The following is a 144,179-nucleotide window of genomic DNA, read 5'->3' as shown; positions in this document are numbered from 1 at the left end:
CTAAGGTTTCTTTTTATAATTTAAGCCCATATCTGAATTGAATTTCAATGGGCTAGTTGTGCAGTGTACTCCAATCTCCATATCAGTCAAGTTTGATGAACACCCCAAAGCTCAGTGGCTGAGAAAAGGAGAAGAAAAAGTATGCCTAGGAACATCAAATGGGAGTGCAGGCCTGATATCTTTTGTCAGTAGAAAGATTGTTTTAATACCCTGTCGGTCACAGTAATAACCTTAAACAAATAGATCACTTGTATTTATTTTGTAATATCAGTACTTTTACAAGATTGACTACCTAGTGGGATTGTCTGTACAAATTCCACAGTTGTCCCCAGGCAGCTCTGTGAAGAGGACACTTTAACTCCATATGCCACAGAAAGATGCCTTCAGTGATGCTCCATGAATTAATCATATCCCTGGGGGCTGTGGGAGGATAATGGTAGAAAAACCCTGCTGGAGTGACTTGGAGAGCTCTAACGAGCTGTCGCAGCACCTGGCCACTTTGTGCAGTGGGGAGCGGTTATATCAAATAGGCTGCTACCTGTGCGAACAGATAGCACTGAACCTCACCGAGCTGCCGGGGCCGGGGAGAGAGAAGCCATCCGAGACAGCACAATTTACATTACCGATCAGCATGGGCTCCCTGCTGCCTGGGGCCACAGGGGTTAGGAGAGAGAAAAGGTGGTAAACATCTATCTAGTGGATTAGACTTTTTTTTTCCTAATCTCCACCACTGCTCTTGAGTTACAGAGGCACTGAAAGGATGAGCTGTGCGTATTCTTTTTGTTGATAAAATTGATAAGCAGTGAGCTGAAGGTTTTGATGAACAAGTGGGTTTTTTTCTTTTTTGGTAATTCATTGCTTCTTCCCAACTTTTAGGATCTTACCCTCAAACCCATGTCCATGCTCACCCATTCCCAGAAAACACGGCACATATGCAGCATATTCATCCTGGGAAGGTGGGGGCAACTGATTGTAATGAAAAGGTAAAATTGTCACTGAGACTGCCTTGTGTTTTCTGTTCTTGTTATTTGCATCAGGCTGTGTCAGTTCTGGTTTAATTTTATTTCATCTTTTCTGGGCAACAGAAGTTTTCCTTTTATACGAACATAAATAAACCCCTTTCAGAGTAATGATGTTTGCATGGAGGCTGTGTTAACCTGCAGGAGTGTGAAGTAGGTTTACATTCAGAGAACAACATGTGCATCAGGATTATTCCCTCCCCATTCCACCACATGCCCTCCTCCTCCCCCCACCCCCATGAGACCTTTTCCTCTTTTGTTTCCATTTCAGCGAAGTGCCAGTTCATTACTCTTAGACACTTAAAATACATCAAGTGCAAGTAATGCATCAGGGGTTTTTTTCTAAATGTTTTTCACTTGGTCTGTTTCTACTGTATTTTAAAACTGTTTTTCCCTGCCAAGACAAATCTTGCCTAGACAAATATGAGTACAGCTCTGTTTTGTTATTTCCTTGCACCTTGTTCTGAATTTAGTAAGATCCTGGCTACAGGGTCTGATTAACCTCTCTGACTGTGCCAAGGGACTCACAAGAGACCATTGGAGAAACTCCTGATTTACAGCTGTAGGAGAAAGTAGGAAATTAGACTAGTGCTTAAAGATTTAGACATGCCAGGCACGAATCATCTGACCACACAGACACTTGAATGTCCAGAAATATAAGGCAAATCTGGAAAGAGACAAATGCCACTCTGCCTCTAAACCTGCCTCTTTCTCCTGGTCAATATAAAGGGGGCCTTGGTGTGACTAGCTCAGATGCAGCCTTCTACCGTGCAGGCATCTCCAGCCTGACAAATGAGTTTCTCATCTTTTTTCCCAGATTGTCACTCTTTCCATTTACCTTCATGCAGGAAATTGTATTTTAAAGACCTCAAAGCTGAAAACCAGACTCCATCATGTCCAAGGTGTAGCATCTTAGAGAGAAGTTCATCAAATGCTGCTGGCTGCTCTTCTGATTGAAAGCTCCAGTTAATACATTCTGGCTTGAACAGCCTAGGAAGACCTCCTTATTTCCCCATTTCAGGCTCCCCGGGTCAGGGTTTGGCCTGCTAGGACACTTAGGAAGGAGCTAGACATGCTCAGAGATTTAAGAGAAGGTTTCAGGAACTATTACTGCTGGTTGACTTCATCTCATACTTCTTGTTTTCATACAGCTACTGGGCAGCATGCCCACCTCCCAGGCACAGTTGATAGCAGGGCCAGATCCATTATATTAGGTACTGAAGGGGTCTATTCTGCATTTTCCACCTGCTTTGATAGAAGAACTGGGGAAATATTTTCTCCAAGTTGCACTGTAGGAATCTATCTTCTACAGGATTTCACATCAGTTTTGATGCCTGTCGTGGTTTGAGCCCAGAGTGTAACTGAGCACCATGCAGCCGTTCACTCACCCCTTCCCCTCTAAGGAGTGGGAAGGAGAAAATGAAGGAAAAAGTCTCAAGAATACAGATAAGGACAGGGAGGAGTGCTCACCCATTAGTTAGGGGAAGAAAAAAAAAGATCACTTTAATTCAAACACTAAAAAAGACAACACTTAACACACAAGGTGGGACACTGAGAATCACCACCACATCCAAACCCACCTTCCCCCACCCCTCCCTTCCTCCCGGGTTCAGCTCTGCTCCCGATCTCTCTACCTCCTCCCCCAGCGGCACAGGGGGCAGGGGATGGGGGTTACAGTCAGCTCACCGCTCCTTCCTTCTCAGGAGTTGGGGTGAATGCCGCACATCCCTCCCCTGCTCCCCGGGGCTCCCCTCTCACTGCAGACAGTCCTCCATGAACCTTCTCTGGTGTGAGCCCTCCCCATGGGCCGCAGCCGTTCTCACGCTGCTCCGGCGTGGGTCACCCCCGCGTGTTGCAGTCCTCCCAGTGCCGAACCACAACAGCGGGGGCCGCTTCTCCCCTCAGGGTCCTGGCTTCCTTTAAGCACAGCTGCTTGTCCTGATGTGGGCTCATCCACAGGCTTCAGGTCAGATTCTGCTCCACTATGGACCACCATGGGTGGCAGGGGGACAGTCCTGCTATCTCATCATGAGATACAGGGGGGCTTTGTTCTGACACACCTCCCCGCTTCCTTCTCCTTCCTACCACTGACCTAGGTGTTAGTTCTCATAACCTCTCCTCATGTTCCTCCTTTAATGTTCCTCCCAACCTCCTTTCATTTTCCCCTTTTTGAATACATTCTCACAGAGGTGCAGCCACTGTTGCTAACTGGCTCGGCCTTGACCAGAGATGGGTCTGACTTTGGAGCCAGGGAAGCTTCGAAAAGTTTCTCACAGGGGCCTCTGCAGTAGCCCCCTCCATGACTAGCAAAAATCCCACCACAGAAACCCAGTACAGTGTCCTAAAGTTCTGGTGGGTCTGACGTTTTATGTCTCATGCTCTCTGTGGAATTTCTGTCTTCCTTTCCTTTTTGCACAGGGTAGCAGTTTTGTATTTCTTTTGAACTGGAGTGGGCTTTGGACTAGGCAGGTACACACAATCTATTTTACTTCTACTGTGAGTAAAAATCTTAAACTGTTTAGTCAACACATGTCTTCTCCAGAGAAATGCCTCATTGCCTGGCTGTTTCATTTTGAAGCCTTGTAGCCATGAAATCTGTTGGGAGAGTACAAACAGTTGTGATTACTTGACAGCTCTAGGAAATGGCACAGAGACAGGATCTGTCTTTGAGATAAAATTGCTGATTGCAGGTGGAGGCTGCAGGCAGATCTTTGATACTTCTCTGTAACCTTTGGGCTCTCAGGAGCACCAAAGGAGGGAATACCCTGCCAGTCTGCCTCAATGAGCAACGATGATTTGATACTGCTCTTTTGCCCAACTGAGTGTCATCGGTTTTGTTAAGCTAAAGGATTGGGGGTGATAGGTGTGATACCATTATTGTTCCTTAATGTAACCACATTATTACACAGACACTACTAAAAATACCGAGAGCCCTTGGTTCTGTACATGCTGTACATGCTGCTTCTGAGAAGCAGGTCCTGACCTGCAGTCTAAGTAGTCTACACAGGGAGTATGGAGAGGTTCACGTGAGGAAATTTGCACTAGGTTGAGCAGAAAGTCTGTCCAAAGGAGTCAGATTTTGAAGTGTTGTGGTTTGAGCCCAGAGGGCAACTGAGCACCAAGCAGCCGCTTGCTCACCTCTTTCCCTTCAGGAATGGGAAGGAGAAAATAAAACACTACGCTCCGGAATTGAGATAAAGACAGGGAGGGATGACTCACCCATTATTGTCATGGATAAAAGACAGACTCCTTAGGGGAAGAAAAAGAATATCAATTTAATTCAACAACAACCACCACCACCACTTAAACAGAGTAAGACACTGTGAAGTATAACTGCACCTTAAAAACATCTCCCCCCTCCCTCCCTTCTTCCCAGGCCTAGCTTTGCTTCCAATTTCTCTACCTTCTCCCCCCACAGTGGTGCAGGGGGGAAGGAATGGGGTTATGGTCGGTCCTGTGGCTTCTTCTTCCTCAGGGGAGGACTCCTCACATTCTTCCCCTGCTCCAGGGTGAGGTCCCTCTCATGGGGGACAGTCTTCCACAACCTTTTTCTGATATAATTCCTTCCCATGGGCTGCAGATCTTCCTGAGCTGCTCTATCATGGGTCCATCCCACATCTTGCAGTCCTCCCAACGCCAAACTACAACAGCATGGGTTTCCCACAGAGTCCTGGCCTCCTTTGGGTACAATCACCTGCTGCAATGTGGAGTCCTCCACAGGCTGTAGGTGGGCATCTGCTCCACCGTGGACCTCCATGGGCTACAGGAGAACAGCCTGCCTCACCATGGTCTGCAGGGGAGTCTCTGCACTGGCACACCTCCGCTCCTCCTCCTCTTCCTTTCTTCCACTGACCTCAGTGTTTGCATAGGTATTTCCCCCACAACTACCACCCTTCCTCACAGATTTCTCTTAAATATGTTATTGCAGAGGTGCAACCACTGTCGCTAGTTGGCTCGGCCTTGTCCAGAGGTGGGTCCAACTTGGAGCTGGAAGAGCTTCAAGAACATTCTCCACAGGGGCCACCTCTGTAGTCCCTTGCCCCACTAGAAAACCCATGCCACACACACACAAACCCAAGACAAGTGCTAAGCAAAAATTTCCTCGTAGCTGTAGCTGGGACAAGCTGCATTTGTTCCTGGTTATTTTGCAGTGCTGCTCACTGGGACTACAGGAGGCACTTTCAGATGCTGTTTTAGCCGTGGGACATCCAGGGAAACATTACTTCCAGGGGATAACTGTCTCATCAAGCTTTCCTTAGAGTAGGTTTGGAAGATCAAAACTGTAAAATCCAGTTTTCTTCTTTCTCTCTAATCCTTGTCCCAAGATTGTGAATGTATTAGTCCATCTTGCAAGGACATTCACAGGCATGGAGAACAGGCTGGGTTTCTCAGCCACAAACCACTTATCTTCAGATCTGTTCACTTTCCTTTTCTCCTGCAGCCTGTCCCTTTCCCTCCCTTGTGCTTTCCTACACCCTGGTCTTCCCCCTCCAATTCTTTTTTTCCCAAGACATTTTACCCATCACAATCTCCAAGACATTTGTTACTGGACTACAAAGGGCCTTATGCACTCTCACTTTCCCTTTTCCTTTTTGTTCTTTCTCTCTTCTTTTCTTCTTATTTTCCCCCCAAAATTACTTTCATCATTAAAGCCAATATGCACCATCACTTACAGATCCTGCCTATACACATCTTTGTATGTGTGACTGTGCCCCGGTACCCTCCGTGCCACAGGCAGAGGAGGGGGAGATGATCCAATCCTGCAGGAAAGTCCCATGTTGCAAAACAAGGAAATATAAGCAACCCCCAGTGTCTTACTCCTGCCATGTAGTGGTGATGAATCTAGTGGTAGGATAAAAAAATTTGCTTTTGAAGAATGCCACATTTGAGCTGCACTGAGACCCAGGCAGAAAGCCAAGGCCAGAGGCGTGTGTCCATCAAGCAGACCTTGGTCAAAGTGATCAGAGATTACAGGCTCTGTGCACTCCTGCCTGCTGCAGAGCTGTGCTGGGCCAGCATGCTGCTTTTTTGCCAGTTGTGTACAATCCTGGTGAGGCTGTGGAGCTGTGAAAAATCAGGACTGAATAAAGCAAGCCAGCTGCTGAACTGCCCCTACCCCACTGCATGACACTGGGGAGTCAGCCCTATGCTGTGCCTACCCTCTGTCTAGTTTGATTGCATTTGTGCCTAAATCTCCTGATAGCACAACACTAAGCAGTGATGCTAGAGCAGGGAGTACTGCTCTCTTTCAGTAGCCCAAATCATTATTAAAATGGAGGGGGAAAAAAAATGGAAATTTATGTGGACTCAGATTTGAGACCTAACCTAGGTAGCACTCAGTTTTAAATTCAACTGTCCTGGAAAATATCCTCAAGAGATTTTTGAACAGGAAAGCCAGAGACATTACAAAACAGATTGCTTGCTTGAGATTTCTACCACTTCTGGGAAAAAATCCCATGAGAATAGTTGTTCTTGTGAGTTTTCATCTGCATTTGAACAAGAGAGAAAATATGTTCTTGAAGCATTAAATCTCTCAGTCAGATCCACAGCGGAGTGGTGTATCTGGAAATTCAATTCTGACACTTCACAAAGACTGAAAAACGAAGTGGGTTGAACTGCTTCAGACTTTTTTTACTCCTTGCCACAACTACAAATATCTCCTACGTGAGGGACAAGCAGTGCTCAGCTCTTCTGCCTGGCACAGGGAGACACCTCAGCCTGGAGGCGTCACAGTGGGACATGATTATCGCATGAGATGACTGATTCTTTCCAGCCCCACATCCAGCATGACTCTGCAGGGGAGGGCATCGCCTCTGCATGTGCTGCAGTGCCCCATGAAGAAGTAAGAGACTGGACCAGGATGTCGGTTACTGGCAGTGGAGATGGCTGAGGTGGCCACAATCCAACATATTGTGACAAACTAAGGGGCAAAACAGTATTTTCATTTGGTTTTGTAGAAAGAAGAGGGGAAAAAAGTACAGTCTTGTAGCTGCTGTGTGTGAAACATTCAGGTATATTGGGTTCTGATGATGATGGGCTTTTGGGTACCACCACCAGCTCTGGTCCCTAGGGAGTGAGAAGGCTGTGCTGTGAGGTGCTGAGTCATGAGGGACCTTGGCATGGGCCATGACCTCAGTGCTGGGCACTGTCCCACAGCCCCTGAGCAGGTGAGCAGAGCTGGGGGGTGGCAGAAGCAGGTCCCATCCATGAGCCAGGTACAGGGCTGGAGCCAGACACATCTACAGGGTCCCAGGGATGAGACGAAGTGGGCTTGAGGTGGTACAAGCTTCTTTCTTAGAGATGTAGCAACCTAAATCAATAGAAGGATGTGCAAGACCTCCCCCACGACAACAGGAGAGGAAATTCTGACACCAGAAGATCCTGTCTGGGTTTCTCCGATGCTAAGACCATGCAAAGAGCACTAGAAGAGAATGGAAGATCTTGAGTTGTGGGCAGAGTCCCAGCATTACACTGTGTCATCCAAGCAGTGACCCTAGCTCCCATCCCATGCCCCTGCCACCCTCTGCCTGAGTTTCCTGGCTGTAGATATAGCCTTGCAGATTGCTTCTGAACATTTGTATTCCCTGGGCAGCCCATCAAAGCCACACTTTTCACCAAACTCATTGTTAAGATACAGTCAGACCAAAGCAAGGGTTCTGAGGAACGTTACACTGCCTGTGAGGCTTAAACACAAGGTTATGGTATAGCATAAAGTGCAGGCAGCTTCGATGTGGCCAGGAATGGGGTCCACACCTTTAACTGCCAAATGAGTGGGGATTTATGCACAGCCCCGCTCCTCAACCAAAGCCTGGGACCAGCTGCTCTCCTCCAACCCAGCTCAGTCCTCTCACCAGCAGCATCATGCACAAAGCAGCAACCACCACCCTGGTTTGCGGGTGCTGGGGATGGAGGGCATTGCCGCCGGTCATGGTGCTGTGCCCTGTGAACCTCTGCTTGGAGCTGATCACCTACATCTATGGTGTCACCATGTTGGCAAGTGTCACAGACTTGCATGGCTGTGCTGTTCTGATGTCTGAACACAAGGTGTTCACTGGGCACTTCCCCCAGGGCAAATGCCAAAATTTCTCACTGGCTTTTCCCATCAGGGATACAGGGGATGATGCTTCTGGCAGAGCAGCCATCCACGGCACTTTGACGGGGTCTATGGTTGAAAGGGTTGTTTGCAACCAGCTCAGATAACAGAAATTTCAGACTGCTGATACATTAAGAAATAAACGGGCATAATTTGCATTTGGTTTTCATAAGGAGGTTAGATATGACCTGAGGTATGCAAATACCTTCTGATGCAGAGAAAAAGATTTCAGGACTGAGAAGGTGTAAGAGTTGACAAATTATGCAGCATTATGGAATAATACTCCATTTTTGTGCAAATTGAAGAACAACAGCTGTTAAGCATGCCAGTATTTGGGGAGGCTAATTTTCAGAGCAGAGGAATAGAAAGCATCACTGTCACATACACAAAGAGGAAAGAAAGTGAATGCAGCAAGGAACAGGTGAAAGAGCCTCACGTTGCTATCCATAGGAGGATAAAAGCACTAAATCCTTATTTAATCCTTGCAGAGTTATTTAAAATATTAAAAATAGTGGGTCTCAGAAGGGATTTAGAATGGTTACAAAGGGTGAGTTGAATTATAAAGTGAACATTTGAGGTTTTTGGACTTATTTGCAGGAATAAAGTACTTCTTTTTCATAATCCTTTATTTTTTTTTTTTTAATTGGCAAAAAAATGCACACACCACATATTCTTTTTATCAGTATTGGTGTTCTTTAAATCCAAAGGGGGGTGAACCCTGACCTTACCTGACCTTACCCCTACCCCCAGCACTTACCCTGCAAAAGCCCCCAGCCCACTCACCTGACCCTTGGCTCAGCCACTGTTGAGACTCATGCATCGTGCAGATTCTCCCTCAGCCTTAGTCTCCTGCCCTCCCTGTCTCTTTCCTCCTAGAGTGTAAGCAATGATCTGATTTTCCATCTTCATAAAGCTGACACTTGTCTCCCTTGTTTCTTGACCCCATTTTCTTATATCCCATTCTCTAGACTCAATGAAGGTGTTGAGTCTTCTCCTCTAACTGCACCCTTGTTCCTCCTAGCTCTTCCTTTGCCTCAGGGACTGGTCTCCCTCAGGTTGCTAATGATCCCTGAAAAACTCCACTTGTCCAGTTTCATTTACTCATGTTCATGCTGACAAATCTCAGGCCTATCCATTACAATCTTACAGTTTTCTCATACTAATGTGGACCTTGGGCAAATGCCTCTAGGTGGACTGCTTGAGCAGGAGAATTGGACGCTAAAGTGCTTTAGCTTTAGTGTGATACTTCAGCAGCTGAAATGATTGTCTTTGACACTAGGATAGAGTCAATTTTCCTGGACAAGCCGGTCCAGGGGAACAGGGTCTTCTGCATGCTCCAGAGGATGGATACCCTGGAGCATCTGACTCTAGTACTCTAAACTTAGGGAGCTCTCTGAGACACGTACCCAAAGCTAGGGGTTAGGGAGTCCCACCCCCAGGATAGGCAGTGGAAGGTGGGATTTGTGTGCCTGTGTTAAGAGTGGGAAATTTGAGATGCTCTGCCTGTATCTGAGACAACTTCACCAGGCTGGTAGATACAACACAGAGTGACCGTGCCCTTCTGGTGTGGCCACTGTGTTTCAGGAAGCAGATTCTTGAGCATCTTAACTAGAAACCTCTGTTTAGGCAACTGTATACAGTCAACTGAGCACTCAGAGCAAATTGTCCTCCCAGCTATTGAGGCTGCCCAGACATTACCGCTTGTATTATTCTAGATGTCCCAAGATACTCGAGACACTTGCTTAAACTGGCAGATATGGCAATAAGCCTGTGAGATCACTGCTGGAATGCCAACAAGTGCCTATAGCATCTCAAATGGTACTTGATGTCTATGTTTGGGCAACCAAATCATTCTGGAGGTGACTTTTCTCAAGTGAGCTGAAGCACTCTTTGTGTTCCACTGACTCTATTGTCTAGGTTCCCTCTGAGTGTAATATGAGCTTAAACATGTAACCTAAATGGAGGCACCTTGATTTAGTCTGGAGCTGAATCCTGTCCTTAGAGTTGATAGTCTGAATGTATCTGAGTGTTTTTCTGTGGAGCATTTAGCACACTACAGGAGTTAAAAGTCCTAATAATAATGGTAGTGTAATAAAGTCATTAGTCTTATTCTAATTTGCTAATAACTAAGTCCTAATGGCTCTTCTATTTCTATGGCTCTGTAGTTAACAAAAGATGGGGTTAATTTGCCCTCCAGAGCTTATCTGTAATTACATTATATATATTTAACTGGCATTTACATTATATATATAAATGACATATTGATAACATTAAGAAATAAAAAATACCCACTTGCAGAGATAGGAACTAGAAGATGCTGCCTACAACCCCTCTGGAGCAGAAAAAGTTCAGGGTCTTGTATGGAACAAAACCAATTTATTTTCTCTCTTCCACCTGATGCCTCCAGACACATGGAGGAATCCTGCCTAATGCTACATTACCCAGCCTTGGTTGTTTCAAGCTCCCTGCTCTTGGCTGCTTGGTGCTTTGCTGTCTTTGCTTTTGCTTTGCCTTGGCCAACAGCACTCCTTGTTCTGGACTTATTAGCAGAACTGCCTCTGAAAACTGAGGAGGGTCGAGACCCTGGCTCTATCCGTCCTCATAGTTAGTCCGACAAGAGTTGCTCCTGTAGGAGGACCAACTGAAATATTGTTTCTTCAATTTATTCTCTGCCAGCTCTCATTTTTCATGTTCTATCTGTGCTATAACTTAGTTGATGCAGCAGGTGCTTTTTAAATAAAGGGAGAGAGATATTGCTTTCCTGTTTATTTTGCATTTGATAACTTCTAGGTGTATAGATTCTGCCTATGCCATCCTTAATAGAAACTGGATTTGAGAGGTTTGTTGTAATATCAGAGGACCAGGTGTTAAAGAAGGACTAGTATTCCAGGCAGTCTTAACCCTTTGCTCATCAGTCAGAGCTGGTCTTTGCATACATGGTCACTCAAAGGTTCCCGCTTGAAACCCAAGAAACAGATCAAACAGCAAGAAACTAGTTCTTCCTTCAAAACTAGGGGATGCAATGGGGGGAGGTTTAATTTATTTTTTAAAGGATCACTGACTCCACACAAAAAATTCCAGTAATTTGCATATGGCTGAGTTACAAACAGTGCAACTACCTATTCACGTTCCTCAGTGTTTTACTTGTGGTTGTGGATTGGCAAGTGGGTTACATGGCTATGTAATATCAGCATTTGTTGCTGTACAGCAAACCCTTGCAACCTGGGACGTGAGAGTAGAAAGAGGACAAAGTCATGTTTGGCTGTTTCAAACAATAAAATTTTAACATAAATAAAGATCATCCTCCAGCAGTGGCTAGCAGTTTGGAACTGTACGTACCCAAGTAGCTCTGAGTTTGTTCATTCAGTTCGTCCAGAGACCTCAAGCAACCAATATTCCCCTATAGCTGGCCAAGGCCAGAGTTTGAGCTTTTTGGTAAATTTTGATTTTTTCAGTGAGATTTTCAGGGTCCTGTTGCAGCAGCCTGCTCTGATTGCAGAGCTGATGGAGGTGGCAGGGCGGCGTACTGGGCTCTGGCTCAGATTTGGCAAAATGGCCTTGAGCATGCAGTGGCTGTCAGGAGGCTTCCAGGTATGTTGGAAATGTGTGAGCAGATTTTACTCTCCTCTGCTGTGGTGGGAGACATCTCCTGCTCTTCTTCTTGCTCTGCCCCTATCAAGTAGAGCTGGCTGGGTGGCAAAAGGACTGCAGGAGGTGAGAAGGTGGCACTGGGGTAGTGGAGACAAGTCAGGGCTCCTGGAGAAAAGATGGGGACTGGCTGCTAGGGAAGAGGAGGTGTAGGAGGAGGTGAGGACTTACAGAGCTCAGAAGGGGAAGAAGTATTTCAGGTGGCAGGGGTAGAGAGATAATTGTTAATCTGGTTGCAAAACGAGCAGTTTCATTGGCAGGAGGATTTATGGGACAGAGCTGACTGAAGGATGGAAGATATGGACAGCAGTGAACAAATGGAGCAGGCTGAGAAGGAGCCACAGAGGAAACACAACAGGAGATGGGGAGACAAAATTGGGGGAGGATGAAGTGGTATGTCTGAAGCAGGGAACAATTTGGATATAGGAAGAAGGAAAGCAAAGAATTCATAAGGAAAGATGGAAAGAAGAAAGATTAAACTGTAGCTACATTTCACAATGTTTCTCAGTGGCTCCAGGAGGGTTATGGTGTATCTCATCCTACATCCAGCACTGACCATGCTTCTGAAATAGCAGACACACTGGGGACAAATGACAGCCTGCCAGGGGGATGCATATCTGCTCAGTGCAACATCTTGCAGGGTGTTTGTCCATGCACCAGTAATTTGATATCCACAAACATCCTATATTGCAGTCTCATCAGTCTCCCTGTCAAGTTTATGCTTACACAGTATGCAACATCCCCCAAAACATCAACATCTTCATTTCAAGCAGGCAGTGGCAGAAACATGGATCTAGCCAAGAGACAGGTGGAGTGTTTGATTTACTAAAAAGGCCTAACAACTCTTAGTGTTTCAGAAAGAGGTAGAGAGATTGCTGTCTGGTTTATTTTATTTCACCTGTTATCTTTCTCCAACACTGATATGCTGCAAATAGTTTTCCATCTTTCTTTCCCTCATAGACTGGGGAGTAGGGAGGTGCTGTTTCCTTTTCCTCAAAACCACATTTTCATATTGAGCTTCAAGGGCTGTATTTTAAACTAAAGAGGAACACCAGTACAGTTTTCATTAATAAAATATCAGTGTGCACAGTATATAGGTTGCTACTGGCAAGGAGAGAAATGACTAAGCAGGAGATATGCTTTTATTTTTTTTTTTGTATACCTATTCTAAAATTGACCTGACAGTTTTTAGCTATTCCTTGGTGACGGATTTCAAACTATTCAAACAGATAATTTTCAGTTCTTGCGTTTCTCTTTGGAACTTTATGCAAAAATTCTTCCACAATATTTAGCATGTCAAAGGCTGTCTAACAGCTCTGAGCCTTGCTTGTAAAACATGCGCACACAAAAATGTAACAAGACTGTGTTTTGTCAAGAAGCTTAAATCTCAAAGAAATGTTCCAGCACCCTGATTAATTAAAGACAGCCCAAGTGTTACCTCCAGCCTGCACTGGTACATCGTTAAACAGACTAATTAATACTAGGACATACTAAAATGAGGGAGGTATTCTGGATTTTCAGTTACTAAGGGAAACCTAAGTGCTCTCTGTTAAATGCTTTGGCCTCCTTTTCTTGTAGAAAATGTGCTTTGTAACTTCCCCATATGCTCCTGCAGTTCTCTCCCTGATGGATGTTGCTATGGAAGCAAACTGGGGAAAAAAAATCAAAGAGCTAATAATGTTTCTGCAAATGATTGCACAGGTGGAGCTGAAAAGTACAGATGACACAAGTTAGTTAAGCAGGGAATTTGAGCTGCAGCAACAATTTGAGGCCAAGCAACAAAACACTCACACTTTCCTTTCTTTCTTCTTTACGTCTGTTTAGTGAAATTCCAGATCTCTGGAGGCTGTTGAAGTTTATTTTGCTCTGTATTGAGTAAATTTATTCAGAAAGTTTCAGAGATGTCCTAAACCACTGGATAAAATAAATGGAGGTTGAGAAGAAGGAGGAGAGCAGGGCTAGGTATACTGCTCAGATGGGTGGGGTAGGTCCCCTGAGGCTATGGGATAATGAACCTCTTTCTCTCAAATTAAAAGTGGTCCTCCAGTTCCATGTTGTGTTTGAATATCATTATAGCAACAGGGGAGGATGTGCACACTTAGTGTCGGAGGGACAAACATGTAATGTGACCTTCTTATCCTCCTCCACATGAGTATAAGCTTTTTGATATAAAATACACCCAAGAAGTGTATGTCAGTGAGGAAATGCACCATCATGTTGATATAGAGCATCTAGGTAGGTACTGAAAGTGAGAATACAGAGAGCCAAGGAGTGAGAGTGATACAGATTTCACCTGGCATCTCTGCAGGCTCCTGGCCAAGGCCAGCCAGGCTGGCAGCGTGTCTCCAGGGCACAGAATAGGTAGCTACTCTATTTATTGCTTGCTTGCTTTTCAATCATGTTGGCTGCTGCTCTCCCTGTATCTGTGACACTGAACTTTAGCTTTTCTGAGTCTTAGATAAACTTATACATATGGATCTGCTTCAAGCTGGTTCATGCTGTTTAGCCCTGTGTCCAGGCATCCATCTCTCTCTGCTAAAAGCTTGAAGCCTGTGGCTTCTTCCCCATACCCACTCAAATATGTTTTAAAGTGCAGCTGGACCACCTGAATGGTCTGAGATGGGTCAGATGGCTGCAGACTTCCTCCGGTCTGCAGCCTGGTCTGGTAGGACCAGGGTCCCCACCAGGCCTCGTGAGCCTATCCTGCAACATGAGGAAGGGCAGAGAGTTCACTGTCGGGGCACATTTAACCAGATGCCACTAGTCTCTTTTTACCATCTTTTCAAGGTTTTTTGGGTTCTATTGTGCAGCAAAATATGGGGTGTATTAGTGACAATAGCATGGTGCTGGTGTGTGCTGGGCACTAGAGTCTTCCCTCCTGGAAGAGGTCCGTGCTGAGCACCCTGCTCCACGCATAACTTTTCACTGCAGATGATGCCAAACAGGGGCTTGAGCCTGGGTGTCTCATGTACCAAATCAGAGCCCCACATCTGTCTAATTTTAAGAAGTTCCCCCTTCCTGCCAAATCTCCTTGTGAAATTTTTAAGGTACATCCTGCCAAAATGTGATGGTACAACTTTTTAATCACTTGTAATCAGGAGATGGATTTCAAGTGAGGGAAAGGTCAACTCATCATTGCTCAGTCACCAGCTACATGTGGGCAAAGTGCCTAAGTGCCTGTCTGACTCCTTCACACCCATATGTGATACCACATGGTTCAAGAATGAAGCAAAACAGGGATCAAAAGATTCAGGGATGCATTAAAGTCACCTGTGGCTTGTATGCACCTAGAAGGTACTGGAACACAAGCATATGTGAAGGTGCACAAGTATGGTCCATAACCCCAATCACATAAGTCTTGGCACAGAATTTGGCCAGACATTTGGGGAATGAGTCATGAATGACTTAATCCAGGCAGCTTTACTTGTGTTATCAGTCCAGCAAGTGACAAAGTCACAGGTAGAGGCTGAGTCCAAACTGAGAAGTTCATGCAGCTGGTATCCCATCACATGCTCTTGTTCAGTGAAGGAGCATGCTCAATTCCATGTACAAGTTTTTCTGTTGGTGTATTTCATTTGCATATGTTGTATGTGTACACCGAAGTAAATACAGAGCTATTTACTTCTAATGTTGGATTAAAAACCAATCTTCCCAGCTCCTGGTGGGGTTACAAACCAGACTGTCCTGATCCATGATATGTGACAGCCCTGACCTGACTGCAGATGAGACCTGATCTAGGCTAATCCATCCTCTCACACTGCTCTTGTGGGAGAAGAATTGCTTACCACTCTTTTTCTCCAGAAGGAACAACTTTTCAACTGCTTCCTTTGATTACTTTATCTTTTTCTGCTGTGTGTGTGTTCTTGAGAGAAGGGACAGTGCCTTGCATGTAGCCATAGTCATTTGGTATTCAGGGGAAGTTCGGAGTTAGTGAGGCGCCTCTAGAGCAGCTGCAAAGGGCCTAATATAAATATGAAGAGCTGCCGAGATTCATGATTGCACCTGGCTTTGCTGCTGCTTTACAGCCACTGTAAATTAATTCTTTCTGCATGTGAGCAACGAAGTCACTTAAACTAGTGGCCTCGTGCTGTCCTCTTAGGAAAAGAAATAGATGATCTGCACTGTAGAGACCTAGCCCCATGCCAAGGGAGTCACCAGCTACTCTGCTGTGACCTTCCATGGGTGTTGGAACAAGCCAGAGAGGAAATCTCAGTTTAAAGTTCAGCTCCAGTATAACCCTTCATAAGGTTCAGTTACTGTCCTCTGGACTGGCATTCCCTGGACACACAAAAAGAGCATGTGGACCTGCTCTACTATCCTGGTAGAGCTCCAGGCACAGGACAGAAGTGGAAATAGCTATATATTTTTTCTATTGGCTTCACTGGACCATGCTAGCTGCAGCTGGAATGGCAGGTGGAAAAGGACATAGCCTGTTCAGGGACGGACATTGTTCAAAATGGCAAAAGCTGCTTAAGAAGTTGCTGCTGAGTATCTGGTGACACAGCTACATCCTTGAGGCCCCACTGCAGTAGATGTTGTGCAAGCTCTTGCTCCCACATAGAGCTCTCAGCCATATAGCCACACTGTCATCACGCAATGAACCGTGCCTCCCATGCCAAATAGTATTAATGGAGAGATCACCCTCTTTTGCTTTCTGGAGCATACAATTTATAGACACATACATCCAAAGCACTGCAGAGGCCCTGTGCAGCATGATGGTGTTTGTGGAATAGTATATCTATTTTCTTTTGTGGCATAGTACATCTAATTTCTGTAATGCATGCACAGCTCTTAAAATACTAACATTTTATTTCAGTATGAGAACAAAAACTATATTATCTCTGGACTGGAGACACCATTATCAGAATTAATACTGTCAGAGATAAATGTCTCAGGTGTGTTTCAGCCCTGTGCTATACATCCAGGGAGGAAGATCCCCCATCCTCTCCGAGTTCCAAGCAGGCCCTATTGCTTGTGTGAGCACCACTGAAAAATTAACACCTCTGTAAAGTGTGCCAGGTGCGATGCCTCAGAATCATAGGGAGTCACAGAATCATAGATAAAGGGACCATTGAAAGGGACCTTAAACACCATCTAGTTGCCACCCCCCTGCCATGGGCAGGGACACCTTCCACCAGACCAGGTTGCTCAAAGCCCCGTCCAACCCGGCCTTGAACCCTTCCAGGGAGGGGGCAGCCACAGCTGCTCTGGGCAACCTGTGCCAGTGTCTCATCACCCTCACAGTAAATAATTTCTTTCTCATATCTATTCTAAATCTACTTCCTTCCAGTTTAAAACCTTTACCCCTTGTCCTATCCCTACACTCCCTGATGAAGAGTTCCTCCCCATCTTTCCTGTAGGCCACCTTTAGGTACTGGAAGGCTGCTATAAGGTCTCCCCAGGGTCTTCTCTTTTCTAGGCTGAACACCCTCCAACTCTCTCAGACTGTCCTCACCAAGGAGGTGCTCCAGCCTACTGGTCATCTTCATGGCCTCCTCTGGGCCAGCTCAAGCAGGTCCATGTCCTTCTGTTGGGGTCCCAGAGCTGAATGCAGTACTGTAGGTGGGGTCTTGAGAGGGAGAATCACCTCCCTTGTCCTGCTGGCCACAGCTCTTGATACAGCCCAGAATACAGTTGTCCTTCTGGGTTGCAAGGGCACATTGCTGGCTCATATTCAGTTTTCCATATACTAATACCCCCAAGTCCTTCTCCTCGGGGCTGCTCTCAATCCACTCATCACCCAGCCTGTATTTGTGCTTGAGATTGCCTCAACTCATGTGCAAGACCTTGCACTTGGCCTTGTTGAACTTTAGAAGGTCTTCTAGGTCAGTTTTCAGCAACTCACTATATATTGCTGCTCCTTCAAACCCATCTTTAGAGAAAACCAGTGTCAGACAACCAGGAGTTAGGAAAGTGAAATACAGGGTTAGACAGCTCCACTGAGGAGTCAGGACTCAGTTTATCACCTGACATGATCTGTGAACTGAATCCCACACTTAGAAATAGGGGCAGAGCCCAAGCTGACACCTGAGGGATTACCCAGTTCTTCTCCCTTGACAAGGCAGAATCGGGTCCATATGAGACATTCCTGGCTGATATTTTTAAGATTTTTTAATCTGTCCTAATGCCTCGTTAAATGACTCTTATATCTCTGGATGATCTAAGTCTCTATAATAGGTATTTGATATTTAAGACATTACTGAACAACAGTTCAATCCTTGTTAATACGATAGAACCAAGAAGCCAAAACTTCCCACCTCCCAGGGAACAAGGCTAATACACCAAATACGACCATCACCTGTGCTTTGTGTCCTGTCAGGAAGAGAACTGGTGTTGGGTGGATGTCCCTCAGACCCTACATCCTTGGTAGAAGAGGTAGTGCTAGGTGTCCTGCATCTCCCTCTGGAGTAGCTTTGTTCCCTACAGAAGGCAAGGGGTGACAGAGAAGTGTCTAAATCAAATAATCTGTGTCTTAAATGGCCTTAAATGGCCTGCAACCTTTCCCACCCAGTGCTGGGGTCTAACTGCTCAGGGTGGCAGTGACTTCAATAGCTTATGGGATCCAACAGAGTGGATCTCACCTGAATGAAATTAAAGTGAAATTGAATATTAGCAGAAAATGTGATGATATATTCATCTGAGCATTATGAACCTGGTTGAGCACACAATGCTACACATATATGCTCACGCTTGTTTCTTTTTAATGCCTGTGGCAATCATCTTTCCGCTTGACACAAGTTCCCTTTATTTGAAAAAGTAAAAATTCTATTATTGCTGGCCATAAAATTATTCAGCCCTTTTATACATAGCTATAGTAGCTGAAGGGCTCCACTGATTTTCAAGGATGCGATCAAGAATTTGTGTGCAAACAATGTGCAAATATGTACTTTCATTACTCAGACGTAGTTTGCCTGTCAAATCTGTGGCCACCATGAATTTGTTGTTTTTGCAGAAATGGCATCAGCAAAAACCTTCCCAAGATTCCCCAACAGTAACAAATCCTACATTCTGTCTTCTCTCTGAGTGAGCAATTTCTTCATCATGTCTTAATCTTCTTGAAAGGAATTATATAAAAGCAGGCACTAGAGAACTTTGCTGCAACATAAAGAAATCTCAAAGTTTTTAAAGAAATCTTCTATAATTTTCAAAGAGGAATCATCCTTGCTTTTCAACTACTTCATCAAACTAAGACCAGACTGCCATCTGACTTACATGCGTTTCTATGTGTTGATTTAATAAATATGTTATTGTACAATACTGAAGAGAGTTAGGATAAATACTAGGATCTGTTGATATTGATATTAGGATCAATATATTGAAGGAACACCCCAACTCCACATGTTTATAGTCTCCTTTGATTTTCCTGGCACCAGTTTATCTGTGGGGAAAAATTTAAACTGGACTTCATGCTCCTGGTAAAGATGGACCATTGTATATAACATTGTACATGGTATAGCATAAAAATGTATCCCGTTAAGGGTCTGCACTTGTATTCACACTTGCATTAGTGGAATCATGACAATAAAGGTCTGAGAAATCAGACCTTGCTAGAATTTTTCGGTTATGGCATTTCACATAGGACAAGTCTTTTTTCTCTTCTGTGTTATTTACTAATAGGAAAATTCCTAATATTAACATGATGCAGCTATTTCTACATCATGGAGAGAAACACTTGGAGAATTTTGCTTACTTCTGGCTAGGATGACAATGTTACTGCTCCATTTAAATTTGATGTTCAATTTGTATGGCTGTAGAAGAATAAAAAAAAATCCTGTTAAAAAATACTAAATGCTCAAGTCACAGAGATGAAATGCAAACTTCTAAAGCTAATTAATTCATTATCTTATCCTAGCTCCCCAAAGGAATGTATTAATTGCAGCCTAATTCCTAAGGAGTGGGACAAAGAGGTGACATGTATCCTTAGAAGAGCTGAGTGACAAAACTTTTTGTGCTTAGCTAGCTGTCCCTGAATATTCTTGCTCAGAAGGCAGAGCTCATCAGTAAAAAACAACATAGTGGCTTTGAGCTGCAGAAATAAGATTTTTTCTTGAGTTAGGTGATGACCTTACCTGTTTGCTTCAGCTCCTCTCAGCCTTCAAAGCACTAAAATGAATTCAACACACATGACATTTGTATAATACTTCTCACTGAATAAATGTGCTGTCAGGCATGTTGTTTAAGTTTCCATGTCTCTTTGCAAAGCCATTCCCTGCCTGTGAAAAGCAGGCTGCGTTCACCCAGATGTGTAAGTCATGTCTTGCAAACGTCACTCCTTTCTGCCTGCGCCGCTTCTTTGATGCTGCGAACATCCCAGCCCCAAGGAGCTGCAGTGCTCTGGGTGACCTCCCCACCACAGCCCATCCCTCCCTCTCCTCCCCAGTTCAGAGGAACACCTTTTGGGACCTTGGGCTTATTTGATCCCTCTGAAGAGTGAGGAAGAAAATTCTGACATTTTGCTGGAGGAAACCCAGCATGGACAGTCTCCAGTCACGGTAACTGAAATCTGCAGCCAAGCAGGCAGAAGTAGGTCAGGCCTGGTGCTACTTGCAGACTGCTCTTCCAGGGAGGGAGGTGAAGGCTAATCAGCACCAGGGTTAAGGTTAATGGAGACAGCTGCAGTGGGTACCAACTTGCCTGTTCCCAAGCAGAGGTTTGGATTTGACCTCTCCTGGAGATGCCTGCATGCTCTCAGAATTTATTTTAACATAAAGTGCTACTAAGCCATTCTTTCCCTATGTATTTCACCCAGGTAGCTGTTGCAAAGCCTTAGTCCTTGAATTACTCTTTTCTGCCCCCCTCACATCTCAGGGTAGATAGTTTGTATCTACTAGGAAACTGAAGTCATGATTTATACTTTACATGGGTGAGTATTCAGTAGCCATGCAAAAGACATGTTTGGGCTCAAGTCTGATTTGATTTAAGACTCAATTTATCTTCCTAAAAGAAAGTTTGAGCTCATGCTTTTCTATTTGGCATATAATCAAAAGAGAGGTGTTAAAACCTTTTGGGAAGAGCCATGTCCAAAGACACTAAACTTAGAAAATGAGGAACCTTAAGACATAGTGTGGATATTTACCCCCAGCAAGCTTAAGAATCCAACCTTAGAAGCTCATCTATGTAGGTTCATATATAGCATCAAAGTGAATAATACATGTATTAACAAAGAACCACATTCAAACTGCCTTCCCGAGGAGCTCAGTGTGAGGACTGCAATGTGTTTTAATTCGAGAGAGCAGCAAGTGATTCGGACGGCTGCCCCATCACGACTGTCTGCATGCGTGGCAGTGAACGATGAGGCCGGCCCAAGCAGGCACCCCGGCACTCCCAGGGCACCACGTATTTTCTGAGTGTATCTTCTGGGATTGCTATGGCGATGCATCGTTGCTGTGGATTGGGACGTGCTGTGGATATAGCCATAGCTTCCTGCCACATAACTCACCCCGAACCAGAGAGCACTCGTGTTTTCCTCAGGAGAGTCCTGTCGCCCTCAGAAGACAGGCTTTTGATGAACCTGGACTACATTTTGGGCTGAATATATTGAAAATGGGTGAAGTGGAAATACATGGGTATTGATCCAGGTGTTACAAGGAGCTGGGGTTTTGCAAAGAAGTAGGTACAAAATGAGAAAGCTGTAACTCCCAAGTGCGGCTGGCAGATGGACCATTACCCTTCATGAATTGCTGTGGTTCCAGTGTCTATACCAACTTTGTGCTCCACTTTTATTCGTTATGTCTTTTTCAGATGTCACTATGGTATGTGCTTAAATAAGATCCCCATTCCAGAAAGTTCATCTATATGGTATTTGTATGGTGGAGGAATCTGTCTCTTTCTTTCGTGAGCCTGTTCTGGTTTTGATTTAGTGTATTGGGCCCCTTTAGTGCCAAGAAAACACTCTACTCCTCTCTGGCTGATAAATTCTGATGATTGCTCTCGTTCTGTTTTCTTATGTGAGGAGACATTTTAATACTGCCTTCTCATCCATCAAACCTCTTCTTCATCTCAGGCAACTATCTGTTTGGGAAGTGATTTCTTGTAAGTGTCATTTTCTAAAGGTGAACTCCTCCTGTCCACGGCTTTTAATCATATTTTAATGGCAAAGGGCTTGCAGAGACATTATGTAATCAAAAAGATGGCTTTGCACATCTTCCCAAGGGTTTTGCCACAGTTGGACTCAGCCTGCTTTCCCTCTCCCTTACCTAACAATCATGGAGAGGAAGGGAAGGGTGCTCTTCACTTCAAGCTGTACGTTTTTCAAGTTTAGAGTTGGCTACTCACACAAAATGTAAAGCAGGAAACAATTAATGGAATCTGTGAGTCTCATCTCGAGAAGAGACGTGTATTTACATTCATAACCACCAAAAGGATCTGATTTCTTACAATGAGTCTGCAGTTCACAGTAAATAGCTATTTGTTTTCATGTCCAGGGAACAGTAAGATTGGAATTGCTTTCTGCTGGCAGGAATCAAAGATCGTGCTTTTGTCAGTAGGTCTTTGATATGCAGGAGCAGCCATGCAGACAGCGACAGCAGCCTTATACTACTTCTTTGTACCTGGGCCACCTCTTAGGTGAGCAATTAGCAGGCTGGTTCGACAGCCTCCAGAGACCGGTGACATCAAACATTGCTGTTCTTAATAAACAAGTGAAGAATAACGAGGCTAGGGACAACCAAAAATGTGCTTCAGTGCAGTTTGTGTCTGAGTAGCATCTATTTTTCTTTCGTCAGGCTCCATTTTAGGCACTTTGAGCAAAACATCTGTTTTGAGTCTTGTATTGTGTTTGGCCCAGGAGCCAGAGCTGGTGCTGGCTATTGGCCAGGAATTACAGAGAATACAGTTGGTGGATAATCAGTCCTTAAATAATATTGAAAGAAAACTACCTTTGTTTCCAAATCTCCATGCTTCGTGCATTGGCCAGTGCTGGAGGAAGGGTACCTGGCACTTGGGAGGTATTTTGCTCTGGCAGTGGGCATCAGTGGGAGCAGAAGTGCAGCTGAACAGTGTGTCACTCCATCCTCACCACCTCACAAGTTGCTGGTGAGAATTAGTGTGACAGAGGCACTTGAAATATTTTGCTGATGCATCCTTTGATATTTTTTTTGCTGCTCCTTTCCAGTCCCACTGCAAATGAAACTAAACTTTATCCTTCTCTTGACCCTAACCCTAATTTTAACCTTAAACAAAGTTGGGGCTGTAACCATTCATAGTTTTCCTCTAACCATTACCCAGAAAAAATACTTCTTACAGGCACCATCTTTGTAGCTTCTACTTTCCTTTTGAAACCCCTTTCCAGCATCACTGCCATGGGAGTGCTGGCATTTTTTTCTTTCAACCCTGACCCTAAACATGGGTTGAGAAGTCCTCCCAGACTTGCATTAGAAAGAAAGAAAAAAAAAAAAAAAAAAAAAAGGAGGGGGAAAAAAAAAAAAAAAGGGGAAGTCTTTCTTTTCCTCTCGGGGTAGGGCTAGAGAAAGGTTAGGATTAGGGGTAGATGTAGACTAAGTGTTAGAAATGGGTTAGAGTTTGGGTTAGGGCTGATAGAAGGGGAAAGCTCTTGCTTTGCCCAGGAAGCTACAGCTTTTGGAATGGTTCCTAGTGGCTTCCTCACTCCTGAGATCCCCCAGGGAAACCCCTTTCTAATCCACTACAGGGAGGTGATTATTTCATAACAAATTGAGGTGGTGCATTCCCGTAAAAAATAACTTGTTTCCTGGTTTCTTTCCAAGTACAGTTGAAGCAGAGACAGATTTATCATGCTTCCTTGTAAAACTTAATCCAAATGTTGGTCACTTCATCTTAAACCATTTTTCTTTCTACAGTTTCTCTTTCCTGGCACCAGGCATGGAGAGCTGCAGAGGGCACCTGGATGAGGAGCTTGTTCACAGCAACGCAAGTTTGGTGGAGCACCTCTCTGCCCCCTGACTCTGCAAGGCAGGTTTGTGTGCTATTTTTCTGGAGCAAAGTAGGCCTACTGTGATTATGCTGGGCTGAATGCTCACAAGAATGGTACTCCAAATACAGCAGAGTCTGAGATGCTTATGCTGTAGCATCCCTGGGGGTGTACATCTTTGGGGAATAAAGGTTTCTCTTATGGTACAAAACCCTTATCTAAGCATGGCGACTGAGCCAAAAAATAATGGAAATGTGGATAGTGGCAAACACAACAGGCTGCTTCTCTTCCCCACAGATGCTGGAGAAAGGAAATCTGAGTGGAGAGGGCTGGATTTTGTTAAATCATTGCCAGGTGGTCTCGTACCTTCTGTTCATTTATCTTTGGGCCACCATTTTCTTCCACCTGCACTGAAGAACAAGTGCATAGCCCTGAACCCAGCATGGTGACACAGTGTAGACGGTGTTGGAAAGGCAGCTATTGTCATGTTATGTCTGATTTTGTCTTGTTCTTGCAGGCCAGAAGACTTCCTCTGGATTTCACAAACAGGTTCCCTTGTTTCATTTTTTTTTGTTGTTTTCATAATATCCCAAACAAGCTCTTTGGTAAATTGCCACTGTGATTTTTTCCACTTACATCATAGGTTTTTTTAATACTTCAGTTCTGAAGTACCATAAAACCTAGATTAATAGTATAATGGGAATTTGGAGAGCTGTGACATAAAAGCAGTAGGTGTCCATGAAGCACAATTATAATACTGAGCTAATCAGCACTGCATTCAGTTGACTATATTCTCACCTTTTAAATGACAGTAATAAACCTCTACCCAAGAAAAATTAAGAATGATGCAAATGCAGGGAAAAGTCAAGGCAAGTTCATCTATTTCAGTGGGTGATGTGTCAGTGCTGTCCTGTTGATTACAGCCAGTACAATTATTGTGCATCATGTTTCCCAGCTCTTGCCAGTTTAAAGGCACAGGCAGGTAACACACAGCATCTAACAGAGGATTTCAAGATGGGATGGAGGCAAATGGTGTGCGGAAGCCGGCAGGGATGCCAGATACTGGCACCCTCAGCCCTCTGTCTCTTTGCAGGCAAAACTGCTTCCTTTGAGACCCACTTTGTTAGACCGATGTCCCCATGCCAGGTATGGATGATGAACATCTTGCTTTTCTTCAGGTTGTCTTAAGGTTTTAGGTTTTCCGTCACAGGCTCCCCTTACCGATGTTGCATCAGTACATGCTCAGCAAATCTGAAGGCAGAACTGCACATCAGATAGGTCAGATGAGTCTTGGTTGATCTCAAAGCCCAAATTCTATTTAAAAGGAAAACGCTGAACTCCTTCATCTGTTCCTCACAGTCTTTTTCCCTTTTAATTTTAAATTTTGTGTCAAAACAGAGCAGCTTCCAGAAAATGCTACTCTCACCCTGTTGGTCTTCCAAATATGGGCTGTATTCAGGGCACGATAGTGTGGAGTGGCCCTAATGAAGTTTTATCTCTTGTTAAATAGGAATTTTATCCATGTTAAGCAGCAGCTTTAGCCTGGTAGCGGTGGCCAAACCTGGCACAACAGGTGCTCTTTAGCTATTGCATTGATTCTGCACTGGTGACCAGCCCCTGTCCCATCTCTGCTGCTCTCAACCTCTTGGGACCTTATTAGCGGGCCATCATGAAAACAACCATTTATATATATGTTTCTAGCTTTCCCCCTCTGTACACAAAGAGCCCCTTGAAATGCAAATATCCCTTGTGATTTCTGATCACAGGTGCTCTCTGCCTGTGAGCGAGGATGCACGGATAACATAGTCCTAAGGAATGTGTCTGGACCCTCCATTTCAGCAGTTTTTGAACTCCAGTGGCATAGAGCTCTGTTGTAAAAATCAGCTAAGAAAGGCTGGATTATCCTTCACTAAGTGGAGCACATCAAGAGAAAATAAAAAATGAGGCCCTGATTTCATCCACAGAAGCTGTCATGATTTATTTGCTGTCGTTTGAATCTCCATTAAAAGGCTTGCTGCGACTTCACCAATTTCTTTCCATTCTGATTGTCTTGTCCTCTGCTGATATTTGAGACCTGCCTTGTTATATCTGAATTTGAAAGATATGTAGCCACCCAGAGCCTGGCAGTGTGCTAGCATTAACTTCTCCTGCCCGATGGGCTTTTGCTGGTCCTTTATGGAAGATGAAAACTGATGAATCAACTTCAGAGGCTTTTTGGATTGCACAAAACCCATCCTTCTTGCTCCCCAAGTAAAGCAACAAGCCCTGCTAATGAACCCATCGGAGGAAGGCTGCGTCTGCCACTCTGTGGTGACCGCAACCAGAGTGGCTGTGAACTTTCTGAGCAGCCATTTCTAATTTAGCAAGTCTCAGATTTATGTAGCTATTTTCTTGTTTTAAAAAAGTCAATACGTATTCACAGTTTGACCCCCCATTAAGAGCCAAAGTGACGCCACGTTTCACCAGGAGAATGTTAATGCTATCAATTTTTCAGCTTTCCTACTTTATTTTCAGCGTGTCATGTCCCTTCATATTTAGCATGTGCTGAGGGACCACTGGAATTCAATTACAGCCTGTCACTGCTGTTTATATTGATTTATAGATCATCCATTTTGACAAGTTCATCGCCAAGATTTAATATGCCTTAATAGCTTTATTGTTTATTAATAGTAATGCAGGGGTCCAATCTCCGCCCGGCATTAAATGTCAGCTCTTCCCTTCTGCTGCAGGCCGCAGGCTGCGGGGGATCGGCGGGCGGGTGCCCACCGCTGGGTGCCTGGCAGCACCCGCCTCCCCCTCCCCAAATGCCACCGGCACCAATTCCTTTTCGTTAATGACCTCCACAGATTTCCTTCAGTGCCTCCAACAGGGAATTAAGAAGAGGACTGCCTAACAGATGCTCGTCAAGAGGACGCAGGTGCCCGGCCGTGCCGCGGGGTTTCCGCAGAGCCGCAGGCTACGGCGTGCTGGTGCCACGGTGCCTCGGGGCACTGGGGAGCCCAGCAGCACACAGCGCTTGGCTGGGCACACGGACCACGCCGTACCCTAAAAAGGATGAAGATTAACGCTGCTGCTGGTTAGCATATCTGAACAGAGTAATGTAACCAAGACTATTACAGAGAATATAGAGGTTAAATGTGTATGTGCATCACGGGACTTTTTTTATGGCAAGCTATGTAGAGTTTTATAATGAGGGCAGAGTTCGCTGGCATTTGCTAGGAAAGTTTCCATGGATGTCTATTTTTCTTTCCTTTCTTGCCAGCTGGCTAGCTGAAATATCAAGTTATCACAGGAAGAATCCTCCTTTAAGGCAGGAGTCTCCAGACACCATGGGTCAGGACTATTTCAACGGCACAGGGCTGTAAGAAGTAATGTCCTCAACAGTAACATAACGTCTTGTATTTTTTAGGCATAAACTCTTGCATGTTGGTAGGATAAATGATGAACAGCAGCACATTTCTGAGTACTGTCTGCTTAAAAATACACAGGCCTAATTTTTCAAATGAAAGTGTAGCTGTTCTTTTGTGCATGAGTTTTTGTGTTTTCCCCACATCCTCATGAGCCATCCCTTACTGCCCTGAACACGGCGGTTTGTTTTTCAGGGTTGTCTGCAATCCCAGAATGGCTGCAGGAGAAAGGTGCTGCAGCAAGAAGGTGCAGAGCTGAGCTGTTTACCCAAGCTGGGGAAACGTGAGGTTTAAATTCTTTCCCAAAAAGCAGCTATCAGCAGTTCAGGTTCCGTTGTGCAGCATTGCTGTCCTCTGTCAGCCTCTGGCAATGCCAACCGAGCACTCCTTGCTTTCAAGACCCTTCCAGAAAGGTTCCTCCTTCCTGATACCTTGCTCACCAGTGTTGAGCACCTTCAGAGGAGTAAAATTATGTGCTCATTTCTGCCTTGGTTGGCTGCATTCCCCCAGGAACATTAGTTCATATATTCCTCTTGCCTTGACTAAAATGATGAGAAATGGACAGCACTTATACTCTGTCTTTTTCTCACACACACACACAAATACACACACAGATGTATTTAAAGAGACAGCTTAAAACTTAAGTTATAGCTCAGGAAAAACAACTAAAGGTGATCTTTTTTTTCTCCCTCAAATTCATTTTTCGAAGTGAATTCAGCGGGAGTTGCCACTTTGGCTGATGAGATGTGACCTGTTTTAATCACTGCTGTCCACTGTCAGGTATGTCACGCAATTTAGCTTCAGGTGCATAATGGCAAATTATTATAGAGACAGAATGATTTTAAGTTTCTAGACAGTGGGAGCATTCCCAGAATCCATTACTGCCTGATTAAATTACCCAGATTTCTGTGTGTGAAGGTTTTGTACAGCAGCATGTAATCCACGAGAGTAACTAATCATATCATATTGATTTAGATGCTGCTAGAATGGGAAATCTAATTGTAATACTGTGAAAGCTTCTTGGGGAATCTGTACTAATGATTGCATTTGTAATCCCATTTGCAGGTGAAAGTTCTGAAGCACAGCCGTGAGATGAATAGCAATGACACCGGTTTGGACACAGCCCTGCAAAACCAGGTTGCAAAAGATGAGGTGGGCAGAGGTTGTCCTGATGACTTAGCAGCACATCTTCATCCTTCTGGTTTTCTACATTGATGCTTTCTGTGACTTACACGACAAGGAATGTGAGCAAAAGTTGCAGGTAAAGGTGAGAAAGGCAGCAGGATTCAGCCCCCTGTCCTGCTAAACTTCAGTGTTCATCCCAGGAGCCAGCACTGCATGCTGAGCTCTATTGTGGATTTGCTGGGACACAACTGCTTTGTTCTCTCTTTTCTTTTTATCTGAGGGCAAACACATTTGAAAAGAACTTTTCATTCAGGGCAGTGAAATGCTCACCTGGTTTTCATTCAAATTCTTTATTGTTGTTTTATTCTTCTTTAAATACAAATTTCCTCAGTACTTCTTTTGTGTTTGGTGATTGCCAGCAACTTGATCTGCCTTGACCTTTCATGTCTGTGCTCTGGAAATGTTATCCCCACCTTTTTTTTCCTTTCTGGAAACTGTGTTTTATCTTTCCTTTTGTGGTACTATGGCAGAGCTGTATAAATATAAAAACATAATGTGATGAATTGTTTAGCTCACTTACTGTCATGGGATTTTTTGTGGCTCTTGTTTTTTTTTTTTTTTACTTTTCTGACCTGTTTATAAAGAAATGTAAATAATCCTACCAAGCTAACTGTTGCATCTCTTGCACATGCCAGAGCCTGTGGGCTGATTCGGTGGGTGAGAGAGCACAACTGCTTGGAAGAAGAGCTGCCTACCAGGCTTTGATGAGGGCTTGAAACACTCATGTAGGTCAGGTGCAGCAAGCATTCAGTGTGGGAGACAGTTTCCTGCAGGGCACTGAGAGCATCCTTTCCAACATGTGATGGGGCTTAGCTCACTTTCACTCATTGGCTTCCAGTGGTGTCTGATTTTTGATCCAAACAGCCATGCCCCTTACAGGTGAAGTCTGGTTTTGACTGTGGGTTAGTGCCTGCTTTTGGAGGACCGTGGAGGAGATACTCTCATCCTGCCTTTGTGAGCTGACTCTGACTGATGCTGGGCTGGCTTTCACAGCCCTGTGCCCTCTCCTGCTTGCCCTGGAGACCATGTCAGGGAGCTGCCCAGGGCTATGTGTGCTGTCAGAGAGCGCCTGTTGCCTGGCTGAACACCCCAGGGGGATGAAGAACAGGGCCTGGGTAAGGAATTTTCCCAGGGAGCCAGCCCAAAGCAGGACTAAAGGCAACAGGTAAACCCCACAAATTTAATATGCATCCTTCCTACAGGTTCACTGAAAACTTAGCACGTCCTACTGTGCATTAGAGCTTGTGTAAAGGAGGTTGGTGGCCCAGCTGCCCCTCTCAAGAGGGGGACATCACCGCTGAAGCGGTTCAGTGCTTCCTAGTTTGCTCGTTTAGTCTGTGCTTTGTGTGAGCAGGTATGAGGCAGAATATACCGGGGCCCTGGGCAGATGCTACCTGGCTCCAAACAGGTTTTAAAGCTTTTACAGTGAAACATTGATTATTTTTGTTGCAGTGTATTTTTTCACATAATTCAGGTGTAGTTTAATCCCAGTCACAACAGAGATTTTTTTGAATAATATAAAAGACATAAGAAAACTCTGAGAGATTAAAATAAACCCTTATATAGTTCCTAGTCATGAACAGACACTGCCTTTGTGTTGGGGAGATCAACAAAACTGAAATTTAGTTAACCACCATCTAGATAACCTTTAGGATATTGAGTGATGTATAAGAAAGTATGTTGCAAGAACATGTAATGGATGACTCGTATCTTGCCTATTAGGTATCATTAAAACCCATAGGTATTTATGCAATGTAGATACATCTCAGTGTTTTATGCAGTGTTTGAATTTAGGATAAACCACAGGTTCCTAGACAGGCAAACAGAGGTATAAGTGCTTTGGAAAGCCATGCTGTAGATAATTATTTTTGATAATATGGATTCCCAACAGCTATGGATCATGTTTTTGAAGAGGGTCTGTGACTGGAGTCAGTTCCGGAGGCAGGCATGATCCCTGCCAGGCAGGTACAAGACGAGATGGAAGGAAGAAAGCAAAGCAGGCAAACAAGCCTGGTTCATGTGCTGTGATCCTGTACTCAAGGACCACTTTAAATGTGTCATTAAAACACATTACACTAAAAATATACACAGATTTTCTGCATCACTGAGTTCTTCCCAGGGAACCACCCAGAAGTGCCCCAGATATCTGCTGCTGCTTGACAATGGACAGTAATAAGAAAAGCATTTAATGAGATAATTTAAGTTAAATCACATCTAATACAAGATCATCAGATCCTGCCTTACTGTGAAATTACGGCCTCGTTTCCACCATTGTGTGAGATATACTTTCCGAAAGTCTCAGATTTCCCTGACAGAGATTTCCTTGAGGTCTGAAAAATGCAGAGCAGATATAGAAATGCTTTAATGAACACAGTCGCCTCTATTCTATTGTATTACTTTTTCTTCTTTTTCTGGGCTGAGAAAAATTAGTAGTGAGACTGGGAGTCTCAATGTGATGCTGCCATCCATCCAGCCATTTCAATTTCTCTGGAGATTGCTCCGTGTCTATCAACATCTAACTGGCTTGAGATTTTAAGCTTGTACGCCCTCACCAGCTCCACTGCTTCCTTGTCATCTGGAAGACCTGTGATCTGAGCTATCCTCTTTCTGGTTTGATTTTCACATTTCCCAGTCTTTGGTCTGTGACACTCTCTAGCTACGTGTGCGAGGACTGTTTTCCAGCATACATTGGAGCAGAGTTGTGCTCTGTGCAGAGGTAACACAGTGGTGCTTGGGTCAGTCAGATGAGCCACATCATGCCTTGCTGGGCTACCCTGGATTAAAATTTCCTTATAAACCCTCACGACATTGTAGAAATTCCTAGCCTACAAATAGGGCCTTTTTGATTCACAGTACTGGAGTGACTGAAAGTAACTGGGATTAAGGGCAAACAGAGTATTTATATATGCGCTTAAATTGTTAGAAAATGCACTAAGTATAAGACTGAAGGAAGTGTTGAATAAAGAGTCCCAGCGAGCAGGCTCTTTCTTTTTCCCACAGGAGCAGAAGGTGTTGTCCACCCATGCTGGCATTTTCAAAGTTGTCACTGCTTCTTTCTTTCACTGCCCAACATGTGCCAATGGCAGGTTCAAATTGTGAGGGTGCTGCCACCACCCAAATATGCTCGGAGACTAAGTGCAAGGCAATGGCCAAAAATCCTGAGTCAGAAGTTTTCAATGTGTGTGGCTGGAGGGATGGCATCCTTCAGAACAGGAGGATCTGCTTGCCCACAGGGCAGTGTGGGATGTGCAGAAAAGGCATCCAGTGGGATCCGGCTTCATGCCCTAAGCTGAAGGCCACCAACGGGGCTTGGATTTGTGCCCTAAGATGAAGGGCACCATCCACCCTGGGATGGAAGTAGCCCAGCTGAGGGGAGCAACACACTCCCCTTACCAGCCCACTGTCCTGTGGGGTTTCCACCCCAGCTAGGACTGACCCAAATCCACGTCCCTGTGAGAGGCCTGAGATTTCTTAAAACAGCAGTCAGGAAAAAATCCATTGAAAATGCCAGAATAAAATGAGATGGAGTCTCATAAACAAAAATTGCAGAGTTTTTTACAGTTCTCTTTGATCATTGCAGAAGCCATAAGGGACAATCTTGTTGCAGTAGGATGACGTGCGTGGGACACTGCAAGGCATGGCTGGCTGTGACTCAGCAAAGACAACCATGCCAACCACTTTGTTTGGAGTTCCTGCTGTGATACTTCTCAGACAAACAGGATTACTCCTGTTTCATGCTCAGTTTGCATGTTTGTTTTTTTCAGAAAGGGGAGGTGGTTTTTTGTGTTATGTGCTTCCCTGTAATTAATCTGTAGCACAGATGTATGCTTTCTTGTGCTATGTTTCTGTTTTCCAGTATATTCAGACTTTATATCTCAGTCAACACATCACTCCTCCCAGCAAAATAATTATTTCTATAATCAGATTACTGATGAATTTATACTGAGTCTGAAGTACAGCTTTACTCACTTGATTATTCAATTTGCTATAAATGTTGGGAATAAATTCCAAGAGAGTGAATCAAGCAATTTCTTTTTTACTACCCTTATACATATTTCTACTTATTTGCTACATACCTTTACTACACCAGCTCTGGTTGTTCAGAGTAGACCTAAAATGATACTTAGCAAGACTGTAGGACCTTTCTGAATGCTGAGATAAGAGCTTTAAACAATTTTTCAAGTAGAAAACTCTGTAAGTTTCCATGAGCTTTCTTCTGAGGTAAAAGATGGAGGGGTTGGGGCTTTTTTTAATCCCAGATTGCTCATCTCTCCTGACGAGAAGTTGCAATGGTGAGCAATTTACCTACTACTGCATTAGTGACAACACTGGAAACACAGTTATTGTGTTAATGGCAACGTGGGTGTATTCGCCCACTTCATCCATTAATCCAACACGATTAACAACTTTTTTTGTATGAGCTTCTATATAGTCAGGCCATGTTGAAATTATCCAGGCTAGATGGATGGTGTCTTTGCATTCTGCAAACAGTGCTCACTGTGAGTGGTATTGCTCATTTTAGCGTTAAAGGCAGGTGGTTTAGGACATTCATAGGGCAAATATACTGGATATGAAACATGGATATGAATGTGATATGAGTATGAATTGAGAAGATGCACAAGCAACATAATTTTTACAAGTCCTAAGAGGCTTCTTTACTTCATAAAAATTATGAGAACTATTTCTTGACAGTTAGTGAAAGAGTTAATAAAGGTAAAGCCTGAATTTGCCAAGTTATTAATTTTCCATTCAGGAATGGGTTGTTCTGAATTCAATTACTCAGCTGCAGAGGTGCTTACCAATATTTGATGGCATCTTCCTAAAAGTGTAAATGATAGTGTGCACATGGCTGCACACTGATCAGAAATGAAGGGCTTTGTGTGTTACGTCAAGGTTAGCTGTTGCAGAGCGTGCCAGGGTCGGGTGCCCTGTCCTCCGCAGGGCACCGTGTCCCTGAGCCGCAGGGAGCAGCGCTCGGCGTCGAGGTGAATCGATAGGACAGCTCAGAGCACGGCCACTTCCCAAAAACCTGCTGACCTGCCAGCAGTTGAACACAAGCCAAAATAACCTTCCTGCTTACTGCACCTGAATCAGCACTTGAAGGACAGGGGCGATAGCTGGCTATAAAGAGCAGAGGCTGATTTTGCAGCAGACGACCTTAGGAATCTGCTTAGAGGTACGCTGGCTATGAATATTGGAAGAAAACTATGGGATTGCAGTGATGATAAGCTATTTGACTTGTTTCACGTATGCTTTATCAGTATATGAGTTTGGATAGCAGTATATGAGAACAATACCTTTGGTATTAGTTTTTTTTTTCTTACAGTTCACAATTTCTAAGGGTCTGGCAAACTCACTTTCATCTAAACTTCCATCAAAAGCAATAGGCAGGTTTTTAATATGTTGCCTTTTCTTTGGGATTCACCAGACCTTGACTTAGTTCATCAATAATTCTGAGTTGCTAGGAAAAAATGTAGTTCATACTCTACTTCCTCCTGCTTTCCAGTAGCCACAGGCATCACACTGGAATTGAAATAACCCCCTCAAACTGATAAGTGTCATATGAATACTGAGGATCCTATGGGGAGTACAGTTTCCCTGGGAAATAACCAATGGGCAGTTTGCAGTCCGAAAAATGCATCCATGGTGACTTGATATCTCAGCCTGCCTGGTGATACACTGAATGACAGTGGTTATCTTTGACTGCTGGCTCCTCTCCCATTGTAGCTGGTCTCCCCAAGGACCACGGGTGGGCACAGAACAGGCGTATGGGGTGCTGCCAGCAATCCTTCTCCCTGCTCCAGAGCACAGGGGCAGGCATCCCCAGGAGGCTTAGATATCATTCCTGAGCAGGAGGGAAATATTGTATAAAAAGTACTTTTCCAGGATTTCTCACTGTCTGGTTTAGTTTTCATTGTCTCAAGGGATAAAGCTGCCAGTGCTCACATCAGGGGAGTCCCTCTGGGAGATGAACAATCAAATCAGGTCCCTGTGGCAGGGATCTCTCCTTCAGTCTCAACTTTCCTACCAGTAATGTTGTTCTCATTAATTTCACTTCTAATATTTTCTCTGTGTATAAATAATTCTACTTTCTCCTCTGTTTTCACAACCACCAGGGATTTATAGAGCCTGAAAGAAGTAAGCTATGCACTGAGAATATTGTAAAATAGATAAAAATGCACTACTAGAAATATTACATTATACTGGCATAACCCAGGGCCCCCTGCTCACTCAGGTGGGCCACATCTCAATGCCATTGCAGAGCCAGAAAGACCATAGTGTCATGAACAGTAACATCTTTTTTTGGTATGGTATGGTATGGTATGGTATGGTATGGTATGGTATGGTATGGTATGGTATGGTATGGTATGGTATGGTATGGTATGGTATGGTATGGTATGGTATGGTATCTTTTTTATGGTGTATGGTAAGGCATTCTTTAATCTTCTGTTAAGACATGTTATTTAAACACTAGAGCAATTGTGAGGTGGTGTTACACCCCCTTTTGTGTATGTCTGCGTGTGGAACTCTAAAATGCTATTAGTAAAAAATAATAGCTAAATAGCCTGTACTTGATTTACCAATTCTATAATGTCCCAAGAAAAATACAGGGTTGCATGTGCCTTCAAATGTTCAAGGAAAAAACCAGGAGCAATCCAAATCTCCTGACTGGTTTAGGGCAATCTCAGTTGTCTATCCTTGCTTATGAAACTTTCATGGGTGTCAGTACTGATAGGCAGCAAAAATTGCTCTGTAAGATAATGTCTAGAAAGCAAATATTATTGGTCTTACTTTCCTGGTGCCTGTTTTATAAGGTCTTTAGAGTGAAATTGAAGCCTGGTAAAAATGCCATCTTTCTTTCTCCTCCAATATGAATATCTCAAAGCTGTTACACTCACATAGACATTTAGCATTGCATGTCAAAAATACTGTCACCTGTGTTCCAGAAAGAGTGAAAGCAAGGCCCAGAGAAACCTCTGAAAGTCTGCCTTGGGTCACAGATTGAATAGATCCAAAATGTAAGAGTGAGCACTGAGCTTCCCTTAACTCAAGAACATCCTCCCTCTCTGGACAAAGGAGTTAAACAACTTATGCTTAGTGGCACTGGCAAAATTCTTCACAGCAGTTGAGAAGCCCACAGAGCAGTAACTGGGACCTGGAAAACCTGGACCTTTTCCATGGTGTGATGATGGAGAGTGCTCAGTGGGGACTTGTCTTTCTGTATCCATATTGTCCAAGCACTGGGGAACAGAGGCCAGGGGGTTTCCAACCATCAGCAGCTCCTGCCAACCTCCACCTCTTATCCCCACGGCACCCACGGCTCTGGGGAGGTGAAGGTGGCTGGTCACCCCACAGGTGGTGCCACCTGGGTTGCATTTGTCCTGCCGACAGACGCTCCTGGTGGCTGTGCTTATTTCAGGGGGTTATATCTATTTTTCTCTCAGCAGAAGAGAAGGTTGACAGCCATGACACACGGTCTCTTCCTCAGGCTACTCATCCAGAGCTGCTTTTCTCAGCTACAATCTCAAGTCATTTTAAATAACTCCCTGGCAGCTCTAGCACACAGTAATGTGATTAGGGCACTAACTTCTCTGACCATATTGCTTCATATTACATTTCAGACAGTAAATGCATTCCTCCCCTTGGAGCCACCTCTCCCAGTTGCCCCAGGAGCCCAAGAAGTTTAAAGCAGCACATAAATTCATCACTGTGACCCTACGGCAACAACTGCACTCGTATTCACCCTCTCTCCTACCACTGACAGTAGGGGTCCCGGAAGATTTACACAAGAGCAACTCCCCTGACATCCCGCATCCCTATTTTGAAAGCACGGTAACATTTCAGGCCATGGAGGAGGAGACACAGTGGTTATAGCAGGGACAGGCCACAGCGCTGGCTGCAGCAGGCAGCTGGCGATGGGACAAGTGCGGAGCGGAGAGAGCAACAATTAAGCAACACATTGAGTTTCCTGCTATAGACAATATTTTCAGAGACTGTAAAATGGCTTTTCTTAGCAGCGGCTGTCCTCTTTCTTGATTTAGTACTTATGGCACTGACAGTTTAAGGTTATATTTATTTTACAAGTAGCTTTAAACAATTCTCTGGGAGAATGGCTGGAACCTCTTGCCCTTCAAGGAAGACAGACTGGGTCTCTTTCTGCAGAGCAATAGCCCTTAAGCTGCTGCCTATGGAGATGTGAAGATGCTGCTCTGGGCCAGGATTAGTTGGGGAAAACTTCACCCACCCTCAGAGAACCCACATTTCCCTGGGGAGATCTCTTCTTTCACTACACATGATCAGGTAATCATAGGAAATCCTTCTAAGAAAATGTCAGAGAAATTACATTCCTAAAGACAGTTGTAGTTCAACCACATCTTTACTTGAAGTAATTTGACACTATTCACTGTCTTAATTTCCTTAAGGAAAACCAGTAGGCAGTGTGGTGTCACTGAAGGAACCAGCTGATGTGGACCTGGGCAGCCATGTTACTTGCTGAGATCTGGACTCCTGCAATCAGAAAATCCCTTCCATTTAACAACTAGCTCTGTTAGCTAGTATATGCTCTAAAATATGCAACTCTCTACATGTTAAAATAACAGGTCTCATCTTGATACAGCTAGTTAATTTTTCTAGTGGTCATCTTCTTCATTGACAATCATGAGCATTACAATGTAAAGACAAGCCATGGAGCTGGGCTTTATATGTGCTGCAATATGACATATTTAGTATCAGCTGAGTTTTCCGAAGACTGTAGGATGCTGATAACCAACTGAATAATACTTCATCTCTGCAGGACAACCTGTGTAGTTTATCGGTCTGAAAAAAGGTTTACCATCGTCTTCACATATATCTCTTGTAACAATGTGTCATGTGCGGATTTTATGGGGGGAAGCTGTCTTCTGAGATTCACTGCTATATATCATTTTTACACAGGTTTATGTTTAGTGGCACTTACTAGTGACTAAGATAGAGTGGTACTCTTTACCATGAGATGAAGTTGTGAGAAAGCTTGGCAGTACAACCATTGAACTCCCTGTTAGGCTGGTGTCATCCTGTGAAGTACATCCAATACTCAAATGCTACAGATCCGTCCTATCATTTGATTAAATAATTATTTCTGATGGGAAGGGGACATTGGTTCATAAAAATCATACTCATAGAATAATTTAGGTTGGAAGGGACCTTTGGAGGTCTCAGAGTGGGACAAGTGTCGAAGGAGAGTAGGTTGATCAGGGCTTTGCCCAGCTGAGATTTTTGAACATCTCCACAAATGGAGTCTTCAAACCTGTTTGGTCATCCTCTTCTGATGTGTAACCATACTCACTATAAATTTCTTTTTCCCTATGTCAATCTGTTAATCCCCATGCTGCAACCCGTGTGAGTTGACACTGTATCATCAGGAAGAGGATGGATTTGTTTCCTCTGTGGTACTGGAAGCCAGTACTTCCATTACAGGCAGGGGAGGACAGCAGTCCAGTCCCCCTTGGCCTGCTCTTCTCAGTCCTGTTTCACACATCATGTGCTCCCAAACCTTAACCATGTCAGTATCCCTGTGCTGGACTTCCTCCAGTGTATCCAGCTTCTTGGAGTCCTCTTGCATACCCATCTGCCTCTTAATTCAGTGTCATCTTAATGAGAGTCCATCCCCTCTCATTGGTCAAGTCACTGAGGAAGGCATCCCAGAGCACCAGCCCCAGTATTGGTCCCTGAGGAGCACCACCTGCAACCGGCTCCTGGATAGACATTGAAACATTATCCACTGTCCTTTGAGTCCAATAATCTAGCCAGTTTTTATGTTCCTTCTTGTCAGTCCATCTATTCCATACCCTCCTTACCTGGCTATAAGGTTGCTACTTATAGTACAGAGTGTTGAAAGTTCTGCTAAAGTCAACACCCACTGTCCTCTCCTATCACAGAGCTAGACATTGCAGCACAGAGGCAATCAGGCTGGTCAGAAATGGTTTGCTCTTCTTTCACCACTGTCTTTGTCTTTTAGTAGATAGAAAATCTCTACAGGATGTCATGTGTGCCTTTGGATAGTATGGGAGATGTGGTGCTCCCTTCTCCAGCAGGAAGGACATACAGAGTCACAAATCTCCACTGTGTTCCTCCAAAGACTTTCAGGATGTGAAGGCTTTTCACCACAATGAAGAAATTGAAGCCAAGTCCAGCATGTAACTCCTCCTAGAGAGAGGTGATAGATGAGCATGAGTTCTAGGCTGTAACAGTCTTTGCCACCCCAGATTTTGAGGTTTCTGAAAAAAAGACCTATCTAACTCAAACAAGACCTTGCTTTGGTTTCACAGAGCCAGTCCAAGTCAGAGAAACACTCTCCGCTGAGGGTGTCAGCTGCCAAACCCTCATGTCTCTGTGTACCAGGGACAAGAAATATTCTTATGACTCCTGTCACCATTATTTACATATTTGCGTTATCACTGCACTCACAGACAAAGGTTCCCAACACAGGACACGGCAAAAAGACTAAGATAGCCCATTCCCTACAGGACTCCCATCCTAAACCACAATTTTCTTTTCTGCCAAGTGACAGCCAGGTGCAGCTCTGTGTATATGTGAGAAACGGACATTTTTATTTTTTTTTTTTTATTATTTATTTTTTTTTTTTTTTTTTTACAGAATTTAAAAGATTTGCTGCAGTAAAGAGCGTTATTTTATGGCTAACGAGTCAGACGGAGAACTGCCTCAACATGATTAATTGTGGAGTACATCAGCCCCAGTGGTGCTGACTCACCCCAGTAACCTGAGAGGGGGTCACAGCATCTCTTACCTCTCCTCACTAATCAGGACCTCATTTCTTTTAGCAATGAGATCGCCACATCCAGACCTTCCAGCTCTGTTCTGTGTAAGCGTCTGGGCAGGATTTATCATTTGTACACCTTGTTCATATTCTCCTTCTTTCTCTTATCTCTGAGGATAAGGGAAAGTGGTTTTGCTGGGACTGTTCATCAGACTTTATTAATGCACTTACGAACTGGTGTAGTGTAAGTTGTGGAGGTGGTGCAGAAACATTCACCCATTTTATTTATATGATTATCTGTTAGTGTAAGGGCAGTAGCCAGCCAGTGTATGGTATAAGCTAAACCCTCATATTATGCGGAGATAAGCATCTATGAAAGACAAGGTTAAATCTGGAGAGAACAGTGGGAGCAAGTCTTGAGAAACAGCACAAACTTTTCAGAAAGACGCTGTTATTGTTGTGTATTGATCACTCTTACCAGTAAGTGTAAAGACCAGAGAGTACTACATTGATGGGTAACACAGGGGCAGATAGGTCAGAGTAAGCCAGCAAGGTTAAAACAGAGTTTTGTTAGGATCAGGTAAGCTAGACAGGGAGGAGACATAATACTCTCATCCTCTCTTTCATTTCTTTGTCTCTGTAGGATTGTGCCCTGCAAAATATCCTCTCATCTGCCTCTAAAAATAGAAATTGAGTAGACAGAAACTGGGTATCAAGGTGGAGATATTAACAAAAATACATTCGGCCAAACTGGTGCAGAGGAGGGACACAGCTCCTAAAGAAAAGATCCTTTCTTTAAAGGACTGCTTAGTTCAATACAGGGGAATGCCACAAAAATAGAGGGGCACCCCTTATTTCTTCAGGTTTCTCCTTGCTAAGATTTATCTTTTGAGGGCTGTAGCTCACATCTGATATATGAATGCTTGCTCTTCCATTAGGTTAACAAAGCTTCCACTTCCTTTAAGAAACCCTGTGTTCGCCTGAGTCTCCTGAAATCCCAACATGATCCGCAGTGTTCATCTCTCTCCTGCAGACCACCCTGGTGGGGATGTGCCTTTGACAGCCTGCTGTCAGAAGGATTTCCCTGCAGGAAAATTCTCTTTTTTAAAATTCCTGACAGAAATGTCTTTTGAAAGGTTTCATTTTGTAAGCGTCTTTCATTTGCTCCCATACTGAAACCTCCTGGAAACTGGATTACCTTCCCCTGGATGTGTCTAGTGGGTGTTCTTGTACCCCCCAAAAAAGATGCAGGTTTCCTTGTCTGATTAAATGAGTAATTTAAATTCAGCAGACATCTGGTAAACACGTCTGAAGATCTACAGTACGTGACATCTTGAAATAGCTGGAGTAGACTCTACAGCGTTAATTAGGAATTACGTACGTGTCCAGAAAATATGTAAATAAAGTACAACAAGCTAAGAATGCCGAAGATCACAAAGGCTGAAGGTACTCAGCAATGCCTAATTAAAGAGACTGCCAGTGTAACTAATTAATGAATCTTCTTCTTCAAGACGATCCTTCTAAACAACACGGCTCTAAAATGTGACTTTTTCATACTCATTGGAGATCAGGCACCTAAAACTCCTCTCCAGTTGGAGGACAAAAATAAATGACACTTGCACCATGACTAATGCCCTGCGTGGTGGGCATGAATGGGGTGCAGGTGTCCAGCCAGCCTGGAGAGCAGGCGGCTGCAGACCACCTTTATGGATGTTGGTCTAAAAGGTCATGTACAGCTGCTGCCTGAAAGCTTACAAAACTGGGATAAGTTATGTTCTAAGCAGAAGCTTTTAAGAAGTTTAAGCATTTTCCTTTCTATTAGCCTATTTTTTCTGAATTTAAATAAATGTGTCTAACATAGACAGCATTGGGTGGCAGAAAATATGTTTATAAAGTAAAGTGAGAGATGCAGCCAAGTGTAGCAGAGCAACCTTTACATTGAAGTCACTGAAATGCCTTGGAACTGATGCTTTGTTTCCCAAATAAATCATCTACAGAAGAAGACATCTTAGAGGGTGGTTGTAAAGACCCTCTGTTAAGAAGCAGAAACCACTGGCCAAGATTAAAGGAACATGAATAACTTTGAAGGCATCTGCCCCACAAGTGGGACCGTGAGGACAAGTGGGATTGATCAGCTCATCAGTCATGAGGAATAGCTCAGAGAAAGAGAATGTCTCCAAATGGGGTTGATTTTCTTGGGGTTTTAAAAATCGGGTTAATTTTTCTTGGGGTCTTAAAAATGATAGACACAGTTGCCCCTCCATGGCCCTGGAAGATGAACACACACCCACACCCCCCCACACACCCACCCCCCCCACCCCCCCCACCCCCCTATATAAATATATATGCATCTGAGTGATACACACCACCCCTTTGAAGTATTGAGAGGAAAGATGCAGACCCATCTCCCTTTCTCCCAAACTGGCCATTGATTTTTATCCATTGCTGTAGAGGTAGGACTGAAAGTAGTGGTGTTACCAACACACAGAGATATAATGGATTGAGTCAAAGTTTATAGCTCTTTATTTCAAGGGGTGTTGTTAGTGGAAGCTATTTGGAGGCTGTTTTAGAGGGAAATTTCAGTTTCTTTATTATTTTTTTCTCTTTATCTTTTTTTTTTCAGCAGAGAAAGGGAGAGATCATGTCCTACATTTGTTTATTTTATTCAAATACTAGTGTTAAGATTTGTGTTCAGTGTTACTGTGAGAGAAGTTTGCAGTGAAACTGTTAAATGCCTGTGTCTGTAGCTTTGCCAGTAAGTGGTGCTAGCTGCACAGTTTTGTATCTCTTCCATGAAAATTAATGGTAAGGCTACACCGGGTCTCATTTTAAAGGGTTATATTCTTTGATGAAAATACGCAGATATAAACTGTTTGAACAACACAACTTGGGAAACCATCCTCTGATCATTTTAGGGCTGTGATAGGCATGTCTGACAGAACAGTGTCTGATTCCTTAGCTATTTTTACAATTGCTGTCCACAGCATGTGTGCAAGCTCCGTACATAAAGGGGGTCATGTTTTTACCAGCACTTGCCTGTCTTGTGCACATACTGTATTTGCTGTGCAAGCACAGATTCATTTTATTTATACTTATACACATGTATACCCTGATGCTGAATGTGTGCCTAGACTGAATGTTGAAGTGCTCAGACCCACTGCAGTTCTGAATTCATGCGTGGATGCCCGGTTACTATGGGAATTGGCTCCACCAAGTCCTGTGACAGTGGAATACTGGGCTTCCACCTAGTTATCCTAGGAGGGTTAAAAGGCACAGAACCCTTTTGAGGGGGGAAAGCATATTTACCACTCAAAACCATGCTAAATGGTCATATATTCACCTACGTGCTTGAGTGGCTCCAAAATACGGAAGATATTAATCCCATCATCTCAGTAGCAATTAACAGCAGAGGTTTCACTTAAAAAGATTTTCTCTTAGCCTTTTCAAGGAGGGGTGAGGCTGCACTGGCAGCTGGTGGGCAACTTGGGGAAGTCTGCTGGCCAAGAGAAATAAAAATGAAGGCTCAGCTAATGAGACACTGGTGAATGTGCATGGAGGAGAGGGGCTGCCCGGCTGTGGCTCGAGGCCAGGGATGGCATTTCACTGATCCCACTGGATCTCCCTCTATGGTGGGGGAACCCTCAGAGGCAAACAGACAGGGTCTCCATAGTACATCTAAAGCAAACCTGAGTCTGATTTCTGTTGGAATATATGAAAAAAGGGACTGATGGCTTTAGAGGGTGGGCTCCCTGCATGCTCTGGCTCAGGGTAAATACCCATTTATTTCAGCAAGAGGGGTAGGACCCTCTATATCTGTTTATTCATACATTAGAAGCCATGGGGGTCCTCAGGAGGGAAGGGGTAGAGCTTTTCTTCCTGACAGTGCCAGAGCAGGGAAGCCCCTACAAAGGCAAGAGTAGCCTGGGTTTTGTACTAGTAAATTTTGCACCTGGGTTGTCTATCTCCTTTTCTCTCATGGTACATTTTGATGTCTTCCCCAGTCTAGTCCCTCCCTCCAGAGTCAGCCCCAAAAGGAGCCAGCTAGAACAAGCCCCTGGTCTCTGAAGAGCCACCACCTGAGCGTGGTACTTTGCTGTGAGGTGGGGACTGCCATGAAGCAGTCTCTGTGCTGACAAGTTTGACTGCATATTGGATGGTGAAGGGTTATAGGGCTTCAGGCTTCTCCCTACAAGCTAGGAGCATTTCCAGTGAGTAGTAGCTGCTGAAAAAACCTAGGGCAGGTGCTACCTGAGGTTGGGCATGGGGATTTCTCAGCAGTGGTCAGTGCTGGAGGGAGAGCTTCGGGTAGGTGCTCTCCTGTCCCATGTTGCCCAGGTTTCAAGTCCCCTAAATTTTGATTTCCACTGCACGGGAGGAAAAAACAAAAGGGAGAGGACTCATCCACTGCAGAGCAGTCCCCAGGAGGTTGTCTGTACAACGATGGTTTCTGGGAAGGTGAGGGAGAAGTCCTCACAACAGGATGGAATTTTTAATTAGAGCTACTCTTGCCCACAGAGAGGAGCTTGCGGGGAGCAGGTGGAAGAGGCTTTTAAACACTGCAGTTGAACTGCCTTATTCAGAACATCTGGTAAATCTCTTGAGGAGGGGATGGTGCTTTTGATGACGAAGGAATTCTCTTTTCTTAACTGCTGCAGGCAGCTGCTGCTTTTCCAAGGCCCTAACACTAAAAGGTAGCCAGCATCCTTGCCATCCAATGGGATGGACCCATGTCTGCTTCCCCACCAGGGAAAGAAGACAACTTTAACTTGCATTTTGGGGTGAGAAAAAGGGGCAGCTACTCACCAACAGAGAAAACTTGAAAGCTTGCCCAAGGAAGACTGACTCAGAGGAAATTCAGTGAAACATGTTTAAGGGCTTTGACCTCTGAAATCTCATCTGTTCCAGTGTCTGCGATAGAAATTTCTTTCTCAGAGTTGCATAGCTGCTTGGGTGGGAGCAGCTCCTCTGCCACAGTGCTCCTCCAGCCATGCCAGAATGAGGCAAGCCTGGGTTTGTTCTGCAGAAATGCACCTTTGGCACTTCAAAGCCAGTGTTTTCTCCTCTGTGCATTCCCAGCATAATGTGGATTTGCAAAGGTGACTGAAAAATGGGCTGCTCAAAGTCATTAGCAACATCGATTCTCATTATTGTAGCATATGCCAGTGCAAAAACATCCAGCATTCATAAGATGGATGGGTTGCACTGGCTAGGCTGTGAGCGCCTAATTAGTTAAAATACACAGCATCATAAATGCCAGCATTGACAGTTGAGGCCCTGCAATGTCAGCATGGTGAGCAGCGTTAATTTGTGCTGACATCAGACCACTTCCTCATCACGGATGCCAAATCCTTGCTTTCTCCTGCAGCCAGAGTATTGCATCCAAGCGCAGGGCAGTGCGTATTTCATGTGAACTGGCAGAAGTTACAGCAGCAGTTGCTGTGAGAGGCAATAGCAGCAGCAGCAGGGGCAGCAAAAGGCAAATATAGGTTCTGTGGGAGGCCGGCTAAGTGCTGCGACGTCCTTCCGTCTCAGCCTCCATCACTCAGAGAGCTACAGGAATGCACAGGCAGGGACTTCCCATTGCTCAGTGCACAGCTGTCCCAGAGAGGGGAAAGTCAGCTCTGCCTTATGGTTTCAGTTAAAAAGCAGAATAGGGATTAATTGAGTGTGCATCCGGCCCAACAAACAAAACTGCCTTGATAAACTGAACTCCTCTGTTATTAGGTAGCCTGCCTTTAATCCCAGCAGCAGCAGTGTACCAGGGGCAGTGCTGGAGAGCCTGTGGCACCGTGGCTGAGAGGGTCTCGTCCTGCACGGCCGGTGCAGGGGTCCTCTGCCCCCATCTTGCCTGGGAAAAGCCACAGCCTCCAGCAAACCTCCCTGACTCTTCTCTTTGCTTCCCCAGTGTGGTTAATGTAACCTTTGCCAGGGAAAGCATCCCACGAATCAGAGGGCACCGTGCCAGCTGATCTGTGAACAATTTAACCGATTTTTCATTAACCAGCAGCTTATGGAGAAGTTGCTAAATTTTATGGGCCATTAGCAGCTTCTGACGCTGCAAATGACTATGAAATTCAGGGTCTTGCAGTTTTGAATCTTGTAGGCTTGATAAATAGCCCTCTTTGGGATTGTAGCATTTTGAAGAAATGCACTCAGTCGGTATTGCTGGATTCAAACAAGCTGTTGGTGGCGTGGGGAACTGGGGGGTTGGGGGGGCAGGAGTGACTGCAGCAACTCGCAAACCTGTCTGCACCTCCCCCAAAAGGAGGGAGTTATCTTTTGGAAAGGTGATTTTGAGAAATGTTATCCTGGGAAGATGGTCTACGACAGCATTGGAGAGTGGGAGTGAGGCAGTGGAACAAGTGTTAATGCAGCCATTAAAATATGTGTTAATCGAGCACAGGGGAGGGCCAAGAACACCGAGTGCTGTTTATGTGTATGTATCCGGACATTTGCAAAAATGTCATTTATCCTTATTTTATGGCTGAGAGAATTCCATCACAGAATGTCAAAAAAAAGACCCCCATGATCACACACAGGCCACAGGCTGAGCAGGTTTGTATGCAGGTTTGTATGCAGGTTTGTCCTGCCCATGGCTGTGGGACTGGGCCCCTTCAGCATCCCAGCAAACTGCTGCCTGCCCAGCTGGCTGCCTGCACAGGAGCTAACCCTGACTTTCTTTATGTCCCAGCTGCTGAAATTGTTCCAGTAACTTTGCAACAGAAATAAAAAGGCCCTGGTTCTGCCTGGCTGAAATTATCTGGTGTGGGAGAAGATTAAAACTTGAAATTTAAACCTAGGGTAAATGATGAAATTTTGGAGATAGGGTGTTCAGGTTTTGCTTTTTGACTAATGTTCTTCTAATTAAAACAAGGCTGCTGCTGGCAAGAACAGCCCAGTGCACCCCTGAGTGCTGCGCAGTGATGCTTGCCTGAGGACTGGATTTAAAATCTCTGCAGTGCCTGACAGACAGAGCTCCCCTCTGGGGGGGGGCAGGAGTCAGAGCCCTGCCTGCCACTGTCCTGGCAGAAAGGTGCAGACCCTGGTTCCCAAAGGGGCGAACAGGCAAGGACAGTGCCCAGTGCCACATCAGGCTGGGCTGCAGCGATGTGAGAGAACATGGCCCCAGAAATGGGCTAAATAATGGCTGTTTCGGCCAACAAGCCTCATTAGCGTTTGACTTACAACCCATACATCCCAGAGCCAGCCAATACAGCCATCCAAATACAAGTGCCTTTCCAGTGATGCTCATTTTGCTTTTTGAGTCAGGGAGATGGGTATTGGCAGAAATGTGGAGAAGGAAGTTTGGGTCACATGAAGAGCAAATGCTCGACTGAAATTTCTAACCCCTTTGCAAAGGGAGCTGGGATTCGAGGGGCTCACAAGAGCCCTGGGTGTGCTGGGGAAGTGCCCTGTCTGGGAGGCTCCCAGAGTGAAGAGCAATGCTGACAACGGTGTTTGCTGACACAGCTTGGCCAGTGATGGGGAGATGCAGTGATGCAAAGAGGCAGGCTTTATCACCTCTCTGCGGGGAGGAGGGGGAAGAGATGCCATTTACCTCTGCAGGAGGGTATGGAAAGCCAGGGTTGACCCTGCTAATGAAGGAGAAACCTGAGCTTCCCCTTGTGTGTTAAATCTGCTGAGTGCATCCCAGACGTCTCCAGCCTGCTGTCCACTGCTGGGGTGAAAGCAGATGTGCTGCATATGCCTGGGCTTGGGTTTGTTTCTGCTCCTCAGTATTGCACAGAGGTTCCCAGTGGCAGCCCAAGTTTATTTGTTAGAGCATTGCAGAGGGCTGAAAAAATGGGGCAGCTTGTGCTCCCTGATTAGCTGCAGACCAGAGCCTGAGAACAGAGCCTGGCAGATGCTCAGCCAGCTGAGGCAACAGGGACACACTGGATGGCCACCACAGCTTAAAACCATGGGTGCTACCAGAGTTAATATGAAATGGAAAAAACCCAAGAGCTATAAACATAGTCAGCTGGCTGCTAGGGCTGAATGACGGCCAGTTGCTTATAGGCAAGTCAGATGTCCAGAAGTGGAACTGAGAATTGAGATGGACTGACATTTAAAAATTAAAAGAAGGATTAAAAATAGGGAAAACAAGGATTAGCTATATGGTGTCACTGGCAATAGATGACAGAGACTTCATCTGCAAGTGAAAATTCACATCCACCCCACATCAGTACTGCTACCTGATGCCTCATATCCAAAAAAAAAAAAAATGTGTTAGTGTATTTGTCATCCACAAAACTCCTTAAAACATGGAGAACCTGAGTAACAAGTCCAGTTAAGAGTTTATTAAATGACTGAATGACAAACCCATTCCTGTAGAGTCTTCAGGGTGGACACAAGCACAAATGTGATCTGCTGAGAGCATGTGGTCAACACTCCTTTCAGTCCCCATCTCTGTGATCTGGGGATCTTCTCAGAACAGTGAATGCAACCTCAATATCAGTTGGGGAAAAGTATGTATTTAATGAAAAAAGACTAGGGAAAAATCAGATTTGACAATCTGAAAGTATGTACTAATACATATTAGATCTACTCAAGGCACAAGAGTGTGCTCAGATAGCGCGTAATGTGTATGTTGGCAATTCAGAAGATCAGTCAGGGTAATATTATGGACATTCATCTTTGCTGCTTTGATCAGGTTTCCTTTTGATGTTTCTTGAGTGAAAAAAAAAATAGTCAAGCAAAAGATTTCTCTCTGCATTTTGATACCTGTGCTTCTAAACAGAGTCATTAAAGGAGCAGGGCCATGAAGTATGAGGAACAAACCTTAGCATCTGCGCATACTTGTGTATGAGCCATCCAGCATTTGCTATGACGATCCTTTCCTGGTTCTTCTCTAGTGTGGGTTTAAGGAGTGAGAAGACTTGTTCATCTCTTCAGAGTTTAAAACACTTCATTATTTTCTGTGTGGGCCAGCCAATAACCATCTCTACAAGGTTCAAATGCATTTTGATGGCCTGGCATCTAACATGGCTACTGCAGTTTAGAATCATACATGAGCCTAGAGAACAGCATTACTAACTTTGAAAAAAAAAAAACTTTTTTAGATGGCAATGGAGGACCCTTTGAGAGAAGTACATGCCTGGAGAGTCAATGGAGGCTAGCATAAGTATGTACATGCCTTTGTATTTCTCACAGCATTTGATGTGTGTGTCTCTCATCAGTTATCAGTTATGCCTAGCATAGCTGTAGAGTTCAGCAGAAGCTTAAGTGCTGGCACCACTAATGCACATCAGTTGGCATCAAAATACTCACAGTGGAAGTAAGACAACATTGGGCTGACACCTCAGTTGTGATGGTGCTGTCGCCCACTTTGCCCCATGGCTGTTTCTCATCTACTTAGACTTGTCTGATATCCATTACTTGGCAAATGTCCCAGCTTTATGGCATAGTAGATGCTATCTCACAAACATTATAGATGCTGGTAAATTGCTCAGAGTTATACCTATACAACAGTGTGCTCGTTTTAGAGTTCACCTGTTATCGTGCAGTATTAATAAGCCAGATCCAGCCCAGCTTCTAGCAATGTGAAATACTGCTCTGTCATCAGAGGAATGTGTTTTTCAAAATGCTTGTCTCCCAGGGAAAGCCTCAGAAGAAAGCATGCTGTATTTCTTTCATATTCTTAAAAAAAGTATGACATGGAATTTTTATTACTTTAATATCCAATATTCAACAATGTTTGGACTCTGCTATATTTTCTTTCATTGTTAGTTTCTTCTATTTGTATTTGTTATAAAAGAGTTTCAAGTGAGTTTAATTCTTCATAAGGTGATGGTATAGTTTCAGGTTAACAGGTCTTTATAGGTTGAAAAGGCACTTAAATAATGTGCAGAGTCCCCCAGAAACGCATTACTTCATAAAGCTGGCAAGTAAACAACTGGAGCAATGTTTCTTATACATTTTTGGGACTATCTGTGATATCTTGCTTTTACCATTTACCTTTGACCAACCAAAGAATTAGAGGGCCTGATGGATAATCAAAGTATAAAAGGACTTTCATTCAGGATAAGTAATGACACAGCAAAAAAGTAAAATGGATTATTTACATCAGAGTTTACCATGGAAGGGAAATTATCTCACATTGGAATGCTAATTGAGGTGATTTTAAACTAAACTGACAGAATTAGTGGTAGTGAATCACCAGGGTCACAAAGTGCGTGTCCAGGAGTTGTATAGTAACTGTCACAAATTATCCATTGTACCAGAAAAAGAAGAGGTGACAAATGTGTCCAGGGCTCTGTATCTTTAAAACAGCCAAGTGTGATTTCCTTAGCAGGCAAAGACTCTGTAAAAAAGATCAAATGAGGCATAGTAAGAGCTGAGCTTCTCACATTCATTCCAATAAACACTGACAAAAGACACATACTTTTTCTTTCACATTCATTATACACTTTATATGAAATATCCGATACTAATATGAATCTAGTGCAGTTGCTATATATTAGAACATTGCATAAATTACATGAGTAGTAATATCTTATCTAATTTTCATTCCTTGAGAGTTTAGTTTGCTTTGAAGCAAACCAAGAGGAAATTAAATGCCCAAAACATTGATACTAATGGAGCAGGATGAGACTCTGTTCTTACTGGCATGCTGAATGCAGGAACAGCTCTTAGATGTCCAGTGCTGTTCCACAGAGTTGAGACTCAACACAGGCTTTTCCTTTTTCCAGATCTGAATAACTTAAATATTACCAGGAAAAGTCAGGTTTGGCCTCTGCTTCTGTCTCCAAGACTCGATTTTCCTAGCTCTTTATTACTTTCTCAATTTTAGATCCTCTTTCTAGATACTGGACTTCTCACTCCACTCCCTGGTGAAGCTTTTCCCTTTGGTTCTGTTCTTGGTTTTGGGCAATCTCCTCATGTGGGCAGGAGCTATCTAGACACATTCAATTAGACTTGTGTCTGCCTCAGTTTTGGTGAATAGCACAGTGATTTCCAAAGACTAGCTAAAACACTTTGGGGCTGAAGGTAAAGCAAAAGGGCTGAAATAATGCCAGAGATGTGTGTGACAGGTGAGATTAAAAGCATTTAATTATCTTTACTTTCATCTTTAGCAGGTTTTTTTTCAAATTAACTCTTTTTTACAAAATCTTAAAAGTATTTAAACCCTAATAGAATAGAACCCCTATGGAGTAATTATTATCACTTCTCAAGATATCTTATAATTCACTGTTATCTCTTCCCTAGAGTATGATTTAATTACTGCTATATCGTATGCATTGTATTTTGTCTAATGTGACTGCTGCTGCTGAGCAGGCATTGTTGAAAGCTGATAATGAGTTAGGCATCTGAAATCTCACCTAAACAGGGGTTAGAAATTGGTGCTCCTGGTGATGATTAACTGTTGTTTATTTCACAATTATAAATAAAGCTCTACTGCCTAATTGTCATTTTGCAGAATGTGTTTTCACTATGTCTTATGGATTTAGAATGATCAGCTTTTCTCTGGTTTTGTTTTTTTAGTTCAAGAAAGCAATTTGCAGAAGTTGTCGGATAGGAAACAGTGTACGTTATGTTAGCGGGCAATTTAAGCACAGATGTTTTTGGAAGACAAATTTGTCACATGACTCCAAGCCACATCGCACATACTTTGCAGACTATCAGAACCAAGGTTTGAATATTTTTGATAGATAAATATTGTGAACTGCATTTGCAAAAAGAGTATTTACTGCATGCCACAAGGATTAATACCAAAGACATCAAAATAACTCAGGCAATGGTCCTTGCTGCCAGTGGAATGTTAGGAAATAAAAAACTTGAGTAAATGCTCCAGTCATGGGTGACCTGATATCTTAATCTAGCTGCCATTTGTTATTAGAAAACAAAAATCTCTTGTCATGATTATCCCTCTCTAGTTCTGAAAAGGTTTTATTTAGAACTCATCTTTCATCAGTGTCACAGGTACCTGTATTCCTGGATCTCACAAAGTCAAAACATTTTTCTTTCCCTTATTCTGGAGGAAGAAAAAAATATAGAAATCCCACAAGTACAGAAATCATTGCTTTCTGGTGGCTACAAACAAGTACTTCATATATATATATATGAGATCCAATACCTGGGGAAAGTATCCATCTCTATTAAATCTGAAGTGAATGTTTAGCATGTCTCCTCCATAATCCCAAAGGAGGCCAGGATGTATCCCAACACGCTTTGCAAAGGCAGGTAAACAGAAAGTCATCACACATCCTAGTTTTCCTTTTGATGTTGCCAGCAACTTCTCCTGGGGTCATTTAAAATTCTTTACTCATAAAATTATAATTGTGTTGTTTTTTCCCAAAAGGATTTGTTAGACTGGGTAGATTTTGCTAGGTGCTTACTGCAAGCACAGGGGTGAAATGAACACTTGCTTGGGAAATGAGCAGGCTTTGATGAGAAGGGAGATGGTGAAGGAGCATAAGCAGTATCCAAGCTGTGCTTCTGCCTGACATTAAACAACACATGTTCAATGTTTCATGACAAACTGATACACAGCAGAAAGTTATTGAACAAAATCATCCTGTCTGAGAAACTTGCAAGGTCACTGTTGTGCCAGAAGCTGCATAGTAGAGATTTTAAGAAGCCATATCGTGTCATTGGCAGATATTTTAAGAAGTAACAAAAAATGATGATTTGCAGTGTGTTTTGTCACCCTAAAAATTGCCTCTCCTGCAGTGTCCTGATCAATATCGATACCCAGTGGCCTTAAGCCTTGTTCTTGATTATGCAGCAGAGAAGAGGAATGGTTTCTCCATGGCTGGGAACAGTCCCAGCCGAGCCAGCACGGGCACACCATTCATCCTGGTACCCTGACTGTCAGACCAAGAGAAACTACTTTTCTCTCTGTGCCCTCGATCTGCATTACCAGGGCACTGGCACCAGTATTAGTGCCTTGTGTTTGTTTGTCCAGGAGATCCCGTGGAGATGTGCCTTCATCTAGTTGGAAGTGATGGCCGTTTACTGCCTTGCAGCCCCGTAGATACCTGTGTCCCCAGATGATTTGACTGTTTCAGTGCTCTCTTCCCACAGTCTGACAGACATTCGAGTGCTTCTGTCAAATATGTTTAGACGCTTATTAACTAGCAGGGAGTTTTGAGATCTGTTTTCTACCCATATGCCATAGCACAGCCAGTCTGTGCCCACGTTTCTGCTAAAAGCGAGGGAAGGTCCCAGGTGCTGATACAACCTGACATGAGTCCCCTGGCACACCACATTGCTCAGGGAGGGATGCTTGGCACCTTTCCCAAGAGAAAAGTTCACATCCAGTAACCAGCTTTCACATCCAGCGAGATCGTCTCGTCCATGTCCCCAGGGCTGAAGCGTGCAGTTCCAGCTGCTCTGCGCCTGCTGGGTGGGCCAGGCACCTCTCAACACATTAATAGAAAGGAATATGTGAAGAAATAATGGGGCATGGTGAATGTAAAGAAAGATGATAAGAAAATTACATTAAAAAGTGAAAAAATGTTTGGAAGGTTGAGGTTTGGTTCCTTTCCTTAATTAAAGAAATGCAACATTCAGATAGTGAGACAGTGACACCTCCCTCGAGCAGTTGTGCCTGAAACTGTATAACAAAAAGACCCTTTGGACACCTTCCCCATCCCAAGTTTTATACTTGGTTCTGAAACTTGTTTTTATTTTAAATTCTATGTAGTCAGACAGCAGGAAAAATCATTACATAAAAACAACAGAGTAAAAAGCAACATGGAAAATACCCTGTCCTTCACAGTATCTCTCGTGCCTGCAACTTCTGCCTCAACAAAATAGCAAAACTCAGATTCCTGCTTCTTGGCACTCGCCTCTGAGGTCAGGATGAAGTTCAGATGAGCTCCTGATGGCCTCCACAAGCCCCATGCTGCCAGCAGAGTTTGGCAGCCACGTGCTCCTGGTTTCATTCAAGAAAGGAGCATGTTGAAGGCATGGCAGGCTCTGCTCTGAGCTTGGGTCTCCCAATGCCAAGCCACTGTCAGTGCAAAAAAGACTCCAGTGTTAATCTTGGGAAGGTCAGTCTGCCCATGTGCCCCTATGCTATCTCCTTTGCCACCGATGCCAAGGGACCTGGTCTAAAAATAGTGTAAGATAGATGCTGTAATTCATGCCAGCACATAGGATTGTTGCTTTCAAGGAAACACACGGGACCATCTCTGAAAAGTCCATCACTGGGACACTTCTGGGAGACATGTTGGAGAGGTGGGGTATAGCCACAATGACCCTGTTCTCCTTCAGCCTCGTTGTTGGTACAAGGACTCCTGGTCTCAGTGAAAAAAAAGAGTAGAAAAATATTTGTATTTCAGTGAAGAAATGAGTTGCAGAGGTCTCATGTGAGATGTATTGGAGCTCTTCCTGGAGCAGAACAAATAGGGAGTTGGTCAGGCACAGGGTTAAACATCAGCATCCCTTCCCCATCACCTCCATCACCTCCCCACTTGCAGCTCTCTGAATAAATACTTCCAACTTCAAATTGAATTGAGAGTCTTACATCAGTTTTTGGTTTTAACTAAACATTTGTCCTAAACACATGAAAATATGTAGCTTCGTTTTTATTTGCTTGCCCTAAACCCATCTAACAAACTGACACAGATCAAGAAACAGTTATTTTCTCCTCTTGTTAACAGCCAGAAGAGTTGCATCACATTTTAAATTGCATTTCAACAAAACAATAGCCAAGTAAAGCCTGCAAGGCAGTGGCTGTCTCCATGGCTTTGTCTGTACAAAGCCTGGCACAACAGGGCTCTGCTTTCAGCCAGCCCCTGAGCGCTTCTGGAATAAACAGGATAATAGGTGACTACAACCTTTGCTTAGAAATATTTGTGAATAGCTCTGTAAGTGTCAGAAAGCTGTACAGAAAGCTTGCTGCGGCTGTGTCAGTAGACTGAGCTCGGAGCAATTTTGACATTCAGATTTACAGCAGATTTTTAGCATCCTCTCTCATTTAGAAATTAATAAACCGCCTTCGCCCATTTGAATTAAGCTGTTGTTTCATTATCTGCCACTTCTGTCTCCTCGTCATGTTATGCTTCCTTCAGGTGTGAAAAGTGATTACACAAAAGAAAGAAAAGCCAGGGAATTCTTAAATGCTATCATTGCTCAGGCACTAGCTTTCTTTCTCTGACTAAACTCTAGAGCAGAGTGTGTTCTTCAGAAGAGATGAGAAAGAAAATGGTGGTGATCTTGAAATGCCTGTAAAACATCTATGCAACATATTTGTTAATAACTCCAGTGGAGAACAGCTGGAAACACACAAGCAGGTGTTTGTACTCCAACACTGATCTGGTCCAGCTGCCTAATTACTACTTGTAATTAGAATAGCTAAAATATTATTGTTATCTATAAAATTAAACAAGCAAGCTCTCTCAATGTGTAAATAATTTTCAATCATTTTTGTTTTCTCAGCAGGTGGCAGGGAGGGCTGATGTTTTCAGGAGCTTTTCTTCCTTCAACGTATCAGACATGAAGATCTGGGCAAGTCATATAACATTTCTGCGGCTCTGCCTGTGCTAGACCTAGATGCCAATTTCTGAAAACACATTTAACTCAGCTTATGTTGAACTTTACCTGCAACACCCTCATGCATCACAACAGCTCAGCAAAACCGCTGACCACAGCCAGTGAGTGTCCAAGCAGAGGAGATGTTTGAGTGACAGCTGCAGCATTTTCATCAGACCACTCTGTAACACACCTTTTTTTTCTCTTGTCTCTCATGTGCATTGTGCCTGTCTATGAAGGAAAGAAGTAAGTGCTTGATTTTGCGCTCCCTGCGTCCCCCTTGGCATGTCTCACCCAGCCTCTGTCCATCTCCCATCCCCAAGTGCTCCTCCAGCCTCTGAACACACCAGAGCCCTCCAGGACCCTCCAGAGCAGATTGCACCCGCAGAAAGACTGGTCTTAGTTTACAACTTTCTCTGACCTACCCTGAGTATCATGACTGTCAGTGCGGCATCTGAATGCCTTCCAGAAAGACAGTGCATGATAAAATCAACACCTGTCTTTCAGGGGTTTCACTGTGTCACTCTCATCTAAATCGTTTCACTTTATATTTCCTGCAAGATACTTCCTTTCCTGGAGGCCACTGTGCTATAGCTTTCTAAACGCTTTCCCTCTCACACATCCTAAGTAACCTCTCTTTCCCCAGTCCCCAACATCTGTACTGCTTTCCATGGCAGGTTGATAAACATACACAAGTGTGTTGGTTCTGGCTGGGGTAGAGTTAATTTTCTTCACAGTAGCTACTATGGGGCTGCGTTTTGGATTTGTGCTGGAAACAGCGTTGGTAACACAGAAGTATTTTAGTTATTGCTGAGCCGTGCTTACACAGAGTCAAGGCCTTTTCTGCCCCTCACCCCACCAGCGAGTATCTGGGGGTGCACAAGGAGTTGGGAGGGGGCACAGCCAGGACAGCTGACCCCAACTGACCAAAGGGACATTCCATAACATATGATGTCATGTTCAGCACATAAAGCTGGAGGAAGAAGAAGGAAGGGGGTGGACATTCGGAGTGATGCCATTTGTCTTCCCAAATCACCGTTACGTGTGATGGAGCCCGGCTGTCCTGGGGATGGCTGAGCACCTGCCTGCCAGCGCGAAGGAGTGAATGAATTCCTTGTTTTGCTTTGCTTACATGCATGGCTTTTGTTTTACCTATTAAACCGTCTTTACCTCTACCAATGCATTTTCTCACTTTTCTGATTCTCTCCCCCATCCCAGTGAGGGGGGAGCAAATGGCTGTATGAGGCTTAGTCACCAGATGGGGTTGAACCATGACAAGAAGTCAAAGCCCAGCAGAAATCTCCTCGAATAGTTTTGGAGTGAGAAGAGCCATTTACACAGTGCCACAGGTGGATGAGAGCAGAAATTATCTGTCACTTCATTTAGGAGTTTGAAGGGCAGAACTTCAAGTCAGAAACTTGAAACCATGAAGTGACAAGCATCTCACAAAAGCGATTGTTACCGACTGGGAGGTGAGATGGAGGGAGGGAGGGAGGGAGGGAGGGAGGGAGGGAGGGAGGGAGGGAGGAAGAGTGTGTGGGCTGGGAGCTGAGCAGAGCACAGGCGCTTCTGCTGAGGAGCCGCCTGAGTGATGTGTTTGCGGTGTCTCATAATTAACACCTAGCAGTTTTTAAGCTGATAGTAGGCGCTTGTATCGATCAGGACAATTTGCTAATTCTCTGTCTGTGTCAGCTATCTCTCTCTATAAAATAGGATAAAACATTTACCAAAAGTGTAAAATTAGTGTGCTTGAATGCTCTGAATCTTTACAGCCATTGTGATGTCTATAACACTACTGAGAGCAATAAATACAGCCATCAAATTCCCTTTGTGGTACCCTTGGGTGTCCACCTTAGATCATCCAGATGCCTCCACAGAGGAGCACAAATCTGTAAGGGAAAGAGGATCTTGTGTCATCGCCCTGGGCCTCCTATGAATGTTCCTCAGACCCCTGTGTTTTTTATACGGCACTGGATGCCTGTGCTTGAGCAACACTTGACTGGTCCTCTCTCACACTCATAAATTTGCATCACTCCATCAGTAAGACACTGGTGTTTGGAATATAGTTACAGGCAGAATAAGTTGAGGAAACAAATCCTTAAAAGCTAAAAGCAATTAATTATAGGTTAAACCAAGGATATAAAATCAACTTTTCCGGGGAGAAATTTGCATGCACTCTGAATTTATGGGCAAGACATTGCTGTCAGTGAGACTAAGGCACATTCATGACTTGCTAAATTACACATCTTAGTTTACATACTTTTTTAAACCAAATGACATTCTGCATATGTTTTATTTTACTTAAAATTGGGATCCATCTTTTAAATGCTAAAAGAGTAACCTTTTCCCCTTTTCTTTTCTTCTCTGCCAATGGAGAGCAGCCCTGCTTGAAAATCAGATGTTCAGGCTGAACATTCAAACTGGTTTTCAAAGTCCTGAATTACATCATAAAAGTTAATACCTATTAGTGTATCTCAGGTGGAGCTCTTTAAGAACAAGAGGTCTGATTAAAGAGGGAGTAAGCTTAGTAATGTTTCTGTAGCATAAGTCAGGAGCAGCTATCATGGTCAGACCCAATAATTTGGCCTTCTGCATTAAAAATGCAGTTACAGCTAATGATGAATTTGAGAAATGGTAATAATTATCTAGCTCAATTTATCTGTTCTAACCTCAGTCAGAGACCAAAGTAGTAATTGCTGTTGTTCCTAGTCAAATGATGGAGGTTGCTCTGCTCTAATTCCTACCAGCATCATAATAGCCTAGAGATAATAATGACAGAGAAGTATACACTTTGCTCAAATGTTGTCAGACTGGGCTGAGGCATTACACAATTGCACTATATTCAAAACACATTTTGGAAATACTGAGGGGAAAAAAACCCAACCAAATAAAAAAAGAAAACTACAAAAAAACAAACCCCCCAAAACAACAAAAAACCCAGACATTCTAAATAAAATCAGTTATTTACTGGCTACCTGCATTTGCCCTTAATGTGTAAACCAATTTGAGGCAATTCTGCAATTCTGCTTAAGTAAAACTGTGGTAAGATTAATTTACATGTTGTAGCAAAATGTGTACTATGAATGTTTGTCTAACCGTGTCCAGCACGTTTCAGTTACATAGAAAGGAATTAAGGTGCCATTTTTCATTTCTTTGTTATTTACTTTGATAATAATATACTTTAAATTTTAAAATGCCACAAATGACATGGGTAAAACATCTAGACCCTTTTGTAATTACATCTGTGAAGGCAAAGAAATGTATAATGTTTCCTTATTGAGTGGGATTTTTAGCAGAGCATTTATAGCATAACAAAGGTTTCCTTTTTTCTTTTTTGGCTGTGTAATTGACTTGGCTCCTTATGGTCTTTGGCAAACATGACATTAATTAAATTTACAGATCATACTAAATTGTAAGGTGTTGCAAAACCCAGGATAGATGGCAAAATAATAAAAAGAGACCTGCAGAATTTAGAGGTATAAGTAGGTAATAAAATGATACTCAGACTGGAAAAAAAAAGGCAGAGAACAATGAAAACAAAATACAGAAACTGTACAGCAGTAAGCTACATGAAAAACAGGAGTGAAATTAAAGACTGTAAAAAACTCAGCATGTTGGTTATGAGTTTATAAACTGCAGTTGTCATCTGGCTGTAAGTGCTAGTCCCATTAGCAGGTAGTTTGAGAGGAGAACCGTATCCATCCTGTGGTGTACCAGTAGAGATCTAAACTGACTAAAATCCATTGATACTTGGGCGGTTGTATTTCAATCTAAGATCCATTTCATTAATTGTATTAGTCTTTGTTGCAACGTACATTGCTGCAGTGCCTTAAATATGCTGAATATAAACACTCTTTTTTCTGAAGTAGTTGGCTACATAAAACAGGTACAAGAAATGATGATTTGGAACTGGGAAGGCCACCACAAATGAAGACCCCATAAAGAAAATGAGGAGAAATACACAGTATCATCTGTAGTACAAGACTAGTAGAAAGTTTCATGCCAGTGGTATTACTGTTGCAAATGAGAATGTATGCAAAGATGAAGGTTACAGGCTTACAGCCCAGCATGAGAAAATGTAAGAGACAAACATCTCTAATGACAGTGGGAGCAGTCAGCATGGATTTGCCAAGGGGGGAATCATACTTGACCAATGTGTTAATCTTCTGTGATGAAATTACTGGCCTGGCAGATGAGGGGAGAGCAGTGGATATTGCTTACCTGGATGTAAGTGTGGGGCTTTGAATACTGCCTGCTGCAAGATCCTCATAAAGAAGCCGGTGAGGTATGGGCTGGATGAGCAGACAGTGAAGTGAGTTGAAAACTGGCTGAATGGTAAGACCCAGAGAGTGGTGATCAGTGGCATGAAGTCTAGTTGGAGGTCAGTCACTTGTGGCATACCTCAGGGGTCAGCTGTGCCTCTAATACTCTTCAACATGTTCATTAATGACTTGAATGACCACTTTTGAGAGACAAAGTGTACCCTCAATGGATTTGCTGATGATACAAAACCAGGAGAAGTAGCTGATACACCACCCAGAGGGACCTCAACAGCCTGGAGAAATTAGCTGATGTGAACCTCATGAAGTTCAACAAGAAGGCAAATATCCCAGCTGGAAAACAGCTTGGCAGAAAAGTACCTGGGGGTCTTGGTGGACACCAAATTGAACATAGGCCAGCAATATACCCTCACTGCAAATCTAACTAACAGTATCCCGGGCTGCATTAGGCAAAGTATTTCCAGCAGGTGAAGGGAGGTGATCCTTCTGCTTTGTTCAGTGCTGGTGAGGCCACACCTGGAGTCCTGTGTCGAGTTCTGGGTTCCCCAGTACAAGAGAGACATAGACACACAAGAGAGAGTCCAATGAAGGGCACGAAGATGATGAAGGGACTGGAGAGTCTCTCCTAAGGGAAAAGGCTGAGAGAGCTGGGACTGTTCAGCCTACAGAAGAGAAGACTCAGGGGCATCTCATCAATGTACATAAATATCTGAAGGGAGGGTATAAAGAGGGAAGAGCCAGGCTCTTCTCAGTGGTGCCCAGTGACAGGACCAGAGATGATGGGCGCAAATTGAAACACAGGAGGCTCCCTCTGAACATCAGGAAACACTTTTTTACTGTAGGGTGACCGAGCACTGACACAGGTTGATAAGGGAGGTTGTGGAGTCTCCATCCTTGGAGATATTCAAAAGCTGGCCATGGGCCTGGGCAACTGGATCTAGGTGGCCCTGCTTGAGCGGGAGGGTTAGACCAGAGGTCCAACCAGAGGTCCCCTCCAACCTCAACCATTCTGTGATTCTGTGGCAGGAGGATGAGCAGAGCACAGTACTTAATCTCTGGGAAGATAGTATCTGGTGGTCATACATACACCGCTATGGATATAACTTTAATATTCAGTCACAGGAGATAATCCCTTTGTCATCTGATTTTAAGATATTTCAGTTAAAACTTCTATTTAAAAAGATAAGGTTGTAGATGTGTTTTGAATTTAAAATTTTGAATCATGCAAATCAGCCAGAACAACATGCTCTTTCTTATCCAGGATATGATGAACATAAATCAGTGAAGAAAAAGTCCTGCATTTATTCGAAGCACAACACCCAAGCAATTTTAAAGGATTATTCAAGTAATCTCAGATACATTCTCAATACATATAGGAAAGCGGGATCCATTCAGATTAGTGTATTTTGCTACTGTACCATTTTTTTTTCACACACAGATATCTATCATCCCCATAAATGCCTGAAAATAGTTTTCTTTAAACCTGTGCATATCCAGTTTCACCAAGCAGTTCAGCCCTCTGATAAATTTTATCCAGCTTCATTCCATATCTATTAAAGGAAGATTGTATTATATCCATTTTTTGGGGGAAAACATAGTTTTTCTTTTCTACACTGCACCATAAAGTGTCGTCAATACATTTATTCTGCTGATTGCAACTGCAGTACCAATGGGTTTTCATTCTGTATCCAAACGACCTTGTAACTCCAGCCTGGATCTGCTGTGCTTGGGGAGATGGTCGGTGCGTACCTGCGTGCATACACATTGTCCATCTTCTCAGCCTCAGCTGGTTCTGCACTTCATGCTGCAGTTTTCCAGCAGTGGGCTTTACTCCGGAGATCCCTGTTGGCTTTACCCGCTCTTGGTCCAGATCTGCTTTCTGACTTCAAACTCAGGCGGTGCCTGTGCCGCTGCCGAGCGCTGCCTGCTGCCCGCGGGCTGATGTACCGGGTACCGAGAGCCTCCCTGAGCTGCTCCCCGACTTCGGCTTTACATGCTGAGCAGCCCCTAGGGAGCACTGAAGCCTCAGTAATGTCATAATTTCTTAAATAGCAGCCATTTATTTCTCACTTTTCCTACTGCCTGCTATTTTAAAAAGCAGGAATGAGGAGAATTATAGAGTTTTATAGCATTAAGTAAATTGAAAGACAGATTGATTTACCTTTCCTACAATAGAATGTTTTGTCTTTTCAAATCAGAATAAATTTCCCTCTTAAAAACTGTTTTGAGGTGTCAAGCAGGAGTAGTGTAGGTAGGATAGCCTTCTTCAGAACATTTAGTTATTGAAATAGTCATCTCTTTGTACTATCTGGCATATGTCATTAAATTGTTTATGAATAGAAGAAACATATAAATAGACCTCATACCCAAAGTCTTTGGATTGCCTTGCAAAATGTAACTGCAGAATATACCAGAAACTAAAGAAAGCTATAAAACAAAATGTGTGTACATATGAAAAACACTTCAAAATTCCAAGCAACCTCAGAACAGAAATCTCTAAACACACAAAATCACACCTAGATTTATACTGATTCAGGAAAGAGGTATTCACTGAGTTTTCATTTCATCTAGAGCGGAGATGTAATTTTTATTTGATGGAAAAAGAAAAAAGAAAACAAACCCCAAACTACAAAGAAAGTCAGCTTCTTGAAAAATGTGTTTCTCATCCCTCTGATAGTAGTTGGACCTGTGGAGCACAGAGTGGATCGGTGTTGTGCCCAGAAGAGGGTTTTGCCACTCCATACCCCCCAGGAGATAATCATGGTCCTGGTTCAGAGGGGACCCCACCAGCAGAAGCCCCCAGGTGCCAGCACAGCAGCTTGGGCAGCCAGGAGAGCCGGCACCGGCCACATCCCGGGCTGGGGGGACACAGGGATACATCACACCTTCCCACATCTGTGTGTTCAACACCCCTCTTCCTAGTTCAGCAAACTTGATGAGGAGTTTTTGTTTATTCTGAGGGATTTCTGACATAATCTCATGGAAAACAGTATTTCAAGCTTCCCTAAGAAGAGACAGGCAGAACGGTGCCAGGGGTGTTCGGGGCGGCATGTCTCCCACAGGAACCAGTCAAAGGGCGTTTAGTTGGCATGAATTATGTTCCAAAACCAAATGGTCTTGCTAAAGGATGCGCATCTTCTCACTGCAGTGCCGTTGCTCAGACACATGCATCAAACCTGACTGCAGAAAGCCCTCCTTAGAGATTTGTTTGACTTAAGCCTCCCAGTGAACCTGCTGGGTTTTGTTCGTTCCCTGTTTCTATAAATGAAACCACTGTTCCTGCAATCAAAGACATGCGGGTGTCAGACAGTGTGTCTCATCTCTGCAGGGGTAACAGACATACAAGAACAATCTTTAAGCGTTTGTGGAAATTATGTACGTACATCATCCATGCGCCAGTGGGAGAAAACACCTCACCTTCCTCCTTCCTGCAATTCCTCATACTAATGCTTCCGGAGGCTGATGTTCGCTGTAATTATTATTAAGGTGTCACTAACATAAGAACAATTGAAAAGTGGACACAACCCTTCAAATAAAGACAGGTTTGAAATATAGCAGCACATTATGCAGCTAATTTTCACAGAACTATTAAAAAAAAAAAAATCTAGGAGGTTTTTTTGCTACAAGACTGGACAGTACCACAACATAAATCTTTGCCTTTGATGAGCAGCCTGGAGCAAAACTGCGGATTGGACAAAGTGTGGATCTGCCCCATGTTTCGGTACATCACGGAGTTGTAATCACATCACCCAGGCTGTTAAAGACAGCCCTGCAGATTGCCAGATCTCAGAATAAAGATTAGATCACCATTATTAGCAGATAACTTTATTTTTCAGAATTAGATTCTACATGAGTGAACAGAGAATAGCGGGAGGGGAAGGCAGTCATTTTTACAGATGTCATTTTTGGAATATACCTGCTGACACTTCAGTAGAGGTTTGAGGCAGTGCAGGCTTAATTTAAAGAAACAGCAAGTTAAACTCCCCTTTGAGGCTGGAAGTGGATTTGTTCATTTCATTAAGCGGCAGAGCTTGTTTGACAAGGAAGTGAAGTCTGTCTGCACTATCAACTAATCAGGATTATCGGGTTCCTGGGGAGAAGATCCAGGTTGAGCTGAAAGCTATTTTCCTGGTGTTTGCGTCTGCATGCACTTAAAGACATATGTTAGGTAATATGCTGGACCTGTGAAACAACCCCATGGATGACAATAATGAGTAGTACTTTATTGCTTTGCCACACGTCAGACCCAGCATAGGAATTGCAGTTTTCTAAATCACAGTAGTTACCCTGCAGGGCAAAGTATAAGCAGAGTCACAGTACGCTGCTGTTAAGCACAACGGTGGCACACAGCAGGTCAGAGTTTAGCAGAGACAAAAGGCGTGAGGACAATAGCTCCACAGCAGGGAGAGATGCTGCCCTGGAAGCAAGTCCAAAGGGTACTGGATTAGGCACCATTAGCCACCCTGCACCCTGCCTACGCTCCTGTGATACTCTGTCAGCAAGTCAGAGGGCAGCTGGCCAAGTAAGGAAGATTTTGCATTTTGTGTGTACGGGTCCAATTCTCCTTTCTTGGAGAGGATGGCCAAACCCACAGTGGCTTCCTTGACCTTCCTCCAGCACCAAGTGGCTAATTCATGTCCTTAAAACCAAACATGGGCTCAGCATGAGCTGCTGGATACTGAGCACGGCTGGGTGTCAGAGACAGGGACTGCTCCACACTTTGGGTAGTTGGTGTGTACCCAGTCTAGCTCTCACTGCTGTGGGGTACATCCCCACCTCTTCTGCAGGGTTTGACAGTGCTTTAAACCCACAGCAGCTGCCTTTCTGCAGCACTGAGAGGTTACTTTCTGAAGATGCTAAGCTACGGGTAAAGCACAGCCTGGACTCTCCAGGCTTTATCCCAGCCCCACGACTTCCCAGGGGTTGTTGGCTCCAGCACTTTGCTCTTCCAGCTCAGGGCGGCCGTGCTCATTAGCAGTGACAATGTTATCTGTCAAATGTTTCTGCATCTATCTCTCCAAGCAACTGCGGTTCCAGAAGGAGCAACTGTTTAAATTTGTGTTAGCTTCGTGTTAGCTGCTGGGAGGTGAAAGCCTACTGGCAATGTGGTTCTACTCCATCTTTCTTGATCACTTCCACAAACCCAGTAAGAGAGTAAATTTACATAAAAATATATGGTATTGCACCACCCACTGATGATGATTGCTCCCAGCAGCTTTGCATGTTGTGTACATTTGAAATGTATGGTACGTTTGATGAGGGCTGGGTCTTGCTCCTTGCTAGCAGCTCCAGGCTCCCATGGTCTGCTCTGGGAAGCACACCAGCCTCGGGGTTATCAGCGCTGCACACACCGACGGGGAGCTGCACACCCTCCAAACAGCAATGACATCAGCATTTCTGTGCATGTGTGTTAAGGCCTGTCACCAGCACGGTTCCTTGACAGAATCCGGAAAACAGCTCTCTACTGGGAAAACTGTCGCAAACTGGACTCCCTTGTTCCCTGGTGTATTCATCCCTTGGTCTCATGGTCATACTAAACACTGGAACTCAATCATAGAAAACTTTGTGTGCTGTTAGAAATCTGGTAGCCTGATTGAAACCAGAAAATGTGCTAAGATTAAAAAAAATAAAAAAAATACAGTTAGGAAATGTATTATTTTTCTTTTTTTTTTTTTTGGTCTCTGTTTGTGCAAAAAGTGCACATGAAGGCCATCTCTCAGAAGTGGAGGAAGAGCAGTCAAGCATTCAAATTAAAATGCACAGTCACTCCAGCAGAGCTAATTACAGGAGAGCTCCTGGCCATTCTGGGTTACATGAGGAGCCCTGTATGTAAAGCATCCACTTTGCTAAACATAACCTGAAGGTTTTGAAGGGAAATAGAAGTGACTTTAATGAAAACCAAGGAAATAAAAAGGGGAACTGAGAGTATAGAGTCCTCTTAACTAGCTAGAGTTGAGAAGTTATGATGAATTACGGGCTAATTAATTTCCTGAACTAATGATTTTTATTTTCTGAGTGTCCATCTCAGTGGATCATGAGGCTTTTCTCCATTGGTAGTTTTTCTATGGTAAAGATTAGGATATAAGCAGTGTCGGAAAGAAACAAATTGCATACTAGACAAAATCTTCATGTTTGAGCACTTTAATCTTAGTTCTCACCTATAGATTCAACTTGCTGGGTAAGATAATATTCGGGTTTCTTTAGTTCCAACTTTGCACAAAATTCAAGGGATCAAACCCTCACAGACTGTTCAGAGGAGGATATTTCCTTCTATTCTAAGTATTTGAACATTTTAGATGTTCCTTTTAGGCAGTTTTTAGTTGTAATTAATGCACTCTTTTGGAGGACTTATTCACTGATGACCATGATGCTGGTTCTGATCCATCCAGCATATACCTCTGCTTATGAAAACATTGCTGTCAGCTGGTAGCTAGTATCTAATATTCAGTGAAATTTGGATTAATTTGGGGATGTGGAACTGAAGTTTCAAGATGCTGACACGTCTCTTCCTCCCAAAGGATGGGGAAGGGACACCTGTTCCCATCCCCTGGTCCCTCCCCAGCACTTGTCCCCGCCAGCCACAACATACCCTCGCCGTGGCAGGGATGTGTCGTGTGTGCAGGCGTATTGCGTGCTGCGCCGCAGACATCTTTCTCTGGAGAAAGATGGACAGAGCGAATGTGACAGGTAGATAGCCATCAAGTTGTTTCATGCCCTGTGGGAAGGCTTTGGGGTTTGACACTGCTGAGTAAGATATAAGACTTGATATAGAACAAAACAGGTGCTGAAATGTACAGTCTGTGAACACCCACATCAGATTTAATAACCGGAGAGTGTACAGAAAGCAGAAGGAAGCAGGAATTTTGCCAAAGTAAATTCACTCAAATATGGCATAAAGAATTTCCATGGGAAGAAAAAAGCTTCAGTAACTTCCATCTGTAGAAAAGGCTGAATTTTTATCCCGAGTTAGCCAACCCAAGTATCAAGGAACAACAGATCCTTCCAGAATCCAGCCTTAAGCTGCATCACTTAGGAAAAATGAGTGACGTTGCATTGCTGTTGCTTCCAGCACCAAACCAGGAGTTGTCTGCAGCCTTCCATCTATGATTGCTACACATTAAGGATGACTCTTGTTAACGAGTTTCTTTTGGCATTCAGAAGTATTCAAAAGAAACACCAGAAGAAAGGCATCCAGGTAAATCCCATTCAGAAGAGGCTTATGTCAGGCCATTCAGATATTTGTCTTTTTATGTGCAGGTTCTGGAAGTTTGTAAGCAGATATGACCCATGTGTGGCAGTCATGCAAAGGGAAGAGTTGGAGGTGGGTCTCTTTTGTAACATACCTTGAAGACATGGACTCTGTGAACCTCTTTTTCAGCTTATGAGTTATGGTTCCATATCAACATTTTGCCCCTCTCCTTTAAAAAAAAAAAAAAAAGTAAAAAATAATAATAAAAATCAAAGCCTATTTATCTCAGTTTGAAAGAATAATAAAAAAAGAAGTCTTCTCTTCCTCTTTAAATTCTTCCCTATCTCACACCTTAGAGGCGCTTGGGTCTCTTTTGTCCAGATGCTTTCCACAGCAGTCTGGTGCACCACAATCTGAAAGCAAGCATCAAAACGGAGATGAAAGGCTCATCTGCTTTCATCAGGCCGACTCCTGAAATTGCAGTGCCCACTCACATTCTCACAGAAGCAGCTTTGACCACGGTGCGATCTGCAGCCAGCTCCCATTGTGTACCAGATGGCTAATTTAAGGGACTGCTGAAGAAAGCTTCAGCCTCCCTCTCTTGACTGGCTTCATTCTGATGAAGAGCTTGGGTGAAAGGGGAAAGGTTACTATATTAGCACAGATCAGTAGCTCAAAGTGATCTGGAATTTACAGGCAGTATTTTAGATTTTGGGGTGTCAATCAGCAGCAAGATGGAAACCAGACACCAGGAAATGAATACTGAGGAGGGCAAAATTTTGCTGAAAATGTCAGAGGTGGAAACATCTTCAGGTGAATGTACAGTAGGAAGAGGTAATAAAGTGATGTCTTTCAAAAGTTGGATTCTATTATGCTATTCATAAAAATATATTATCTATGGTTTTCATACATTTTTTCCTCACGTTTGTTCCTATTATTTTATCTTACTGTACTGAATGAGGGGAGAAGATGGACGTGATACCAGCTGTGCTTAGAGCTCTTCAAAGATGCTGCTCACCTGAAGGAAAAACTATAGCTATCCTTCTTTTTATGAGAAACTGGACAGTCCAGGTGAACCTATGATAGATATATTACAACAATTTTGTATTTATTTAGCACTGTGGAACCCAGGTCCTGACTTGAGCTTCTGCATAATCTTGTTCTGATTATTACTAATATTACTATCATTGTATCCATCAGCATTATTATTAATAATTACATAGAATCATCTCAGGTTGTTTTCATCCCAACAGCTATAAACCATCCTGAAATCTTTAAGGTATTGGTGCAGCTCATTTTTAGGAAAATTAACATAATTTCCAAAATTTGGATCTGGAACTACTTTTTTTTTTTTTTTTTTTTTTTTTTTTAAATTTTTGATATCTTCTCACATTAGAAATAAGCCTATTTAGAAATTGAAATCAGGTATTATTACCAATATGTGTATATTTTTTTTTCAAATAAAATGTGTCACTTATTGATTCCCAGACAGAATTTTCTACCAAAACATTACAAGTAGTATCTATAAAGTCCTTATGCATTTTGTTATGCAGAAAGAGCTCCTATCATCAGTGACACCGAATGTTCTGAGTACCAACAGACAACATCTTGCCAGTGACATCTGACTGTCATGCTGTCATGAAAAATATCTGGATGGTACTATGAATACATTTATGCATGGCTTATTTTAGGAGCTAGGATGATAAACCCATGTTCCTATTCTACACTCGAAAATGAGCAGTTCTGTGCTGTAAGAAAACAAAGGGAGGGAAATATTTTAATATGCCATATAGCATTGCTTCTGTTTTATAAGCAAAATGTGTTTATTTTTCTTTGCAGTTCTATGGACCCCAGGAAAATCTTTTAACCTTGCAGTTCTTTACAGCATTGCACATTAAAGCTGTCAGAAACCAAACTAATTAAAATGAAAAGCTGCTCACTTCTCTTTCTGTATAATGTTAAAAAAAAAAAAAAAAAAAAAAAAAAAGATACAATTACTGGTGAAATTAGGGCACTGAGCAGAATTTAAAACTATGTGCAGCCTAGAAACATTATGAATATGAAATCTTTGTTATACAAATTATAGCTTGCATGCAGGCCTGGGCACCAACCTACCTAGGAAGATGATGACAAATTATAAAGAATTTTAAGAAGAATAAAATGACTAACATAAGGGCTATAGTGGATGATCCATAGAGAAAGACTGTAAGAGCTAAATATTTTAAGATGCCCCACACAGTGTCCAAAACTGCTATAACTGTTTACATGTGCTTGAAAGATACAAACAACAAGGCATTAGGGAGATTGCCTAGAGTACTTCTCAGGGGTATAATTGCACATAAAGGTAGGAAACTGAGCAAACGGAGATTTGATTTGACTATCCAGCCAAAATTTTAACAAGGTCATCTAATAGACTGTGAAATAGCTTCCCAAGAAAAGTGTTAGAAGTCACATCTCTAAAATGATTTAAAAGCAGAGTGTGTTACTATAATGGATGGAGAATATAGAAGTGGCTCACGGTGTATTTCTAACTTTGAGTTTATGTAATCCCTCAGTTGTGACCCATTCGACTGCCTCCCTCGCTGCTGCCATGCTGCAGGCGCAGGCCCCGCCGCCGGTCCCGCACAGCACCCTACCCCGCCGACACAGAAGGGGAGACATAGCCAAACATTTACTGGCTGAAGAGGATGACTCTGTTTGGCTTAAATATTAGGTAATCGAGTGGAATATGAGAAATTAAGTGTCTGCAAGGGTAGCCTGTGCAGCTCACTCAAGTCCTTATACTGCCGAGTAGAGCAGTGCCGGGGAGGCGTTGAGGATCTGGCCCCTGGCTCACCAGTTACCCTGTGGCCGATAGACACCTCCCAGCTCTGTTGTGGCTTCTGGTTTCTTCTTAGGAACTCCCCAACCTCTTAACATGTGGTTACGTATGCACAAAAGAAACAACAAATCTCAGGAAGTCGGAATAAAGATGTCAATTTAAAGTTTTCCATGAATTCTCTTTGTTAATACTTCTTATGCTCCTTTCTTGCAGTCTGCTACACAGGAGATTTTTCAGCAGAAATATGTGAGGAGATATCACATAGAATGCATGTTACAGAAATGAAAATTTGTTCTTGTAAATGCCCCAAGGATTTGATTACATCTATTCTTAGGCAGCGTTTTTTTCCCAAAAAAAAGTCATTTGCATTACAGTATACAAGACAGAGGGAGGAAAATTTGGAGATGGAACACTTTCCTCCATCAGGCAGGGCATCTGCTGAAACAGTGGTATTAGCAGCTGTAGTAATGGTATGAACAGATCTTCAAAATGAATGGAAAAGATGAATCTATGGTTAAGACACAGATAAGGAGACCATGAGACAGACTCATGGTTTCCCCACAGGTTTTTCAGTAAGGTTTTGGATTAACTTCCTATTTCCATCTAATTTTTGTTCTTTCATCTGTAAAGCAGAGGTACTACTACACATTTGCTGTATCAGAGTGACATGAGTCTGCAGTGATATCACAATTCTTTAAAAGCCTCCAGCAATAAAGACCTCAGCAGTGAAAGCTAAAGTGCGGAGCCAGCACTGGTTCTTAGTACTGGTGTGATGCTAGACCTCACAAATCATGCTGGGAAGTAAATTTTCATCCTTGAAAGCAGCAGGATTCTCCTGGCAAGAGGTGTTTAGGTGACAGAAATTTGATCTGGCTGAGTAAGTTGACATGCAGCTAAAAAAGAAATTAACAAAAAGATGTAATAAGTACTTAATCTTAAAACCTTAGAATAATCTTCGTCACACAAAATAGTTATCTCTTCCCACACTAAGTCTTTTGATCTAAACACGATAAAAACATGATGTGCCAAATTTGAAACAGAACAGCCAAATAAATCAGTGGCAGCAATTGTGAAAAACAGGTGGTATGAGTGTGTTTTGTTATGAACCTGTAACCACAAGGACTGACACGTTTTGTCTAAAAACAAGAATGTAAACCCAACTTTCAATTCACTGATAAGAACGAACTTTCCCCCCACCCAGCCATCCAGAAAATGTAGAGGAATGCTGAGACCTTCTCTACAGACGATCAATACTTGATTCCACTTGATAAATATGCCCAGACTTTGGAAATAATTGCCTAAGATCTACAGTGCTGTTCTGTATTTGCAAAACTAGCTACAGGAAATGTAAACCAGTGGGAGAACAAATTAGGGAGTACATTATCATTAAAGACAGTATGTTCACATAGATAAAGCAAAGGCATCGAGGGCTGGACTGTGTTTACATGTGCAAAAAGTCCAGAGAAGTCACTGTTCGGTATTATATAGTCACATTCTATGTGTTTACTTATTTAATATTGTAATAATTTAGTAATCTCATTACCCAGACTTAAAAACCTAGATGTATTCTGTATTCATTTAACACTCAGAATAAAAGCAATCACAAAAAAAAAAAAATTTCTCCCATTTCACCCTGACCATCATTGGGATTCTGCATCAGCCGATGAGTGAAAAAGTCCATACATATTATCTTCCATAGCTCCACAGTGGAAGCATGTACTGGCAGGGTAAACAAATAATCAATGCAACAACTGACCTCTCTTGGGTGTGATTTGGGGAAGAGAATGTGTTTTCCAGCTTCATGAAGTCCTGATCAAGTGATACCCTTTCAGCACTGCCATAATGAGTAATTAATAGTTACGCAAACCCTGCCTGGCAGCTGAGGCTATTAGCAAGAATTAACAAACAGTCTGAAGGAAGAAAGTGGGTGTTGTAGAAATTCAGCCTGTTTTTGTTGCTGAGTGCCGAGGGACCGGTGTGCTGAGGGGAGAGAACGAGCACCAGCATGGCCTCGGTGCTGCACCCTGCGTGTTTGGCATCAGGGAGAAACTGAGACCTGGGGACATCAGCTGCTTCCCTGGGGAGGATGTGAGGAAGGAGGACCTCCTGCTCAACTGCTTTAGATCAATCTGCCCCTAATTGTCCTCTGTCGAGTTTTGTATTTGCCGCCTCTCCCAGTCCTTTGAGATTCAATCAACAGAGCTCACACACAGACCTCTGACTGATGATACACAGCGGCACAGTTTGTGATGGGGTGTTAAATTACAGTGATACATTATATTTGAATTTATCATACACCTTTGGCCACTTTATCTGCTTCTCAAACCCGATCACCTAGGATTTATTTCAACAGTCCCCAAATAGGAACAGCTCCCTGTAGCTAATATTTCCTCTTTTTCATTTCAGACATGGAGTTTCTCCTAAAATGACACCTGTGTGAGCTATTGGAAAGGTAAAAATCAGTGCTACTACAGTGACAAATTTTCTTTGCCTAGAAATGTCAGAGCTTTAATGCCCCATATATACTATATTGGGTATGACTAGAAATTGAAACCTTTATGCCAATGGAAAGGAAAAATTCCCAGTCTCACGGGTCTAGAAGGCTTTGAGATATCTGACCATTAAAGCATGAATTATTTTAAAGCATATAAAAACTATTTTTGAAATGTTACAGCTACTTCTGGGCTCAAAATATCTGGACTAGTAATCATGAAGCTATTGGCTCTTGAGATGGGAAGACATGAAAAATATACCTTCTAGACTATCAAAGTATCTCCAAAACTTTCTAAGTAGGTTGTCTAAATTTTGCTTTCTCATTGTTTGGTTGTTTTTCTGCAACAAGCTCGTGGACTGACTTAGTTTTCACAACCATAGAAACAAAACTGAGAAGGAACGTCCTGATTTTTGCCTGCAGCAAGTAAATAAGAGAAGATGCACTGATGTTGCTTCCCCAGACAGCACAAAATTGCTGACCCTCTCTTCTAGATTTCCCAAATTCTCATTCTGTATAAAGTGGAACAAATAGCAGCCCATAATGTTCTAATTCAATCTCAATTTTTGAATCGTGAGTATGCTTTGGAACAGGTTTGTTAGGAAGAAGGTATAAAGATAAGGGAATATTGCCTCTCCTTCAGCACCAGGACATGTGCCACTTCCCCAGTTAGATCACAGTGGATTTGTACTCACACAAACTCACACAAAACGGGGCAAACTTGCTTTAAAGATCTGCCTGTCTCAGTGCTTTCCAGAATTCATAAACACTAGAGATAGGTAGCAGTTGGGACAGGTGGAAAATATTTCATAACGGTGTATGTTAGAACCACAGATGAATCAATCAGCTGTTGAGGTATTGCTTGGGTTTTTCCCAATATCGTGACACTTTAAATTGCCGGTGTCTCCCCACCAACCTCCTTATCAGTGTATGGTCATTTCTTGTTCTTGTGATCTTGCTCCGCATCAGGAATATTGTTCCAGGATCTTTGAAATACGGTGTGTTTTCTTTCCCCCACAGAACACCTTTATTGCTCTGCCTTCCCTGTGCCCTGCAGCAAAAATAGGTCAGTTCCTTCTAGACATTGAAGGCAAATTAATGTAATATTAAATGAAAATTCATGCACCAAAGACAAATGGGGAAATATATCTGTGCATGCTGACAGATTGTTGTGTTGTGATTTATCTGGAATAGAAATATCAAACCAGTCTACCTTGCGGTATCTTACCACAGCAGCATTCGGATCATCCTGTCTGACTCTGCTATTTAATCAAGCGTGAGTCTGCGAGACCACTTGTGCGGGTGAGGCGCAGCAATGACTGTGTGAAGATCAGAGGAGCACATCAGCCCTAAAGCACTTGGACAAGGATGCACCCTGATATGTTTTCGAATGCGACCCCCCGACTGCCTCCACCACAGACCCGTCACTTCACCTTAGTGACAAGTGTCTACTCCACGTAACTCCTGATTTCTGAAGGTAGTCTTCTGTGACAGAGAGAGGCTGTTTACGCTGGCACTTCTGCTGCATGTTGCTACACTTTACATGTCTTTCCAGATATTTGTGATGTCCCAAATGACAGGTGTGTGTTTTAATAAGTTCTACTGGGGGCAGGAATTAGTAGATGAGGGAGCCCGCAGCAGTGGAAGCATCTGGTAGGAAGAAAAAAGTCTGTCTTGTACTCTGTCAAGTGTAATTAGAGTTGCCAGTTGTCATTGCTGTTAGCGTTTAGTTAAGTAAGTTTCTCTGATGAGAAACTATGTGACAAAAGTCAAAGCCATGTAAACTTATGAACAACATAATTACAAAATAGTCTTATTATTGAACAGCCATGTAGGAGTCCAATACTCTCTAGCCAGCTTCTTTTGGATGTGCCACAGGTGGAGCGTGTAATGCTTAATGTCAAAGTTACTTATTTGAAGATGTTACATGGGATTTCTAATTTAGCAGAGTGATACAAAATATACGGAAAACACAACACAAATGTAAATCGCATTTTGCAAAATATAGCAATTACCATGCACAGTTCAATTACAATACTGATGGGATTCCTGTTACCAGTCTCTATAATATGCTGTCACAACGGGGGACGTTCCCAGTTGCTGAGAAGGAATGTGTGGGTTGAAGCCAGCTCAAGGCCATTGTTCTGAAATGCTTTTGGTAATTGTCTAGTTTTCATTCTCTATGTGAGCCTTCTTCCATTGCTGGGGTCTATTGGCCAGTCTCAAGCCACCAGACTGAAGAAGAGGTAAGGATTTCAGCAAGCTGCAGAAAAGTTACATTAAAAATGCTCTCAGAATAATTTGCTTTCAACAGCAAGCGTTGAGGGAGGTTGGTGATAAGTGTTCTACAGTTTAATTAACAAGAATAAACATTTGTTCTTTTTAATTGTGTCTGGCAACATATTTAATTTCCCGCTCCCAGAGTGCAGCACAGAGGGACACTTGCAATCCACACCCCGGCACCCTCTGAAGACCTCATGCTGGGAGAGGAGCAGTGCACCATGTCCAGCTGCTGCAAACAGCAGCTCAGCTGTTGTTTTAGACAGCTCCTATATTCAAATCCTTCCTTTGTTAATTTTAATTAATTATAAATATTTGTTGCTTTGTTATTATAATAGTGTGTCATTTTATAATTATTGCTTTGTTGCATGACCAGTCACTTGAAAGTATTTAGAAAGAACAAAAAAAAAAAAAAAAAAAAAAAAGGAATGATGATGCATTTTCCTGTTTTCTTGATTAATTTAAGTGATGGTGCTTACACAACACACTGTGCAGCTGGACACCTGTATATACAGTGCAGCCTATGTCCAGTGGAGTGCTTGTCTTCATTTTGAGAACTGTCCTGAACAGCTGGCAGGATACAGAAAGGATAAATAGAAAACTTTGAGCACAGGGTTTAAGGAAGGGGAACAAATTAAAAAGGTGCTTTGAATGTGGTGGCTGTGGCAAAAATGTGCATTAGCCAGACAAAAACTGCACTCAAGTAATAAACTCCCATAATAATCACAGAAAACAGCAACCCTCCTCCCCCCACGCTGAACCTGCAGGGAGTAATACCGACATCTGGTTTGTGAGGTCAAAACACCCACAGGAAATGTTTCTTAAGAACAGGAACAAAGTAGTGAAAATTGATGAGCTGAAATGACATACCCTAAAACAAGGAGTAAAATCTTGACCCTTTGCGTTTAAATGGCCTGGTCCCCTCAAGACATTGTAGACTCTATTAGAAATAGACTTATCTGCCCAATTTATAAGAACTCACAGAATCAATAAAAGCCTGTAATATTTGTAATATTTTTTGAGAGAAAAAAATTCTGCTGTGTTCCTCCTAAGGGTAGACTTTGGCTCCAGGCTAAGTACATGCCGGGCTGATGCTGGTACCTTCCTATGGTACGTCTGGGGCAGGCAGCACATCTGAGCTGCATCATTGGGCCTCATGCTGCTCTTTGAGCTATGGGTGAGCTTTCATAGCCATTTCATCAAGCCATATTGGCAGTGAAAAAATATCACAAGCAATCTACTCTGTACATGAATTACTTTTTTAAAGTAATATGAGAAAATTAATACAATAATAAAGGGTGTCTGCTCTGGAATAAAAGACAAAGAGAAAAATGGCCTAAATGCATTGGGAGTATGTTGTGGTTTCAGCTCAGAGGGCAACAAAGCACCACGCAGCTGCTCACTCCTCCCTTCCCTCCCAGTGATGAGAAGGGACAAATAAGCCAGACTTGGGATTTGACATAGGACTGTGAGGGGCAAATCACCCATTATGGTCATGGGCAAAAGGCAGACTCGTTAGGGGAAGAAAAAGAGAACATAGATTTGTTACAGACACTAACAACACCACTTAACAGAATAGGACAGTGAGAAGCATTGCCACATCTTGAGAACACCTTCCCCCCACCCCTCCCTTCTTCCCGGGCTCAGTTCTGCTCCCGATATCTCTACCTCCTCCCCACAGTGGCGCAGGGGCAGGGAATGGGGGATGCAGTCAGTGCTGCCACTTCTTCCACTTTGGTGGGGGGAGCTTCTGGAATTTCTTCCCCTGCTCCATCGTGGCCCCCCTCTCACAGGACACAATCCTCCACAAACTTTCTCCAACTGAAGTCCCTCCCACGGACTGCAGCCCTTCCCAAGCTGCTCCAAGCTGCTGGGGGAGCTTTGAGAAGCTTCTCACAGGGGGCTGCCCCTATAGCCCCCTCCCCTGCCACCAAAAAAACCCACCCCCACCGTTCACTCAAACCCAGGACAGGATATTATTAATTGTATATAGGTCCAGTGACTGAGTTTCATCTGTCCTGGTTTAGACTCCCAAAGTAGAGTAAATTTCTCCCACTGGATATGAGCCTACATTTAGTTATGATGCAATTGCCCCAGACTGCAGATCTAATTCCTCTGGATTGATAAGAACACCCCAGATGTCTAGGCTCTCATTTCAAGCAGCTCAGCCCCACTTAGGCTCATTTGCTAGCTAGCACCCTCATGCTTGAGAATTGATTGCAAGACATGACATCCATCCCTTGGCACTCTCAGCCCCTGACTTTCCCCAGCTTGACTCACAGACCTGCTCCTTCATACCACAAGTGCCCCCCAGGCAGTGAGGGTGCACAGCATGGACGGAAAAAGGGCTGGACACAGACCTGAAAGCTGTGCTGCAGTTTTCCTTCTGTTGGAAAGCCTGATTAAGGATGGGCCTGCCTGGCAATCTGTCTTCTGCAGCCACAAGTGCTACACCAGCACCAGTCTCTGCAGAGGTGAGCAGTTCCTCACTGCACATGTTCCAGCTTGTGTTACTAGCACCACATCCTTCATCCGTGTTGTAATTTTCATGTTTTCAGGCTACAACTGGAAAGAGATGGGAATGTGCACACACTGTGGGATTGAATTCCCCTGAAGTAAGTCAGGGCCAAGAGAAGGAGAAAATATGGAGGCTGTTTGGAGGTTATGGAGGAAACAAAGAGTTTCCCATATTCAGCTCCCCACTCCTCACAGGTATGATCCACAGAAGAGCCCAGGGAGGCAGAAATCCTCCTCAGCAGCATCCCTAGATGCATCAGAGAGTCACACAGGAGCTTCATACTCCAACCTAACTGCATCTCTGACAAACATTCCCCCACCCATGCCATGTCATAAAATATCCTGCCATTACAGACCACATTGGAACTTTTTCCCCTTTTAGCAGAAACTCCCATGCATTCGGCTTTCCGGGCACACAAAAAAGCCACCTGCATAGTTTGTGGATCCCACCAGGCCCGAATTCATGGGAAATGGTCAGCTCATCTTACCTTGTGTTCAGAGGCAAGCCAGCTTGGCCGTGTTCCCAGCAAGCAGTAGGTGCCATGTCAAAGAGATTGGAGGACATGAGGAGTCAAGGACAGAGAGGGTACATGTGGAAGGACCTAATGGAGGGGAAGAAAAAGAAGTGGTGTCCGTTGCTCAGATTGACTCTGTGACAGCGGGATGGACTGGCTGCCACAGAAGGACAGGAGGCATCAGCAGGAATTTAACGTAATTGTGTGTGTGTAGTACCACTGCTCACAGAAATTGGCCATTGCTGTCATGGTGTATAAAGGTGGAAACAGCATCATGGGGCTGGATCACCAGTCATTTCCGTTCCTCAGCCTCAGGTTAATGGGATGAGAAGGAACTCATGGTCTAATTTTAGCCTCATATTGGACAGTATAAGAAATTAATTGCTTGATGTAGTTGCAAAGCACATTCACAAATTTCCTCAGAGACCACACATTAACTGATACTAGTTATCAGCCTGGGCATGCACGGAAAAGAGCCAGCAGCCAGAATACTTATGGTAGGTTTCACAGACATCTCAGGAGAGGTGATGACAGCAATTCTGCTGACAGCCTGTCTAAAGGCCATTGCAAAGACACTGCATAATGCACATGCCCTGTTTGGCCTGAGATTTTTGATGCAGACCTTGTCCATGAGACCTGAAAGCTGGCTTGCAGATGAAAGTCAGAGGATTTAGCAACCAGTCTCCTGTCAGGCCCAAGCCTGCTCCTTTAGATCCTCTGAGCAATAACTACTAATAGATGCACCAGGCCAAGTATGGCAGCTTGCATTCAGGACCTGTCTTCTGTCTCCTGCTGTGTGTGCCCCCAGGTAGAACATTCTCCTTCTGCTCCCCAGACCAGGTCGCCACCCTTCCCTGGCCAGCCCCACTTAGACCATATACTTACTGTCTCACTACCCCATGGCATTAGTGCTCTCCCGAACACAATGAGTCCCTGTCAGCACACACAACCAGGTTACTTACATCAATATCTAATTGATTTTATTTGCTCAAAACATTTGTTGATATTTTTTCTCCAATACTTTCTAATTCAAGTGATCTAAACAAACCAGGAAAACGATGACTGAGATTTCAGCTGAGCACAGGACTGAAACAAAGCAGCTGCTGTGGCAAGAGCTGTGCACTCCAGTGTTGTGGACTCCACCTGAGTGAGCCATCTGGGCTCTGTAGCACTGAAGGCTTACAGTTACTGAGGGTTACACTGATGTGTGATACCACTAAAGGATAGGAAGACATGACAACAAATTGATTTGCAAGCCATGACAGTTGACTCTAGCTGGTGACCAAGTGTTTTCTCTGAAAACCTGTAAGAACCTAAGAATGACCCAGATTACAAGTATTATTTTTTCCTTTGTTGTGTTTACCATTCTGGTTTGGGGGGTTGGGTGGTTTTTTGGTTTTTGGTTTGGCTTTTTTTTTTTTTTTACATGTTGGCATGAGAAGATGGTAATAGCATGGTCTTATGCATTTAATACCATTTTGTGGATGATATATTTCATGTACATTATTTACTTCTAGCACAAAGGATATATTAATTATTCAGTGTGGCAAGAACTGAGTGTCAAAATGGCTCTGGTATGTATGAATTATAGATTGATCTGGATATATACATGTTTTGTTCTTATGAGTTGCGCTTTCAAGATTTTCCCTCAGTGGATTGTTCGTCAATACGATCCTGATTCATGTCAGCAATCAACTCTCAGTGCAGGTGCATGCTCTGCTGTTGGCAGGGCATCTTGCCTTCAGCTCTGTGGTCCTGGTCTCCTCCCCGAAGCATCAGGGATTAGCCCTATTCAGGAATGCACATGCTACCCATACAGTGGACATGGCCATGCATGACATGGCCACCCAGTATCTCATCGCTTACCTCCTTGCTCTGGACAGCACAGCACTAAAGCTCGTGCACTGTGCCGACTTTGGGGAGGGGAGCTGGTGCCATTGCCCTCTGCTCAGAAGGTGTGGGGACATGCCAGAGTCCTGCCAGCATGGTGGTCCCCTAGAAGCCTACCCAAGTGCAGAGAAAGTTGGCTGGTAGAAAGCTGGCAGAGGTGGGAGATGGGAGATGTTGCTTCTCTGAGACAAGCTGCTGTCAGTCAGTAGTATTTTGTCCCTTTGCAAAGCACAAGCTCTTCAGTTCCTGTTGTATTTGTAATTTCTCCCTCTGTTGTCTTCCTGTGGGCTCTGTGACTCCTCCCAGCACTTTTTAAGACACACCTGGAGTACTACGTCCACTTCTGGTCCCCACAATTCAAGAAGTACATGGACAGACTTGATAAGGTCCCAAGGGGGCCATGAAGACAATCAAAGGGCTGGGGAACCTGCTCTTTGAGGAAAAACTGTAGGAGTTAGTTCAGTTTTAAGTCCCCAAAGAAGACACAGCTCAGGCTGGACCTCAGCACAGTGTTCCAGTACTTAAAGGGTGGCTATGAATAAGACAGAGGCTTTCCTCTCTCTTCACAAGGAGCCACATGGAGAAGACAAGGGATGACAGGTACAAGTTGCACCAGTAGAGTTTTCATCTCAAAATAAGAAATAAATGTTTTACAGTGACAACAATTATTTATTGGAACAACCTCCCCAGGGACATGGTAGAGTCCTCATCACTGGAGGTTTTCAGGATGCTAGATGATCTTATCTAGGCTCCCTTTCCCATAAAAGGTTGATTCAGATAATCTTTCAAGGTTCCTTCTAACCTGGGCTGTTCTATGACTCTGTGCTTATTGTCCTGGACAAGAACAGCTTTTCCAGACAAAGTTCTTCTGTCTTAATGATGGCATCATAATCATATACATTCATCTCTTGTTTCAACTTTGAGTATAACCTTCTCCTAGTTATATATGTATTTTTGCACAAATGGAAAATGGTAAGGGTGTGTTGGCTGTGTGATATGCTTCTATTTGCTTCTGAGATTGTGGGAGTGGTGAGAGCCACAGAGAAACTATCTTGGCAGTCCTTAAGAAAAGACATTTTTCAGACCCATGAAACCACACAGACTTTTAAACATCAGGCGCTTGATACAGCTGAAAGTAATTGCTCCAGTGCTGAAAAACAAAATTGTTCTCTAGGGATGATAGTGTTCTTTAGTTAAAATCACAGGAAAATAAATAACTTACTTTTCTAAAAGAAAGCCAAAATTGTCATTTAGAGCTGAGCAATCATTCTTAAAAGGCAGCACTTGTCTGACATGGCTACAAAATAGCACTCTTCTCAGGAAGGAGCTTCTGCGGTTATTATCGTAATTCGTGCAGGTCCATCTGCCTTGCCAGCAGAACACAGAGCAGCTTTAATCTCAGCTTTAAACTAATGTGGCAGATATTTATGATAAGAACAGTGGTGTCAGCTGTGTCAGATGCTGTAAAAAAACTTCAAAACAATCAGCTGTCAGATTAAAAAAAATACAAAACAGTTTCCTCTGAAAGTGCTGAGGTAATTTAAGAAAAAAATTATAAAGAGCAAAATTAAATTTAATCAAACTATTTCAATAATAAATTGCAGCTCGGGAAGTCTCCTGGGGTTGCAAAGAACATTTTTATATTGTCAGGTGTGTCAAAAGGAAGATCAGATGGAAACATTGTGATGGCGGGGGGAGAGGCAGGGAAGATCCTTTCCCTCAGTTCTCCCTGTTACATCATCCCAGAGGTGCCAACTCCCACCCGACATGGCCAAATGACATCTCCTCCCTGCTTTCTGTCCCCTTCAGACTTCCACGGATGAGAACACTTGATTTGGCAGCAAAAGGGAAAAGAATCAGAAACAGTAAGAAGTCACCTAATGACTTATTCTTGTGAGTGTGCTCCTAAAGCGACCACTCTGGATATGATTACGGGGCATCGGCCGGCACCGGCTGTCCGGCTGTGGGGCTGCACAACAGGGGCAACGCGTGGCCGTGCCTTGCTGTCGGATCACGTCCCACCTCCTGTCACCACCTCGGGGCTGGGAGCACCTCACCGTGCTAGTGCTGGCAGGAGCAGCCGGTGTCCAATGGGCAAGATTATGGAGAGCACACCTCCACAGGAAAAAACATCCTGTTCCTCTGTGTTTGCTATACAAAACGCTAAGACTAATATGCATCGAGTGAAGGTGGGGCTAACCAATTTGGCATATATGATATATGCAATCAGAATCCGTGCTAAAGACTTAGCATGTTAAAAGGGACACGTAAGCAGATGAGCAGACAGCCCTGTGAATTAATCTTAAATTAAAAAAAAAAAAAACAAAAACAAAAACAAACCAAAACTCATCGCCTTTGTTGTTTCTGTATTTTTAATGGCAAAACTAATATGGGGAAACAGAAAAATTAAATAGGCTGATCACTTTGCGACATGTATTAACAGCTATCATTCAAGAGTGCTGTACATAGAAAACAGCAAATACTGTAGATATGTCAGGGATGATTCAATATAACTGAAATAACTTGAGAACATAAGCTCTCCTTCACCACTGCTAGATGTGTTCAATTTAGTTCATGCTGCTCTACTGTGTTGCTCTGCTTTGTAAGTCTGCACTTTTTCTGTTAATTCCTCAATTCAACCTTACAATTGGGAATTCAGATAACACAGCCCTTCACTTCTGATCTTAGTTGAATACCAATGCCATAATTTTATGCTTCCTTGCTTTCTCTACTCCCTGACCTTTCACGTTTCTTGAGGGACATCTCATTTCCTCTAGCTTTCAAACACCTTAACACTTATTTCTTCATATTGGTGATACAATTAAGTACACATCCTTAATTGAGTTACAAGCAAATACATAGAATAATAACAGGGTGTTTATCTTTGTCAACCCTAGACAGGTAATTAAATAGTTTCCTTCACAGTCTTCTAGGCAAACAGAACCCTTTAAACTGATATGCCGCCTTTACATAATGTCAATAGACTGTCTTCTCCTCACCTCTGTTTAGATGGGCTTGTGTATTCAATAGAAAATGCAAATTTGCCTTACTCAGGACTCAGATGAAAATGAACCTAATGCTCCTATTAGTGTAGTTCCTCTGGTTCAGAGTATACAGAAGTAGAATAAAAAGTTACTTCTTTGCTACACCTGACAGAACACAATGCCAGAGGTCACACCACAGATGTAAAGTCTGTTCATAGTTGTGGTGCAATACTTCCCAATATGCATTTGACACCCCCCATCCCCTACCCCTCTGGAGGTCCATGGTGGAGCAGATGCTGACATATGGTCTGTGGGGGCCCCATGCTGTCTCAGGTGACTGAAACCAAAGAAGGCTGAAATTCTGTGGGAAGAAGCAGCCCCCACTGCTGTAATTCAGCACTGGGAGGATTGCAGCATGCGGGGGTGTCCCACACCGGAGCGGCTCGGGAAGGGCTGCAGCCCATGGGGGGGACTCACATCAGAGAAAGTTTATGGAGCACTGTGTCCTGTGAGAGGGGCACCATGCTGGAACAGGGGGAGAATTCCAGAAGTTCCCCTCCTCCCCGAGGTGGAAGAAGTGGCAGCGCTGACTGCACCCCCATCCCCTGCCCCTGTGCCGCTGGGGGAGGAGGTAGAGATATTGAGAGCCCAGGAAGAAGGGAGGGGTGGGGGGAAGGTGTTCTCAAGATGTGGCAATGCTTCTCACTGTCCTACTCTGTCTGTTAAGTGTTGCTGTTGTTAGTGTCTGTATGAAATTTATGTTCTTTTTTTCTTCCCCTGACAAGAATGTCTTTTGCCAGTGACCATAGTGGCTGAGTCATCGCTCCCTGAGCTTATCTCGATTCCTGAGCCTTTTGCTTCATTTTCTCCTTCCCAGCACTGGGAGAAAAGGGAGAAGTGAGCAGCTGTGTGGTACTCAGTTGCCTTCTGAGCTGAAATCACAACAGTCAGCTAAGCAGTGCAGCAGATCTTTATCTACAGTAAACTGGTGTGGCTCTATTAAAAATCAAAGGAGCTGATTTCCATCAGCTGAGGATGGAACTTGCCACCTGTGTCTTGTCCCTTTGCCCTTCAGAACAGGAGGAAACCCTCTGGTGTTAAGCAGGGTACTTACCTCCAAAGGCTCTGTTGAGGAGCAGCTAAATTTCAAAACATTTATGTAAGACTGTTGAAGAGGAATGGTCACATGCCAAAGGCTCCAAAGTACAGCCCGTTTGGATTTTGTAATGAACATGCCACTGACTGAGTCTTCAACATGACCTGGGACACACAAACACACAGAGCTCTGGCTTCGGTTCGTCTTTTTCTCTGTGATGTATCATTCCTCTGCTGCTCCCCCAGAGCGGAGGGATTGGTACCTCTCCCTCTACCTTTTTGATAGTGTTGTGTTCTCTCTCATCCTTTTCCACTACAGGCCCCAGGGATCTTAATACTCCTGAATTTAAGAGACATCCACATGCAGCTCAGACTACACAGACCTTTTAGCCATAGGAACAGCCATTTTCCTTTTTACAGCTTATGGTTTCTGATGAAATCCAGTTACAAACATTAGGATGCACTTCAATCAATTGTTGTGTGGATTATGGATCCCATTGTAAACAAGCCAGCTCATAGAAATAAATGCTAGGAACATTCACATCGAAAACACTCTATCCTATTTTCTGCAAAATTGCTTTCACACATATATCATTGCTCTGCTGTACAGGAGAAAATATGTAGAGCATAAATATTGACATTTATATTGTCCATACTTGTACATGCTAAAGAAATAATCATTTTTTTAAAGGCTTTCAATAAAGATGGCTGTTGGAAGGTTAAGAGAGGGAACAAACATCTTAGCAGCACCACACAGTACTTCTGTTTCCTTGGAGATTCTTTTTAATGTAGAAATAAGTAAGAAAAGCTCACTGTTCACAGCGACGTGCTTTTTTTAACCCAGCCTTTTAGACAGAAAAGGAGTATGAATATGGCAGTGTGTTGCTCTGATGGTGATGTTACATAGCCTCACGTCAGTGATACTTAACTTTTAAATGCTTCCTTGGAGAACATGCACTTATTTGTAATTGAATTCCACGTAATGAATAATAATTTCCTATTGCTGTTGTCATTCATTTATTATACATCAACATTTCCCCTTGATAAAAGGAGTTTTGGAGAATATTCAATCACTCAGACAGAAAAACACTCACAAAGCCACAAACCCAAAGCTGATCAGTATGGCTTGGATATATCATAGCATAAAACACTTGGGTGCCCAAGGACGTGTCCAGATGCCAGACATCTCTTCTCAGAGATGTACAAGTAAGTCTCTTGTTTCAGATGTAAGTCTGAATCACAAAATCAAGCAGAAAAGTTCGAGAAGAGAAATAACATAGAGAAGAGATTGCTAACCCATGTGCTGGAGCAGTAGGAAGCCAGACCAAGGGACTGCCGAAGGTGGAGCAAATTAGATCAAAGGAACACAGAGAAGTGTCATCAAGCTAGTACTACAGGTACCATACTTGAACTCCAGAAGGAACCCATAAAAGAAAGCAATGGGAATAGTGAAAGGTCAGGATAGCAATGAGGAAGAGGAAGAGCTGGGGAATACTAGGAGCACTCAGAAATGCTGTTATAGCCATTAAAGGAGCAAATGGGGCTGAGCCTGAGAGCCAGGAACTGGCAGGGAGAAGAAAAGGAACACTAGATCTAGTCAGGTTTGACCCAGCCTCCCATACACCATGTGGCACTGACTGAATGCATGACATGCTCTGTCCTTGCAGGCTATCAGCTTAACAGATATGGAAGCTTACTTTCTTTTTTTATGACATTCTTCCATGCCTGCTTAGGGCAGAGCACAGTGAACTCTCATTCACTGAGAACTAGAACAACCTGAGACCTGGTGGAAAGAAACATTTAAGCCACCTTTAATAGTGTGCCCAACACACTTGCAGCACAGGCAAATTCTCCTGAGCTGAGAAAGTTGCTACATGAATAAGAATCTAAGGGTCTTTGATGTCAAAATTTATAACTATACTTTCCCCCTATTTGACCTATATTTCTGTCCATTTTTAATAAAGACGTTGTTCAAATCACTCAGTTGTTTGGGACAAAAAACAGCTGTGCAGCATCTATCACTGTTTGATCACACTGAATTCCATAAAGAAAATTAAAATTAGAAAGCACTGGTGTGAAGTAACATGCAATTTGAACTGAAGCATGTTACTGCAGACCTCATCCATAGGGAACCGTAGGAAATAGATTTGCCAGGCTACTTTAAAAATGCCTGCTGTATTTTGAAATGTAGTTATTTTCAAGAGAAAAAATTTTCAGTAGAGGGAGCTGCAGGACCAAGTCAGACTTAAAACACTGAATAGCAGTCACTGCAGTAAGGTAGATAAAAAGTATTTATACTAACATGCAGAATTATTAAACAGTGTACCAAAGAGTTTATTATCATAAATTGATTTAAACTTTAGAACTCTCCACTGCAGCTTAGGCTGTGGAGAAAACAAGTGATGTATATAACAGCATTGTTTGACGTTTTACTGAAAAATAGCCTTCTCTTTTCCTGGATTATAGTCACTGATTTGTGATACAAGGACTCCAAAACCAAAATAAAGCTATATTTCTTTCCTTATTGAAAGCTAGTGGCAATATTTCCAATATGGTAACTGTAGACTACATGTTCAGAGATTCAATCAATGTGCACATGGGAGAGCAATTGGCAGAGTTATCTATGCTGTCTCCATCCCCTTGTATTTGTAAGCAAAATAATCTGCTTCTACCCAAAGGCAAACCTTGTGCGTATGCAATTTTCTCTAGATGTCTCATTTTCAAGCCTTATCCTTTAGACTCAACATGCACCGAGCCTTTTTTCTCTCACACCACTCTACCAAGTTAGGCCAGTTAGCAACATCTGAAATGCTATGTCATTTACAGATGTTCAGCGTCACTCAGTGTTAGTGAGCCTCCTCTGTACTGACACCACTGTGTCGGCAGTGTCAGCCAAGACTGAAAAACAAGACCCTGACGGGTGCCTGAACAGAGGAAAATGAGGTTACAACAAAATATCCAATGTTATTTACAGGTCTCAGACTACATCCAAGAATGTGCTTGAGATTTTTATTTAGAGTCAAGCATCTCCTCCAGTAGACCCGCATGAAGAGGCCTTGAAAATACACCTTTGTCACAAGGTGTCATGTCAAATTGCTCCTTAATACTCACAGTCACAAATATGTTGTAACGCTGGGACAGCAGCAGTTGGGCTGCTCTTCAGTTACTCCTGATGCCACTTCATGGCAGTGGGCCCCTCCGTGACATACCCATACTACTTGGCATATGACACAAACCCAAAGGACAAGACTGCTCCTCTATCTGACCTCTTCTGCATCACATAGACCCCTCTGCCCTGTGTAAAAGGTCCCACTGCAGTAACCTCTCAGTGTTGATATTCTTCCTGCTCAGTTGTAACAGGCTGGTACTCATGCAAGGAGAGAAGGACAAAAGAACAAAGAGGAGTCTGGAGCGAGCTTTAGGTAGGACAGCCATTACACTGAACGCCCCACTGCATCACAGGAGTCATGATGCCTTAGCCATTTTTTAAACAAGGGAGGATGGCTAAGTCATTGGAGGCTACCACTCATGAGATCAGGCATACTATGTCTTAGATATCTGCAAATTGCATCAGGACCTTTCAACCTTCCTGGCACAACATAACCACCTACAAGTGGTTAATTTTTAGATCTTCGGCCAAGAGCTGCAGCAAGATTTGGAGTGTCGGTGCACTTGTTTCCAGGCCCTCACCCTCAACTAAGCAAGTGAGCATTGCTTTCAGTGATCTGGCTGTGCTCAGTCCCTGCAACTCTGTCACACAGCAGTTCACAGTCAGCAAGGCCATTATAGACATCATTAACATGATCTGTCATCTCTTCTATTTTGTATAACCTGTCTTGTCTGCTCCCTGTTGGTTGATGCTCCCAGTTTCACTTCTGTGTTCTGGAGGCAGAGCATGACTTGTGGCAGAGTCATCAATGAGATGCACACCCTAACCTAAGGTCTGTGGTGGGGCATACTCCACACCAGAGCTCCTGATGACTACAGGCCACTCCTGCTCATCTGTATTGGCTGCACAGCCATGGAGGATACCCACATCTTTCTCCTGGTATACAGTAGGGCTTCCCAGCACACATTTCAACACATATGAGAGACAACAACTGCACGGTCATCAGCAACAGCTCCTTTTCTGCTAAAATGTCTATGGCCTTAGCTCAAAGATAGTGGCAACCTTGTTTCCTGATGGATGTCTTCTGATGGCAACTTCACATGGCCCACAGCCTCTTGGTACTAAGACATCAGTCGATATCAGTAGAAAGGGCACTGCAGGGGTTATCATGATGTGAGTTTTCCAGTCTTCATGAAGACACCAGAGATGCATTCCTGTTTGAGTGGCTTTAGGAGAAACATTAAAACCACGGTAACTATAGTTCCTTTTACATCTGCCTTGCCCTAAGTGTACAGGGAGGCATTTTCCACTCCACAGAAAGCTCTGTCTGCCACCACTGGGGGATGTATGCTGTGTCCTGGGTCTGAAGGGAATTCAAATACAGTTATTTGTGCTATTGAATGGGTATAGCATTCATTTCCTTAGCCCCCACCCATGTCAAGTAGAAAAAGGAGTTCTGGTATTTCAGTAGCTTTTGTCAGAAGGCAGAAATCAGAAACCCTGGCAGAAATCCATACAAGCAGCAGTAGCCTCCCACTCCCCTTTCACGTGAATGTAAGATGCATTGTGTCAGGCTCCTTCAGTAAAGGACAGGGTGAATCAGCTTTCATCTCCTCCTTTTCCCTCTCTTTTAGCTCCAGTGAAAACCCGAACACAGTCCACTTTGCTAGTAAATTCACGCTGTGCTTCTTCACATCAGTATTACAAGATGGATTTATCCTAGACCAGTGAAATTTCCCCCAACAAATGAAGGCAGGGCAGACAGCAATGGTCTTCAGTCCCAAAACCTGAGCAATATACACAGGTACAGCGCAACGTTTTGTTGACTGGGAGTGCTGAGGCTGCACAGCTGCAGATCTTTTGATATTCCTGCTCACCTTATCCCTCTTCTACACTAGTTCTTCCAGAGGGAACATTACTGACTGCTATTCTCACCATAACAGCCACAGGACAAACTCCTCTGAGCACAGAGGGCAGCAGGCATGTGCTTCCTCCCTTCCTCACCTTGCTCCACTGAGTCTATAAACTCTTTTATGCAGGAAAAAATACAAATTCTTTTGTTATCTGAAAGCTTTGTCTATGCACATAGGAGAGTAAACAACACAATCTGCTGTTCTGGTGAGAGAATGCACCTTTGTTTACTCTTTCCTGATCCTGCTAGCAATGTGTTGAGGATTTTCTGAAAGCCTTTGCTAGGAAATTGCAACCAAAGCAACGCCTGGGTGTTCAGGTTTTGCCTGCTTTCTCTAGAAAATCCCAGCATTATGAAATGAAATTAAATGGGCGACTCCAGCTACCTGAGAGCTGCTTATTTTATTGGGTTGATTCTTCTAGGGTTAGGGGCAGGGTAGCATCTACCAGCAGCGTAACCTTCAGAGTAGTTAGTTATCTGATATGTATTGCTGAGGGGAGAAATCTACTCTAAATGCATCCATCAGAGCTTAAGACAGCATTCTGTGAAAACATGGTATCTAGGAACTAACAGTATCTGATTTGATTGAAGACTTTATACAGATATTCATTCCTTTTTTGGGGCAACCCTGTCAATACCAGCTCTCTCTATATAGAGTCCTTTCTTTGGTGGTAAACAGAAATCAGCTTCAAGCAGTTTTTCTTTATGTCGATATGTGCTTGAACATTGTGGTTTTTTCCTTCTCTGTCTGAATATTAATACTGTTTAGGTAAAGAAGAGAAGACTGAGAGGGAACACAATAGCATAGGTAGAGAATTCCCCTAAAGGCAACATGTCATTCTCTGTGCCCACTCAGGACAGAGCAAGCATGCTCAAACAGTAAGGGAGATTCAGCTAAGTGAATAACTAAAGTTTTATATCTATAAAAATCTTTAAGCAATCTGTTTTGATGGCTAAATTGCTCTGCAGAATATACACCACTGAAAGCTCAGAAGAATAAGTTACACAAACATCTACCAGGAACGGCATAGGTATTTCTATACGCAGACATTTTTTGTGGGAACTTTCCATGATGTTACAAGCTCTATATGGGGCCAGATGCTTAGCTGGTGTGAGTTGATTCCACCACCTTAACCTCAGCAGCACTGAAATACTAACCTAGCATCTCTTCTTGATGCCCAGTCTCCCCTTCCCTAAAATACAGCTGCTAAAAATGAACATGAAAAATAAATATTTGGCAAATTAAATTGAACAGTCATTTCAGAACACTGCACATTGCTACAAGAAGTGGCTTTTACATTTCTCCTTTAACACTTCTTCTAGCAATGCTGCTATTTTGGTAAAGTTTGTGAGCAGAGATACAGAGTGTGATCCAACATTTTTTTAAAAATATGTCTTCACAACAGTGAGAAAGCTTTTATTCTGTCTACCAGTTGTAAATAATCAAAATTCTAGCAATCTACTCAAACCTTTAGTGTTAGCTTTACTGTGCAGTTAAAGTACACATGCCTGGACAATGCTTTCCAGCAAAACAAATAAATAAAAAAAAAATCTGTATTTTGTTTTGCTATGTCTTATTTTTCTTCTTTTTAAGCTTGTTTTCCAGTTCTTCTCTTTCATCCTTTCCAGAATTTTGCCTCCTTGGATTTTTTAAATTTGCATAATTTCTGTTATTCTTTCTGTACTTTTCCTTTATGAATAATTATTTATCCCTGTCTATTTTTTTCCTGTTCTACACTATCAGAGTCTTTTCCACATGCAAAAAAAAAAAAAAAAAAGAGAGCAAAACCTATTATTTATTGCTGGAAGATTCATATGAAATAAGGCACAAAATTGCACTTTAGATGAAACAGCTACCAACAAGAGCAAGTCACCCTTTCAGACATGTAAGAGTCTTAAAGGAGCAAACATCTTTTGAAGACAGCCTCTTGTTGGAAATTTTGATATGTACATATTAGGAATCATTTCTAAAGAGTAGGAAATGGAATAAAAAAAAATTGTTAATCCTCTCATTGCAGAGCATTTGAAAGGCATGACTGACTGCAGAACGAATGCCCCACCTCCTTCTAATTAATGGGACTAGTCACACATTAGTTAAGAACATGATGCGTAAGACATACATCATGTGCATGTCAATGGGTAGGACAGAAGTTTGGTGAGACTGTTGCTTCTTTATGGACAGAATTAATTTACTGCAACTTAAACACCAGTTAGGATCTATTAAATTCACTTAACTATGCTGTTGAAAATTTGAAATAAGAGCAATGTGACTAATGAGAATAAAAATGAATTCCTATTATTCATATACTTCATAGGGATTAAGACAGGAGTTCTAGGGAAATAATACTTGAACTGCAAGACTGAATTGTTCAGAGAAATTTCTGATTCTACATACCATCTTCCCATTCATGTCATAAGACTTCCCTGGAAATGTTGCCCTGTTGCGTAAGTGCACGTAGTGGGTTGACCTTGGCTGTCAGTTGGGCGCCCACCCAGCCACTGTCCCTCTCCCTCCTTGGCAGGACCAGGCGAGAAAATACAATGAAATGTTCGTGAGTTGATCTAAGGATGGGGAGGTCACTCAGCAATTGCAGTCAGGGGCAGAACAGACTTGACTTGGGGAAGATGAATTGCCAATTAATAACAGAGCAAGGTAGTCAGAAACAACAACAAAACTAAAACCACCTTCTCTCCTCTTCCCTCCCTGCCTTCTTCCCAGACCCAGCTTTACTCCCGACACTTCTACCTCCTCTCCCCACCGTGAGCAGCACAAGGGAATGGGAAATGGGGGCTGTGGTCAGTTCATAACACTTCATCTTTTCTCCCGCTCCTTCCTCCTTCATGAACTTCTCTTACTTGGGTCCCCCATACGCCACAGTTCCTGCTGGAAAACCTGCTCATGCACGTGCTCCTCTCCACATCCACAGCGCCTACCGGGAAACTTGCTCCAGCATGGGCTCACCACAGGCTGCAGCTTCCTTCAGGGGGCACCCACCTGCTCCGGCGTGGGGTCCCCCCCGGGCTGCAGGTGGGGATCTGCTCCACCACGGACCTCCACGGGTGCAGGGGCACAGCCTGCCTCACTGCGGGCTTCACCAGGGGCTGCAGGGGAATCTCTGCTCCAGCACCTAAGCACCTCATCCCCCTCCTTCTTCACTCACCCGGGTGTCTGCAGAGTTTTTTCTTTATTCTCCCCTCACTCCTTTCACAGCTGCTGTGCAGTGCTTTTTACAGAAGTGCTACCAACGTCACCCATCAGCTCAGCTTTGGCCAGTGGCAGGTCCATCTTGGAGCTGGCTGGGACTCTGTCCAACCCAGGGACAGCTTCTGCTGTCTTCTCACACAAGCCACCCCTGCAGCCCTCGCAGCTACCAAAACCTTGCTGCATAAACCCAATACACTTTCAAAAGCAGAAGCCTCTACAGTGCTGGAAAGCACGTTCTCCTTCTGTGCTCACTGCTCATCTACAACGAATGTGTTTTACTTCTTATTAGAATATGTACTGCATCTGTAATAATGATTGCAATGAAATTCTAAAAAAAACCCATCTATTTACTATATACTATTTATAGTGTAATACATATTTCATGCTGCTTAGAACGGTAGTTTTCCTTCACTTTTTGTAGTTTAGATTTTTCCATGATAAATAACTCTAAATACTTACGTTAAACTTCTTCCTTCCCCTTCAATCTTTAGTCTACCTGGGTACAGTTGCTTAGTTCTAGTGTAAGTCCAGCTTTACTAGTTGCTTTCCTTCACTCTCAGTGTTTGACCACACTCACACTTGTTATCAAGTTATGGTGAACCCAAGTGGAAGCTTACTCCTCCGCCTGGTTTAATATGCCCATGTTGGTTACATTGAGCCAGATCTCTGCCGAACAAAGGTAGGTATTTTTTCAAATTGAGTTTAAAAAAAAAAGCTACTGTATTGCTGTATGACGTAATTTTATTTTTTCAGTGAAATGCCCTAGCGTCATAGAACACATTTTCTAATCTTGAAGCCAGCAAGATTGGGGGGAAAAAAATTAAAATAATTGAACTTGGTTTTCTTATACATAATTTCCATACTGAGACTACATTCACAGAAAAAAAACCCCTAGAATTAAAATGTAAGCAGACATTACTTACACAGCTCTCTTCTTAAACATAAACTGAACATGTCATACAAGTCACATATGGTGCTTTGCTACTACAATATGCTACAAATAGAATTATTCAAATGTAACTATGCAGTTTTTCTATTACCTAAGACCTTTTCATTTTATTACGTTGCGACATCTTTATTATTTACTTCACACTTCATTACCATACTACAATCTTTTCTCCTTCTTTCTGGTAGCTTGTTTCTCAGAAAGGCGACCTTCAATGTGGCTCTTTGGAAACACCAAGCACTCACTTTCAGATATTAAAAATATTCAAAGCATTTCGATATATATTCACAATGAGATTAAGCCTCCATTTTTCAAATAAGGGTGTCACGACTTGCTAGTGAACTAACAGAAAGAGTTGGTTAGTATTTACTCCTGTTCTCATTTATGAGAATATGTTCTGGATAGCTGTAATGCCTCAAAAATGCCCTCCTCATCTGTTGGTAAGCTGAGTGTGCATCATCATATCGTGCACAAGAATTACAGTAACTTAAAGTCTGGGTTCTCTCCCAGTATTTATGGATAGACCACAATAACCATAGAACTTTTTTAAAAAAGGACACTTTCAAAAAATATTTGCATCTGCATAACTAGTAATCTAGCAGAAGGTGTCCCTGTCGATGGCAGGGGGGTTGGAACTAGATGATCTTTATGGTCTCTTCCAACCCAAACCATCTTATTGTTCTATGAATTGCACAGTATCATTTTCAATGGGATTCTTAGTTCAAAAGTACTATTTCACTTATTAAACATGGCTTTAAAAATACAGTATACATAACACTTGTGTTACAAATGTCTGAAATACATTGGATCAATCAACATTTCAACTCATTGCATTAATAAGGAAAGTAAACAGCAGTACTTTTGGAAAAGTATTCAAGTATTTTCCTGAAATACTATATAAAATAACCCGGATCTTAAACTTTGTATGACTGTACTTTAAGCAAATATCATTTGCAAGTGATTTTTTGTCATTTAGAGCAGTATGAATAACACTTTGTAGCAAAGATATAGCCCACCATTTTAATATTACACAAAACTGGAATGTAAATAACTTCAACAGAAAAAAAAAAATCTGCCACTTATAACAATTTTCAAGTGCTTCAGTAATAAAATGACCAATCACCATGGCTTACACAGAACAAATACATGAGACATGAAATTAATACAAGCTGAATAACAGAAGTGCCAATAAATATACATGAATAGAGAATCGTTAGCTGTTCAGATGCAAAAAAACCCTCAGATGCGGTAAGTTTTAAAAAGAACTATACACTTAATAAAAGATAGAAGAGAGCAGGGGCTAACTTCTGATCCTCAAACAGGAATAAATCTGTACAAGAGGAGCAAAATTTAGCCCCAAATCTACACACAGAACATGTATGCGACACAATACACAAATCCATACACAACTTAAATAATCACTCCATAGCTATATATGATAGTCAAATATTTTTTTGTTATAAAAACAAATCAGCACAGTGAATTCAAGATTTATCAGATGCCAGTTTCTTCCCTTGACTTCAAAAAACAAAGTATTTTTTCATACTTAAAGATTTTAAAAACTTTCAATCATCAAATCATATTTTTAAACTTAACGTTCCAAGATCTTATTTTGCAAAGACATTCTAACACATGTAGTAGAATCTTCAAAGAATTGTGTACCAAAGAGAGAAGCTTTTAATACATTAATTTTAGATATTTAAAAAAAAAATTAACATTTGCTGGTGTTTCAGAAGATATTTATATTTTCCTTTGCCTGCTCCTTCCTGGGTATTATGTAAGTATCCCTGTGAGTTGCTTGCAAGACATTTCATTTGCAGTGTGTAGTATTTGGTATCATCCAAACAGTCATAAAACCCTTTATAATCCCAAAAAGCATCATGCAAGGAAGCCTTTATAAATAGAATATATAGGATAAGGTATGATCTGTATACAGATGTGCTTTAATTTTTCAAAGTATTTCTAAACTCTTATTGTTATTACTTAAAGCCAGGAATGTGTGCTTGAATTGCATTGATAAGTTGCAAGATATAGTCAGAATTACAAACTGAAAGATTTTACTAAAAAAACAGATGCGCATGACAACACTGTTGTCCAGAATTTAAGCCACATGCAACTACGCAACACTCCCAGCATAAAATGCCTTCTCAGACACTGAAAATATCTTGTCTTGATATCTTGGTTTGATGACAACGGACAGTCCAATGTTTTATAACATTTAGATATTATTGCAACACAACTGCTAAATTAGCTCTCTAGAAAAGCACCAAGAATTTATCAGTCACTGTGAATACATATACATATGCCAATTCTCTCTTTTCTAACATAGATTACATTGCTCCAAGATATATTTTAATGATTACAATGTTTTTTAAAAAATGACACAATGCAGTAAGATATCTAAAATTATACTGACGCCATAAAGAAAAAAAAAATCTAAAATTTTGAAATACTTGTCAATTTGACTAAAATGCATATTTACTCAATTTTCTTGAGCTTTTATTTTTTCTTCTCCCCACGGAAGGAACAATGTCTATAGTAATTGTTCAACGCTACTCTGGCTGTAGGCAGCTTCATCTTTGCAGTTTTCCTCAATTCCCCTTGCAAATAGTTTCATTAACTGGCAGTGAACCCTGAAAAATATGGAAATCAGTAAGAAATGAAGAGGTACTACATATTTAATTCTAATAATGCATGAATTTCAAGCAATTGAACAAAGTTCTTTGCTCCAGAGTACACAAACTGTGCTCTCATTCTTGATATAATCCTCCCCTGCAAAGAAGTCTGGATGCTTTCAAGTATCCATCACTCCTGTTACTCCTCTTTTCCACACAAAAAGTTCTATGGGGCACTTAGATAAGCTGATCTTAAACAATACATAGTATTTATAAAAATCAGTTTGGAATGCTCAGTGATTATGTTTTAATGGAACACACTTACATGTAAATATTTTGTATTGTGTTTTTGGTTCCCTTTGTTCTGAAAACAACAATCAACCAACCAAAAAAAAAACCCAAACAAAAAAGAAACAAGCTCTTCAAGTTTCACAAATCTCTATTCCCTTTTAATTTAATTATTTGCACAACTGCAAACTTCTTTCTCCATATGCCAAGTCTGGAGATAAAACTCTGTGCTGTGTGTCAAAAAAACAAAGTATGGGACATACTCAATATTTCTATAAGACAAAGATGCTTACTTAAGCTTAATAGGAAAAAAAAGTACGGCTCAGAGTACTCCACTCATTTAAAATGAATCCTCCCAACATCTTCACCTTCAGCACTTCAAGAACATAGTACCAGTTCTTAAGAAGTAAGTATGACTTGAAAGGTAGGGCCATCCATCTATCTCAGTCAGTGTGATTACAGTATACATGGTTGGAGTATTCTCTGGAAAGGACTCAAAAAAGTAACAAAAAAATTAAGTTTATTATCAGAAGACTCAAATTTGCTATGCAGAGGCACCTTTTTGGGATGTCTTTATAAGCATCTTAAAAATCAGTGTAAAGACTTAACGTTTTCTGAAATATGGAGAGAAAAATCCATGCTTACCTCACTTGAATTGCTGAACTGTCCAGAGTTTCTCCATCACAATTCCAGGTGCTATTAGCAATATTACAACAACATGCTGGATGATCTCTGCAGAACTGGCCAAAACGTTTCTTTCCTATGTCTGTGACATTGCTTTCGTTGTCTTCTGAAAGCTTTGATGTAAACTGAAAACTCTTCACCCGATAAACATCTACAAATGAGAAGTCAAACTACAACGAAAAAAAAAAATTAAACCAGGCAATTACAATTAGTTAAATACATTTGATGTGTAAAGGAATTCAGCATGCAGCATTTTGTATTCAAGAAAGTCCATCCACTCCAATTTTCTAGAGAGGCTTACCTGAGGCATAGAGTGATTTTTGTTTTTAAAAAAACTGCAGAAGTCAGAAACAATAAAGCCAAAAAGGAACTTTAATTTTCAATGGTCCTCTTCAAGTAGCTGCAATACTGACACTATATAGATAATCATGTAAGATTCTGACATTATGAGTAAGTGGGGTAAAAAGACTATTAAAATACCTTATAAAAACTATTATAACATGGAATTAAAGTCAAAAAGGTTTGGATTGGATCTCTGTACTATCCTCAGGACCTGTTCAACTACAGTCCTTAAGACACATGGTCTTTCCTGAAAGCCTTCTGCTTCTGCATTTGGAACAAAGGGTGAAAAATCCATGGCAGTGTGATCACATCACAGAGCTGGGTGTATATGAAAATAAGAACAGAGGGCAATATTATTACATTCCAACAAAATAATTTTAACTAATTCATTCAGCTAGAAAAAGTCAGACTATTAAGAGATAGCTCTTATAACAGAGGTTGCAGTTTTACACTACAATATTGTACAAATGCTTTAAAACAGGGCTTGTAAATTAAAGGAAAAATCAAATTATAGGGTATCTGTCCCCACCTGCCCTGAAAGCAACTTAATTATGGACTTAAACATTTAGCAAGATGTAATAAATACAAACATGTCATTTAGCAAAGGTAATGAAGTGTGTCTGTATGCATCCATAGGAAGGGGATGGCAAGAAAACAAAAGTGAACAACACAACACTTTACCCATAAACCAGTCTGTATTAATGTACAGTCACTCTTTCCTTCCTTTTTCTTTTGACATTTTCTTAAGTTTTCAAGCAGGATTTCCCACTATTATGGTAGGCACTAATCTGAGCTGAAGACATATGTACAACCCTGCATTTAATCTACAGTACAAAATCAACATATCCCAGAGAGAAACAGATGGGAAGCACTGGAAGGCGAACGGCCACAATGGCAATCACAAAATGCATCAGAGTTGAAGGGATCTCCTAGATCTTTAGCTCTCTCAGCTTTTAACTATAAACAAACTGTGAAATTGTCAAACTCCACACTTGGAAGCAGTGGCTCATTGATACGATGAGAATCACTAACCAGTGTGCTAATCCAAACAACTTGGTTGCAAAAACTGGTATCCACGGCTGCACAGAGCCACCCATGAATGCTCTCATGTCTCAAGTCTAAGTGGAATGTAGTCTCTTGATAAATATTGGAGTAAATTTGAAAGGTAGCCAGAGAAGGCCTCAAATAATCAAAATTATCAAGGGAACAATGAGAGTGAATGGGAAGGAGTGAAAGGAAAGAGACTGAGAAGAAGAAGAGACTGAAGGAGGAATACAGACACAAACACAATGTCCCAGGAAATGGTAATGAGCAAATACAGGAAAGAGAATCCATACTAATTCTTCTAAGAAAGGACGAAGAATAGCATCATAGACAAGTGAGATTCATTATTGCTTTTATAACTAGATATGACATTAGTCCATTGTTCAGGTAATTTCCAAAACATGTTAATAATAACAGGTTGTAATAAATATTATGTGTGTGTATTCACAGTCATAACTCCGGTTTCAGCAGATACTATAATCCAAAGCAGTGATGAATCTTCCCGTGTAGTTTATCCTGAAAACTACAACATACGCAAGGAAAAATTTTGAAGCTGAATGCATAAAGCTCATATCCTGGTCACATCTATGTATTAAAAGCCTGCAGTTTACAATCAAACTACAGTTCTGGTAACTTTCTTCTAAATCACATTTTTATACAGTTTACAAATAGTGATTTATTATTCTTCACTACTCCTTCTACATCAGCTACTGTGAGTAGCTTTTAATGACAAATACATGGGGGCACAGTTGTGATAAAAATCACTTTAAATATTGTCCAAACAGCAAATATATGGAAAATGTTATGAAACAGCATTCAATTAGCAAAAGTGAAATTTTGTTAGAATGCTATGGCTAAAAACTTTACTTAGCCAAAATGTATTTTTTTTTTTAATGGTACACAGGCTGAGATTATGTCACCCAAAGCGTATAAATTTCTTTTTTTCTAAACTGCTTTGCAGATGTTATTTTTGTCATATAAGAATATTGATATTTACAATTTAGACTGACTCTGGAGAATTCAGTGTCAAACGGAATACACACCTGATCATCTTGGTTTGTATGTCTGACAAGGTACCGCAGAAAATCAAATCTGGAGCATTTACGAACTAGAATGAGGTCAGCTGAACCATCTGCCAAATGAGCTGCTGGTGAAAGACCTTTTGGACTTCGTGGACAGGCACAGCTCATATTTACTGCATTGATGGCTAGAAATTTCCCTTTAATAACCTTCCATTCTTCTTCATGTTCTGAAACACATCAATAAAGGCATGGAGATAGGTTATTATTTGATCTAATCACAAGAACACTAAAAAGAAACCATTCTTGGCAACTTAGAAGTTTTATTGGGCATATTCATACACTGTCAATGCACATCTGAAAAAACCTGAATTAAAAAAAATACATTTGTCATATACTAACAGAGAAAGTTGCTTTCTTCCTTCACAGACTGCGATTATCTGCTAAGACTCACAATTTCTGATATATTAATGTTAAATTCAGGATCAATGATATTTGGCGAAACCTACAAAGCCTTAGGCAGGGAAAAGACAGAGGAAAGTTACAACTCTTGTAGTGTGAAAGTTCAAGTGGATTTTTAACTTTTTAAAAATTTTATTCTTTTCCAACTAGACTATCCTCTCTATTTCCTGATAAACAAATCAGTCATAACAAGAAAAAAATTCAGCTCTTAAATTCAACATTTTGGCACCATTTGCTAAAATTGCTTTAGTATTGCTTGCTTTACTGCTGATTTTTTTACATTGCTTTCAAGCAGGACTTAACAGAAAGAAATAATTTAAATCAGATTCAAAATGTGTATCTTAAGAGAGATGAGAAAGACATAAATGTCAAACTACAGAATGACTTTGTTCACACTGCAGGCAAATGACAAGGCCCTGCTTGGAGATGAAGGTAACTGAACAGGACTTAAGAAACTACTGGAACTGGAAACATCTGTGTCCAGAACTATACAAGCATGTACTTACAAGAAAACCAGGCATTTTTTGATATACAAACCCCAAAACAAAAACAACACTCTTTACTGATAAATGCTTTTGTTGTTTATCTGAGAAACACTAATAATTTAGTTCATAGTGTTAACTTTTGAAGTATGCTTACTGTAATATATGTCTCAAATTACTTAAGGTAGAATACTTACGTAGGTTACTGTAATAGATTGTTTTCACCTGGTGGAAAAGTACTGTTCAGTATAAATTTCAGCATGTTATTTCAAAAAAGCTTCACTGTTCGAGAACAAAGTGAGGGTATTTATCACATTTCAAATGACCAACTGTTTTCATAACCATTCTGCAGGGTGCATCACTGTAATAGTACAAATTATTGGCCCAAAATATATTTCATAGAGCAATCATAAGCAGGGAGAGCATAAATGGCACTCATTCCAACTGTCTATGGTGTATATATACTGCAAGTCGCTGAAATCATCATAAAGTACTAACATTCAAAGCTTACTCAGCACATGAACATAGACTTTCGCACAATACAAAGAAATATGTTCAGTGACAGCCAATGTAGGCATCCTTCTAAACTTATCTGAATTGTACACAGACTAAGCAGGCACAATGAAGGAGTCAGCCAATACACCCTGCTGAGTAAAAAGCTCATCTGACGTGGTAATTTAAAATCCTTTTTATTGCAAACCAAGAGTAGCTGACTGTTATTGTTTGCTTAACAGTACTGCACAGAGACTGGACTGCAAAAAAATCCAGTTACCGGAAGTAAAATGGATTTAGAGTAAACAATGTCCTACATAATCAGCTCCTTAATATCTTGTGCAATGCTGGCTAAAACAGTCTTGATGGGTCACTAAGCTATAGCTTTCTTTTGCCTTTGCTTGACTAAAACTAACAAAATGTCAGATTTCCAAAAAAAACCAAAACCCTAAACACAGCAAAACAATACCAAGAATAATAACCCCACAAAAAAAAGAAAAAATGTCGGCAATTTCTAACTACGTTTATTTCTCAAAAAGACAGAATTTTTTCTTACCAAAAAAAATCTGCTATCAGATTTAGCTCCTAAGAAAATATTATGTAAAGCAATTTCTTTAGCTGAATCTGGGCATAAATGAAAATAACTCAAGAAATACTCCAATCTGGCCATCTGTTGACTATATCAAAGATCTGAAAGCAGTAGCTGGGATGAAAACACTATATAATAAGCATGTGTAACAGGAATTCAAGTTGGCATAAGAATCTATATACAGCCTTCATGCTACCAGTGAATCTCTATAGTATGATGATACCCTTTTTGCTAACAAATGGCTAGAACCTGGCACAGATACTGTGCGAAATAACTGTAATTATAAGATAATCTAGGTCATAAGGACCAAAGGAAAAGAAAAAAAAAAAAAAAGTAAAAGCAGAAGGCAGCAGAAGCAAGCACCCATGTGAAGGCTGCCTGCTGTTTAAGAGGGATTTATCCAAGACTGTGAACTGATACCAGAGGCGAAACGCAGCCAACTGATTCTGCCTATCTTACTCCAGCAAAGCCACAAGTTTATCAGTATCAGTGCTTCCCATTAGGACGTAATAGTTCGACATAAGGACATACAACTAGGAGGATGACTGGACAGAATGCAGTATATTAACAGTTGTTTTAACAAAAGGAAGAGTTATGCGCAAAAAAAATCCATGGATGTATAGACAGGGGTTGGTATGGGGGCAAAAGGAGAATAAGGATAGCATAACTAGAGAAAGAACAGAGAAATCTTGTTTATCATTTATACTGCGTATTGGTGGGGTGCTGTCCACTTAAGTCCACTAGATCAGTTATTATTTGTCCAAGTTCACTGCCTTATATTTCTTTAACAAACAGCTTTACATAGGGTAACTTTTATGCTAACAAATTTTTAATCCTGATCTATTCTAGAAGTTAATGAACTGCTTCCTTATACACTACCTCACAGTTTATCAGTTAAGTCCTCACAGTAAGAACAGAGTCCTAGCTCACAGAGTATATCTTTCCTAAAGAAGAGAAACCAAATACATTGAAATATATAAGTAATTAGTATAATTTTATCGGAATTTTCTGAGATTTGACTGGAGGAGACACCTTACCTATTTTTCACATATTTACATGTGTTTTCCTTAAACATAAAGAAACAATGGATTATATAGTAACTCACAATGTTTAAAAAATAAAACCCAAAACACACACACACACTTCAACTGATATATTATGAAAAATAATAATTTGTATAATACTACACCATCCTACTTTTTATGATAAATTACCTTCATGTTTCAATCCACATTCCTTGTGCTGTTCCATCAGCTGTTGCTCACTTTTCTTGCAAATGTAACATCTGAAAACAAAAATACCATTCAGTTCCTGAAAACAAAACTATTATTCAGTTCAACTTTTGTTATTTTACCCAATTATTACAAGATCTTCCTCTACCACAAGCTTCAGCATGGCACTGACAACCCTGATGTGGCATGAACCATGATTGCCCTGCAGGCAGTATAGGTACGTAAGTACAGTGTTGAAGATTTCTCAACGTCAGAAATAACTGCATCAAAAAGCCAGGTTGGAAGGGACCTCTGATGTGGACCAAACCTCTGCTCAGAACAGGTCTTGTAAGATGGGGATGTTCAGCATCTTGTTCAGCCAAGTTTTGAATATCTGCAAGGGTAGAGTCTGCAAGACCTCTGGGCAACTTGTTCCAATATTTGACTGCTGTAACAGTGGAAAACACTGACATACTGGAGCCAGTCCTTCATCTCACAAGTGCTGAGTACAGGGGAAGAATCACTTCTGATTTGTTGGCTTTTCTTTTGCTTATAAAGGTCAATATAAGGTTGGCCTTCCTTGCTGCAAGGACACCCTGCTAACTCAGGTACTGATGTTATCCGCCAGGATCCCAAAGTTCTTTTTGGCAGAGCTGCCTTCCAGCCAGTACTGTTGCATGGGACTACTCCACCCCAGGTACGTGACATTTGCCTATCCTGAACTTCAGGGGGTTCCTATCAGCCATTTCTTCAGCCCACCAAGGTCCCTCTGAATAGCAGCCCTGACTCAACATGTAAACCACTCCTCCCAGTCTGGTATCATCCACAGAACTGCTGAGAGTGCACACTCTGCCACCGTCCCAGTCATTAACAAAGATGTTGCACAGTATTAGCCCCAGTATGGATCCCCAAGGCACATCATTAGTAAGTGACTGCCTGTTGGACTTGCTACTCACAACCTTTCTAGGTAGTCTAACCAGTTTTCCACCCATCCACTCGTCTAGTCGACACCTCATCAATTTCGTTTTAAGAATACTACAGGAAACAGTACCAAAGGCCTTGCAAAAGTCAAGGTATATCACCCACTGTTTCCCCCTCATCCACGGGCTTGGGGACCTATAAGGCCTGAGGGCAGAGTATATCAGTGAAAATCGAGGCAAAGGAGTAATTTCCCATCCTTTTCCATATCTTTTATCACTAGGTTCCCCATACCACTAAGCAGCAGGCCCACAGTTCCTTTAGCCTTTTGTTATGATTGGTATACTTATATAATGCCTTTGTAAGAAGTAACACCCTTCAAAGCCCCCACTGATTTAAACTCCACCTGAGCTTTGGCTTTCTCTGTTCCATCCCTGAATGTTTAGGCAACGTCTTTGTGTTCTTCCAAAGTAATCCATTCCACTTCCACCTTCTCTTTACTTCTGAAATTCTTGCTCATCCACATTGGTTTTCTATCATGCTTACTCAAGTTTCTGCATATCAGAATGGACTGTTCTTGTGCTTTGAGGAGGTCCCAACGAACTCTCCTGGGCTTCTTTGTCCTCTAGAGCAGTCTCCCATGGAATCTTGTCAAGATTCCTCAATAAACCAAAACCTGCTCTCCTACAGTTCAGGGTTGCAATTCTACTTTTTGTTTCGCTTACTTCTCTCAGGATTTTAAACTCTGTAATCTCACAGCCACTGGTGCCAAAACTGCCCTCAACCGTCGCACCCCCCACTTTCATTTTCTGTAACAAGACCAGCAGAGAGCAGAGCACTTCTCCTAGTCAGCTTGTCAATCACTTGCATGATCACTGTCATCACCATACTCCAGGATTCTCCGTAACTGCTTGTGCCCAGCCCTACTGCCTTTCCAGAAACCACCAGGATGTATAAAATCCCCTGTGAGGCACTAGGCACTCTTTACTCTCTGAGACCTGGATGACAGCTTTCACCCTCTGGAGTTTCCCTTGCATCAAGGCATCTGATGGATCAGGACAGCTGCTCCAGCTAGTACTGGAGACTGTGATCTGTAGCATGTCACAGCACTAACACAGCACAGTCTCAACAAGTTCCACACAGTTTCTGGACAAAGTTTCTGGGTCCTCTGTATCCTGCTGTGCTGTTTGCTGCTGTGACAACTACTGTATCTCTGGTAGTTACATTCATATATAAAGAATAATAGTAAATACCAGTGCATAACTTCAAGCAGGTGAAAACAAAAAGAAAGGAAAGAACACTGGGATATTAAGGTAGGCCCCCAATTGGAGAAACAAGTGAAGAATATCACACAGAATTTATACAGCATAGTAGTAGTCTATAAAAAAAGGATAAATAGACTGATTCCTGAGAGGGCCTATCAGGACAAACCATGTCAGCTGTTTTCATAGCACTAAAACAATCACTAAAATTGCTAGATCCAATTACAGTGTGAACATTTGAGAATTTCTGAGCAATTATTTCCATTTGTAGAAGTTATGAGGCATCCAGACTCTTCATTTATTATCAGTGTCACAGCATAGTACCCTCAGCATCTTAGAAACTGCATACTGCGCTGTTACACTCTGCTTCACTTAAAATTGGGGGGGACACCAGCTAACAAAATTTTATTACATTTTTTTTACTGATCTGATAAAACGAGGTGTTCTCTTTAATGAGCCAATACATTTTTTTTACAAGCTCGTCTCTTTCACAGTAAGTGCTCTCATATTAAAAACAACATTTCTGTGACCTCTATTTACGTACAGGCCTTTTCAAATAGTTCATGTCAAATATCCGGAGATAAACATTAGCTTACCCTGTTCTACAGCTATCTTTATCTCGTGGAGATCCCAGTGTGTGTTTTGCTGGTTGAAAAGAAATTGTTCCTTCATAGTAATGATGAGAAAGAAAAGTCTTGAAGCCTACGTAAAAAGGTATTAAGCAGCATTAAGTCATTATAAATCCACACTGCAAGCACCTCAGCATACATCCCTTGATTGTTCCTCTCTTTCCTTCTCTAAGGACTGCAAAACAATAGTTGCCCTCCCCAAGCTCACAGCTCTTTGTGTTATGATGTTTTAGACTCTAAACAACATAGCAATAAAACACCATCCCTGCAACTTTTTAACATCTGCAAATAGTGCCATTACTTTTCTTGACATCTTTAAAAGCCAACTAAAAATTTTAGCTATACATCATTGCTGAATCTTAAAATTGGCCTACACTACATAAATTTTACATGGTACTACAAAGAGTTTAAAATCAGGTTCAGTCTGTTTCTGATGTTTAAAAACTTCAGAGAAGGTTGGTTCAAAGAGAGTACCTCAACTGCTCCAATATGTTTACATGCTGACAAAAGAATGTAATAATTACACAGGTTACCTGAGTAGTCATATCTCATCGGACCCATCCACCGCTTCTTTTCACTATCTTTTAATATATCTCCATAAAAACCATAACCCAGCAATGATACAGAGTACTTCAAAAATGTGTTGTTATGATGTACAGAAGAGACATCCAGAGGCTGACAGTCACCTATGAAGATTAGAAGTGCAAGGTTCTATTAAGGCTTATTTTGTTTGCAGCTGCAAACATGACAGTACCTTTAATGTTATATTTTTTTATTTGAAAAATATTTGTATGATGTATTTATGTCATGACATATATATATATACATACCTCACATATCTATATATATTTCTTATACATGCAGAAAGGAAAAAAATATTTTTAATAGTAATTTCATTTAGTATTTAAAAAGCATTAAGCTCTAAGTGAGAAGAAAGAGGTCAGTATGCCAAAAATATATAATGAAGAATTTACACTCATTTACCATGTAGCAGTAGGAAGAGTTGTTATAGAAGAGATCAATGCAGTACCTGTTCATCTACCAGATACTACTTAATCCTGTATGTCATACTATTAGAGGATAATTCAAGCTGGAAGGGACCTTAGGAGGTTTCTCATCAAATCACCCACTCAAAGCAGGTTCAACTATGAGGTCAGATAGGTTACTCAGGGTTTATCCAGTCAAGTCCTGAAAATCCCTGAGAAAAGAGAGTACGCCACCTCTCTGATGTCCTCATAGTGTAAGCTTTGGAGTGGTGGTGGGCTTTCGAGGCATATGTTGTTTCTTTGCTTGTTTGTTTTTTTGCTTGGTTTGGGTCTTCTATTTTCTCTTGTTTCACTTTATGCCCACTGTCTTTCATCCTTCCACCACGGACTACTGTGAAGAACCCTTTACGTAAGTGAGAAACACCTGAGAATCTAAATACCTGTGTATATATGCATGATTAATAATCAAGCTAAAATACTATGATATACTATGATGTACTAAATCCATCTCTCTAATCCTAGTCCAATGGCCTAAACTCCACATATGCTGAACAGAGGTAACCATAGGATAGTAACAGGGAAGCACACCTGTAAACCTTAGCTCCTAAAACTGCAACTGTTAAGCACTCAGTAATAAGTGATAATGAAATAATTGTTATTTGGAAATTCTATCCTTTATGCTTATGCAACACCATTAGAACTGAAGACCACCTTGCACAATTTTTCAAATTCAGTACTAAGAACTGGGTGACTATGATTCTTCAGTATGTGGCAAGATAGGATGGACATCACAAATCGCAATGCATTGAACATTCCAAGCTGTCTCCTCCTGCTCCCGTGCAGTTCAGGGACTCCATTACTAGACGACTTCGAGAAGTAGCAATGTCAGCATCCCTACTGATCACAACACGTCAAAAAGCATTTATTGAAGCATATTTATTTTCCTCCCTAGTTCCTCCTCAAATATATGACTTACAGACAGTAAAAATGGGGAATTGCCAGCTAATTCCAGTCAAGCAGAAGCCTTGGCACGGAAGCATTGAATTGCACAGGACGAGAGGGCAACTAGTACAAAATACTACTATTCAAGCGTACATGCACTTGTCATAGTTTTCTCTAACATAGATATGTATATATAGAGATGTAGTCCAACAACTTACACTGTTTATTGTATTTTACTGCTATTTTCAAAAGCATGCCAGAATGCATGAACACTTAAGCACCAAATATAAAGTTTCAAAATGTTATGAACCCTTGAAAATAATGAATAACAGTAGAGAAAGCAATTAATTTTTAACCTCCTGTATTTCAAATCAGAGACTTGAATCCCAGACAGAAACTCTGTATTTCAACTCAGCTGTTACATCTAAATTATATTTCACAGACGTAAAGAAAAAAGTAAATGAAATTACTATTTTTGGCTATTTTCATAATTTTTATAACAAAACAGTGAACTGTGACCACCCACCTACAATAATATGAAGAGCTGATGTTACTGGATCGGAAATGCCAACAGTTGAATAGCATATGCAATCTGTTGATCCTGAAAAATAAAAAACTAGATATTAATTTATATCTTTTTGAAACAAGTATTATTTGTCGTGGTCCTCCAAATAAAAGCTTTACATTCCTTTGGCTTGCACCTTTCTATTTTATGGAACAAAGTAAATACAAGGATACAAATATTATTATATAAATTGTAACCTTTTTTTTCCACAAAATGAGTAGAATCTATTTCTCTATATACAAAGTACAACGATTTTCACTATATAAGTAACAAATATATAGCAATTAGTGAAGTGAAATTTTTCCCATCCTTTCCAAGAAAATAATTCCTTTAAAGTTAAGTCTGGAAACCTGAAAACAAAAAATTACTCTGTCCACATGTATGTTCTCAGATTTACTACTGATGCATTAGATGTAGGGCAGCTCAGATACAGACTACTTCATTTCTGAGCCCTAATCAATTTGAAATAGAAAACTAAAAATGAAGGAATGAGCAATCATTATTTAAAATACACTTTTGGTTCTCTCTCACTTCAAGAACAGTCTGGGTATATACAGTTATCAATAGGATTAGAGAATCCTTTTCCCTCCGACTCACTTCGCAGGAAATGGTCACCACCTCCCCTAACAGTGAAGGGCATGAGAGGAGCTTCTATCAAGTAAACGCTATGCAGAAGCCAGCCACAATGAAAAAGAAGCAGCTCCAGGAGCCAATTAAAGAGAATATAAATACAATAGATCTACAGAACAAAAGAAACAGTGTGATTAAAGAGATCTTTCTCTGCAAGACTGAGGTTCAAGATGGTGTAAGCGTACCATTACAAGTACATGCCACTGCACAAGAAACAGGACTCCAATTTCTCTCAGTATCCTAACAGGCAAGGTGCACAGATTATGTTATCATGCAGAAAATATTAAGTAGAGTTCAGATACCAAAGCCATGCTTTACTGCCAATTTTTTCATTTTGCCTCTTACTTTCATAAATTTCAGTTAGGCAGAAGATTCTTGCTGCTTATGAAAAGAAAAACAAACAAACAAAATAGCCACTAGAAGATCTCACCTGACCTTTTACTGCTCAATGTACAAGTGTAACATTTCATTCAGCCTTTCCCATTTCTTCAATATCTGTTTGTATTCTGCTGCTAGAATCACCTTAGTCACGTTTGTCTTGATGTAAACAGAGCTTCCAAGTAGTCTTACATTATAGGTGGGAGGAGAAGAGGAGAATTCATGCAAGCTGTACTTTAGCACCGGAGGCTTATCTCCCCATACTCTTCTGTAGTCAATTAGAAGCTGATTTATCTGCTGGGCAATTTTATAGAACTTATTTTAATATCTATTCATTAACTAGCAAGGGAGGGCTAAAATTAGATCTGAAGTCTGAAATTAATTCTAAGATTCTAAAATGGGAGACTGGGGAAGACACCAACAGTGTTTACCAACTGTCAAATCATCCCTCTTTCTCAGACACATCAGTGGAGTGCCAACTATAAACAGTAAAAAGTTGCTGTTTTTTTTCTCTCTCAGAGACAGCAGTATGGAGCAACAAAACCAGTATCATTCCTTACATACATTTCAAAAGAATATAACTGGTCATAACACCAGACCAAGCATGAAGCTAACAGTAGTAGTTTAAAGGTCACAAAAATGTTAATAATGTCTGAGAATTTGAATCTCTGAATACTTCATAACCAAATAGGAATTCTAGACTATTTTGGACAAAAATTGGTCTTCTCCTTAGTTTTAAATTAGGTGGGTCTTGAGTAGATTTAAAATTTACTACTGATGAAACTGCACTCTGAGTAGATGCACACGCAAAACCCACCAAAATCTGGCTTATTTTATCCATATAAATCTGATACAGAAAGCAGGATTACAATGTCAATATAGGTTGACTAACATCCCTTGATTAATAGTTTAGGATTGCCAGAACACTCAGTTTGGGGAAGGAGCTTTTGTAGAGCATGACTCTTCACTAATGTTAGGTGGTAGGTGTTGTTTGTTCTGGTTAAATGAACAGAAAAATTATATACACAGTCTGCCAGATTTTCTTTGGGGATTTTTAAGGGCAACAGCCTGAGTGAAGGAAAAGACAAGATGTTTTTATGGGTTGCACAGAACTACATGTGAGTGTGAAGAAAGCACTTAAACTGTTTGGTAACTGAGCCCTAAAATTCATTAAAAAAGATCTTCAGTGCGGACACTAATTTTTACATTATTATGCTAGAAGAAAATCAGCATGCGAGGGAATGACTAAGTTTCAGGTTAAGACACCTAGAAGTAGCTACATGTGTACATGTAACACTGCAGACTACGTCAAAGCTTCCATTCTGGTCAATGAGATCTTGTCAAGAACGTTGATGGCAGCTTGCGCTTGATTCAAGGTACTTGCACACAGGCCCCATTTGAAGGGCCTTAGGAAACGAGACATCTACACAAGACAGGCAGATGCCACACAAGATCTACAGGCTCTACTGACCAAACTGACCAGATGCCTCCTGGCTAGAATATGAGTTTAGATGTCCATCTCACCTGCAGACACCGAAACATAAACTTAAAAATCTGACAGCAGTTGACAGCTTTGTCATCCTGTTCTATGCCAGATTTAGTAAGAAGAATGAATTACTTTGGCTTACTTCAGAGGGTATAATTTTTATACTTAAAACATGTGGATGAAACCTCAGTGCCGCATGTCGTAAGAGAAAATATTCTCTGTTTTTAAGCTCTGTGGAGTCATACTACTACTCTGAATGCAGTGAGAAACCATGGCTGAATGTGTTTTTAAGGCTAGATGGCACTAGGAGGAAGTAATAACTAAATGGGGGTTTTCGTATGTGTGTTGAATTGTAGTTACCACATCGCAGTGCAAAAATTTGTCAGGTTACTACAACCTCTAAGGACTCTTGACAGCAAATCCGTTTACAACAGCAATCAGTCAATTTACACTGGCAGATTTGATGAATGGCTTCAACTAAGAGAAATTTGGAAGTTAAAACTGCCATTTGAGTAGAAGCCTTTAATCATGTCAATAAACCCACAAGTTATTTCATAAAAATGTACCATAAAGCATAAGAATAAATTATATTTTTTTAACCAGAAGACACACTAAAGGAAGAGACTGTCTGGGGACAGACACATCTGTTAAAAAAAACCAAGGGGCCAAGCAGGGGCTTGCTCCAGAAAGTCACAATCGTGATTTGCAAGTAGCGTATAACATTAAAAAAAAGAGCCTGCATAGTGGGATTCTGCCTGTGAAATAAAACTACTCAAAAATGGTCATATAGATGAGAGTGTTTTAGCATTAAATCTCTTTCATCTGTATTTTCAAACCTTTGTACAACTAAATTGACAGTTTCTGAGCAAAGATTAAGTCTGCTGAATTGAGTGTTAGTTTGAATAAAACTCTGTTTAATCACAACCACAAAACACAATCTGCCATGTTTCTGTTAACACAGCTTGACATTAGGAACTAAATGATAAAAAGGGCAAAACCACTGATTCAGTGTCATCTTACCCCAGGATCCTGTCCTCACTGAGTAAACTGTCTCCATATATCAGAAGACAGACAGAGCTTTAGAACTTAATCTCTAAACTATGGGTAGTGTTTGTTTTTAGTATCTGTTCATGAGTTCTCAGGATTTTAAGAAGGCTGGTTATAAAGAACTAAAATGAGCATCATGGATGAAGTTTTTCTAGATGCATGATTTATTTCTTTATTCCTTTTGACTTGCTCTATTTTAGAACTGCCAGTTTAATTTACAAAAAAAAAAAAAAAAAAAAAAAGTCTTTTTAAGGATCTCACTTATTTTGGAACAGAGTTCTTGCACTAGTCTGGCAACTAGGGGATCTGTTGAGATCAATACATGGTTGGAATGCCATTACATCAAGCAAAGATGAACAGAGAGCAAGCAACTTCACCAAGGGCTAGGGAAAAAAAAACCCTCTTGCTGCCTTTCTGACCACCCTGTAATGCATAGGTTTGGCTATTTCATACACAATTTAAGGTCTCTGTGATGGCTAGACGTGTTAACAAAGGGTTAGTATTTTTTCAGTGATTTGATTCCCTTTTTCAGTAAATAAAGACTTTCCCACATTTTCAGTAATGGATCATTTTAAATATTGTACAATACACAAACAGATCAAGATGTCTTACTCTCTGTACTTCCAAAAACTTAATTAATACAACTTCAAGGCCAGCTTCCTTCTATACCATTATAAACAATTTTTGAGGGATCTGAATAATGACTTGGAGAAAATATTTGAATCATTGTTCTGATTAGAAGGCTGTACCTCATGTTAGTTCAAGGAATAGAGCATGCAGTATACGTTCAAATAGAACACAGCTACAGTGGACAAAACACAACAAACAAAACACGAAAGTGACTCGATACATGTTAACAATATAAAATATCTGTGAAGATCATACTTTTTGGTTGCAATTGGAAAAAATGCATTAAGAAATTGTTGAAAAAGCAAAGTTAATCTTTCCATTTTAACATGTTTATAGTTAATTTCCTAAGGATAAAGAAATAGCTTTTAATACTGAGATTTTGTTTTTTTCAATTGTATCTTCTTACGGTCACTGACATCACCAGTAGGCAAAATCTGAAACCAACTATGTAAGCAAAAACCTTTAGACCAAGGAATTTGCCCAAATAAGGGCAATGAAGGGTAGCACACTTCACATTCTGTTCTGGTTAAGTTTATTATACAAACTGATTTTAATACAAAGTTTTAACAAATAAAATCAGAATATACTTAAATATAGTAATTCTGTTACACAGAACCCTTCGTGTGCTAGCTAACATGGAGAATGAAAAACCATAAGGGGATATTCCCACTGCAATTTTTATCTATCAAACCCTTATTGTATTGCAAACAGAAAGGGTTAAGCTTCTTCTGAGCAACAATTCAGGCCATTTGGGTTTGGAGACATTCTTCACAAAGATATAATGAGTACAAAATTAATCACCTAAAGCCCGAAGGTATATATATACTATTTCACTTGCTGTATTTTTACATACTGTGCTAAATTTTATCATAAAGTCTGTGTTTCAGTTCTAGTCAGAAGCACACAACGCTTATTTTGTATCCCAGTTCTTTAATTCACATCTCAAACGTCTGACAATAAAAAGAGAACAGAATAGAAAAGACACTGAACTGACTATTTGTCTTTCCACAGAGTCCTCAAAATTGCAGATGCTATTAAAGAGTTGCAATACTGAATCCAGTGCTGGAAGAGGGTCATATTTTAAGTCCACTTCTGAAGGAACCTTGGGGACGAATTGGGCAGGTGAGACAACACCTGAGACACTAGATTTAACAGAAAGACTGATCCAAAGAGTGCCTATGGTCAATAAAAAAGTAAGGTTATCACCAAAGACCTGAATTCCAAGAATAAGTTTTCTCAAGTGCCTCTCAATGACAGTAGTTAGGGTTGCCTGAAAAAGTGGCTGACATTAAGAACTGTAAAGTTACATCACCTCTAAAAAGGGGCAGAAACTGAATCTTGGTCTGGAACCTGAGGACTGTTCCTCAGCTGTAGTTGCCTTATGCTTTCTGTGATGACAACTGGCTAGGGGGAGCGGGGGAGAAAATAAAGGAAGAAATCTTAGCATTTGTTTGGAGTTTGACAGACCACTGGGAGATTCTCATTACAATTCTAACTACATTTGTGGAGTATTTGGAACTGAAGAAATATTTATCAGGTAAGTCTCTGTTCAGTAAATTCACTCACTAATGCGTTCAGCAGGGCAAAGGTATTACTGTCAACATCTTATCTTGTATTAACATACAATAAACCACCAGAAGAAAAAAAAAGTTATTAAATTTTAAAGTTGCACATTAAGATTTTACTTCCTTTACAAAGTACCCTTCCCAAATAAAACTGCACGTGATCAATAATTATACGGAGATACAAACAGCTTTAGCTAGGTGTCTATGGAAAATCATTGCTTATATCTTCCCTCAGGCCTAAATTCAAGAAGTTATAATAAGAAATTTCAAGAATAAATGAATAAACTGAAAGTTAACCCTTTCTTACCAGCAGGAATTATGCCAATCCTTATATTGCACTGGACTAACGATGCTTTGGGATTATTTTGGTCTATGCCAGAGTCCTTCTGCATTCTTCCAATGAGACCATGCATCACTTCACTGAACATGCCGTCCCCACCAACACAAACAACACTGCCAGGAAACACAAATTAGAATGCACACTAACAGTCAATAAACAACACGGCAAGTGTTCTATTTAGGGCATGCACTGGGCACATCAAAAATAGTTTTTCTATTCTTCTCCTCCATTTTTACAGAATATAGTAGCCCACAGCCAGCTTGGCAATTAACAAAAAGCAGAAAAAAAAATTCAAGCTATACAACTGCAAATGCACCTAGACATGTCTGTAATGTTAGAAAAAAATGTTGGAATGCAACCTAAAAAAAAAAAAAAATCTTTATCCTCTATTGCTGTGTGCAGACAGACAAGTATCAGTGGAAATTCACTATACAAGGAAAACACTGAACAGGACTGTACATATAGCTTTCTAAGTAAACAAAATGGAAATAAGGTACCTTTACTAAAAAGGGAAAAGTAAGTTAATATTTGTGGCTTCAGACACAAGTATATTTTGCACTATTAATTTAATAGGGATATAAATTATATGAAAGTCAAAAAACAGAAAGGTGCATGCTTGCATGCTCTTCTGAACATGCTGAGAGCCCATCAAACAAACAGAAGTCATGTATATCTACATAACCATTCATAATGAAACACAGAGTTCTGAATGTTACCAGATGCAAAACTTTGTTTTGCAAACTTAATTCAGGTCAGAGCTGGTGCAGCAGCTACACAGATCCTCAATATGTTAAAGCTCAGCAGAGAGTCCACAGCCAAGTAAATACTAGGAAGTAAAAGACTATTTTACAGCACTATACATTTCATGAGCAGTAATCAAATGCACACCCTGAACTCTAAAAGCATAAACATTCTTTAACTGAAAAACTAATTCAAATACACTTTAAAGGAACACATGACAAATCCAAAGATATGCATGTAGTCCCCAGCATAAATGTTTAAGAATGTTAACTGATATCTATAGCAATTGTTTCCAACGCATAAACTCTTACCTCTTCCACACAGTCAGCTACAGATATTTCAGAATGAGCGCTTATTTTATAGGACAAATTAGCTTATTTAATTTTTAAGTATCGATGATTAAAATTTACTTATTATTGCATTTTCCGCAGAAGGAAAGCTTGAAAAAAACCATTTGTTTTTTCATGATTGGAGAGGACAGTCTTAAAAATATACACTGTCCAGCTCTAAGTCGAGACCTAAGAGACTGGGAGAGAAGGATGTTTGTTTTTTTCATTTTTATAATTAATTTATCTTCTCATAGCTTAACTACATTATTCATCAACTTTAGCCTGTCTCATCTTTCCCTGAAGACTCTAAGAAAGTGGTTTTGTGGACAAAAATTTCCACGTCAGTTCAACGTTAATGTTGTCTCAGTAGGGTTCTATTTATAACAAATACTATATCCAGGCTCAGAGATTACAATGATATAAATGTCTATACCTACTAAGGGTAAGTAGTGACAGAGAAAGAAGTTCACATACACAGTATCAGCATGACCAAATTCATTGCAAACATCAGATGAATAATGTGCAAGTCACATGTTTGATGGCTCCCTAGTGAAGAACTACTGTAAGAGAGATCTTAGAGCGATTCCTACATTATGGGTTTATTTTTCTAATGGACTAGAATTTCACTTTTTAGACAGATGAAAACAATAAACTACAGACACTAAAGGACTTCAGGAGAAGCAAGTCTACAAGACAAATTAGTTTTAAAAGAACTATGGCCCCTTTTAATCTCAACCATTCTGTGAACTAATTCAAGAACTAGGGAAAAAAACCAATCTGAAACAGTTTTACGAAAGCTTGTGCAAGAGGCATATGGATAAGGAAGGACAGTGATTCATACATGTCAGACTTACTCTAAACTTGATCGTTACCTGTACAATATTACAACATGCTCTAACTGTTCTGAACAATGATGTACAAAAACCTGCTATATTGTAATGGAATTAATACTTTAAGTAACTGTCTTTAAAGAGAATCTGTTCTGTCAGTGAGCTATCAGACTAGCACACTCACCACAAGAAATTCTTATAAGGGGAAATGGGAAGAACAAAGAGGAAACATGCACAAGAGTTTTAAATAAGCTGTCTTAAGTAAATACACTTGGAAAGCAGTTAAGCAGTTATCAATAATCCTGTTCCAAAATTACAGGCATGGCATTAACAAATAGGGAACCTGGAGATTAAATGAAGAAACTCATCACTGAATGAAGGGAAAGCCACTTATTAGAACCAATCTAAGAACACAGAGGAACAACAATTAGATGTAGGAATCCAAAGAAGCTTTTTCTGTGCGTGAGAAAAGTCAATCAAACTTGAAGAAACACATGCATTTATGCAGCTCAACCATTTTAAAAATCTTCCATAAAAGCACGTGATCTGTTATTTAAAAAGTAATATTAATACAGGAACTCCTTCCTAACATCACTGTTCACCTCAGAAACAGACTTATATATGATGGACAAAAATCAGGCTTGGAAAGACGGATTACAGTTCCCAAGCTAACTGCTGCGAAGGCCTAGCCTGGGAATAGAAGAATCATGAGATTCTAAAAAGATGCAGTTCTCTGGCCAATTGTTTAGTTCAGTCATGTTAGAGAGAGAAAACTAAAACATGACACCAAAGCAAATAAAAAGCGAAAAAAAATTCTACAGTATGAGACTGTTTGAATCCACCAAAAAGACTTCAGGTACCACTACGATTGGTCACTGCCACTTGTAAAAAATAATTTGCTAGGAGTGGACATGGACATACTTTTCTGCTCTGTACTGGAATTTCACCAACTGTCAGAATTATCTATTTCAAATCACTTAAGATTTTTCCTTTTCATATGACTTAACTAGTTTGTTCTAAGATTCCAGTTTCCCTTCCCTGCATTTCTGCAAAATTACGAAAAATCCCAGTATAGTCAAAACTGCTTATTTAAGGTCAATTCATTTTAAAGCTGGTGGAATCTAGGAACTCAACATGTGAATGTAGTTTCTTACTACAACAATTTGTCAACATCATGCCCTCACTTGATTTATACAATACTTACAGATCTGCTCCCCTAACAAAAGCACTCTGGTAAGATAGAAAGTGTTTTAGTTTTGCAACTTACCAGTTTAAATGTACCTGTCAACAAGCACAACAAGAAACTGTTTTAAAATACTGTAGTTACGAGAGTTTATCTACACAGGTTCTGCATACATTTTCATGATTTTCCAGTCATATAACTTGCTTTATGTCACAAACTAGAAACTGGAATGACTAGCTTATTTATTAAAATATTTTGCTTCTACTGCAGATTTAACAATGGAATGGAATTTCACCATTCAGTTAGGTCTTCTTTTGAAACAGTAGTTCCACAACAGAACACACACAAATAAAGCCAAATGATGCAGCCATTATTTGAAAAGCCCTACAGAGAAAAAGAGGAACTATCTGAAAAGTTTCTAAACAGTTCATGGATTTCATATTCAGGCTGAACACTACTGATGCAGTGTTCTGGACTCATGTATACGTCAAGATCACCTATACCACAAAACAATTCGGGTAGCTTTCGAGCTATCACAGAATGCTCAACTTCAGGACGAGCTGAATTAATCTTACATTCACCTTTTGAACATGAATCTCATGCAAACATTGTTATATTAAACTTGAATATATTGTTTGTTGTACAGGTTTACTGAAACAATTTATTTTTCCTTTGATACTCCTAAATGTGGATCTTCTATGCAAAGGAGTATGTCCCAGAACTTTCAGTCGCTGAAATAAACACACCAGCAAAGAAGGCTACTATTTTAATTTAGAGACAAGAACAAACAGATTACACAATATATCAGCTACAAAAAAAAAAAGGCAAGTAAAGTTACTTACCCATCATATTTATTAATATTAACTTCAAATAAATTGTCCTTTGCATGGTTAGCATGTTCAGTTACTATGAAAAAAACCACATAAAAACATTACTATTATAAATTGGTATATAATATACAATTATAAAAATATTATTAATTTATTAATAAAAACAATTCTATTACCAATGTGACCATAAAACAGCCTGACCATAAAATGCGTTTCAAAAGATTTTATGCCAATTGAAAGAGAATGCACTGCAGTATATACGGGTAAGTATTTCACTAAAAAAATTGTTCACATGAACAATTGGTTTTAACAGTAAAAGTAAAAAAGAGAAGAAAGCCTGTAACTTATAAATCAAGAGTTCAAATAGCTCAGAAATACTGGAGGTTTTCATTTAGTAAGCAGAAAATTGATATAAGGTCACCATTTATCTGGCTACCTATGCTTTAATTAGAAAACATTCCCTTTCTACTGCTTAGTTTAATTTCCTTAGTAAGAAAAGGTAAGTGACAGGAGGAACTTAAGCTACTCATAGATGTTTTAAAGAGTTCATATTATGTTTATTAAGAAATTAAAATATTCATTACTCACTAACAACATCAGTGGAGATAGAAGCCAGACTGAAGAGTGGAGCAACTTTCTGTTCATAAATACTCTTCCCTTGCCGTTTTCCTCCATACGGATTAATATACACAAGCAACTGCTTTGGTCTAGACTCTGCAGTAAGGAAAAATATTATATTATACTGCTTTTGTACACAAAACAAATATTCAACAATACAAAACAAACCTGTAAACATCAAAGTGAACACAGCATACAAGCCTTTTATAACTCTTTATTAACTCTTATAACTCCGTAACTCTTTATCAAAGAGCTATAAAAACCTGATTCATCTATTCTCTTTATTACACTGAGGATACTGACAGTATTGAATAAATTGGTAATAAAACAGCAGGTGAAAGTCTGAATTATTTCATCTGACTCCATGTCTCACACTCTTACTGTTCTTGCAGTACCTTCCCACTAAATCATATTAGTATCACAGGCGTACAAAAGATAAACCAAGGGCAGCAATAGGAAAGGCACTTGTGAGTGAAGCATATATAGAAATACTTTTACATTAATTTATTTAAGCAACTTTCCCGTTTTGGTAACATAGTTAAAATGCATTTCCTTTCTGTGATAAAGACACAGTAAGAATACCTTACAAAACTACAAGCTGCACAGCATGCACTTGCCCTATAGTGTAACCCCTTCCTCCCAGAAAACACCTTTGTTATAACTATCCCAAATTTGTTTAAATAGTTATGGATTTACATTGGTGATGGGAATTAAAACAATTATTACACCTCTGTATGAACAGATACACAAAACTGTAATGCTTGCTGCACCTAGAGAGCTTTCTTTTTTATATGGAACACAAAGACCTGCTATAACATCTGTACTTCCTCAGATTGAATTCTAAGTTATTATTTTAAAAGGAAAGAATAAACAGTTATTAGACTAGCACACTTGCGTAATAAATCCACACAAGCTAGACTGAATGTTTTAAAGCTGCCACACAACCAAAGCACCATTCACCCTCTCTGAGAACCTGTTACCTTCTCTGAAATAGTTTGTTGCAATACAATGAACACTGCAATCAAACGCAGATGACTGCCTAGGCCACATCTCTCACAGATGTACTCAGTGCATGTACAAACCCCATTTTTTTAATATTTTATTGGAAGCCAGACACCTCATGTAAAATACACAAAACAAAAACATTAGTAAGATGTGTGATTCCAATGCCTTTGTAGAAGAACATTTTTTGTTAAATATCCATTTTTATTCTGTAAGCATTAAGAACCTGCTTGAGTCACATCATAGGTGTGTTGCATCCTTCCCTTTCTCTGGCTCTGTGTCTCAGACAGACCTCAGGCCTACACTACAAGTAGCTTATCTCCAGTCCTGCCTCCAGCTCTACCTCCTGCTGCTCCTGTCTGGCCTTCCTGGATGGACCCGATTACGTTATCTCATCTGGGCTGTAAATGGGACCTGCTGCTATCCCCCCATCCCTGCTCTGCCCACCCTGCCCAGATCCAGTGGGACTGCACCCTGGTTGGTGAGGGCACTGCCTGTGCCACGGTCATCCTTGACCCCCTTTCTGCCATGGAGTTGCTCTGCTCCTGCCACTTCCTGACATCTATCAAGGCACCTCAGGAATAACTCCTGCAAAACTACTTTCAGCCTTTTAAGAAGTAGATGTCCAAGAGTCCCAGAAATGATTAATGGAAACTCTTACTACATAAAGCACATTGCTGATGAGAGAGACTGGAAAGATGAGACACACACAAAAAAGCCACCCATAAATCTTACAATTCCTACAATCCTTGTCCTCAACTCTCTAGAGTACCTCAAATCTCTGAGCTTACAGCTGTCCTTTACTTCCTCCAAACCTATAGTCACCTAAAGCCTCTGCTAAGCTTCTAATGTATCCCTGTTTTGTGAAAACAATTTACATCTGGGCAAAACTGTAAGACACCTATATCCCTGACTGATTGGAGTAAAACACTCAGTACAACTTAGCAAATATGCAAGATACAAAAGTAGTGATAAGAACGAGGCACTTCAACTCTCAGCTCCCCTAACTTTGGAGCATACGCTGATCTTAAGAGTTTAAAAAAGCAGATATATCAAAATAATATTAATTGATGTACAAGCCTGAAAAATGATGCTGCAAATGTCAATAGTGTAGCCAAACTTACGCTGCATTTCAAGTAATTCTTTCAGTGCCTGTATCCACTGATTACACAAGTGCTCATCAACACACCAAAACGTCACATCACTGCACCGCCAGCGGTGATTTCGGGCTTTCTTCACGTAATACACTATTTAAATTAAAAAAAAAAAAAAAAAAAAAAAAGGCACAATGAGACAATTCTATGAAATGACAAATCTATTTCAGAGGTCTCCAAAATATTTACTGTTAGAAAAAAGTGGTCAGTTAACCCCCACCACACATTTCTGCAAGTGACACAAAAGTGACACAAGCATTCAGAATGTGAACAGGATTTCTGTAAAAAATCAAAATGAAAATATAAACACTTGCTCTAGGCCATTATCTTATAGTAGGTACCCAAACGTAAACTTCTTTTTAAACCAAATACGATCCATTTTCCATAAACTGATTATAGACAAAGTCATACAAAAGTTCACTGAGCTTATACATTATTTTATCCGTATTAAAGTCTGCAGTGTCTACATAATATAAAATTCCATAAGATTAAGAGGGTAATCCAAACCCTCACATCAGCTCCCATGTAACCATCAGGATGAACATAATTTCATAAAGCTAAACTTCGAGAAAAAAGACTTAGAGTTTTCTTGTGCATTAAGAACCAAGCTGGTAAGACAAGAAGCACCCTTACCTTTCCATTTACAGTATCACCAATCATTGTTACCAAAGGACTAAATGAGGAAAGTACTGTACAACATAAAATTCTGGCATGGGAGCAATCACATTTGCCCCAGCTTTGCAGCACAGAAGTCACCACTCTTTCCCCAAACAAACAGAAATTTATTTCTGGCACATTGTTTTAAGAATGCAGTCAATAATACAAAGAACCTTTACATGAACACATTCTGATGGTTAGGGATAATTTAAAAAAACCCAAACATTTAGCATTAATTTTTCCAGCCTTTCTCTTAATTTTCTAGTCAAGTAGTAGAAAGCAAGTGTCCTGCTGCAAAGTCATTCAGCAACGGAAATGTAAGACATTGGTTAGGACTTCATTAAATAACTAAACACAGCCTGTGTTCTTAAATGAAGGGGTTTGTTTTCCAAAATAAGGATCTTTCAGTGTAAATTGGCAGATTTTTGGTGTGTGGGGGGTTGTTTCCTTGTTGTTGTGGGGTTTTTGGTTAGGGTTTTCTTTGTTTTTTGGGGGGTGGTGCTTTGTCGTTTTTTTTTGTTGTTTTGTTTTGTTCGTTTGTTTGTTTTTTTCTTTTTTTTTTTAAATGCATCATTTCTGTTAAAAAAAATTCTGAACATTCCTTTTGAGTCTGACCTAAATTACCCTCAACAAAGTAAATAGCACAAACACCCTGAGACTGTATTTGCCTTACCTGTGAAAGCATGTGGCTTTGCCATTTTTTGCCATTTGCCAATATTATGGTGTTTCTTGTTAGGTTCAGTTTCTTCTACAGCAATGATCTCAGAGGTTGGTACAAAACAGTTTTCTGTATAAACACAAGATCTTACACATTAACATCTTAAACCAGCACCAGAGTGATTATTTCTACACATATATTTCTTCACATAATATGATACAGACATATAATTAGAATACCTGCTCAATAAGCACAACCAACAGTATAAGTGGAAATTTGCTGAATATTTTCAATTTCCTTTTGCCTTTAGCCAAAAGCACATAACCCATAACCACCTATGATCTAGGGCAAATACTACATTAAATGTCTATGATTTCGCAGAAAATTAAGTATACTGAGTGTAAAAACATTTTTGCACGAAGTCAAAATCCAGCAACATTGATTTCAGAGCAATGAAACTGACCCTTCAATGACAACTAGTCCAGATATTTGAAAGTGAATAGCACAAACTACTTCAAAGAATGTGCAACTAAATCTAGTTCAGAGAGACTACAGAGGCTATTTGTTATTCTCAAGTAAGTAGTTGGTTTATGAAAGAAGCGCATTCATATGAATTCTTAAGACTTTAAATCCCACTAAGCTTTTAAACTTCAGGATCTCCTAAGAAGCAAATTCTAGATGTTATGTTTGGGTACTGTTAAATATATTTCCCTTGTATCAAATTCAGAATTCCTGTTTTTCAGAATTAAAGCCCTCTTGCTCTTATACTATGAAAGAATTTCCTCCACCCTCTCTTTTTTCTCTTGTAATTCCTCAACATCATCTCAGTCTTCACTCCTGTCAAATTGAGGATTTTGTCTCATTTTCACTACTGATTTCAAACTTTCTCTGCTTTTACCTTACCTCAGAAAAATAAAAAAAGTAGAACTGAAAATGCATGCTTTGTATTTATGTACAAGCAAGCACTCTGTGTATATACACACATAGGAAACATTTAATTACATAAGATTATTATTATAATATAATGTGATATAATAACAAGTATAATATACTATTTCTTTCATACATAGATAGAAGAGATGTACATAAAGAGATATTAAACACATAAAATACAAACACTAATACTGTTGTTACTGGGGAGTTTTAGCCAACATTTCATCTTCCTCACTGTTTTGCAGAAGTACCACAGTGGTGGTGAGGAATGTAAAATAAGCAAAATATTTTCCTGAACTCTTCACAGTGTTAACTACAATTCATCTGTCACTAGTTCAATTTTATTTTTTCTCCCTGTCCTATTTATTTGTTTTAGTTCGGGTTGTTACCTATTGACATGTGTAGACTGCACACACAATGTTTTTTTCTTTTACAGGTGTGTTTTAGTATTTGACTTCATTTATATACTTTTAGGGATTTTATCTTCCCAGAGGTTTTTTAGCTTGATTCCAAAGAAATGTAGCCTCCAAACTTTGCACTGAGGTCCTTCAGGAATCTGGTTGTTTTAAAATGTTTTAACCACTCACAAAACAAATTTTGGCTCATAATTGCATTTACTATACTTAAGGCATGATGGAGAAATGCAGCAGTCACAGGATGGCTTTACAAAGATCCCACAGTGGAGATGAACTCACTAAAAACATTTTACTTGTATACAGCTACAGATATCATACATGCACACATGTAAGAATATATCAAGCATTTAACATTGTATAGTAACAGTTAATTGGTCTTCCTAGCATTCGGAGATCTGAAACGGGATCTCAGTAAGATTATTCGCCTATTCATTTATTCAAGGAAAAAAAAATACAGAAGAGATGGAACAATATATTAAGGGAAGGGAGCATGTTCTTTGACCTTTCTTTCCCAGAACTGCTTTTAGTTCTCATTTTTCTACTGGCTATGCCACCTATCCATATGCCAGAATATGAAAGAAAGCTTGTTGCATTTATAAAGATTGCACTTAAGTGGTAACTCATTTTGTTGTTGCTCACAGATATGCTACAAAACTGACAAACTACATTTAGATTAAAATTTTAATGACAGTGCTTTAATGAACATTTTGGAAAATATGTTTTGGATACTTATTTGCATGTATGCTAGGAGCAGCAAAAGAAATAATTGTTTTAGTAGGCATTTTCTATATAAAAAAGCTGTTTAACTGTACAGATTGCGAATAGATTAAAAAGAACTTCCAAATCTGTATCACTGAAAGCATTTCTTCAGAGTATATATTTTAACACATATTATGCAGCTTATATTAACAACCATAGACCTTGAGATCACTTCTACTAAGCTCCCCTAATTCTTCAATGTGTTCTCGAACACTCACATGACTGGAACTTCTGCTTTTCAAGTAAAACTCTTCACTTATGTGGCAAAAAAGCAAAGAGTACATGTTTTAATTATATATGTGCGTTTTTTTATCTTAACCCATGAGAGTCACATATCTGAAAAAAACAGATTCCTGAAAAAAAAAAAAAAAAACAAAACCCAAAACAAACAAACAAAAAAACCCCAAACAAAACAAAAAGGAACAAAACAAAATCAAAGAACACAGTGATCCCACCTTCCCCCTGTAAATCTTTGGGTTTGGTTAAAGTCTGAGAAGTTTCTGTTCTATGCATAACAGCTATGCCAGTTGTGGTCCTCAGTACTCCTTGGCACTGTACAAGCATCAAACAACTCCACTGCTCTGACAGTATACACTCCATTCTTAAAGCAGTCAAAACCACACACTACCTAATACGGTAACTGCAGAGGGCCAGGAAAATGCAAGGCTGTCTCAAATATAAGCAGGTTATTCAGAACATTACCTACAGCTTATAAAACCAAATCTGAATGCAGTAGAATTTGTGTTTGAATAGAGCTGAAGAATTTCTATCAGTGCAGATATGACTCAATCACTATTTGACTTAGTGTTATACAGTATATTGTTTAATCAGAAAGCAAATCAACTACTTGGTCCTACCATCCCCCCCTTCCCCACAAGGGAAAAGTTTCCAGTGCAAAGAAATCAGAGACCTTCAATACAAGCAGCACAATACTGCTCCTATAAACACAATGCCCTCATCTGCCACTTAATCACCAAAACCCTCCCAATAAAAATAAGTAGGTCTATCGCACCCCCTTTGAAAGGTCAACAAGGTTCACATATGTACTAATGATAGTCCTTTCCCACACCTACTGTTGTGTATTTTAACGTATTATCAAGTAGCATGAACCATTTCTTTCACTGATTTAGCACAAACTGTTCACTCCTAAAGGCTTTTACCTTTATGAGTTTCTCCTGAAACATTGAAAATCTTACTGACACATTAACAAAAAAAAAAATCAGTACTAACACCAGCACTACTATATCAACATCAATGAAAAAAGTTAAACTATGGGCTCAGACCATACCAAACAAAGAATTTCACTTGGCTCAGTACAAAATATTCAATCAAGCAGCATACAACAGTTCCTAGACAAAATTCCAGACAAAATACCGTGACTTTTTCAACATACACATCTAGATTAAAGAGACTGAATTTTGAGTTCAGAAATACTGAAGCACATATCAGTTTTCTTCAGCTTAATCTCAAAGATCTTCACACATTTATGTTTTCATGTCTCACCTTGTTCAATGTCTAGCATACATGACACACTAAAGACAATGAGTTGTCCATCCAGAACAGCCAGATGAAGGGGCATGGCAGAAAAAAACTTAATTAAAAAAACAAACAAAACACACAATGGACAGGTGACAGCCTTCCCAGCACACTGGCTGTGCCAGTTATGACTCTTTCGGGGTTACAGTGCTCTTACAGTCTTAACAGACACTCTTCTTGAAGTACAAACTGACAAATCAGCAAAATACTGCATCAGATGCGTACTGCCTTTCACCATATTAAACAAGTGGGGGAAAAAAAAAAAAGGCAAGGTAAGCACACCAACAATGGGCTTTCTTTGTGAAAAACATAGCCAGCAGTTGTGAAGTTTGTTCTTCTGTTAAGAACTTTTTGGTGCGGCATCGCTGCCTGCCACTCCCACAGAATGCCTCCTGAGTTCATACACAAACTCACACAGAACCCCATTCAAGGTTTCTTCATTCATCACTGCCAGCTACGTATCCCGCAGGCCAAATTCCTCCCTCAGAAATGTGTTAACTCAAAGCAACACACACATGTGCAAAAGCATAACAACATTGCTGATTTGGCTTATTTGATTTAAATAAAAAGCATTTGGTTTATTCTTAAAATTCAGATCAGGCCCATGGACGCAGCAGCATTCAGAATGAATTTCAACTATTAGTATACTCTTGTGACTTAAAATTATTAACAACCAAAAAGCTGTGGTGCAGATTTAAAGTATTTTTTCAGTCACTTTGAAAACTAATTTACTGTTACAGACCACATAAATGGTAAGTTATTATGCCTTAAGTTTAATCTTTGCGTTCACCTAAAAGCAGGTAAATAAGAATGTTTTCTGTCAGAAGGTACATTGCATTATATTGATCAGGTACTACAGAGAGCCAGACCAGAATAAGAGAAGATGGTGGATGTGGATATGTATATACAGCGGAATTACAGAGAATTCACATCCTGGGGGAGGAGGAAGAAAAAAGGTGTAATGACTAAATGATTTCATTAAAAACTGTGGAAGTCACAGAAGCATTTGAAGGCTGTGATGTCACAATTTTCAGCCATGTATAGGGAAATGGGGTTTTTTACAAAAAAAAAAAAAAGGTAAATCTTCAAGTACTTTGTAAACCAACAGACAATAGATCAGTTCCTAATATGAACAGACACACAGCTGCTACTTCACATTACGTAGCTTAATTTGAATCAAATCACAGCCACTTGAATTTGGATCAGTTTGCATATTTAAACTGTACTACTGAATGTTTTCCCATTGATTAATTTTTTTTAATTTCCAAATTAAATCTTTCCAACTCAACTATGAATATTTTAAAGTTAAAGCAAGAAATAAGATGCACTTCTTCACCTTAAAGGGAAAAAAAAAAAAAACAAAAACAAAACAAAACCCACCAAAGAGTCATATGCAGAAAGACACATAGCGTTTAATGTAGGGTGCATCTATATTTGAGTAATATATCTTCCACAAGAAGATACATTCCAAAGAAACAAAGCTTTCTAAAGCTATTATTCCCCACATCCTACTGGTTCAGTGTAGTCAGTGGAACTGCCTAGAGAAAAATATTATTCAGATTTTTACACGTGCCCATTGCCTTTTGGGAACAACTGAAGAAAAATAACCTCGACTAAGGATGTGCTAACACACTACAGGTGTGTGAGACCTTGTTTCCAAGTAGGCCTACTTCTGTTGTCTTGGTGCTGTGTTTATCAAACTGAGCATTCTTTAGAATCCACAACATCAGAATGGCATCATTCTTATGAATGCTAGTCCTGAGGCTTCCTCGAGTGTTTTTTTTAGGGGGAAAGCTGGAAAAGACACACCAAGGGAGAATTCTGAAGGGAGAAATAGAAGGGTTAAAAGAAAGTGCACATGATAAGTGAAGGTGTACAGTCTGGTACCTGGTTTAATCATCCCCTTCATGCTTGGACTTTACAATTACAAAACCAGAAATGTGCCAACAGAATCTCATTCTGTGTTTGTAACCCCTTAGTACTAGGCATGATATAGTCTTAGCCAATACTTTCAAAATAACCCTAAATACATATGTACAATACATAATCTGCTATGAAATTTGGTACATAACTTTTATCACGTGTTACTTGCTGACTGTGCCATCAACATGAGGAAATAATAAAACAATTGATCTGCCCAGCTTTGCAGATCAACTGAGTATCATGGTGATGTCTTACAAGGTTGAAAAATAATCTTCTTCAGGATATTTGAAGATGAAGACATGCCTAAGAAAAAAAAAGGTTCATAGCTAAAAGTAACAGAGAAACACATGAAAAATTTCAGATAAAACTTTCCTCAGTGCGAACAAGTCTGACCAACCAAACAATAGGAAACGGGAACCTCATTACACTGACGACAGAACTTGAAAATATGATGCTGTCAAACAAGGTCTAACAGTAGAAAGGAAAGTAAACAATATGTAGGATTTAAGGTTTTAAAAACATACCATAACTTGTATAAACATTTTATGTTTTTGTTATTGCTAGCATCTTCTCAATGATAGCATTCGAAATAATTCTTCTGAACAAATACTTCTTTATTCACAAAATCCATTTTAACAGAATGTTTTTGGTTTTGTTTTTTTTTTTTTTTTTAAGCATATTTTTTAATGTCATTGTGCACAGATGAGCAAACACAAAAATGTCCCCATATTCTGTAAAACTATATTTTCCTGGACAATAGGAAAAAGTCTCTGTTGTTTCCTATCCGTCCCTGAATTTGAATGCAACAGGGAGAGGTAGATATTTCAACACTCCTAGAATATACCTAACTATAGGTCTAGTTCCTTACCTGGCCAAGTCTGAAAACCTTGACAAAATATAGACCAAACTATTTTTACTTCTGTTGGTAAATCCAAGACAGTAATAAATACTCAGAAAATAAGCAGCCCTGAGTTTTTCAGTTTAAAGACAACTGTTTCACTGTAATAACTACATATTAAACAAAAATTATAGCACTTCTGTACTGCATAATTAAGTCTGTGTTTAGGCATACTGAACAGTAGTCACACAGTCAAAAGCTAAATGGCAGAAAGATACCAATCTTGGTCAAGCAACTCCTCTGAAATTATATGCTTCTAACTAACCATCTTCCATATTATAAATGGGTTTTATATTCTGTCATGTATGCTGCTCATATTTCCAAAATAATTGTAGAGAACACCATGAGCCATCCCAGGTCTTAAAAGAGCTTAAAGACAACAGGGCAGGAAAAATACAAAACTGTGATTGTATTGAAGACTACAAAGCCCTGCAGCTGCAAGCAAAACATTCTGGTGTCCGTTATCTTTTCTTCCATTTTACCAGTTAGAGGAAAGGCTGCACCCAGAAATATACGTGTCATGCAAATCCAACTTCTGGCTTCATGGCCAGTGCCATCATAAGGGCTTTAGTTTTTATGACAATGTGACATTCTTCAATGACTACAGCCTACTAGGGAGGGATGGGATCCACCCGTCTAGAAGAGGCAAGGGAATATTTGGTAGCAGGTTGGTGAACTTGGTGAGGTGGACCTTAAACTGAAGGACTTGGGGGCAGGGAGGGGTGTCCTAAGTGGTCACACTTGCGCCACTGCAACGAACTGGGGAATAAGCCAGGCCAACCAGAGCAGTGACAAAATGTTCCTTAGCCACCTCCCAAGATGTGAACCAGAAGACCAACCACCTCAAGTTTATGTATACCAATGCACACAGCGTGGGGAACAGGAGGAACTGGAGCTCCGCACCCAGTCAGAAAGTTATGATTTCATAGAAGTATCTGAAACATAGTGAGACAACTCACCTGACTGGAGGATCACGATGGACAGCTATAGTCTGCTTTGTAAAGACAGGCAGGGAAGAAGAGGAGGAGGAACATGCTCTATGTCAAGGAGAACCTTGAGTCTATAGAAGTCAACTACAGTGACTGCGGAAGCCCTATTGAACGCGTCTGGGTCAAGACCAGAGGAGTTGTCTCCAAGGGGGATCTTACAGTAGACATCTGCTACCAATCTCCAAACCAAGATGATGAGGCCAACAAAGCAATATTTGGGTCACTTAAACAAGCATCTGGTTAACAGCATCTGGTTCTTATGGGTGACTTCAACTACCCAGACATTTGTTGGAAGAACAACACAGCAGATACACGTCATCCATCAAATTCTGGAATGCACAGAGGACTGCTTCCTCATACAAATGTTAGATGTGCCAACCAGGAATAAGGAACTGCTGCACTTGCTACTCACAAACCAAGAAAACCTGCTTTGTAATATCTCAATTAGTAATAGCCTTGGCTGCAGTGATCACAATATTGTGGAGTTTGGGATCCTGCAGAGCATGGTGAAGGTTAGTATCAGACAAAGATTTTAGATTTTAGAAGAGCAAACTTCAGCTCACTCAGAGCTCAGTTGGGAGTGATTCCACTGGAAGCTTCCATGGAAGATAAAAGAGCTAGCAAGTGCTGTGAGTTTTTCAAGAACATTCTCTTGGAAGCACAAGAACAGTTCATGATCTTTAAAGGTAAGGGAAGTAGGCGGAGCAAGAGACACCCCCCCACCCCCCCCTTGACTTAACTGCAAGTTTCTGAGTCTGCTCAAAACCGAGAGAGAAGCATATCAGAGATGGAAAAGCAGACGAATACCTGTTGAGAACTACAAGGGAATTACCAGGATGTGTAGAGATACAGTTAGAAAAGCAAAAGCTCAACTCAAACTGACATTGGCCAGAGATGTCAAAAACTAAAAGAAAGGGCTCTTCAGGTACATAAACAACAAGCAGAAACAGAAGGAAAATACTGGCCTGCTGTTAAACAGGAGAGGTGAATTAGTCACCAACAGTCCTGGAAAGGCAGAGGTTCTCAACACTTTCTTCACCTCTGTCTTTACCACCACTGTTGGGTCCCAGGCCTTGGGAACTAAAATCCAAGTTGATGCAAACACAGGCCCACCGTCAGTGAAGGAAGAATTGGTATGAAAACTATTACAGGAGCTTGACCCCTACAAATTGATAGGCCCTAGCATTATCTACCTGAGGGTGTTAAGAGAGCTGGCTGACACCGTTGCGAAGCCACTCTCCACAATCTCTGAGAAGTCACGGAGATTGGGGGACATCTCAGAAGACTAGAAAAAGGCTAATGTCACCTCCACCTAAAAGGAATCATAATCCCGTCAATCTTATTTCAACCCCTGGGAAAGTTATGGAAGGAATCCTTGTAGGGGCTATCACAATGAAGTATGTGATTGGGAAAAGCCAGCATGGATTCAACAAGGACAAATCATACTTGACAAACCTGATTGCCTTCTATGACAAAGTAACCTGATCATCTGATGTGGGGCAAGTGGTGGACGTTGTCTACCTGGATCTCTCCAAGGCTTTTGATACAGTTCCCCACAGCCTCCTACTAGAGAAACTAATGTGTTAGGGTCTAGAGAAGTGGTCTGTGTGGTGGGTGGGGAACTGGCTGACAGGCCACACCCAGAGGGTGATGGGAAATAGCTCTTTTTCAAACTGGCAGCCTGTCCCAAATGGTGTCCCCTAGGGACCGGTACTGGGCCCAACTCTGTTGAATATCTTCTTAAGTGATCTGGATTATGGGATCAACTATACCCTGATAAAGTTTGCCAATGATACCAAACTGCGTGGGGAAGTGGACACTTCAGAAGGGAGTTCTGTTCTGTGACCATGTGCACAGGCCAAGGGCAATCATCCTACCTGACCCTCAAGGCAGAAAGGGTGGACACTTGTCTGAGAGCAAGGGCCGCAGCTCTGGCTGGGGGGTCCGCACCATCTACCCCAGCAGTGGCTGATGCTTCCACCAAGATGGAGCTGCTGAAGGGAGAGGCTACAGTTCAGACCTTAAGCCTGTGGGAAGTGCCCAGACCTTTCTCGTGGGGCAGGGACAGGCAGCAGACCTGCCTGCAAAAGGCGTGCCCAGCTCCTGCACTGGAGGCTGGGCTGCAGAAGGTGGTAAGAAGGCTGCATAGCATCAGGGAGGCTAAAAAGGAGTTAGATAGCTGGTTCCAAGTGTAGTCTGCAGTGGACCCACATCCCATGGCCAAACAACCAAAAACTCTCCCACTGGCACTCACAGAAGGGAGCCAATAATACAAAAGAATGGAAGCTTGCAACGGCAAGGACTTGCAGGAGGAAGAGACGTTCTTCAAAGCCTGAGGTGCCCCTGCATAACTGCTTCACTGCTCTGCAGACTGAAGAGGAAAGTACTGTCACATGAGGAGTCACTGGAGCTGAGTAAGGCAGCCTGGTCTGCTCCTCATGTAACAGCTAGTGCAACTAAGAAAAGGCGATGGGTGATAGTAGTAGGTGACTCTCTTCCAAGAGGTACAGAGGCACCATCTGCCAACCCGACATCTTCTCTAGACAGGTGTGCTGCTTACCTGGGGATTGTATCAAGGATGTAACCAAGAGACTACTGAGCCTCTTGTTTCACATGAGCACCAATGATGCAGCCAGGAGCAGTCTGAGGAGTATCAAGAGGGATTACAGAGCCCTGAGAGCAGCAGTAAGGGCTGGAGAGCAGGTAGTTTTTTCACCAATCTTCCAGTCAAAGAGAAGGGGTTCGAAAGGGCCAGTTCAATATGGTGAATCAACAATTACTTATGGGACTGATGCCACAGCCAGGGGTTTGGCTACTTAGACTATGGGACTCATTTTGAGAAACCTGGTCTACTGGAGGCTGATGGGTTCCAACTGTTGGAGAAGGGGAAGAGCATCTTCGGCCATAGGCTTGCCAAGCTGATAAGGAAGGTTTTAAACTAAAGCTGCTGGGGGAGGGGAACCACAATCCATCCCACTCCTACCAGTTGGATGCCAGTGCCAGCAGTAGATGCTCAGAGCCTGGAGAGAGATCACAAGTCATCAGGAGAGCACCTGAAGAGCAGCAGAAAGGAATTCCAGCCAGTGATTCAGCTTCACTGGGGGCCCAACTTCAGTGCCTCTATGCAAACACACGTAGCATGAGGAATAAACAAGAGGAGTTAGAGACATGCGCACGCCTGCAGTGCTACGATCTTACTGGCATCACAGAGATGTGGTGGGATGGCTTCTATGCCTGGAGTGTTGGAATGGAAGGATAGAGGCTCTTTAGGAAGGACAGGCAGGGGAAATGAGGAGCGGGTGTTGCACTCTATAAACAGATAGGAGCAGCCTCACGCTCAAAATCCTTGGCCCTCATGAGGGACTTCAGTCTGTTGGAGGGACAACACAGCAGGGCACGACCAATCCACGAGATTCCTGGAATACACTGATGACAATTTCCTTCTCCGAGTGGTAGAGAAGCAAAAGAGGAGAGGTGTTATGCTGGACCTTGTTCTCACCGGCAAGGAGGGGCTGATGGGAAATCTGAAGCTCAGGGGCAGCAGTGACCATAAAATGGTGGAGTTCAAGATCCTTAGGGCAGCGAGGAGGGTGTGCCGTGAGCTTGCTACCCTAGACTTCAGGAGAGCAGCCTTTGGCCTCTTCAGGAATCTGCTTGGTAGATAAAGCTCTGGAGGGAAGAAGGGCTCAAGAAATTTGGTTAATATTCAAGGATCACCTCTAAGCTCAGGAACGATTCATCCTGACAATGAGGAAGTCAGGTAAAAATGCCAGAAGGCCTGCATGGATGAACAAGATGCTCCTGGACAAACTCAAACACAAAGGAAGCCTACAAAGGGTGGAAGCAAGGACAGATAGCCTGGGAAGAACATAGAGAAACTGTCCAAGTAGCCAGGTATCAGGTTAGAAAGGCCAAATCCCTAATAGAATTAAATCTGGCCAGTGACATCAAGGGCAACAAGAAAAACTTCTATAGGTATGTCAGTGATAAAGGGAAGACTGGGGAAAATGTGAGCCCTCTGTGGAAGGAAATGGGAATCACGGTTACACGGGATATGGAGGTGGCTGAGGTACTCATCGACTTTTTTGCCTGTATTCACTGGCAAGGGCTCCAGCCACACCGCCCAAGATGCAAAAGGCAAAGGCAAGGACTGGGAAAATGAAGAACTGCCCACTGTAGGAGAATATCAAGTTCAAAACCATCTAAGGAACCTGAAGGTGCACAAGTCCACTGGACCTGATGAGATGCATCCACAGGTCCTGAGGGAACTGGCAGATGAAACATCTAAGCCACTACCCATCATATTTGAGAAATCGTGGCAGTCCAGTGAAGTTCCCGCTGACCAGAGAAGGGGAAACATAACCCCCATTTTTAAAAAGGGAAAAAAAGGAAGACCCAGGGAACTACAGGCCAGGTAGTCTCCCCTCTGCACCTGACAAGATCATGGAGTGGATCCTCCTGGAAACTAAGCTAGGGCACATGGAAAAGAAGGAGGTGATTGGTGACAGCCAACATTGCTTCACTAAGGGCAAACTGACCTGACAAATTTAATGGCCTTCTACAATTGTGTTACAGTTCTGGTGGACAAGGGAAGAGCCACTGACATCATCTACCTGGACTTGTGCAAAGCATTTGACACTGTCTTGCACAACACCCTTGTCTCTAAATTAGAGATACGGATTTGACAGATGGACCACTCAGTGGATAAGGAATTGGCTGGATGGTCATCCTCAGGCAAGTTGTAGTCAATGGCTCAGTGTCCAAGTGGAGACCAGTGACGAGTGGCATTCCTCAGGTGTTAGTACTGTGACTGGTGCTGCTTAACATCTTTGCTGGGGACATGGACAGTGGGATTGAGTGCAACCTCAGCAAGTCTGCTGATGACACCAAACTGTGTGGTGCGGTTAACACACTGGAGGGAAGGGATGCCACCCAGAGGGACCTGGACAGGCTTGAGAGGTGGGTCCATGCAAACCTCATGTATTTCAACAAGGCCAAGTGCCAGGTCCTGCATGTGGGTCAAGGAAATCCCAAGCACAAATACAGGCTGGGTGATGAGTAAATTGAGAGCAGCCCTGTGGAAAAGGGCTTTAGGTTATTAGCAGATGAAAAAATGAACATGAGGCAGCAATGTGGGCTGGCAGCCCAGAAAGCCAAACACATGCTGGGCTGCATCAAGAGAAGCACGGCCAGCAGGTCAAGGGAACGGATTCTTCCCCTTTACTCCTCTCTCATGAGACCCCCCCCTGCAGTGCTGTGTCCAGCTCTGGGGTCCCCAACATAAGGAGGACACGGACCTTCTCGAGTGGGTCCAGAGGAGGGCCATGAAGATGATCAGGGGGTTGAAGCACCTCTCCTGTGAGGACAGGCTGAGAGAGTTGGGGTTGTTCAGCCTAGAGAAGAGAAAGCTCTGGTGAGACCTTAGAGCAGCCTTCCAGTACTTGAAGGGGGCTACAGGAAAAATGGGGAGGGATTCTTTATCAGGGAATACAGTGGTAGGACAAGGGATAATGGTTTTGAACTGAAAGAGGGTAGCTTAGATTAGAAATAGGGAAGAAATTCTTTACTGTGAGGGTGGTGATACCTTGGAACAGGTTGTCCAGAGGAGCTGTGTCTGCCCCCTCCCTGGAATGGTTCAAGGGCAGGCTGGACGGGGTTTTGAGCAACCTGGTCTTAGTGGAAGGTGTCCCTGCCCCTGGCAGGGGGGTTGGAATGAGATGTTGTTTAAGGACTCTTCCTACCCAAACCATTCTATGATTCTGTGATTCTATGAACTATTTAACTATTCAAGTTTGGGAACCTGCCTGGGATGGGAGATATCTGTATTCAAACCTTCCTCTGATAAACTTATAGTCAACCCTTCTATTATTAGTTTGTCTCAATTACTCCAACCTCAAAAATGAGGACAACAGAAGTTTTCCACTCTACAGCAGGTGTTGTGAAAAGAATGACATTACACGTTTTCAGATGTTCACATACCATACAAATAGAGCTATTTTACTAATGGGAATAGTTACTATATAAAAATTGTAAGGCCAAGGACTCTGATAAAATATCACCCCTTAGGTGTAGTAGAAAGCTTGATATACAGATGTTTTCAGAAGTTATCCTCAAATTTTGTTAGGTATTTTCAGCAGTAACCTCTCCCACTTGCAGTTTTGTAAGTCAGCACTATTCTAATTGCACAAAAGGGCAACTATAAACAGCTTTGTTACTGCATTACAAATTATTAGCTTACATTAAATACTTCCAAAACAATACGTCACAAAAGTTCAACTTTCTTTGGAAGTTTCCATGGAGCCCTTTAGAAAGCAAAAGAGCTTTAAAAAGCCCTCATTTGAAAAAAAAAAAAAAGCAACAAAAAAATTGGCTGAAACACTGCCTCACTGTGAAAGTGGTTTTTAACCACAACTAAGTCATGTAACTAAAGAAAGTAGCTTTTAAAATTCTGTAAGTCTCATGTCCTTCTACGATTAATTTGAATACAAGATTGCAAACTATATGCTGATATTTATTCACAAAAGAAGAATGAACAAGAAACAATGGGGTTCACCTAACCAAATCTGCGCCTTCCTCATCCAGCTGCAGGGACAAGTTTCCTGCCTTTGTTGACAGAAGCCCACTCTCGGAGCAGATGCTCGAGCCGCCTCCTCAGAGCGCCACGGACCTCGCCCGCGGTGCCCGCGGCTCCTGCCGAGCAGCTTCCAGCTTTGTTTCAAAACGCAGAAGCCGATTAACCGGCTGATGCGTTCAGCACAGCCGGCGGCCTGCCGGCGACAGTCCTGTCGTCCCCGGCTTCAACTCCGCCGCGCCCGGCGCGGGGGTAACCCACCCACCCACCCACCCACCCTGCGCCTCGCACCGCCGGACTCTGAACCCCCGAGGCGGCGGCGGCTGCCGCCCCTCCTCCGGAGCACAGGAAACACTCCGCACCGGCAGAACACTCCCACGCCCTCGGAGCCGCCGCCAGCCGCGGCCCCGGCAGCGCCCGGCGGCGGCAGGCCCGGTGCAGGCCGTGCGCCCCCCTCGAAGCCGCTGAGGGGACGCTGCGAACGCCCTTCCCCCGCCGCGGCAGGTGCGCGCACACCCGCCCCGCCCCGCCCCTCCGCGCCGCGCCGCGCCGCTCCACTCACCGCCGCCGCGCCGCCAGGCCAGCCGCCCCCGCTCCTCGTCTAAGGTGACCTCGCAGCCGCGCTGCCCCAGCCCCAGAGACGAGACCAGCCGAGGCCGCCGGCCGCCCGGGAGCCGCTCCATGGCCGCCGCAGAGCCCGGGCCCGCCGCAGCCCGCTGCCGCACGGCCCAGCCGAGCGGGCGGCCGCCGCGGGGCGAGCCCGGCACCTAACGGCGCCCCCGGCCCGCCGCTACCCGGCCTGGCCGCCGGGCGGGGCGGGGCGCGGCGTCAGCGCCTACGCCAGCGCCGCCGGGGCGGGGCCTGCGGAGCCCGCGGCTCCCCGGGGCGGCGGGTCCCGGAGGCGGCCCCCGGGCCGGACACACACAGGCACACATACACACATACACACACACACACACACACACACACACACACGCCCGGGGCTCCGGGGCGCGGAGCCCGCCCGTCCCCCTCCGGGCCGGACACACACACACACACACACACACACACACACACACACACACACACGAGCCCGCCCGTCCCCCTCCGCTTTGTCCTCTCACGCCGCTGGCGGAGGCTCGCCCGGCCTGAGCCACCCGCACCGGGGAAATGCCGGCGCCGCGGGCAGGGCTCCCTGCAGAGGAACCGGGGTTGGCACCGTAACGCGTGCGGATTGTTTTGGCGAAGACCGAGTGCCCGTCACGGTGACGACGGACTCTTCCCTTCTTCAGACCGAGAAAATGTGATGAATACATCTGCCACAAACATCTAGTGCCACAAACCTCTCGATATAGCCTTGCCATCTTTTCCATAAAAAAAAAAAAAAAAGAATTTAGGGGTTTGCCTTAAGGATGTAACAATAATTCACTACAATGGAACTCTTTAATTCTTTGCTGCCTTTCAGGTCCTCCATGGTGTTCCTGAACCTTATAAGCACCAGCGTCCTACCCAAATTACAGGCTGGAGTGAGCGGCAGTTGCTCTGGCTCTGACCTTACTTCAAACCTACTGGTTCTGAATACTTCCTGTAGAGGTTAGAGAAAAATGTCACTGCTCTGCTCTTACACAGGTCCAGCGCAGGGCCCATTCTCTGCTTCATGAGGATGACGCAGACACTCCAGCTGCCTTTGTCCGAGCCAGCACAGGGCTAAAAGGCCTCGGCACTTGAGCTCTGCTCTGAACCTTGCAGTGTACTCACATTTGATTTTCTGAAAACAAATGAGTTAGGCACTGTCATCCAAGTTAGGTGTTCAGGACAGTCTTCTGGGGTCATGAATACTTGTCATCTTCTGTCTCGATTATTGCAACGTTCTTTCCTCTGACCTTGAAAGACATGATGTTGCCACCTTTCTTGTTGAAAGTACCTGGGTATGCTATACTTCTTGTATTGCCCTTTAAACATTTTTTAGTCCATCCCTCCACAAACACCTGTAAATCTTTTTATATTGAGGCTTAAAGTTTGTTTGTTGCAAAAGTCTGTTGTGAGCATCAGTCTGCCAAACCCACTGCTGAGCAGTCATTAGCGTCTCACTGCTTCTTTGCATTTTGCCAGCTACATCATCTGTTATCATCCCTCTTACACTTGGTTGGTAAGATCCCCGGGCCAAGAACATCCTGTTTGTTTCAGGTTGTACGATATCCAGCACATTTAATTTCCATTATTTCTAACCACTTCTGCAAGCCAGAACAGCTGTGTGGAAACCACAGCCTAATGCTGATGCTCACAGTGCAAGAGACATTCACTGTTGACTGCTTCAGACATGTTTCAGGGGCGAGTGGATCACCAATATAAATCTGTATTCTTACAAATTTTACACAGGGGTAGTTATTTATCATTTCTCCACTGGGTAAATTAGATCTAATCTTTTATAGTCTACAGTCACCTGAATCAATATTCTTATGCTATGATCCATGCTAGCTGAAGAAGCAAAAAGTTCATTCTTTTTACCACTCTTGCCTATGATTATTCCCTTTTATTATTAATTTGACAACTCTTTTTAGCTTACTTAAGGCTAAAGCCTTCCACTGTAAAGCACAGAATTGATAAAATATTCTCTGGTCTGTTAGAAGCCTGCAAAGGTGTACTAGCACCACTACTAGGAATGGCATTCCCCATCCCCACTTCTTATTTGTTTAGATAAGGAGAAACCACTTACTTCTTCCTTGCGTGTGGTGTTTCCTTGCATAACAGTGTTTTGAGCCATGGTTTGGACCATGCTGCTACACGAATGTCTTGCAGGAATTCCTACTGGTGCTGTGTTTGGTTTGCTCTGTCACTCTGGTAGTCCCCTGACTACCAACATGTGCTTCTGCCCTCGAAATTAAAGGTCAAATTTCAGCCAACACAATATTTTTTTTCAGTCAGTATTTTATGATTTTCTTCCCTGACTCTAACAGAGGAAGAATTTCTAAAGGGTGACTGACTTGGTAGGCTAAAGCACACACATGTCAATTATTGGTTTACTGCTTATTACATAAGCCTTTAATTACCACCAAGGGGACAGAACTGCAGATGTAGCAACGCCAGTAAACTGCAGGATGTATAGCCTAAAATCTTGGTGCTAAAGACAGCTCATCACAGGACTCCACTCTGAGAAATGTCGTGGTTGTAAAAGCACCTCCCTTTATTCACAGGTCCACAGAGGCCACAGGAAGGACTGCAATTTTAGTTAACTTGGGAACAATAATATGTTGCGTAACACTTACAATTGGATGTCAAATTGAAAGAATGCTGTAAGGTAACACAACTTACAAGGTCTATTTTTATGAACCATTTACTACTTATCTAGCAAACAACGTAACTTTTAAAGCCAACTTTCTCTCCTCAGTATCTGATTTTATGATCGTTCATTCATCTTGAATGACACCAAGTCGAGTGGTGCAGTTGGTACTCTGGAGGGAAGGGATGACATTCAGAGGGACCTTGGCAGGCTTAAGGAGTGTGTCCATATGAACCTCATGAAGTTCAACAAGGCCATGTGCAAGGTTCTGCACGTGGCTCAAGACAATGACCAGTATCAGTACAGGCTGGGGGATGAGTTGATTGAGAGCAGCCCTGAAGAGACAGACTTGGGGATACTGGTGGGTAGATGAAAAATTGGACATGAGCCAGCAATGTGCGCTTGTCGCCCAGAAAGCCAACCGTGTCCTGGGCTGCATCAAGAGAAGTGTGGCCAGCAGGTCAAGGGAGGGGATTCTTCCCCTCTACTCCGTTCTCTTGAGACCCCACCTGCAGTGCTGTGTCCAGCTCTGGGGCCCGCAACATAAGAAGGACACAGACCTGCTCGAGTGAGTCCAGAGGGTCATGAAGATGATCAGGGGGCTGGTGTGCTTCCCTCATGAGGACAGGCTGAGAGAGTTGGAGTTGCTCAGCCTGAAGAAGGAAAGGCTCTGGGGAGACCTTATTGCAGTGTTTCAGTATTTAAAGGGGGCTTGTAAGAAAGATGAGGACTGACTTCTTAGTAAGGCCTGTTGCAATAGGAAAAGGGCTAATGGTTTTAATCTAAAAGAGGATAGTTTTAGACTGGACTTAAGGAAGAAATTTTTTTACAGTGAGGATGGTGAGGCACTGAAACAGATTGCCCAGAGAAGTTGTGGCTGCCCCCTTCCTGGAAGTGTTCAAGGTCAGCTTGGGTGGCACTTTGAGCGACCTGGTCTAGTGAAAGATTTTCCTGCCCATAGCAGGGGGGTTGAACTAGATGATCTTTAAAGGTCCCTTCCAATCCAAACCATTTTATGAGTCTATGATCTCTATAACAAATACTTACTCCTAGCAAGTTTATGTTGTACGGAACAGGATCATTACATGATAATGTAGGCAATCAATTAAGGAACACTTCTAAGCAGGTACATAGTTTTAATCAATAGGAGCAGACAGGGATTCTTCAGCATGACCTGCATTACTAAAATATTGATTTAAATCATTACAAACTTGAGCTATCTATCTTCCAAATCTTTTGGATGTGTACTTCTTCATTAGGACCCTGCAATGATTTTTTTCCACAGTGAAAATCAAGCGTGCCCTTGTAGTACCTTGACGGTAGAAAGTACTGTGTATCCAACCATATCTGAGAGTGAGTCTAAAGTGAAAAATGTAAAATATCTTAACCAAAGTGAAAGCTGGATAGTACCCACATAAGTGTGCTGGAGACCAAAGAAGAATCGTACTCCACCATATTTTTTCTACTCAGTTCTTTACTGGAAGTTTAGAGGGAATCACAGATTTTTACCAAGAACTCTGGAAAACACAGGTTATCACAGATGTGTGATGGAGCCCTTCAGCTGCTATGCCCTGTGCTCCCAGGGAGATGGCTCCAAGCTCCAGGAGTCTTCCATGTCCCAAGGAACATCTGCAATGGCGCTCAGTCCTACTGAAGGAAGAGAAGAAAGTTCAAGATCAGTGAAGATGTTCCTAATGTGTCCCTTGAACACATATGTGAAAGCCAGCCATGGTCTTGTCCAAATGACAACTAATGCAGAACTGAAACTTTAATCTAATTTCTCAGGAATTTAAAACTGGAACCAAAATCAAGAAAAGGTGTTTTTTTTTTTCCATATTTTTTGCTGCCCAATGATAACTATAAAGTATTTCTTTTCTTCCACAGCAAGAATGCCCCAAGAAAGTTTGTAGACAGATGCTTGGGAATTATCAACAACTTTTATCTCAGTGCATCTCAGGCAAATTGAAGTACTTACACATGAATCAAATTCTGTTCTCAAGTACACACATGCAAGTCACATTAGAACTGTGTAAATACACCTGGAGGCCAAATTTGGCAATTGAAATACTTTTGGAAAATGGAAACTAGCTGACAAAGATAATAAAACAGAGGAAAATAATTCATTTGCAATATCAAAATACTTACTAATGTTCTAATTCCTTTTCTACTTATCAGCAAATGAAGACTAAAGCATGAGTGGAATATTCTTGCTGTTGATGGAAAGAATGACATCACCTTCTCTAGAAAAATACCCGAGCTATTTTAAAGCACTTCTATGCTTTTATCATAAAAGTTTAAATTACAGTTATTATTGGAAATGATCTGGAAAAAAGCACTTTTTAAGGCTTATCAAAAAAGATGATTGCAGCCCTGTATTCCTCTATTTTAAGAGACCAATACAGGAATCTGAGTTTTGTTATCTTTTCAATGGCCTTGCGTGGTACAGGGTGTGTAGGGGTGTGTATAAGAAATGTTTGCTCTGCTCTGGTAGGAATGCCTGACTAGGTGAAATAGGTCTTTCCCTGCAGTACATGTAGGCAGGGATAACTGAAGAGGCAGAACTGAAAAAATGCTGGTAACATCCCAAAGTTTCTCTCTCTTGTCCAACCCACAACTATGTCAGCTGTTCTAATAAAATAGTATATTTCTCTTCTGCCAGCTATGCTTTACTGATATTCCCAGTCCCTGAAAGCTGCAGAAAAATTGCTCTTTACCAGGCCCTTGCAGACTTTGCCTGGAGCATGCCCATGTACTTTTTTGTGAAGCTGTGCATGTGGACCAGTTCTCAGGAAGAGCTCTAAGGATGGTAACTCTGAGTAGGCAGACAATTTTTTATAATTCAGGTATCAAACTATTATTAGAGTACATATCATGTTCGATAGTAACCTCCATCATATATACCAACTCTTATACTTACTGAGTGTAACAACAGTAAGATTCTTTGAAGGTTTATAACTCTGCCTGGAGGGGGTTTTATACAATTACAGGGCATGTGCATGCCACCAGCATGACACTATTGACAAATTTCAAGTGTGGGCTCCAATCTGTGCAATAAAAGAGCTTCAGGATGAAAGGATTGTTAACATAAAAATTCCTACAGTCAACAAAGCAATATTTTTTCTACTGACTCATTTTCAGACCTCTAAATTGAGCCATTTTAACTTGACCTTTATAATCCCAGAGTGCTTCTCCGATGCTCTGCTTCAGCAGGCAGTGCTCTAAACCATACCAGGGCTCTCTTTATAGCAGGATGTGTGGCCTTCATAATCCAACGAATAAAGATTATTCTTACATTTAAGATGGAGAGACATATTTGCATGCTGTGTTTAGCAGAACACACCATAAAGCTACTTATCAACACTCTGCATAAAGGAATAAGAAAGCATAGGAAAAAAAAAAATGACACAGACTATGGAGGCAGTAGAAACAGTTCCTTTGCAAAGAGAACATAAACCAAACTAGAAGCAAGATTCTCTGAAACTGAAGAGGAAAATCTGGAGAGTATATTTATCAGACTTAATCAACTAATGAAATAATTTGAAAATAAAACTATCTCAGTATAGAAAACATTATACTGGAAAATATGATTTAATTCCTTCATGTTCTGGATATCCTTACTAACAACACAGGAACTAAATAAGAACACAGATAATCAGATTATCAACACAAGCAAATAAGCACATATGAGAAGCACAGCCCCATTATTTATCATGACGCTCCAGACCAACTATTACCTAAGATGCTGTTACCTAAGATGTGCTTAGTTAGGCTAATTAACCCAGCACATAAAGCCAGAAAAAGTGCCTAGTATTTAGACAATCACAGAAGCATCTCTGTAAGCACCAACTATGGTCTTTATCATATTACATAAAATAAAATAAAATAAAAATAAAAATATAAATTATCTGAACAGCAATGTCATCCAAGAAACTAAAATAATTTCTTAATTTGTAAGAATCAGTGAACACATCTATAGCATCCCAATATTAATAACTTAAAAAAACATAAACGAGCCAGAAATCATGATGTATCTGTGAAGAGGTTACATTCTTTAAAGAAGTTTTTAACTCTTTATAATATAGCTGCCATGATTAAAAATCTAGCTGATACCCCCTCAATCAGATGAAACAAACCTAATTAATATTATTATTTTAAATAATTTTCAATTACTTTTATCACTGAGGAAATGACACTGATGAGTCAAAAAAGATAATCATGCCTGTGATCACAGGTAGAATGAGCTCACTCAAAAGCTAGTGAAATGTCTAAGCACCAATTACCAAAAAGTCCTTCTGCTCATTTCTTGATGTTTGGAAGGTTCTCCAATGCTTTAATCAATTTTTGTCCTTTGGAACTTATCACCTATCAAATGTACCCTAAAACATAAAGCATTCACACCAGTGTCTTGGAAGACATCTACTTTTGACCCAATATTCACAAGCTCATACTTTTTTTTCAGTACCTCTACAAGACTACAAATAGTTGCAATTAAAGATGGAACTTGAGGTCCATCTTCTTACAAGAGCAAGAGATGTTCTAAGAAATAACCACTATTTACAAGATAGCAGAGTTACAATATGAGGAAGAAGGATGCTCAGAAGGGCAAGGACATCTGAATAAACTAAAAAAATTCCTCATATTAAACTCTCTCTTTCTTGTGAATACTGTCATTTTGAAGTCAAGTAGCATTAGTTCATAAACTTGACTTTCCTGACAGTCGATGTCGAAAAATTAATGATTTATACTCAAGATATATATTTTCATATTTTCATTCAAACTATCCCACTATTTCAGTTTCAGCAGAAAAAAAAGCAATCCTATACAATACCTTTATCAGAACAATATTAATTCAGAAAATATAGTTTATATGAAGTAAAAAAAAAAATATATATATATATATATATAGGTTTTCTCAATCTTGCCAGTCTTTGGACTTAGTCTCATCATTCTTGTTATTGATTCATTACATAATTGGAAAGTTCACAGGTGCATAAATTTATTTTTAATAACATTTACCTTTACAAAGACAAAGATCCTGGTTGTAGATTCTTTTAAAGTTGCATTTGTGGATCTAAGGTAGAAGAAGAAAGGGTTTTATTTTTGTCTTTAAGTGCAAGTGAATTGTCTCCTTGAAACTGGTTTAAATAATTCGTGATTTAATTAACAATGTTATTTTCTGTAGTTAGTACAATATTTTAAAAATACTATGTAAACCTAAACTGAATGCTTAGAAATGCAAGTGAAATTCTCTTTCAAAGATGGAGATTCTGAATGATCAGATGAAAGATGGATTGAAGCAGTTTGTCTGAACTGAATAATTTTCACTTCGATTGCTTTTCAGCTGTCTATTGTAACAGGGATGATGACAGCTCGTATGAAGTTGTCTGAATCACTGATACCAGAACACAAATATGTGCCAATACTTTGCATAAAATCCACAAAGCAGAGCTATTTCTGCACTGTGCTTTTTGACATGTCAGCATACGTTGACTTAAATTGGTGTCCTCTCTTTTTGATTTTCTGGTATCAAAATTAAATGGAAAGCTAAGAACAAAATGTAAAATCAGACATGGCTACGTAAAAAAAAAAAAAAAAAGGGCAATGGAGAACAAAGAGGATCTTTTTATAACTGAAGTTCAATATTCAATTCTAACAAACAAATATATTTAAGGAACTTTGTTGTACCAGACTTCATAGCTGTTCAAAGCGATGACAGTCATCTTGGGGTTCATTCTGAATATATTGAAAAGAAAATTTGAAAAACAAGGAGTAACCTGATAAACGTTTGTAATTTGTTTGTCTTGCCAGGTGGCAATGGCTGACAAATTAATTTGGAGCACACCATTTTATCAGAAACATATTTACAGCTGACTAGTCTACATGTCATTCTAAATACAATTTATAGAAATTGTAGATTTTGATGAAAGTGATACATTTTCAGAAGATTGCACAGGGTTTTAGTCAACCAGCTCATTTAGTCAGAACTATGATTCAAACTTCACTGCTTTGAAAAATCAATCACCTCCAAACTATCTCCAGACAGAATAGTTTTGCAAAAATCATGACTCTGAAAGACATAGTTCTAAATCACTGTGGCTAAGAAATAACAATTAGGAGTAATCAGCATTTTGAAAAAGAACCTGAGTGCAAAGGAACCATTCAAAGCAATTGCTTTTATGGTTGTATCTGTAAGGGCAAGTCAACAAGAAAAGAGATTACGTTGTTAGTGACAGATTCTTTGCCTTCATTAGAAAAGGAAATGCAGTAATGAAATGTGAACTATTAACACATTCATAAAAGATTTAGCTGTGACAAACTTCCTCCTCTGTCACAGAAGGGTGGGCATACAATAAACCTATGAAGCGCCAGAACAGCAACTATATTGAGTTGAAATATTCAGTCCAAAATGGACTTGTACAACATTTAATTTCTCTTGCTTTTTTTAGCAAATTTTGAGACTATGACTAGAAATTTTAGGACAGAAACTAATGTGATGCTATGTGTGTCTTTCACAGCCTGCAACCACTGGCTACCGAGGAAACATACGTGACTTACTCACTATGTCATATGGTTGATAG

The 144,179-nt window shown here is 41.5% G+C and overlaps 1 protein-coding gene across 1 annotated transcript; it reads right to left on the bottom strand.

Annotated features, from left to right (window-relative positions):
* Window positions 1–91,486: 91,486 nt before the first annotated feature.
* CERK (ceramide kinase) lies at window positions 91,487–135,154 on the bottom strand. The gene is made up of 13 exons (XM_042793003.1): window positions 134,905–135,154; window positions 120,333–120,446; window positions 118,973–119,095; window positions 116,817–116,942; window positions 116,241–116,304; window positions 112,283–112,428; window positions 106,201–106,275; window positions 104,280–104,432; window positions 103,714–103,819; window positions 100,941–101,011; window positions 97,726–97,931; window positions 95,258–95,466; window positions 91,487–94,342 (listed from the first exon to the last, which is right to left on the bottom strand). The coding sequence occupies exons 1-13, from the start codon at window positions 135,023–135,025 to the stop codon at window positions 94,243–94,245; spliced, it is 1,614 nt and encodes a 537-aa protein (XP_042648937.1). The 5' UTR covers window positions 135,026–135,154; the 3' UTR covers window positions 91,487–94,242.
* Window positions 135,155–144,179: the final 9,025 nt, after the last annotated feature.

This window comes from Tyto alba, unplaced genomic scaffold (assembly GCF_018691265.1).
Source record: "Tyto alba isolate M040663 unplaced genomic scaffold, T.alba_DEE_v4.0 Super-Scaffold_2, whole genome shotgun sequence".
NCBI classification, from domain to species: domain Eukaryota; kingdom Metazoa; phylum Chordata; class Aves; order Strigiformes; family Tytonidae; genus Tyto; species Tyto alba.
Note: the sequence above shows the minus strand (reverse complement) of the source record. Positions and strands in the feature narration are given on the sequence as shown.

Coding starts and splice junctions, on each gene's coding strand:
- CERK (XM_042793003.1), bottom strand. CDS start 135,025: ATGGAGCGGCTCCCGGGCGGCCGGCGGCCTCGGCTGGTCTCGTCTCTG. Junction 119,096..120,332: donor AAAGCCACATGCTTTCACAG/GTAAGGCAAATA, acceptor TAATTTAAATAG/TGTATTACGTGAAGAAAGCC. Junction 116,305..116,816: donor TATCTCCACTGATGTTGTTA/GTGAGTAATGAA, acceptor TTTTTTTCATAG/TAACTGAACATGCTAACCAT.